The sequence below is a fragment of the Ahaetulla prasina genome, chromosome 2, assembly GCF_028640845.1.
Source record: "Ahaetulla prasina isolate Xishuangbanna chromosome 2, ASM2864084v1, whole genome shotgun sequence".
In the NCBI taxonomy this organism is placed as follows: domain Eukaryota; kingdom Metazoa; phylum Chordata; class Lepidosauria; order Squamata; family Colubridae; genus Ahaetulla; species Ahaetulla prasina.
This window is the reverse complement of record NC_080540.1, coordinates 220079676-220223854: the sequence shown is the minus strand read 5'-3', so window position 1 is coordinate 220223854 and position 144179 is coordinate 220079676. Positions and strand designations below refer to the sequence as shown.

Sequence of the window (144179 nt, the reverse complement as noted above, 5' to 3'; positions counted from 1 at the left end):
TTATTTGCATCTCACTCTAGCTGCCAGGAGAGATTTAATAATCTCCTAGTGGACTTTGCTGCCACTGAAAACATTTGCTAGCAAAACATTAGTAGTTGCCTTTCTGATGTCTGTGTCTTTTCTCAAGAGGTCTTGCTCTTGTGCACTCCAGAGAGGAAAGCTTCCAGCATCCTTACATTAAAGGAAGTTAAAAACCACCATGATAGGTAGATCATGAAGGATCTATTACATAATGCGAGCACCATTAACTTCAAAGCTGTCACAGACTTGAGTAAAACTGTTTTTCATAGCTTTGGGCTTGTAATGTACTGTAATGTAATCTGAGCTCTACATCACCATGGCTGATGAAAAAGGATTATACTTCATGACACAAAAATTTAGCTGAATAAACAGGACGTAAGTGTAAAGCAGAGAGCAATGACAAATTGCTCACCAAGTAAACACACATTAAATCATATGGTCATACCAGAGCATAGGAAAGGAATATTTACTGACTTTCAGATTTTAATTCAAATGGAAGACTCTGAAGACTAAACTTTGATGGACTTAAAGCGACTTGTCATCGGTCAAATTAATCTGTCAAATATCTTGATATCTGGTCAAGCTGCAAGGCAAGGGGTAGCGAAATACAAGAACCAGAGAGGCCTTCCCTTTCTACCCTGTTCCCTCTTCTCTGCATATCAAGAAAGTGTTTGAAAGTGAATGATCTCAGATTTCCAAATACAGAACAACCAGCAGTCATCCTTCTCTGAAGAAAATCTGCACGAGGCATTATCCTCTTCATTGAAAACTTGCCCTTTCTTTTATTCCCTGACTTAAGATCTTATTAAAATAAGACTGAAACTGTGCATTCCTTTCTTCTGCCACTTATTTGGGTATCTTGTTGTATTTTTCTTTCCTAACATGAGAATTTCCTATATTATTTTCTTGAACAGCCTTTAATACGATTTTTAAAATGAATAACCACTTGACCCTCAATAGCTGTCAAACTGTCACTTCATTCAGACAGCTGCCTATAAGCCAACGCTTTGGTTTGGCATCTGTCACTTGATCTTCTGACTCCAGCTTTTCCTTTCCAGCTCCCCCATCAGTTTCCGTTCATGGAGCAAGTCGTTTAATAGTAAGCTTGCAGGCAAACATATTGTTATGGATATTATTTAAAATACATATATCTTGGTCTTAAACATACAGCTGTATAAATAGGTATTTATACCGTTAATTGTTATATCTAAGTGCATTTTCAGAACAAATGCCTTACAGCATTTCACCACACAATTCATTTTTGCTTACCTTCATAGCACTTCAAGTCAAAATATAGCATTTACAAATAATTTGCTGTGGTGGAAACTAGGATTTCATGCGATTATGCCTACTGCTGGAATGTACCTTTCAATATTTTAAGGAACAGATATAAAACATGGTTTGTGCTTGAAAGGAAATAGCTACGTTCTGAGAGTTTTCTCTTAGTTCTGAAAAAAAAAAACCAGGGCAGATTTAAGGGCATTCCTTTGAATCTGGAGTCCCATGTTCGATTTGCTATTTTTAAAAATCTGGGTTTTTGTTTTCCAGAGCAATAATAATATGATAGGGATCATTCTGGTTGAGAAAATAAGGAGAGGGAGCAGCAACAATTGTTAAGAATACACTCAAAGACAGATGATGTTGTTTATGTCCAAATTTTACAAGATGAGGCAGGCCCTGCATCTACATACAGAGGTTACTCTAAATAGCCAGTCCTAAAATTAGAACCAACTGAGATCGCTTTTGCTTTACCATATACCTGATAACTTTTGTTGCTGCTATTGTTATTGTTGTTGTGAGGAAGTTAGGATTTCCTGGATTGGCTTACATATATGTTTTTTTTTTCTGTTATACTTTATTTTGCATGGGGATAGCTATCGCATGAGTTACACAAGTATCTCTACTAGCGGCTGATGAGTTTCAGGTTGTAAAATGTGAATGTGTTGGTTTTTGTTTCTTGAACTTTGACTTGGGGCTGTGCATGGTTTTGTTGATGTTGACCTTTCAGGTTGCGTGCTAAGTGCAAAGAGAATGTTTCTTTAGTGGTTGGTTGACTTTTGCTGTCAGATACATAAATATGAACTGTGCTTGTTAATTGGAAAGAGAAGCTTCAAGAACAGAACTATCGTGCTGTTATTGCTTTTTCCTGGCCTTCCATCTGTACAATCAGGCTGACAAAAATGTTGTCGTCAAATCATTGCTTCTACTGTTTAATATTAGGATTTGAAAGGAGAGGGTGTAGTTAACAAGGGCTATCACCCTGCATTTATTTATGCCTTGAAGGTGAAAAGCAAGAGAACAAAAAAAATGTTCACGTTCCCATGCTTTCATGTTGCAGAATGCAAGTTTGGTTCAACTTGGAACACTCCGGGTGAGTGTTGAAAAGGAGAAACCATCTTTAGTTTGTATGGGTAAATTTTCCTAATTTGATATGCTCGAGATGGATTTCAATTTACCCAATCCTCAAGCCAGTACAACCAAAGATGTGCAGCAGTCACCATGTTCAGAAGGAAGAAGAAAAATGGCAATACATTACTTGACTATTAATTAAAAATGTGACAGACTTCAGTAGAAGATGAAGACTGCAAAGATGTAGAATGTATGTCTATAAAGTGAACTAGATAAGAACAGGTCCCAGAAACTGATAAATGTAAAAGAAGTCTGCAACATTTCAAATGCCTCTTATCCTTGATTGCACTGAATGATTAAGATAGAAACAGCTCTTTAAAAATCATTTTACAGTGACAAAGCAGCCTCACAACGTGATGAACAGCAAGCAAAGTATAGAATGATCACAAGCCCAAGACAGTGGTGGAATAATACATTCATCTAATAGAAAACACTAAAAATAATAGATGTATCAAAAATAAATGGAGACCTACATAGCACAAAACAAGTTTGAGAGACTTCAGAAAACAGAGCCTGAAGGAGGAATAGAGAATGGGAACTGGATGCAGAAGAACATGTACTTTATAACTTCACATTTTAAAACATAAATAAATAGGAGTATTTTTTTTAAAAAAAACACCTGACTTTATGATACTGCTTTGTTTATGTTTGGGTATGAAAACTAAAGACGACAAAAAGATTTTTTTCCCCCTCATGTTGCTGAAGCTAGCTGTGCTTGAATATTATAGAGTTGATCAAATTCAGAAACCATCTCTAAACCCAAGGCTTTTCCCCCAATTTAACAGAAGACACCTACAAATAGAGATTTAAATTCATCAAATTGATTCTGTTAGGACAGAAAACCCAACTTTGCGGCTTCACTAGTACATTTGAAATTTGGCAAGTCATCACAAAAAAACTCCCTGCAAGTAAAAAGAATCACAAAACAGGAGTTAAGTGTTACAATACACAATGGGGAAAAAATCAAATTAATTTTTTTCCAAGCCCAGGCATAACACAGAAATACACATTTCCCTACATATGTAGGTTTTCTTATATGGAATATCAAGAAAACATTTTGATATTACCAAGTATAAATATAGACACACGTGTCTTGTGGCTTCATTGTGATTTTGTCACAATGACATCAAATAATGCAACTGGGAAAATCCAACATGCCTACCATTTGCCCTGGGCAAGCTTACTAGCTTGTTAGCAAAAGGTTGCTGCCAGTGCCATACTGGGATGGTAGTATCAGCCTTCTGTAGTCTCCCGTCTCCTTGCATATCTCAAGTTGCTTGTTTATTCTAAGTTCCAGTTATACAAAACTTGCATCTCTCTCAGTCCAACCAATTTTTTCAACTGATTGATTTTCCATTATTGCTTAATGTGCAAGCTAAGCTGCTTCTTGTTACCTCTGCCACAACATTTGAGATGTCCATATCACAACCTGCAGGAAAAGAAATGTCTTCCCCTCCTTTTGTCTGCTATGGTTACAGTTTTTTATATTCTCACAAACATAGTTTAGGGACCATTTGGGAAATTGCTTGTCCATTTTCTGCCATGTGGTAGAAATTTAGAGGACCTGTTGGAGTGTTCATAGAAGGTTCATTTACTGAAGTGAGCTGAAGACTAGTCAGTTGCCTCATAGTTTTAGTCACTTCCCGTCTGGATTATTGTAATGCTCTCTACATGGGGCTACCCCTGAAGTGCACTCGGAGGCTTCAGTTAGTCCAGAATGCAGCTGCGCGGGTGATTGAGGGAGCCACACGTTGCTCCCGGATAACACCGCTCCTGCGCAGTCTGCACTGGCTACCTGTGGTCTTCCGGGTGCGCTTCAAGGTGTTGGTTACCACCTTTAAAGCACTCCATGGCTTAGGGCCCGGGTACTTACGGGACTGCCTGCTGTTACCCTTTGCCTCCCACCGACCCATACGCTCACACAGAGAGGGTCTTCTCTGGGTGCCGTCCGCCAAGCAATGTCGGCTGGCGGCCCCCAGGGGAAGGGCCTTCTCTGTAGGAGCGCCTACCCTCTGGAACGAACTTCCCCCTGGTTTGCGTCAACTACCTGACCTTCGGACCTTTCGCCGTGAACTGAAAACGTATTTGTTCATCCAAGCAGGACTGGCTTAATTCTTAATTTTTAACTTTAATTTTTAAATTTTGAAATCTGAATTTTAATAATTTTAAATTGGGGTACTGTGTTTTATTGGGGTCAATTGGACAGTTTTACATTTAAATTTTTAAACTTTTTGGCCGTTATATAATATGTTATTTTAATCTGTTGTTTTAATATTGTAGATTGTATATTTTAATTTGGCTGTACACCGCCCTGAGTCCTTCGGGAGAAGGGCGGTGTAAAAGTCTAAATAATAAATAAATAAATAAATAAATAATAGTTAAATCTTCATTTCTGTCACAACCACTTTGTGAATCATATTTGTCTCTAACTTGAACGTGAATTTCAAATAAAATAAAGCCAGGGTGGACATATGACGGCTTGAGGGGGGGTACACATACCTCCCTCTCTTACAATATTTCCATCTCTGCTTTGGGTGGGATCTTGTCATATGTCTTCTTCTATTTTCGTCACTACTCAAAAAGAGAAGGGGGGAAAGAGTTTTGATTAGAATACTCTAATTGTGTCTTGATCTCGGAAGTTATTTTCTGCCTTGAGTCACAAGTTTCACTGGATGCCTCTGAAAGCCTTTGCCCCCAGCGCTTGGAACTGTATTGATAGCTCTGTCTCTGCCCCTCCTGAGAGCAGTCAGCCTGTAGTGCTGCGTCTACTTATAAGTGCCCTAGAGATGACTGTAACTTCATATTGATCAGCTGATTGAAGATAAATGACAGAGCTGCTGGTCTTGCAGATTACATCATTAACATGGTCAGTAAACCATGAATTGTTCAATAAGGCGTTTATCTTTTTTTCATTTTATTCTGCTCTTTTATCATTTTTATGATAAGGAACAGTTACACACACTAATCAGAAGGATCCATTTTAGGGAAACGCAGTTCCCGGGCAGGAGTACCATCGTCAGGACTAAGTGAAATCTAATGGCTTCAGGATACTTAGTAAATGTTTTTTAGCTGAATATATATATGTATGTATATATAGGCTTCACTGATCATTTTTCTTATTCTATTTCCCCTTCCAGTTTCCTTTTGCTTCATATTTAATGGATGCAGTGCTGGAAAAACTAAATGAACAAAAGAAGCTGGCAGAAGAATACAGTTCTCTGATGAAACGAGCAGCCTAGGAGGAGCTCATAAACTGACTTTTAAAAAGGAAGAGGGTTTTCTTTTGCCCTGGATCCTGTTCCTGGGATTAGTGCACAAAACTGATGACCTGTCATATTCAATAGCATCTGGATTTGCTTCATTTATGTAAATTAATACAAATAATCAAAATAGATTCACAAATCTATTTTGTGTGATAGATACAGAACAAAATAAACTGGCAATCCAACAAAATACGAAACTACCTTAGTGTGATTTCTTTTTACTGTTCTTTGTGTATTGTATACACTTTCATAAAGTAGGTTTGCAATTTTCAGTATAAATGTTCTGAAGTCCTGAATTTTAATTTGGTATCATTTTTCAAATCCTGATCATCAGTAAAGTTACCATTAATTTACTTTTTATTCAAAACTTATTTTTACTAAAAAGAAATACTGATATTAATGATAGTTGGATAGAATATTAAGATCTATTCAACCACAAAATAATGAAATATTTAACTGTATCTTAGAAATATCTTCTCCAAATAACTTATTTTGAGGTCATCTTTATGTATATCTATAAAATAATAGTATATTGTGTTAGGAATAAATTAAAGGGAATCCTTGATTTACAATTGAGCCTAAAATTTCCATTGCTAAACAAGGCAGTTGTTCAGTGAGTTTTGCCACATCTTATGACCTTGTTTGCCACAGTTGTTGAATGAATCACTATAGTTGTTAAGTGGATCATGCAGTTGTTAAGCGAATCTGGATTCTCCCCATTGACTTGCTTGTTGAAAGCTGGTTGAGAAGGTTATAAATGGTAATCACATGACTCTGAGATAGTGCAAATATCAAATACATGCCAGTTTGCAAGAGCCTGAATTTTGATTACATGACCACAGGGATTCTGCAATGGTCATAAGTGTGAAAAATGGGGCTTCCGGTTGACGTGAGATCGGACACGAGGAGCAGGTCTCCGCACTCCCATGCCGAATTCTCCCTGCTGGTGGCCTCTGAAAGAAGCCAAAGCCTCCATGTAGAGGTGGTGAAGCAAAGAGGGATGGCCTGTGAGGTCAAGGAGAGTCACAACTTTCCTGTCTGACCCGGGGTTCTTTTTCCCTATCCATCATGATGAGGAGAAGAGGCAGCCTAAAGATGACTGCCACCAAGCTGGGACAGCTGAGGAACAATTAAGACTGGTGCTGGAGCGAAGTAGGTGAACAGTGACTGTAATTGGGGGAGAAGTTTCCTTTTTACTGAAAACCTAATCCCCAAGGAATAATCTAGAACTATTGGCTCAGAATTATTTGTTAAAGTGGCGATTAAGCATTCTGAGAAAAATACCAGACTGGAAGGAAAAGCTTTAAAGAGAGAAAAACAATAAGCTTCTAAAAATATAGAAAATTGGACTGGGAAGACGTGGTAATCGGAAGGCATATTAAAATGCTGGAATTATTTTCTTTAAAAACTTATCCTGCTTCTATAAGTTATTACAATTAAAATTACAATTAAAATAATTAAAATCAGACTGACCGGTGGCAACACTGAAATTTAAGTTGAGCGCGCCACCTGCTGACAAAAGAAAAATATACAAGCCTGGGAATACTTATTTGAAGGATTGTGAAAATACTGTGAACTTATATTTTTTTATATTTATTATATTATATTATATATTTAATATAATAAAATACCCATGACTATTGGAAACTTAAATAGGAGAACAAGGAAGATATTTAATTAAAATGACCTCTGAATGTTATGCTAGAAGATTGAACCTATAAAGGAGACTCAAAGAGGCTTTGTATAACTCCCGGGACTATTTAAATGGAACTGATAGATTACCTATGGGATACAAAGAACTGTGATTAGTGTACATCTTGAAGGGCAACTTTAGGTCTGAATAAATGGTTCTTGGACTACTGGACAAAAGTGGGAATTCTTAAAACAAAATAAGATGCCCCATAAGGAGGAAATGAGTAGAACTTTGAATGAGATGATGTTGATTTTTCAAAATACAAAGAACATTATGGAGAAAAGATTTAAAGAGATTATGGAAAAAATGTAAGATATGATACGAGCAACAATGAATAAAGATCAAGATGCCAAGAAAAGGGAGGAGCTAGCAGAAGGAATGGAGGAAAAGATAGAACTGAGAACCATCGAACAAAAGAAGACAAGGAGGAGACAATAATAAAAATAACAATGACTGATGAATTAAACTGGGGGAAAATATTTTAAGAGAGTTAAAGGGAGAATTGGAGATACAGGAAGATACTTTTGAAAGGGAGATACAAGTCCAGGCAGATATTTTGAAAACTAGGCTGTGGAAGAGGGTAGAGATGGGAGAAACAACTAGATTGAATAGCCAGAATGTAGATGCAGATAGAGATAAGGACCCAAGAGAGGAATATGGGAAGCAAATTTAAAAAAGAATTTTTTAAAGAATCAAAGTACTGAAGCGGGCAAGACACAATGGATAGAAAGGAAAGGGGGTTTTTTTGGTTTGGTTTTGTTTTGTTTCTTCTTTTTCTTTCCCTTCTTTTTTAGAATGGTGGAATAATTAGAAATTAGGTAGAAATAAGAGCATGGGGGAATGTTCATATACATATACCTTTATATAATTAAACAAAAGCAATAATAAAGTGGAAAAACTAGAGATTGAATGATGGTATTATTAAGTAAGTTTAAATAATATTTCGATTGACAATAGAATAATATATTGAAACATTGAGCAATTAAATAATGAAAGACCATACCTTAATATAAATGTGTATTACTATCAGAATTATATAGATTTGATGATTGTAAAGAATATTAGAATTTTTTTATCTGTATTAAAATGTGCAACACCCAGTGGTCGCACTGTTCACACATTGATACATATATGTAAAATAAAATTAAAAATTTGAAACAAAAAAGTGTGGAAAATGGCCATAAGTCACTTCTTTCAGTTACTAAATCTTTGGTTACTAAATGAATGGTTGAGGACCACCTTTATTATTTTCTGTTTCTTTTGTTCATTTTCCTTCTCTAACTTTATATTACAAAAAGAAATCAAAGATGAACAATAAAAATTTGCCTAGCGTAGGAATGAAAAGATTTCAGGATTAAGAAAAGTAGATATTGCCAAAATCTGAAGGTGGACGTTGCTGATTCAACTGAAACCAGTTTGAGAGATTCTCTTCTCCCTAATAAATGTGTCCAGCTGACACACTTCAACATTTGCACAGGTGCACATATACACACACATTGCCAGAACTACATTTCCATAAAAGGTTATGGGGTGATAATATTAATTGACAATTACTTATTCAAATTAATTAATGATTTATAAAAATAATTGATCCCTGTATACTGAATATTCTTACTCACACTCAGAAATTATTCTCACTCTTAGAAACCTATAAGTACACAACCTTTCTCTCTCTCCTCTTCCAGCAGAACACATGTTGGAGATAGGGTGAGGTTGCACTGGGAAGGGAAGTAGAGAAATGCAAAGAACAAAACTTGAAGTGTGTCAAATGTAGGAAAAAAGAAAAAAAGAGAGAATGCTATTTAGACATTACAAATCTGTGTACTTTAAAATAGAAAAATTGGACAAAAAACTGTACCATTATGACTTTTAGTGGAATTGTCTTCAATCCACTATTTCTTCTTCTGGAAGCCACCATAAAATTCCAAAGAGTTCTGACCCTGAACACTATAATGTCCACCAACTGTCAATCCTGTAAGGACCCCATAAAATCCCATATAATGAACACCTTTCTCAATGTAAGTCAGGAACCATTGAAACAATAGCTCACACCTTTCAATACTGTTAATACTATTTGTGACTTGGAAACTTATGCTTGAAACACATAAATGGCATTAAGACCTTGCCTTACTCATCATTGTGGTCTTTGTCTAAGATCTATTGTACCTCAATAGTTACAAGCAAGTTTATCCAGAAAAACACCAGCAAATTATCTGGCATGCTTATGGGCAAAATATCTCTCAGTCTATCACTGTATAGGCTCAAAAAAATATTAGTGGCTGGTCGTCCTAAATCCTTTGTGATTGTTTCATCTCCCTTAGATCCCTGCTGAACCATGGAGATGCTTAGGATGAATGATTGGGAGAGGTCTCACAACAGCAATTTTGTTCAGCACTCTGGTTATCTTCTTAGTCCAGAAATCAACTGTCCTCTAGAATTCATCCAGATATACTAGGCATTTGGGTGGAGCAATCTCAAGTGGTTGACTTCCTATGCAAAGATCTCCTACATGTGTGATGTGCAGTTCGATAAAGAATATTGACTTTAGTAAAGATAATTATTAATGTGTTCCATATCCAATTAATATCTCATCTGCTCCAAAGTAAAATACAGATCCAAAGTGTGCCTAGTCATGTATGTTGGAGCTGTGATTAGTTACAACAAACTATGGTCACCCTGGAAGACCTAAATTTACAAGCTACCCCATGTTCCACTTCCATGGAACTCGAAGACACCCAAACTAGAAATTTCAGATATCCCAACATCATCTCCAGAATGATTATCAGGGAGCTGATGAAAGACTAGCTAGTTAAATGGATAGTATGCTTCCATCTTGTCTCTACAACTCAAGTCAACACAAAGAAACTTGTAACCAATCATTACTAGGGCACTGCCTTGGAATTTGATGGAGTAATTACCAGAATTATCCACCTCCCTGATCTTGGTGTCATGGTTGATACAGAACCTAACATTTAGGAGGGCAGATCTCCCACAGGTCTACATCTGCCATTGTCCAACCAGTTCTTACTAGCACACTTGATCGTCAGCAAATACAAATAGTCCTTGACTAACAGCAACCATTCAAGGTTACAATGGCACGGAACGAGTGGTGGTTACAACTGATCCTCAAAGTTGCAGCTCCATCATCACATGATCACAATCTGGGTGTTTGGCAACTTGCTAACGCAACAGTGGCAGTGTTCCATGGTTGTGTGATCATGATTTGTGATCATGCTGGCTTCCCACATAGTCACAACAGATAGGAGCCCCATGACTGCTGTTTTTTTTTAAAAAAACTGGTTTTGGCTAACACCAAGAAATCCCAGGGCTGTAGGCAACACAGGGAAGTCAAAAACCATGTTAGAGATAAGCATACTTAGTTTCTCTATAAGAAAAGGGCATAGCTGTGTCTTGAGAAACAGCAGGAATCCAATTTAACTCCAGGAATTCTTTATCTAGTCCACTACATCTAGAGAACTCTAGATTAGCTTGGATCGGTGGTGGGTTTCAAATTTTTTTTACTACCGGATCTGTGGGTGTGGCTTGGTGGGTGTGGCTTGGCTTGGTGGGCGTGGCTTAGGCATGGCAGGGGAAGGTTACTGTAAAATCTCCATTTCCTCCTGATCAGCTGGTGCCTCAGGAGGCAGAGAATAGATGGGGGCGGGGCCAGTCAGAGGTGGTATTTACTGTTTTTCTGAACTACCCAAAATTTCCGCTGCCAGTTCTCCAGAACTGATCAGAACCTGCTGAAAACCACCTCTAGCCTGGATTAAAATTTCTCTAATAATCTGATGCTCTACTTTGCTTTTCTTGCCATAAAAATAATCTTGCCTAGATAATTTGTCTGGATATCTACACAGCTTTCAGATTCTTGCTTGATTAATACATACTTCCAGGCCAATCATAATGTGTACTGAAATAGCTGATTCAGTTTCTTGGTAGAATCTTTAAAAGTTTCTTTAGTTATTTTTTAATGTAATATTTCTGAGTTACAACAAAGTTATCTGAGCCAATTTCTGAAACTTATTTTTTGGGGAAAATACAGATATATTTTAAGTGCTGAACATATCTAGATTTTTTTTCAATCTAGATTTTTGAGTTATATCAGACTACAATTTGTGTTATCTTTAGACAGAACCCTGCTAGGGTGCAGCTGAATACTGATTTTCTATTTAGTTTACATGTTCTGCTTTTTCCAAACTTTAAACAGGATACCAGTGATATCATTCAACTTTAAAAAGCTTCCAACCTTCTTCAAAGATCGTCAAGAGTGAAGATTCCACAACTTTTTTTTTTTTCTTTACATTTATACCCCGCCCTTCTCCGAAGACTCAGGGCGGCTTACAATGTATAGGGCAATAGTCTCATTCTATTTGTATATATTTACAAAGTCAACTTATTGCCCCCCCAACAATCTGGGTCCTCATTTTACCTACCTTATAAAGGATGGAAGGCTGAGTCAACCTTGGGCCGGGCTCGAACCTGCAGTAATTGCAGGCTTTGTGTTCTTAATAACAGGCCTTACCAGGCAGAGCTAAACCGGCCCTTTTAAAAAGGTATAAACTGTTTTTACACCAATTCTGGCGTATCTGATCAGACCAATTATCCAACCAAACTGCATGTCCTTGGATACTTATCTCTCTAGAGTTTTATGTGCAGCGTTAGCCTGGTGAAATTTAAAAAAGATGCAAGCCAAAGAAAGAAGTAATGAGGATCCATTTTACATCAGATTTGTTTATATAAAAAACAAATTAAAGCCTTCTGTTAATAGGTACCTGCATCGCCAATTGATTTAACAACATAATACATTTCTAAATTATTATAGCTAATTTATGTCTGGTTATGGACACAGTTTTTAAAAATGAAATAAGGAATAGTATATCAATTTTCTGATAAATAAAATTAACTACTTTGTAAATTTTGTTTTCTGTTTGTTTTTATTTCTGTTGGATATTAGCCCCGTATCTAATAATATTATTCCTTGTACTTGTTTAGTGACCACAGCTGGGACAAGCACACTTTGATCATTAAGTGACGAGGTTGTTAAGTGAAATCATAAGTGTGCTCAAAATCTTACTTCGCCTTTCTTTTTTTTTTACAGACCTGCATAAATGGTTGTAAAGTTACTTTTTCATCACCATTATAACAGATGCTAAACCAAGCAGTCGGTAAACAAAGAAAACCTGTAATCCTTTGTCTTATATTTTAATATTAGTCCTACAGTTTATGTTCTGCAACTTACAAAATATGTTCATTTAAAGAGATCTTTAATTCGTTGATACTCTCAGTATCAAGGTTCTGCAAACATTTTGCAAAGACAATCTAAGAAATACTGTATATGGCAGCTAAAACCTAAGTAGGCCGTGAGTAGGAGGTGTTTATTTTCTCGGACACCTCTTTCTTTCTTTCTTTCTTTCTTTCTTTCTTTCTTTCTTTCTTTCTTTCTTTCTTTCTTTCTTTCTGACATTCTCTTCCAAAACACAGATGAAGAGCACTTCATGAGAAAACTGATCTTTTTACACAGGAAGTTTGAAATTAGCCCAATAACCATATAGGCCTTAAGGGCCAATGTTGTTAGCTCTCTGGCTTAGAATCTTCCTTTGGCCAGATCATATAATATCAATCCTACAAAGTAGATCAGATTCAAAAACCAAAGCTATGTACACCAGGACTACTTTTATTGCAATTGGTATTGTAGGAAGTTAGCACCACCACCCCTAGGAAAATGAGATAGTTTAGGAAATATTGAAAGGGCAGAATATTTCCCCTAAAACGGAGGCAGAAACTCAGTCCCCACCTGCCTTTGTCAATGGGCCATTAAGGCCTGGGGCAGTCTATTCTATATAACAAAGATCTAGTTCCTTCAGGCAGAGCCATAATAGGAATTGCTCAAAGCCCTTTCATTACATCACCCAGCAAGAGACAACCAAGATTGGGATTCAAAAGACTACCTACAAAGTTACCCCTGCATGGCCCCATGGGAATCTGACAACCAATCAGAACACAAGCTCAAATTCAAAGCCCAACAGAGGGTGTAAATCTCTCTCTCTCACACACCCATGTGCTTTTTTGCCCAGGTCCTCAAAACCATGTGGTCCTGCCCATCATTAAACCATCTTTCCAAGCAGTCTCCATGTTTCTAGTATCTTTCTCCCCACTTGGAACTGAACCCAGATGGATATTTCTTCCAACAGTATAATAAGAGTATCATGCATTTCTGAGTGTGCTGCCCCCTCCCTCACTTTATTTTCATGAGAACTAGAAGAGGGCCAGTCTGTCAAGTTTTCTCAAGTTACTTTCTTAACCTGGGTTCATGCCCCTTTTATCTGACCATTGCCTTGGTAGAAGCTCTTCTTCTTGTTTTTCAAAGCCATTTCCTCTTTCTTCTACATATAATAACACAAACTTCACTATCCTCAAAACGACCAAGAATAATTCTGCTAACCTTGAAAACCAGAAAAACTTCCTTTGCAGCTATCTGCTTTAATGCTTAATGTCATTTTGATTCTGAATGACATTCTCCACTGGACTGAAGAAATAGCCATGTTTCCTTCAGAAAAACCAATCCAGATGATGAGATAGAATTAAGGTAGAGGGCTTGGTGATTTTGAGATGTTGTTGAACCAACTTTTGGCGATCCTAACCAGTATGGCCAATGATAACAGATATACGGGATGAGGATGTGGAGGCCTATAGATGTTGTTCTCCGTCGGCAGCCTGTGGACCTGGCAACCGAGTCAGACAGCAATGAGGCTGAGGTGGGGCCAGGACCATCGGGAAATGTGCAGACTCCAGAGCCTCCAGAGCAGTGGTGGGATTCAGCCAGTTCACACCACTTCGGGAGAACCGGTTGTTAACTTTCTGAGCAGTTTGGTGAACTGATTATTGGAAGAAATCATTAGGGCAGAGAACTGGTTGTTAAATTATTTGAATCCCACCACTGCTCCAGAGTGAGATAGCAGTGAGGCAGAGGAACAAGAGGAGCCTGTTCCTAATGCACGTATGAGAAGAGCTGCCAGAAGGCAAGAGCACCTCAAGCAAAGAGGACAACTCGGGAGTACGGCCAACAGACCCTCTAATAAGGCTTAAAACAGACCAGCAACGGCATTTGGGCTTTGCCGGAAAACAACATTGGTAGCTTCGTCTTCTTGCATTTATTTTTGTATCTGTGACTTCTGAATGTTTGCCAAGAAAGGCCTTTGGCAGTTTGCCTAATTGGACCAAGGTTTGCAATAGGACTGAGGAATTTGTGTTGGGAGGAATTTGCTTTAATTCAGTTGACCTACGCTGGGAATGAAGTAATTCTCAGCTGTTCAAATAAAGTTTGTTTGTTTTATCACTGACTGAGTTTCCTACTACCTACTTGGGCCTAGGTCACAACAATAGACGAGAACCATACTGCTTGCAACATCCTTGGCGACGGTGGTGGCAGAAAGTAAAAAAAAATCAGGATGACAGTACAATTGAACCGATATCTTTTTGTGCGCCTATGTGACCACACTGGATGTAGAGAAGGCTTCGATGGTGCTTTCACACAGCCATCTTGTCTGCCCCACAGCTTCCATTTATAGAAGTTGCAGAATGCTGCATTTAGACATATGACATTGTTATCACTTTTCTGTACAAGAAGAACAAAAGAGGAAGGACAGGCTGAATTTAGATCCCTATTCTCTCCATTTCATGACTAACAAAACGGGGTCAAAAACCATCACTTCCCTAAATAGGTTCTTCAAGATGTAGAAGGTAGATATCGCTCTTGTATTTCTAGCCATCTGTGTAGAAATGCATAGCTCTCTCTCTCTCTCTCTCTCTCTCTCTCTCTCTCTCTCTCTCTCTCTGTGTGTGTGTGTGTGTGTGTGTGTGTTAGCTTTGACATCCCATAGCTCAGAGGAACTGATTAGCCCACAGTCACCCATTTGGTTTTCATGCCATGCAGGACTAGAATTTAGGTTTCCTAATTCCTAGAATAGAATAGAATAGAATAAAATAGAATAGAATAGAATTTTTTATTGGCCATGTGTGATTGGACACACAAGGAATTTCTCTTGGTGAATATGCTCTTAGTGTACATAAAAGAAAAGATACCTTCATCAAGGTACAACATTTACAACACAAATGATGGTCAATATATCAATATAAATCATAAGGATTACCAGCAACAAAGTTACAGTCATACAGTCATAAGTGGAAAGAGATTGGTGATGGGAACTGTGAGAAGATTCCTAGCCCAGCACCCTAATCACAATCCACACATCTTAAAGTTGCCAAGATTGGGAAACCCTACCTTAGTCCAAACTGGCTCTGAATATTGCTATAGCTATGCAAACATAACTCCATCTGAATCAGGAAGCATGTCTTTTCCTGCTTGTTCTTTATTTCTGATAATTAAAACTATAAATAAATTTACTAGAAGTTGGGGCAGATTTCGAATAGTCTGTGGAGTTGTACTATCTGTTTTTGAGTGTTTTCTCATTGTAGCAGTAGCCATCTCCCTAAGCAAGGCCAAGGAGTTGGACTATAAAAGGAAACGTTCAAATATATGGACAATTAAAAGCATTCACCCATGCTGTCTATATTCTCCCATTAGATGAGCTTCATGTGCCACCTAGTGGTAGGAAAGCTGCAATTACATGTAAAAAATAAAAGATGTAGGGTACATTCAGCGCCATCACATTCAGACAGTTGCTGAATGAATACAGGTATCCTCGATGTACGACCACAATTGGGTCCAAGCTTTCTGTGGTTAAGCAAAAAAATTGTTAAGTGAGTTTTTGCCCCATTTCATGACCTCTCTTGCCACAGTTGTTAAGTGAAGCACTGGAATTGTTAAGTTTAGTAACATGGTTGTTAAGTGAATCTGGTTTCCCCATTGACTTTGCTTGTCAGAAGGTCACAAAAGGTGACCGCGTGACCCTGGGACACTGCAACCACCATAAATATCAATAAGTTGTCAAATGTCTGAATTTTGATCATGTGACTGGGGATGTTGATCATGTGACCATGGGAATGCTGCAATGGTCATCAATGTGAAAAACTGTCATGTCACTTTTTCAGTACCATTGTAACTTTGAACAGCCACTAAATGAACTGTTGTATGTCGAGGACTACCTGTGGTTGTAAATCAAATATTATCTGTACTATAGTAGTTTGTTTGTTTGTTTGTTTGTTTAGAAAATGTATATTACCACCTACTTGCACATGGCGACTCAGAGCGGTTTACATAGATATAAAAATCATATAAAAGAAATAAAAAGAATAAAAAGAAGAATAAAATAATAAATTAGTAAAATAATATCCCCCACCCACCCAGGCAACAACACACATTCATACAAATCATTTAATGGGCTTCATCCCAGTCTGGGGTCCGCAGGCCCATTGACAGAACCACGTCTTGACCGCCTTCTGAAAGAATGTTAGAGTGGGACCAGTCTCAGGTCTGGGGGAATGATGTTACAGAGAGAGGGAGCCACCACAAAGAAGGCCCTTCTTCTGGGTCCCACCAGATGTATCTCCCTAGGAGATGGGACCAGTGGTGGGTTGCTACTGGTTCTCCCTGGTTCTTGTGAATCAGTAGTGGAAATTTTGAGTAGTTCAGAGAACCGGTAAATACCACCCCTGCCTCGCCCCGCTCCCAATCTATTCACTGCCTCCCGACTCCCAGCTGATCGTCTAGAAGGAAAAATTCAGGACTCACTTGACAAAGAAGAGGGGAAAAAAACAAGTCATCGTCGCTTTAAATTAAGAAGGAAAGAAGCCTCCCAACTAATCAGCTAGAATGAAAATATCAGGACTCGCTTCTCAGTCAGGAGATCACTTGGCAAGGAAGAAAAAGGGGAAAAAAAGATGCTGTCGCTTTAAATTAACAAGCCAAGAAGCAGTTGCTGGAAGAAGTTTTTACTTGCAGAAGCGAAGTGACATTCAGGAGTTCGTTTCTGGGTCAGCTGAACAACAAACTGGATAAGAGGAGGGATTCTTATCTGGTTCTATGTTTTTGAAGTTTTGGGATTTGTGCAACATGGGCTTTGGGAGATTGCCATTGTGAAATATCCTATCTTGAATGAGTTTTCTGCCTGCTTGTAAATGGAGCCGAACTTCCGGCTTCTACTTTCTATTATCTCTAAGCACAGGTAGCTGTTTTCTTCTTACAAAGTTTCCTTTATGCAGCTGGCAGGAATGTGGAATGAGCCTCAGGCAGGTTCCTTGTCAGCAGCTTAATTTTTCCTTGCTTTTCTGGGAGCCTTTTCTTATGAGTAATATTTTATTTGGGGAAATGAAGAGGGGGGAGTTTGATTCCTTCCCAGAGCAGATTAGTGGGGTGGGGAGGGAATGGGAATTTTGAAGTAACCTTCCCCTGGAGTGGGGAGGGAATGGGGATTTTGCAGTTTCCTTCCCCTGCCATGCCCACCAAGCCACACCCACAGAACCAGTAGTAAAAAATTTTGAAATCCACCACTGCACGGACGCGGTGGCTTAGTGGGTAAGACACTGAGCTTGTCGATCAAAAGGTCGGCAGTTCAGCGGTTCAGATCCCTAGTGCCACTTAATGGGATGAGCTCCTGTTACTTGTCCCAGTTTCTGCCAACCTAGAAGTTCGAAAGCAAGGAGAAAAATAGGGACCACCTTTGGTGGGAAGGTAACAGCGTTCCGTGCGCCTTTGACGTTGAGTCATGTTGGCCACATGACCATGGAGATGTCGTCTGACAGCGCTGGCTCTTTGGCTTTGAAACAGAGATGAGCACCACCCCCTAGAGTCGGCAATGACTAGCACATATGTGCGAGGGGAACCTTTACCTTTACCTAATATGCAATATGCACATACCTAATATTCCTGGTATGTGATGTTTTGTATACATACAGAGAAAGAGGCACTCTTGTAATCTTTGACTTTTAGGCTTGCTCTCAAACATCAGCCATAATACTGACTGTTTTGAACAATATGCAGGTTGTATTACACGAATGGCTATTTTATATGTGAAATTATGACTGAAATATTTCTGCACCTATATTGGTTCACATTGTCAGGAAGTTTCTCCTTAGTTTTAGGTTGCTTCTCTCTTTGTTCAGTTTCCATCCATTGCTTCTTGTTTTGCCTTCTGGTGCTTTGGAAAATACTTCCCCCCCCCTTCTTTCTGGCAGCCCCTTAAAAGCCTGTTGCCTATCACACTCTTGGGCAAAGCATGTGAGCCATTTCCTTCTTTCAGTGGTCCATGAAAGTGCATCTATAGTATGTAGATAATAAAGTTGAAAAAAGATGAACAACATTTTTGCAGAACTACAATTACATTGAGGCTGGGTGTGACAAGGAATGGCTGGGAGGGGAGGGATCAGGCAAGGCACCCCTTGACATGAGTGACATTGAACTGGCCACGTCACATGACCATCAAGCCATGCCCACTGTCACATGACCATCAAGCCACGCTCACAAAATGAGCCACGCCCACAGAACCTGTAGCTAAAAAAAAATTAGAACCCACCCCTGGATGGGACCCACAACATTCCTTGTCTTCCCACTTTACTGGGTCGGGTAGATGTGTCTGGCAAGAGATGATCCCTCAATTTATCTTTGCAAACCTGTTCTAAAATAAGCCATTTATTTTGCTAATGTTGCTCATTTAATAACAATTTTAATAAGGAGGGAAAGTACAAAAAACACATTTTGGAAAGATTTCCCGCTACATCCAACTCAGACATGATTAAAGTAAACAGTAAACAAGTAACAGTTGTAAATAATTATTGTGGTTTTCTAGTATTACAGGAAGTAAAGCGCTTGAAAATAAAGATAATCTGAAAAGAGCTTGATGCCACTGTAAGAATCTCAAGATAAAAACAGGTTGAATCAAAACAGAAGTGTGGTAGGGAAGGCTGTAAAATGGGGCCAAGTTCATTTAACAATTATCTCGCTCAGGAACAGGAATTTGGGGCTCGATTGTGGTCCTAAATCGAGGACTATCTGTATTTATCCCACTATGGATCGACTTCCAAATTAACTCATAATATAGTTTATTTTATTTATGCATAATTTAAAGAAAAATTAAATTGTTTTTAATTTTTTAAAATTTAAAAAATCCACCATGCAAAAAAACCTATAAAAATACCCTACCCCCCTCCTCCCAGCAGCAACAACACAATCAAATCAGTGGGGCCACCATATCTGGGTGTGTGTGTGTGTGTGAATGATACAAATTTTGGAGTAGAAATAGTTTTTGTTTTTACTTGAGTCTTCTCAAGCTTTTTTCCCTCTTATTCAGTTTCCTTGCCCATTCTGAGTCATAAAATAAAATCAGACCCTTGGTGAAATGAAACGAAACAGGGATGAGGATACCACTACATCCTCATCATGGGCAATTTTATTTCCCAACAGACTTTTCGGGGATTGCCTCTGTGATTTACTAGGTCCTTTTGTAAATGTGTTACTCTGAATATATTCTGTTACATAACTAGTTCTCCATAAGTGCATTGTGGCCTGTGAACAGATGCACAAAGGAACAACTGTCATTTCAACTAAGACTTTTTTTTTTTTGCTGATGAAAGGAATGAGTCAAAACGGATACGATGCTAAATTTCATAACATCTTCTCCCTTTAAAAAAAAACTTAATTTTTATTCACTTTCATAGGAGTCCTTCGGGAGAAGGGCGGTATACAAATTAAAATATTATTATTATTATTATTATTATTATTATTATTATTATTATTATTATTATTATTATTATTATTATTATTATATTTATATAGCGGAGGCTACATTTTAATCACTATTTGTCAGTTTTTCCCTCTCCCACCAGAGGGCAGACTTTAATTAGAAATTATTTGTACAACCTGAAGAAGCAATGCGGTTTTTATTTATTAGGGTACCTACTTGGTTCTGCATTGCTTCATAATGTTTATTCTGGATCCTGCTGTGAATTCATCATACATTTGCTTCAGCAGAAAAATGCTAAGGAAACAAAAGAAAGCAGGCCTTCTTTTCGTTTTTTCTTCATTAGGCCTGGTGTGCAATAGTGTGCTTATTTCCAAAATGCAAGAAAAGTAACAACAGCCTTTCCTCTTGAGGAGAAGCAAGCGATAGAAGAGGGGAATAGGGGCAGAAAACCTATGATAAAAGATGTCCCAACATTTTTTAACTCAAAGTTTACAGTATTGTTGTGACCTAGACCCAAGTAGTTATTAGCAGACATAATCAGTCCTAAACAAACATATTTTATTAGAACAGCTGAGAATTACTTCATCCTCAGCTTAGTCCAAATTAAGTCCAGAACAAAGTCCTTCAGAAAACGTTCTTCGGCCTTATCACAAACCTTTGTCCTCTTTGGTACCCTGCCAAAGGCTTTTCTTGGCAAAGCCCCACAAAGTTCAGAAACAAGAAACACTGACTAGAAGCAATTGGAGCAACGTTGCTTTCCTACAAAGAGCCCAAAAGCCATTGCTGCTCTTTTAAGCCTTCTGGGAGGGGCCAATCAATCTCCTGGCCTTACTCCCGAGTTGTCCTTTTTGCTTTAGCTGCTCTTGCCTTCTGGCTCCTCCTAGGAACATGCTCCTCCTGTTCCTCTGCCTCTCTGCTCCAGAGTCTGTGTATTGCTCCCAGATGTCCATGGCCCCATCTCTGTCTCTGACATACAGCCCTCATCCGGGCCTTCCCCTGACTCCAGGACTGGCCCATTGTCCTCCCCAGCCTCCTCACTGTCTGACTCTGCTACCAGCTCCGCAGGCTGCTAATGGACCACAACAAGTATATGCTTCCTTGCTCTACACCTTTTGATGTCAAAAAGAATGAAACTTGAGGAGAAAGAAGGAATGCAGGATTTGACTTCCTCGAGTCCAAACATCTTCAAGAATGGTCACTGTTTTTGGCCACTGAAAAATCTCATGCACCTTGCTACTGTGTTTCCCCTGTCTTATATTTTTTGAACCCTGAAATAAGTGCTTAGCCTTATTACCATGCACTCAAAAGCCCAATTGGGCTTATTATTATTATTGTCTTATTTTGGAGGAAACAGGGTATGCCTCTATCAATGTTGAAGATATTTTGTCATTAGAAGCAAAAACCATTGCAAACTTCAGGGTGTTTTTTTTTTAATTATTATTATTAGATAATAATGCAATACATGTTGAATCACATTCTTAATATGGAATTCTCGTCTACATGAATAAATGATGAGTTGGGAATAAGACTATTGTTTTGAGATGAATACCATAGGCTGAAAATGTACACAGGGATTAAATAACGTTTGGTAAAATTTCTACTTCTACTGTATAATCTTTCTTTGCTCATCATTCAGTGAAGGTAGATGAATAGATGGTGTGGCGTCATATCCTCCTTTTCAATTGCAATCTATCATCAATAAGGGCTGTGATAGCTCAGGCTGTAAGAAGCCTGTTATTAGAACACAGCAGCCTGCAATTACTGCAGGTTCAAGCCCGGCCCAAGGTTGACTCAGCCTTCCATCCTTTATAAGGTAGGTAAAATGAGGACCCAGATTGTTGGAGGGGCAATAAGTTGACTTTGTAAATATACAAATAGAATGAGACTATTGCCTTATACACTGTAAGCCGCCCTGAGTCTTCGGAGAAGGGCGGGATATAAATGTAAATAAAAAAATAAAATAAAATTCAAGCATTAGCTATTTTAATAAAATGAAGAAAAGCATTTTTTTGCTTTCTAATTTTTTCCTGTCAACAGATTCCACAGGCAAGATTTGAATTTACTTTATGACCTAGCATCTTGTTTCAAAACTACTATATACTATTTTCCATATATAATATTCTGTTTTAATAATTAACTACATCACATATTAGTATAAGAAAGTAGGCCTCCATCATAGCAAGTCAATCAGAACTCAATACCAAAATTATAAAACAAGCTTCTGTTTTCAAGAAGTCTAAAAATGAGTCTATAATAAACTACCCACAAAATGTGTTAAATACTGTGTGGGCTATGATATATATGGCAATCAAATAATCACTTGGTATTCAATAGCTTACATAGATAGTTTGCAAGCTAACACAGAGATTTGAGGATATGAGCCATGGTGGTATTGTGGTTTGAATGCAGTACTGCAGGCTGCTTCTGCTGACTGTTGGCTGCCTGCAGTCTGGTAGTTTGAGTCTCACCAGGCTCAAGGTTGACTCTGCCTTCTGAGGTGGGTAAAATGAGGACCCACATTGTTGGGGGCAACATGCTGACTCTCTAAACCACTTAGAGAGGGCTGCAAGCACCATGAAGCACTATGAAGCTGTATATAAGTCTAAGTGCTATTGCTATAAATAATACCCTAGAATGGTTGAGAAGTTAGAAAGAGGCTTGTGGTGGGCAAAATGTAAGAAAAAGAAGATGGATAAAAGTTGCTTGTCTTTGACTACAGGCTTGGAGATTAGAGCCATTTTACCATTCCACATCTGGTAAAAAGTATAGGTGTGTGGGTGTATAGGCAATGCTTATAATTGTGCAAGTGTTGATAGAGAAGGTGAAGCATTAATAGAGTTATATAGCAAAAGATAGGAAAAGTAAAAGATAGCAAAAGCACTTATACACCGCTTTATAGCCCTCTATAAAGAGGCATAGCATTTATATACTGCTTTATGGACCGCTCCTATTTTGAGCAAAGTAGACACAGCAGTTGATCCCTTTGGTAGAATATACCTTTCTAGCTGGAGATTAATAGCCTATTAATTCTTACTCTTGCACGTGATCTAATGTGATAATATGTGCCATGCAACTGATTATAAGAAATTTTGCTGATATTGCCCCTGACAATCTGGGTCCTCATTTTACTGACCTCGGAAGGGTGGAAGGCTGAGTCAACCTTGAGCAGGTCAGGATCGAACTACTGGAAATGAGCTGACTTAGCCTGCAATACTACATTCTAAACACTGCATCACCATGGCTCATTGGCCAAAAGATCAGGTACATTGCCTGGGATGTCTCTTGTTTGAGTTTCAGTAATGAAGAGGCTACTTCTGTGCAAACTGGAAAAGCACCTTCAAGTGCAGGCTATGTTTTTTTTAAAAAGATGAGTTTCATTTAAAAAAACTTATAATCAGTTGCATGGCCAATATTATCACATTAGATCAGGCGCAAGAGTAAGAATTAATGCACTATTAATCTCCAGCTAGGAACTTGTCTTCTACCAAAGGGTCAACAGCTGTATCTACATTGCTCAAAATATTATTCATTACTAACTTCATCAGTATTATCTATTTCTAATACTTCTGTCAATTTCTAATTATTCTAATGTAAGTAGCTCTTGCTGGAAGAAAGGATTTTTTTAAAAAGATAAAGACTAAATCCAAGAGAAACCAGATAGAGAATACTGAAATATTAAAACATATCCTTTTGTTGTGTTTATATCCCACCTTTTCTCAACATAGCTTACAACAGATTCTTCTGTTGCGGTATCATCCTAAAAGCAAGACAGATTGGACAGAGTAGCTCGCCAAACTCACGCAGTGAGCTTCGTGGCCATGTGGTGACTTGAAAAAAAATCCCCAACTCAAAAACTATCATCTGCGATCCCACATATATATTCTTAGCAGTAAGTCATGTTGAGTTCAATGACATACATTACAAAGTACAATATGTTCAATCAGTATGCATTACCTATGCGTACATATGGACATTAACCTCACAATTGATACAAAAGTAGTGCAAAGAACCATGGAAAGATACATGCTTGGCATTGCAAGACAAGATACAAAGACCTGCACGTGGATTAGAGAGCAAATCAAAGTATACGATATCATCAAGAAACTAAAAGAATTAAAATGGCAATAGGCTGGTCACTTAGCAAGAAGAACTGATGGCAGGTGGATTAAGGCAGTTATAGAATGGATCCCACTTGATAAAAGGCATCCACGAAAGAGATCCAGAACACAATGGATCAGTGGCATCAGCAACTATTGCGGGCCCAATTAGTAAAAGAAAGCTCAGGGCTGTACAGATTGGAAATATGTAGAAGAGGCCTTCATTCTGCACTGGATAGGCAATGACTAGAATGATGAATGAATGATGATGACAACAACTCTAGGGTGGCCTTTGGCTTTGGATTAATTGTTGTGGCCTGCCAGCAGCCAGCAGAGCCAGCAGCAGAGTCGGACAGTGAGGAGGTTGGGAAGGAATATAGGCCAGTCCTGGGAGGTAGGAAAAGCTCGGATGAGGGATCTGTGTCGGAGGCAGAGAGGGAACGAGACAGAGGAACAGCTGGAGCCTGTTCCCAGTGTGCACATGCACAGAGCTGCCAGAAGACAAGAACAACTAAGAAAGCAGGGTTGATTTAGGAGTAAAGCCAGAGCTTGGAGGTGATTGGCCACTCCCATAGGAAACAAAAGAAAAGCAAACGCGGAGTGGGCTTTTTCAGGAAACAATTCGTTCGTTCCGTGACTCTGAGAGACACTGTGCCAAGTTTTGCCTTGTACTGCATTTGGAAACTAGTTACATGGCAGCTTGCCAAGCAAGACAAGGTCTGAGTTGATAAATATTCCTTTGAAAAACTGTTTGGACTGGCCTTGCTGACTGTGAAGGAGTTCAAAGTTGTGTCAATAAAAGAGGTTTTGTTGGGACCAAGACTCTGCTTCCTGCTTTTTAAGGGAGCCTAGATCAGAACATTAATATCAAGATCCCTTTGCAAGAGATCAGTTCAGACCTCTTCCTTTTTGGGTGAAAAATAGGTTTTAGCAATAGCAATAGCACTTAGACTTATATACAGTGGTGGGATTCAAGTAATTTAACAACCGGTTCTCTGCCCTAAGGATTTCTTCCAACAGCCAGTTCACCAAACTGCTCAGAAAGTTAACAACCGGTTCTCCCGAAGTGGTGCGAACTGGCTGAATCCCACCACTGCTTATATACCGCTTCAGTGCTTTACAGCACTCTCTAAGCAATTTACAGAGTTAGCCTATTGCCCCCAACAAGCTGGGTCCTCATTTTACCGACCTCGAAGGATGGAAGGTGAGTCAACCTTCAGCCCGGTGAGATTTGAACTGCCAAACTGCTGGCAGCCGGTAATCAGCGGAATTAGCCTGCAGTACTGCATTCTAACCAGTGCGCCACTAAATTCTATTTAGCAAAAGAAAAATGTTATATCAGTGAAAAACAGGGTGTCCCCATCTGCTGCCTGTTTCAGTCCTTTTGCAGTTCCCCAACAGATTATCCCCTTAAAGAACCATCCTTAAGGGACTCTAATGCTTCTCAGTGAGAAAGACAGAATATAAATAAAAGCATAACTCTGGCTTGTTTTGGTAGCTATTCTTTAATAACACTTTAATTGCTTTTTCCCCTTCATGGATTACTGCCCTGTCATGGTGAAGGGGCTTGCGTAACTCAATGAAGCTATGAGCTATGCTGTGCAGGGACACCCAAGACAGACAGGTCATAGCAGAGAATTCTGACAAAATGTAATCCACTGGAGAAGGAAATGGCAACCCACTCCAGTATCTTTGCCATGAAAACCCCATGGACAGTACCAAAAGGAAAACAGATATGATGCTGGAAGATGAGCCCCTCAGGTCGGAAGGTGTCCAATATGCTACTGGGGAAGAGCCGAGGGCTACTACTAGTAGCGCCAGAAAGAATGAAGCGACTGGGCCAAAGCCGAAAGGCATGAGTTTAAATGGACTCCAGAGGATGGTAGAGGACAGGAAGGCCTGGAGGAACGTTGTCCATGGGGTCGCGATGGGTCGGACATGACTTCGCAACTAACAACAACAACAATTGCTTTTTGTGCCGACTATGTTTTTACATTCTGGGTTTTTTTAAGTTGACCTGGTACAGTATCTGTAAAATCAAAGGACAGAAGACAAGCTGTTTAAATCATTCCTTTTCATCTTGTTGCAGTGAAGGTGGTTCAAACACCATAAAGAATCGATACTAAATATTCAAATTTTAAAAAAGCAAAGCAAATAGAAATAATAGAAATAGAAATAATACTGGTAGTTGTTGACTTACAACAATTTGTTTAGTGACCAAAGTTACGACAGCACTGAAAAAGATGACTTATGATTGTTTTTCACACTTATGACCATTGCAGAATCCCCATGAGCATGGGATTAAAATTCAGACACTTGACAACTGGTTCATATTTATGATAGTTGCAATGTCCCGGGGTCATGTGATCACTTTTTGCAATCTTCTGACAAGCAATGGGAAAAGTAAATTCACTTACCAACTGTATTATTAACAACCGCAGTGATTCATTTGACAACTTTGGCAAGAAAGATCGTAAAATGTGACAAAACTCACTCAACAAATGTCTCACTTAGCAACAGAAATTTTGGGCTCAATTGTGGTCATAAGTTGAGGACTACCTGCATATATTTATAATAACTTGAATTATTTTTTAAGAAGTTTTTTTTTTCATGTAACACATGATGGCAGTAAAGTAGAGGAAATGTTACAGCATCTGCACAAAAAAAGTAATAACTTTTACTTTTTATTCATCCACTGAATTGGATGATTGCAATGACTCCTGTTGTCCCCATCTGGGATGACGGCAGATTCTTTCTTCTTAGTAAGATCAGGACACATCAACATGACAGATAATCGAATTAATTAAAAATTGAAGAAGAGTTGGAGTAATTTTGGTATTTTGTGCTAGGTTCTATTCAAGATTATCCTAAAAGTCTGTTAGCAATATGGAGAAGTGAAGTTGAAAGGAAAGGGCCCCATTGAAGTGGCAGCCAAGATAAAATAAACTGGAATCTGTGTGTCAATCACAGCACCTGTGCCTTCAACTCTGCCTCCTCCTTTTATTCCTACCATCTGGGAATCAGGGATTGACAAACGGCCCCCTCTCCTGCATTTTTCCTTGACTAATCCTTTGGGTATTTTATCTTTATAACAATAAGATTGGCATCTTGGAATTAAATGTATGTGCTGAGCAAATGTATCATAAGAATGTGGCTGTTCTGCTGCTGTTTTTAACTTTAAGATTTTTGTGTGTGTGTGCTCTAGCCATTCTATCTTTCTGTATGCAAGTATTGATATTGTTATATCACCTTGGTAAACACCAATTTTCCATTTCCCATTCAAGTCCTTCTAACTCCTACTCATTCAAAAACTCCCTGTACATCCACAGCCATTTCCTAAGGTACTTCCAATAATGTGTGACTGTATTTCCAGGACCTTATTTCTGAGAATTTTCCCAATCTTCTTTGTAAATAAAATAAACTTATTTTACAATATAAGTACAATATAAGCACAATAGTACAAACTTATTTGTACTATTATTATGAATAATAGTAAAGCAAGTAACATAAAACAGCAAAATTTATTCTGAAACACTAGAAGCAGCCATAGATTGAAACAAGGGAAAAAGCAGTATTTTAAGTGAAGAAATTGATCTCAGCCAAAGTCTCTGTAAATTGCTAGGTCTCATCTCAGCCTCTAAACTATTGGGGCAATTCTACCAGGTTTGGGACACTGTATTTACTACTTGTAATACTATTTGTATTCTCATTTTTAAAAGTGGCATGGGTATAAAGAGAACGCTGTCCAAATGGGCACACCCATTTATCTTTCTATGACAAGTAGAAGCTTTTGGTCTGGAAAGTATTAACAGTGATATATGGATATTTCGTTCTGGTCCTTCTGATGCATGGTGTTGATACAAAAGGACAACTATAAAAATAAATGTAGAGTTATAGATGTATTACAGGGAGCAAGAAATAACTAGAGTAAACCACTGAAAATGTTAAAAGACAACTGAATTTCATAGCCAAAGCTGTAAATATTTTGAAGTCATAATTGTATGTATGTAAGTAAAAAGCAAAATGTGCTTGAAACAAGTTACAAAGAAAGAGTGGATTTGTAATTTATGAAGAACTATAACGTGAAACAATACTGTAACGAATGTTGACTTAATTTGCTTTTGTAACCTTCTTTGTATCTTTTTACACCATATTTTAGAGATACTTTTTGAAGCATGCTTTGGAAGTTTCTATTGCTTAGTAAGTTGCTTGGTATATCTTGATTTTAATGCTTTTGCTTATGGTAGATCAAATGGAAAGATCTGCCTTTCTCCAGGGGTTGTTGTTTTGTTTTTTGCAAAAAGTTTTTTATTTTTTTAAAAATAGAAAATCATTTTTGAACAGGATATCAGTCAGGTACATCATTAAACATATTTCAATTTTCACCCCCCATTGTATTATATCCAATATGTTTTCTTCTCCCTCTTAAAATTATTATATTTGCACATATCTATCAAAAAATTCTGTTCCATCCCCCCATTCTGAAATAAATATTTAAATCAAGTCTAGTCCCCATATTTTAAACCCCTTTTTACCCTACCCTCCTTCATTCCAAATATAACAGTAATTTAATTTCATCAAGACAATTGTTATTACATAGCCCAATACCCAAGAAAAGCAACAAAAAAAAAGAAAAAGAACAACAATATAAAGTTTCTCTTACATACCATTTCAGTTTCAATTTCATATTTAGTTTAGTTCTCTTAGTTCCCCAAGACATCATTAGTAATTATTCTATCAAATTCTTAAGTTTCACAAATCTCAACTTGTTCTGTTTTGCTTTTAAATCAGAGGTCAACCATCTAATTTTTAAAAAAAAACCTTTCTTAAAGCTGCCTTGCACTCACACAGATATTTCCATCTTGCTTGGGAATGTCCTGAGATCACAGAGACATTCCCCTCTTATCATCTTCCTCTGCCTCTAGATAACATATGCCTAAAAATTTCCATATACGGTAATCAGTTCTCAATAAAAAGCATAAAAATTAAAAGGGGTAAATCTCCAGGTGTTGTTAAACTCCTTCCATTCGCCATTCTTGTCCAAGCTCTTGAAGTGATGGGAGTTATGGGTTTAGTATCAGAAGAGAGATTGGAAGCCATTCCTGGAAGATCATGGGTAAGTTGTGATAAAAGTACTTTGATTATAACTTGGCTGGAAAGGAGTTAATTCCTTTGCAGTTTGTTGTTTAACAATCCTTGAAATCAAGTGGGACACCTGGTGGAGGAAAGTAAATAAATGCTCAGGTTTCCCAGACTTCTAAGGCAGGGGTCTACAACCTTGGTCCCTTTAAGACTTGTGGACTTCAATTCCCAGAGTCCCTCAGCCAGCAAAAGGACTCTGGGAGTTGAAGTCCACAAGTCTTAAAGGGACCAAGGTTGGAGACCCCTGTTCTAAGGCATTTCCAAACCCTTGCTGTTTACCATCCTCCTGTTCTTCCAAATCGAAGTCAGTTTGTAGGGTCTTCTCTTTTGCCATCTGAGAAATACAGGGAATATATAGAAATAGTTGTAGTGCATATTATCGTGAGAGCTTATCAGTAGTTTTAATCACTGATACCATCAAAGTAACAAAAACCCATCTGGCATAGATGTCATTAGTCATAGACCCCAATTTTACTCATTCTATTTAAAACTATTGATTCATGAGCCTCCAAGATGAAGGGCTAGAAGAAAAACAAAACCCTCTCCGTTCCTGACCAATGTAGCTGTTTTCAAGAGAATGCCCAAAATGAAGTAATACCTAATTATGGTAGTCCTAAAAGTCCTTTTTCAAAAGGCAACCTCAAAACGACGCTATAGAGCACTGCACACCAGAACAATTCGACACAAGAGTTTTTTCCCAAACACCATCACTCGGCTAAACAAATAATTCCCTCAACACTGTCAAACTATTTACTAAATCTGCACTACTATTAATCTTCTCATTGTTCCCACCACCTATCTCCTTCCACTTATGACTGTATGACTGTAACCTTGTTGCTTGTATCCTTACCATTTATATTGTTTCCTGATTGCTTATTTGTACCCTATGACTATCATTAAGTGTTGTACCTTATGTATCTTGATGAAGGTATCTTTTCTTTTATGTACACTGAGAGCATATGCACCAAGACAAATTCCTTGTGTGTCCAATCACACTTTGCCAATAAAAAATTCTATTCTATTCTAAGATGAAGTAATGCCTAATTATGGTAGTCCTAAAGGTTTTTTTTCAAAAGGCAAAGGATAAGAAGCTAAATGTCTTCAAGGAAAAACAAAGTCCAGTTGTCTTTTGAAAAAAGCACCTTTGGGACAATCTGGATTATTGAGAATCTCCACAGATCTAATAATTTAAGAACTGAATTATTTTCCTACCGTTTACATATCAGCCTCCATGGTGTTTGAAAAAAAGTCCCATACTTTGGCCCAGAAATTAACAGGGTATGCAAACAATGGCCTCTTTCTTAAATGGTAGGTTTTACCCTTGCAGTGTATGTTTTGGGCATACCTAGAGTGACTGAATAGCTCTTTAGAAGGCCAGATCCTGAAGATTAAACTGAAATACTTTGGACACCTAATGAGAAAGAAGGACTCACTGGAGAAGAGCCTAATGCTGGGAAAGATTGAGGGCAAAAGAAGAATGGGATGACAGAGAAAGTGAGTGGCTGGATGGAGTCACTGAAGCAGTCGGCGTGAGCTTAAATGGACTCCAGAGGATGGTAGAGGATAGGAAGACCTGGAGGAACGTTGTCCATGGGGTCGCGATGGGTCGGACACGACTTCGCAACTAACAACAACAGAGTAACTGAGAACCAATTTCGTGTAGTGGTTAAGATACTTGTTCTAGGGCTTGACAGGCATAAAAGCCGGCTAGGTGACTTTGGGCTAGTTGCTCTCTCTTTCTCAGCCCAATCCACCTCACAGGGTTGTTATAGAGAAAATAGGAGTCTTAGGTAGCACATGCCAAACATGTAGCAAATCTTTACTAATGTCTAGTCATTGTAGTTTTCTTCTCAGTCATTGCTTTTTATTTTTGATCATTTTAACTAGGGATATCCAAAAAGTATGATCAAAAGTCACAACGGTGTCTGTGATGGTGTGATTGAAACTCCACTATTTTTTATATGCAGACATTCATGAATCTGATTCCAATTCCAACTACCTCCTGTTAGTTTGAAGACAATCAATGAGAAGGAATTGGAGACGACTTCTGGTGTCCAGCGGCAACGGACGTCTGGAAGGCTTCTCCTGCCTCCAGCGCCTGAATCCGGCCGCCGCCGAGGCCCTCAGGGGCCAGGTGTTCCGAAAAGGACACCTGCCGCACGGACGGCTCGCCAGGGGTCTCCCAGCCGACATACAGGACTGTGGGGACCGATGCTGGCGCGTCCTAGGCTCGGCGGGGTTCGGAGGCCACAGGCCGCGGCCATTATTTTGGTCGTCGCCTGGGCCGCTGTGCCCGTGACACCGGGCATTGGATTTATAACTGCAGCAGCCTGGTGGTGAACAGGCACGGAGAAGAATTGAGGAGGAGAAGGAAGGGAATATCGGTGGCGTGGTGGAGTGCTCCGGAGTGCGGGGGTTTTCTCCCCTGCGGTTGGAAGGAGCACGAGTTATTCTGGAGAGAGGAGAACTTAAAATAAGAAGATTACGGTTTTGTGGAGCTCTGGAGAAGAGGTGATGGAGAAATTTAGGAGGGAAGGTTTGAGGCCCCCCCTCCTTCTGGGGAACAGTGGTGGCGTCCAGCTTCCGCCTTCACTATGAGAATTTTGATGACATCACTTCCCTTCGGCTTCCTGGTTGACTAACTGTACTCTGGACTCGGTGCTCCTGTGGGTGCCCCCTGGTGGATCCGGAGGAAATTACAAGGATACCGTGCCTGCCTGAGGATTTTGTATTTTTTTTTCCTTAATGGCAAAAGGTCAGAGACCAACTGCTGGAGAGATGGAGAGAATTTTGGAAAAGTTATCTAATATGGACAAGAAATTGGATGAAATAAGAGCAGAAATTGTGACTATCCAAAAGGATTTAAAGGATACTCAACAAGTTTCAGCAGAAAACAAGCAGAAAGTGGAAGGTTTGGAGGGTGAGATGCGGGCAGTGCAGAAAAGAGAGGAGACGACAGGCAATGCTGTGCTTGGACTACAGATGGATAAAATGTCTTATTTCCTTAGGTTTCAAAATTTGGAAGAAGTGGACCAAGAAGACTTGAGAGATGTTGTGACTAAATTGTTGGGAGAATTTCTTGGGAGAGGTGTTGATTTCATGAATTGGGATGTGGATCGAGTTTATAGAGTTAATTCGCAATATGCACGCATGCAGTTCCCAGAGAGGTTCATGTCAAATTTGTGAGAAGAGGCGAGATGAAATTCTTAGAAAACATAGGAGTGGGGCACTGATTTACAGGGGCAGGAGATAGCCATTCTGAGGCAGATTCCCAGACAGGTACGTGAAAAAGAAAGAAATATTATTTTTGTCAAGCAAATTGTACCAGAAGGAGTGGGCTTCAGATGGCTGATGCCAGAGGATTGATGATTTTCCGGGAGGGCATTACGAAAAAATCAGTACAATTGCGGAGGCTACGGCCTATGTGGAGGAACACAAAGCCTTCCTGGAATCAGATGACCCAGGAATTGAAGAAGGGGAGGTTATAGATCATGGGGCTGAAGCGGCTGCCGCTGTTGCGGCCCTGGAGTTGGGTCAGGCTGAACCCAGAGTTCTGAGATCCAAAACTAGGAAGTGATAAAGATATTTGGGATTGTGTTGGTTTTCCTTATTCTCTTTTGTACGATATTCTGTTTATTCTTGACTCTTCTTTATTACGTATTTAAAATTTGCAAACTTAGCTACTTCGTGTCACCTGCTTGCCTTATGGCTGTTGTATGTGTTAAAAATTTGAGTAAAATTCTTATTTTAGATAAGAAAAATGAAAATTTACCATACCTGATATGTATTTGTATAAACCTTTTTTGACTAATAAAAACTTTTTGAATAAAAAATGAGAAGGAATTGCAGGAAGCGTAAGAGGAAAGATTAATATGTCTTGCTGGGACAAGATACATTTGGGTGAAACTGCAAAGAGGAAGAAGGATAGGCCATAACACAAGCTGTGTTGCTATGAGAAAACCATCGACTATCTAACCTAGTGTGTGAAAACCTGTCCCATTTATGGGGCCCAAGTATTAAAAACGGTAATTTAACTTTAGATTATTGGCTGGGTTTGCACACTACTTTATACCCACAAATTAGCAGTTCATAATACTAAAAACACTAAGCATCTAGTTAAGTCATAATAACAGAGTTGGAAGGGACCATGGTGGTCTTCTAGTCCAACCCCCTGCCCAGGCAGGAAACCCTACACCATTTCAGACAAATGGTTATCCAACATTTTCTTAAAAATTTCCGGTGTTGGAACATTTACAACTTCTGCAGGCAAGTCGTTCCACTGATTAATTGTTCTAACTGTCAGGAAATTTCTCCTTAGTTCTAAGTTGCTTCTCTCCTTGATTAGTTTCCACCCATTGCTTCTTGTTCCACCCTCAGGTGCTCTGGAGAATAGTTTTGACTCCCTCTTCTTTGTGGCATCCCCTGAGATATTGGAACACTGCTATCATGTCTCCTCTAGTCCTTCTTTTCATTAAACTAGACATACCCAGTTCCTGCAACCGTTGTTCATACGTTTTAGCCTCCAGTCCCCTAATCATCTTTGATCTTCTCTGCACTCTTTCTAGAGTCTCAACATCTTTTTTTACATTGTGGCAACCAAAATTAGATGAAGTATTCCAAGTGCAGCCTTACCAAGGCATTATAAAGTGGTATTAACACTTCACGTGATCTTGATTCTATCCCTCTGTTTATGCAGCCTAGAACTGTTAGTTAGCAAACAGGATGCACGTTTATTTATTTATTTTGAATAACAATAAGTATTTCTTATTCCGAGCCCCATTAAAGTCACAGCGGTTACTATTACGCACCCTGTCAAGACCAACACAGCAGTTTCCCAGCTTTGAGAATGTCGCAGAGTCCTTGTCCCGAACGCTGCCTTATCTAGTTCTTAACTCTTTCGTTTCTTCCGGGGGGCGGGGAAACTTGCAAGCCAAAGTGAGCGTCTGCAGACGAGCCAGATCTCTCCCCCCACCCCCACATCTTCAAACTCACAAGAAGCCAAGATTGCTGAGGACCAAGACCGGATGCGGCAGGAGGCCCCCCGAAACGAACCAGGAACTTGCCTTGGCCAAACCAGTTGGTCAAGAAGTCACATCCGTGACAAATACTGCTCGATCGCCTAATGCTCTATGTACTCGCAGGGGTGGAGATCTCCAAACACCCCTGATCTACAACTCCCATAGCGATCGGGAGTGGGTGGGTGGAGAGAGAGGTAGGGAGACGACGCCTGCAAGACGTTTTCCTCCTCGGCTCTCCCCGGGAAAGAAGCCAGGCAGGAGAAGAAGGGGCTGAAAAAGTGGGGCGCCTTTCCCTTTAAGAGGACGAGTTCCCACGATTTGACGTCAGGGTGTTTCTGCACCGCAGCCGGGATCTGATAACCCGTCGGGGAAGGTGGAAGAGGAGGAGGAGGGGGGGCGACCGAGCAAAAGAGCCAGGAGAGGGCAAGAAGCATCCCCGGCCAGCCGCTCGCCCTCCCAGCAGCTCCACACGGCCGTCCACCTCCCGCAGCCACCATGTCCGTGGCGGGCTTGAAGAAGCAGTTCCACAAAGCGACGCAGGTAGGTAGGGCGTCGGGCAAAGCGGGGCTTCTCGAAGGAGATTCCGGATTGAGGCTGGCGGGGGTGGCTGGCAGGCTGGCTGGGTGCAGCGAGAGACAAGAGATGCGTGTTGACTCTTGACCAGCTTTCCCGGGGCTGGGAAGCAAGAGCCGAGGGGGGCCTCTAGGGGGCGCTGCGCTTTGCCTTCCGCGCCCCGGCCCGATGGGGCTGGTGGTGGAAGGGAAAGGGGGCTGCCATGGCCTCATTTCCCCCTCCCTTCCCCTCCAACCCTCCCTCAGGGAGAAGGAAGAACCCGCCAGATGTCGCTTCATTAAAGAGACGGGCTAGGAAAGGAGGTTTTGGGGCGGGGGGGCTGGAGAGAGGAAAGGGACGCGCGGATTTGTGCAGCCTCTTTGGCGCACTTTCTGCAGGAGGCTCCCGTCAAATGTGCCCCGTGGCCCCCCTTTTCTCCCCACCCCCCACCCCAAAAAATGCAAAAACAAAATCCCTCCCCGGGGATTGCAGTAGCAGAAAAGAGAGAGAGAGAGAGAGAGAGAAAACGCTTTGACTGCCAGCATTTGGGCCGCCCAAAGCTGCAGCGGAGAGAGAGACCGTCACGAAGAGATTCCCCGGAGGAGAGAGGCTTCCCCCCCCCCGCCTTTGCGGGAGGTGAAATGGCAGCGCGCCCGCGGGCGCCCTCTTGCCGGCCGTTTGACCCCCACTTTGATGTTCTTTTCCGAACGCGCTTCTTCGGAAAGGACGGATCGAACGTGCAGAGCTCGGTTCTCGGCACGGACGGAGTCGCGCTCTCCTTTGATTCGCCTTTCTCTCCCCCGCCCCCCCCACACACACCACCGACCCTTCCCTGAGGGGCAGCTTGGCCCCTGCAAAGCGTGGGAGACGCGCGTTCATGCCGCCCCCGCTCGGTTGCAAGCCTTTCGCGGAGGGAAAGGGGCGGTGGGGAGAAAAAAGAAGCGAAGTCCGGCGGGCGAGCTGAGGGGATAACATTAATTAATGGCCCTGGTGCTTTTCTGATTGGCTCGCCGGGCCTGGCGCTTATTATGTAAACCTCTTTATCCTGCAGAGGCATCTTCTCTAGGCCTGGATCTTGGCCTCCTCGGATAGAGGAAGACCTGAGTTAAAAAGAAAAAAGAAAAAAAAAAGGGAGACGGGACAGGAAAATCCTACTCTTCTCAGTTTGGGGTGTGTGTGTGGGGGGGGTTGGGGGAAGAAGGTGCTTAAAATTTGACCTTGTCCCATTGATCTGTGCCTGCCGCTGGAGGTGGTTTAAAAATAGATGAAATAATGCGCACAGTTGAGCCCTCGTTGCCGTTTTGGAGAGAATATCTAGGGATTATGTCCGAACAGTCATATTTAAGTTACACAGATGTAAATTCTACTAATTCCACTAGTTGGCTCACTGATTGATTTGCAGAACTGCAGAAAGGAGAGTTCGCTTTCTTTTTAAGGTTGGCATTTCAAAAAAATACTGTTCGGTGATCTTTATTAAGATGTAAACCAAGGGTAGGAAAACTAAGTAAATTCCATAATTGTGGAAACTTTGACCTAAATTCTATGCACCATAAAGACCACTTTTTTTGGGTGAACTATTAAAGAGAGCATAAAGCCATCTTCTAACCGAACTTAGTGACTATAGTTTGTAAAATTTCATGCCCCTGCACCCTTTGATCCACTAAGCAGGAGAAATAGACCTGTGCTGACTTAATGGAACTGTCCATCCTCACACATTTTCTATTTCTAAAAGTATGTTTTTTGGAATTTTTGATCAGTTTGGAGATCACACACAACTCATTTCATACCTCAAAGAGAGTCCTCCAAAGGCTATGACCTGGTATGGCTTGGCTCTGGAATGACATGGGGGCATTTGTGGTGTTACAAGTTGAAATGGGTCCGTTAAGCCTCCGTTGAGGCCTTCTGATTTCTCCCTTAAATTATTACAATTTTTCAAAAGGGGCAAAATTTGCTGGCATTCTACGTTCTGAAAGTAACAAAAGGGAATGAAATTGTTCTACAATGAATATGCACTAATATTCTCTATGCACTAATTGTAACGTTTTGCTCTATCACTTTTATCTAATCTGTCTTCAGTGAGAGCTGCTATTGAAGGTTAAATCTGCCAAGAAGAGGAAAGCGATATTATGTTTTGACAATTTGCTACTAGTTAGGAAAACTAATGTAAATTTTGTATATAAAAAGGTGAGAAAAATTCTCAGTTAAGCGAATAAATGCCATTAGTATTGATAAGAAGAATTTGGATCCTGAATCAAGCAGGTCATCCAATGACACTGGAGCCATTAATTATTCATTTGGATTTGTATGGAAATATAATTCTATCAGTAACAAAAATCCCATGAGTAGATGCATTTGGTTTATGTGGAGAAAGGATATTCCTTACAAAATTTACTATGTCTCATTCACTTCATATAAGTGCCATTACATATCTGCAACATTCATACTGTAAATACAGTGAATGAAAAGCAACCCTGTACAATCTTATGGCATATACATTTTTAAATGCATATGCATTTTTGCTGTGATTTACATTGAAATTGGTTCAGTTTTCTTGACATGCTTCTGGTGAGAGCTGAGCAGGTCAGTTTGGTGATTCCTTGTCCTTTGTTCACCTCTTCAGTCAGTTATAACCCTGAAATAGCATAATTGGACCAGTCTAAGGTCCATATATGTTTGTTATACCTTCCATTAGCTGCATAAAATAAAAGCTGCCCATTTTTCAAGAATTTTGGTATTACAAATATACTGTGTTGATATTCTCAATGAATCCTAAATGTTGCCATAAGTGCCACATTTTTTAAATGAATGGTGTAACAAAAGAGAGTTCAGGGCCCAATGAGAAACTCATAATGATTGGCAGATAAATAATTGGGTAGTACTTTCTGATTTCCTGCCTGAGCAGAGAGTTAGACTAGAAGTCCTCCAAGGTTCCTTCTAACTCTCTTATTCTGCTAAACAGGAGTTACCATGAGCCCGGGATTAAGTAATCAGTTTCTAATTCTCCTTGTTTTCAGCAGTACTTTAGCTCAGTTGCCCTCCAACTGAAGAGGTTCAGAACACCAACAGAACACCAGTATAGGACTCATATAGGACATGATCAGAAAATAGCTTCATTGCATCAGTTCACTGCAGAGGTGGTATTAGTCCTCTCCATTACATAAGCAATATTAGGAAGGATGAAAAGTGAAGGCTGTGTGATGGAAAGTAGCTGTTGATGTAATTTAAAAGTTATTTTTCCTGCATACTTGGGGAAAAAAAGTTTCCAGAAGTTTATCTTTTTTAATATAATTTTTATGAAAGTTTTTTTTAAAAGACAAAAACTAATACAAACTAATATGAGAAAAAAAATCAAAAAGAAAGCTAAAAATGGGAGAAAGTAAAGACAAAATAGAAAAGAAAGGAAAAAGATACAAATAAGTAGCTTCCACTCTTTATATCAGTTATCAGTTATAAGTACAAATATAAATTTAGCTCTTACTCTGTGGTTACATCATTTAAAAAAAAATCTCTTTAAGAATATAACATAGTGGAAAATTTTAATCCTTTCAGCCACATATTTTCCCATTGTTCCATCTGTATATTATAACCAGAAAATTTTCCCAATTTATTATATATTCTTTCACTTCTCCCATCTCATATTTCAATAAAAGTTTATACATTTTAGCAATTATACACTCATCAATTGTGTACAATTACCGTGTTTCCCGTCTTATTTTTTTTTTTGAACCCTGAAATAAGCGCTTGGTCTTATTGCCATGCGCTCAAAAGCCCGATTGGGCTTATTATCAGGGGATATCTTATTTTGGGGGAAACTGGGTATGCTTCAAATTCAGTCTTACAATGTTCAAAACCATAAGTTCTTTTATATAAAAGTAAATAGAATCATTAACCACTATATCCCTCTGCCACCAGTTCTTTTAAGTTTATTTTACATTTTATGTTTCCTTGAAAACTTTTTAATATTTTATAATAATATAAACTTTTTATTTTATTATAATTTTATAATTTTTTATTTTATTATAATATAAACTTTTTAATATTTCACAGTAAGTATTTGTGTTTCTTGTCTACAAAATGCTTCTTGTCTTGTGTGCTTTGGAAACAGGTGGTTTCGAGCACAACCTGCATTTGTAGCTATTTTACATTCTCAGTATGGCACATCTAATATAATGATTTTTTTAGACCCATAGCAACCTTCACTTTTATCATACCACAAATATTCATGCCGCCCAAATCTCAGATTATGTGCTTCTTACTCTAAAAGCCTTCTATTTCTCAACAACCCTACAGTTTCATCCAAACCAAACAGCAAGCTGCAAAATACAGCTTTAAATCAGGTAAACACGAACTTCCTCTTTTGCATCTTATAACACCTTATCAATAAAGGAGAATATTTGTAGCCCAGGGTTGAAATGAGGGTCCTTGGTTGTTGTAGACGTTCCATTACCTAAAAATTAGGTAATATCATCAGTGCAAATCTACTGATTAATACTAGTTTGGATAATGAAACATCTGCAAGGAAACAACCAAGCTCAGAGAGCACCAAGGACGCCTCATTACACCTTATATTTAATTTGTGCTTTCTTTCCCCCTGCCACAATAGTTTAGATATGCCATTGTTCAAATGGTACATCAGTTGCCAAAACATTATCTAAAACAGAAATCTCATTTTAGGAAAAACATTTTTAATCACAATAATTCTCCCCAGTAATGTCCATTGTAATTTTTCTCCCTTCTTAACAGACCTTTTCAAACTTCATTCCATGCCTTAACATAGTTGTTTTGAAATAACATGCAATTCATATTTGTCATAGAAATACCAAGCTGTTATTTTCTCAGTTTTAAAGCTTATCTGATTCATCAATTCTGTTCCATCTTCTATTTTCACATTTTTGTTAATATTCTCATCTTTTTTTTATCTTAAAACCTGCTAATGAACCAAATTCATTTAATTTGCATACTACTATTTCATTTCCCTTTAAAGGATCTGACCAAGTCATCTGCACAACCCTTAACTTATAAATTTTGTTTTTTCAGTCTTTATTTCCACAATCATTTAATCTTTTATATGTATTCAGTATTTCAAGGAAAATAAGAGAAGGGAGAGTGGTTATTTTTGTCTTATTCCTTTTTGTATCTCAGAGTATTGTTAGAAATCCATTAAAAATTCTTTGGGTTTTTTTGTGAAGTATAAATCGATCTTATCCATTTTCTAAGTTTCCTCTGCAATTTGTATCTTCCAAAATCTTGAACAGGAAAGCCCAGTTCACATTGTCAAAAGACTTATCTGCATCTAAGAAGATCAATGCAGCTTTCTCCAAATACTCAAAAATATTCAACATATTTCTAACATTGTCCTTTAAACTGTATGTTAGGTAAAAAAAAATGATGTTCATGAATATGTTGCAAAATTGTTTTTGGTCTTGGTTATCTCATATATTAGTTTCACCTTTTAAGTTGCATTACTGAAATAAATGAACTTTTGCACGATATTCTAATTTTTCGAGTTTCACCTGTATATGTGCCACTTTTGTTCCTGGTTTCTTTAATAGCATGCTTTTATTCCCATGGTTGAAAAGTCTTTTTATGTGGACATAGCTGAGTTAGAAAGCTGACAGGTGTTACTGATGTACCTGTTTTCCTCCTCCTCCTTTTTCTTTGCTTTTTCTGCTGATAAAGGAACAAGTCACGGGTTAAGATTAATCCCTTACATTTTAAGGGAAGCTTAAAATGTTCCTACTGGGAATAAGGGTAATTCAATTCCTAATGAGTAAGATTTAAGGGTTGTAAACCAATTTATTAAGTGCTGAATTTACAGTTGAGATGAAAAGGTTTTGAGATTTACACAGTGGTGAAGTGTTGAAGTTAATAGAGTTGCTTTAGATGGTTAAAGAAAATTATGGGACAAAATGTGCAATTTCTCCAGAGGTTCTGAAGATAAAGTGCACAAACTAAAACTTTTGTCCTTAATCAATATCTCATGTGGTGATAAGGGTTACTGAGGTGACTTTGAATCAAACCTAACTAACATGGCCAGTAGTAAGGATTGATGAAGTTGTAGTCTGAACAACAATAGAAGGTCACATTCTGTCCATTTCTGGTGTAGTAAGAACACATCCTTCAGTTTAGCCAATTAATGTTTCTCTGATTATTTGACTTTTTTACTTAATTGGTATCTCCCAACTGTAACCCAATAGATAACCCTTCTGTGTCATTTTCAGCTATCAGTTCTTTCAAAGCATCGTCCATGTTAAAATAGTCATCTTTGGAAATGTTAAGACTAATCTGGCTTACTTCAGAATGTCACACAAAAAAATCAATCTACATCCAAACCATCTAAACAAGGGAATCCTACTGCTAATTTATTTTGATGGTCAAATTAGATGCGACACAAAGATTGTCTCTATTAGGAGGGGGCTGTAATTTTATTTTTGTGAAATTCATATCTTTAGCAAAAAAGATGGAAGGAAATCTTTCTGATAATGTTTAAATACGAATATTAACTTTGTAGCCATAGATCAGGGATGAAATGCTCCCGATTCTGACTGGATCTAGTGATCCGGTAGTGATCGTGGCCTGTGGTTCGGCAATCCGGTAGCGATGGCAGAGCAAAGTTCCACTCACCCGCCTGGGTGTCATTAATTCCTGGCAGTGGTGGATTTTAAAATTTTTTACTACTGGTTCTGTGGGTGTGGCTTGGTCGGCGTGGCTTGATGGGTGTGGCAGGGGAAGGATACTGCAAAATCTCCATTCCCACCCCACTCCAGGAGAAGGTTACTGCAAAAATCCCCATTTCCTCCTGATCAGCTGGGAATTGGGAGGCAGAGAATAGATGGGGGCGGGGGCAGTCAGAATTTTTACTACCTGTTCTCCAAACTACTCAAAATTTACGCTACCGGTTCTCCAGAACTGGTCAAACCTGCTGAAACCCACCTCTGCTTCCTGGCTTTAACCAGGAAGTAATGTGTTTTTTACCTTTTGCGCATTGCATGCAGCATGTACACTTCTGAACCAGTAAGGAAGGTAAGTAGATTTCACCCCTGCCCTAGACCAGGGTTGTCAAACTGGTGGCCCGCGGACTGGATATGTCATGTGCAGGCCATGCCCACCCCAACTCTGCTAAGGGGAAAAACGTCACCTGACAGCAACATGATGCCGCAAGTTTGAAACCCAGTGCCCTAGACTGTCCAGTGGACAGTCTGGAGGTCAGAAGTGACTGCCAGAGTCTCCAAATTGCTGACTTGAAATTAAGCAGGAAAAATGCATAGATTTCAGTGGTATACTTTTTTGGCTTTTTAAGGGTTGGGATGAAATTGGTGGCCTTGCAGAGGTCTAAGTTTCCATTTGCATTTATAACCACCTAGAAAGCTGGGGAAAAATGGGTCACCCTTTTCTGGTGTCATCTTCAGAAGCTTCAGATGGCCTCCTGCAGCCATCTGGAGGGTTAGATGAAGTGAGGACACAAATCCTTCAAATATTGCCTGTCCCTGATCGATATCCATAATTTGATTTAGATCCATAAATAATGGATGAGTATGATTTATATCCACAAATAATTACCAAACCATCTGGTAAACTCAAGGTTTCTTTAAAGGTTAATATTGATATGCATGCATACATTAAAACATGTAAATATAACATCTTGCTGCTTGTCAGCTAATGCCATTGTGCACTGAAAATTGATTTATAAAAATTTCTACTATTCTTCATCAATCCATTTGCAATTTCAGATTCTCTGTTAAAAAAAATTTCCTCTGGATTAAAATTACAGAATTTTAAGAAAGGCCTTATATACACTCAGTCACCACTTTAATAATAATAATAATAATAATAATAATAATAATAATAATAATAATAATAATAATAATAATAATAATAATAATATTTTAATTTGTATACCGCCCTTCTCCCGAAGGACTCAGGGCGGTTTACAGCCACAATAAAATACAAAAAACAACACATACAATACTAAAAACAAACATTAAAAAACTTATTCAATTTGGCCCCTTATAAAATAAACTATTGACCCTGTAAAATTAATAAAAATTTAAACCCATAAAAACAGTTAAAAATTTAAAAATTCAAGCCAGTCCAGCGAGACGGAATAAATAATTTTTAAGTTTGCGGCGAAAGGTCCGGAGGTCGGGTAGTTGTCGAAGTCCAGGGGGAAGTTCGTTCCACAGGGTAGGAGCCCCCACAGAGAAGGCCCTTCCCCTGGGAGCCGCCAGTCGACATTGCTTGGCTGACAGCACCCTAAGGAGTCCCTCTCTGTGAGAACGCACCGGTCGCTGGGAGATAGAAGATGGCAGTAGACGGTCCGGTAAATATCCCGGTCCTAAGCCATGGAGCGCTTTAAAGGTGGTCACCAATACCTTGAAGCGCACCCGGAAGACAACAGGCAGCCAGTGCAGTCTGCGCAGGATGGGTGTTACATGGGAGCTCCGCGCTGCTCCCTCGATCACCCGCGCAGCCGCATTCTGGACTAACTGGAGCCTCCGGGTGCTCTTCAAGGGGAACCCCATGTAGAGAGCATTGCAGTAGTCCAAGCGAGAGGTAACAAGAGCATGAGTGACCGTGCATAGGGCATCCCGGTCCAGGAAGGGGCGCAACTGGCGAATCAGGTGAACCTGATAAAAAGTTCTCCTGGAGATGGTCGTCAAGTGGTCTTCAAAAGACAACCACCCATCCAGGAGAACCCCCAAGTTGTGCACCCTTTCCATTGGGGCCAATGACTCGCCCCCAACAGTCAGCCGCGGCTGCAGCTGATTGTACCGGGATGCTGGCATCCACAGCCACTCCGTCTTGGATGCCGGCACCCCGGTACAGTCCATATATGCAACATTGTTATATGTTAATTGATTTTTCTTCCTGCATTGCCTATTTATCTTAAGGATTTCTGCCTTTGGTGTGATTTTTCTTCAGCACAGTACCTTGGTTTATTTTAATGCTTTGTGTGATGATGCAAATCAATCATGTAATAATAAACTTTATTACTAATCTAGGGTTTAGTGTCATGAACTTCAAAAAATGTGTTGGAGTTTACTGTGGATTTCATTGCATTCTATTCTAAGCAATGAAATACAAGATTATTATTTTTGCTGACAAGTTTTCAAGGGACTTGAACTAATTTGTATCTATTTCAGCATACTTTTCCACTCAAGGCTATGGCACACGAGTTCTATTTCATACCAGAAAAGCAAAAAAGGTATACTTGCTTGTTTCCTTGTGGCTTAGCTCTGAATCTTATTGTAGATTTAAGCATTGAGTCAGATTTGACTAGTTCTGGAATGATAGATGGGTTCATTTCCACAATTCCACGCTAGATTCCTGAACCTGATCGAGGGCTCACTGCTATGTCTGAATATATTTCCCCTTAAATCTTGTTAAATTCAGGCATCTGTTGATGAATAACTTCTGTCACAAGTCTTTGATAGTTCCCTCCTTCACTCCCAAGTGAATTCATATTGTTGGAGAACCTGGAAATTGTTGTGACCTAGGCCCAAGTAGTTATTAGCAGACACAATCAGTCCTAAACCAACCTATTTTATTAGAACAGCTGAGAATTACTTCATTCTCAGCTTAGTCCAAATTAATTCCAAAGCAGATTCTTCATAAACAGTTCTTCGGCCTTATCACCAACCTTTGTCTTCTTTGGCACCCTGCCAAAGGCTTTTCTTGGCAAAACCCCACAAAGTTCAGAAGCAAGAGACACTGACAAGAAACAACTGTAGCAATGTTGCTTTCCTACAAAGATCCCAAGAGCCTTTGCTGCTCTTTTAAGCCTTCTGGGAGGGGCCAATCATCTGACCTTACTCCCGAGTTGTCCTTTTTGCTTTAGTTGCTCTTGCCTTCTGGCAGCTCTTCACATGTGTGCACTAGGAACAGGCTCCTCCTGTTCCTCTGCCTCTCTGCTATCTGCCTCTGGAGGGTCTGGAGTCCGTGCATCGCTCCCAGATGCCTCTGGCCCCATCTCTGCCTCCTCGTCCAGGCCTTCCCCTGACTCCACGACTGGCCCATTGCTCTCCCCAGCCTCCTCACTGTCCGACTCTGCTGCCAGCTCTGCAGGCTGCTGGCAGACCACAACAGAAATAAGTGAAAAAAAACAGGGCCTTAAAGACTTCCCTTTATCCAGATGAGCACATGTAGAGGTATCAATTCCAGTTAATGATCATAGGATATATATTTTTTGGTAACTTTTGGCAATTTAGTGAATTGGACATAGAACAATACTGATCTTTCAGTAAATATAGGGAGATTCAAGTCGGCTAAAAATAAGTATTTCTTCACTTAGGCCTCGTTTTATCTGTGACATTTATTGCCCTTAAATGAGATTTGATAGCTATCCATTTAAATAATTTGAGAACGATTCATTAATATTTAATTAATTCACAGAGATTAATTTATTAATGGCTGGATAGCTGTTAATTATATCTCAAAGTGAATGGCAAGTCTTGGAATTGTAGGAATTGGCAGAGGAGAAAAATTCATATTTGTGAATTCCTTCAATGATTTTGGTTGCCCCTCTGAAATACACTAATTGGGCTGATCCAGTTGATATCTCCTTATTTAGTATGGTTGCTAAAATAAATAAAAAGCACTTCTGAATTTCCTGTGACTGGGGAGCACCAGAAAGACCTGTTGTATTAAGTTTAGAAAAACAGCCCAACACTCTACAAATGACAGGGAAACTGCATAATCTTTCACTGTAAAGTGGTAGAAAGATGTTGAAAGTTCCTTACTCAGCTTTGGAATCTGTGAGTATGTGTGTCTGTGCACGTTGTCATTACAATGTAATGTGTTGAATCTGGGAGTTTAAACTACTCTAATAACAGTTGCTCTCTTCCATATCAGTTTTTTGTAGGGTCTATTTTGTGCTATAGTTTTTCTATTTTTGTCATTAAATTGTGTGAAAACTGCCTAGAGAAACATATTTTAATTTTCCACAGGATTACAGTACAAAGCTTCTTAACCTTTCAGTCTTTGCCAATCCTGTGTTTAAACTTTGAGTATGACACAAATACTTCTCCATCTGACATGCTGGAAAATGCCTGAAATCCCTAGCCAGTTTTCTATGAAATTGAACAGGTTTTTGAGCATTTTGCAAAGTGCATGATTCTGTAGAAGATGAAAAAGGGAAATCTGCATATGCCAGAATTTGTAAAGGTTTCTCTAAGGACTACATTTGTCTTGGTGAAGGTTGTGTTTTACATTTCCTTAGTAACTGAACTAATCCAGGCATCCAGACTAATAATCTCCTTGTTTGTTTGTCCCTTTCAAACATGGGGATTACTGAAATATTTAACATGGGTGCGTTATGGATTCACATTAAAGTACTGCCACTTCTGTTTTCATGCAGAGATAAATTCCTACACTGTTATTTGCCATATAAAAGTTAAAATGGTTGGATTAAAACATTAGCGAATTAGAATTATGGGATCCATAGTGGTTAAATTGAGTGTTCATTAATTGATGAGTCATTCTTATGGTCAATCTGTTCCTGAGTTTCTAATCTCGTGCTAATATGGTGGCCTCTAAATCATGATTTATGGCTATAGGCAGACTTACATATATATGAATTTGAAATTTATTGTTGTCTATGCTACATTGAGTTACTTAAAAGAATATTCTTAAACTAATGAAAGTTTAGTACATTGTACATACCCAGCTGCTATTTCATCTTTGATAGAAAGCTGATTCCTATGACTTTTCAGAGAAATCTGAAAAATGATAAATGTGCTATGAGATTAGTTATTATTATCTGATGCCCGTTTATTCAGATTACTATTCAGCAAATATTCAAATATTCCTTTAACTTACCTGTTAAGTATATATTTATATTAAAAGAAACCAACATTTTGCATATCAAGTGTGGGGAAAAAATTATGCTCAACCCAAGCTCAGTCCATTTATTTAACTCCATTGTCTTGAGAATGAAACCCATGAAAGTGAGTTGATTTGGGCTAGGCTACATTATATTTATTCCTTTCACTGAAGGTGTTTTTTCAGAAGGCAACTGGACTTTGTCTTTTATTTTATTTATTTATTTTATTTATTACATTTGTATACTGCCCTTCTCCCGAAGGACTCAGGGCAGTTTACAACCAATTTTGCTTGAAGTGGTTCTGCTTCTCATACCAGAAGCTTCTTCAGTTTGGACTGAATGGTGGAGAATGGAAGCGAAATGTCTTCAAGCAAAAGACTGTCTAATTTCTTTTTGAAAAAGCACCTTTGGCACAACCATGACCTGGATGACTAAGAACCTCCATAGACGTTCCTCTCACTGAGGTTTTTAACCACACAGATTCTTGAGACACTACTTCCCCTGCTCAAAACAAAATAAAACCTGAATGAAGAAATTGACACCATTCAGTATGGAACAGATCAATTTCTAAAGCTCTTAGAAATCTTGGGTTCCTCCAGTCTACTGTCAGAGACAAGCCTTTGGATGGCAAAAATTGTGGAGAACAGAACCCTGTATAAAGTAACTAGAATTTAACCCAAGGGCATCTCTGCCTTTTGAATAATGCTTGAATCCTCAGGGCTTTAACTGCCTCAGCAGCTCGCTTTTTTTCAGAGCAGAAGTCATATACGGAAATTGCTCTTCCATAATTTCCCATGAAACCATGAATTGTGTTTGACAGATGTGCAGTTATTCCTTTTTCATATTTGGGATTTACATTACTGTTTTGTCTTTAGAGTTGGCAGCCATTATCTATGCAGCACTTTCCTTTGCACTTATTTGGTCCTAAATATTACGGCTCTGAGAATTTGTTTTTCCTCTCTTGATAAGCTGTTTGCTTTTCCCTGTGCTGTTTGGGGCAACTTCCCCCCAACACCAGCCTCCCCACCATGTGTCTGGAGACAGGCTCTGAATGCTGGAATCCAATTAAAATGTCCCTGTGGGCCTCTCGCATTCCCTGTTTCTCTTTGTTGCAAACCTGTAGAGTTAACAAGCAATAGAATGATGCTGCACACTCTGCTCCCACAGCTCAGAGTATGATTATTTATTGAGTGCTTCCAGCCTGCATGATGAATACATTATTCTCCAACAAAGAAGGCAGCCTAATTTAAAATGGATAGTTGATAATGATATTGAATTTCTTAAATGGCAGGTTGGCATACCAGCAGTTGCCTCTCATTAAAAGCATCAGGCAGTGGGAGAATGCTACGATAAAACTACCACAGTGTGATTTTTTTCTGACATTTTCTTGCCATGCTACAATTTACTGTTATCCTACAATTCTGTTGTAATTCAGGTGCTTTCAACTTTTGTGGCTGTTTTCAAAATATATGGGTATGGTACATTTGCTATTATTTAAGTAGAAAAATACATTGTAAATATAGTGACAATGGTTGCAAATTGGCACATTGGAAGCGGTCTATTCTGAGTAGTAAATAAACAAATAAATCTATTAGATAAGGCAACTATTTCAAAGCAATCAACACTAGTAAGCTCACATTTAATGATACATTTGATGAAGTAAATGTAACTAAGCCATTCTAGATCAAATCCTGCAGACCCAATGTCATTGGGTGTAATATTTTACAATAAAGAGGATTTATTCCCAAAGCAGAATTAACTTTTTCAGCTGAGTTGAATTTCTGGGAACCATAATGCTATAGTTCTTAAAGTCAGTGTGTCAATTCTTTGCAATATGAAGAAACAATTCAAAATTCTATCCCCTTTTCTATTCTGTCTTTTCAATCTAATTTATGAATGTTTCCCAAATCCCAGCATGATGTATATCTGTTTCATTATTACCACCCCTGCTGCTTTCACTTTTGTTTTATATTTAGAACTGAAGCAACATTAATAAATAGGAAGTTATTCTAAATGGACACGAAACTCTTCCATTCTGGTTTCAGTCTTTAAAAATCAATTTCCAATCAAGATATGTCGCGGCTGCTTTTGAGATTACAAAAGCATTTTGTAATCATTTAGCATTAAACCAAACCTCCTGAGATTTAAGAAATAGTCAGAAACTGAAAATCAAGAATCAATTGATTAAGTACCCAGAAGTGAGCCAAAGGACACTGGTTGTAGTATCCAGGATCTTAGGGAAGGGAGCTGAGAATATAGGCAGTCCTCGACTTATGGCCACAATTGCGACTAGAATTTCTGTGGCTAAGGAAAGCAGTTAAGTGAGTCACATCTAATTTTACTACTACTTTGCCACAGCCGTTAATCAAATTAATACAGTTGTTAAGTGAAACACAAGGTTGTTAAGCCAATATGGCTTCCCCTATTGACTTTGCTTGTTGGAAGCCAGCCAGGAAGGTACAAATGCTCTCATGTGACCTGGGATATTGCAGCCATTGTAAATACATCCTGGTTGCCAAATGCCCAGTTTTTGATCATGTGATCGTAGGGATGCTGCAACAGTCATAAGTGTGAGGATCAGTTGTATTTAACTATTTTCAGTGTCACTGTAACTTCAGACAGTTGTTAAATGAATGGTTATAAGTCAAGGAGTCGCCTAGAAGAAAAGCAAATAAAGTAGGGAACATTAAGAGGAGATAAGTAGATTAAAAAATATCCAGGCATAAAATCAAAAGTACAAGGGTTTAATAAGAAACCCTTATACAGCATATTGGGAGGCATTCGTAGGCTGGATTGAAAAGCTAGAAGGTAGGAAGGTCATTCCAGTTAAGTAACTTGGCTGCTAAATAATTAAGTGCATGGAACCAGTCTTCAGAATACAGTAGATTTCTGAAAGGCGAGAAATTGCTGAACCCATCCAATATGACTCTTTCTGAGTAAGGGAAACATAGCTTGAAGCAGTTTTAAACCTTTATTATATTTAAAATGGAAAGCCTTTGGGAGTGTGTATCATCAATGCTGCATAATAGAAATTGCATTCATAACTGCAGTAAAGCTACCAAAATTCAATACAAAAGGCTAAAACTAAAACAGGCCCCACAGTCTCAAATGCCACAGTTTACACAAAACATTTGGTAATTGTGCGATCGCAATGGACATCACTAGATCACACGTATATCTTCATTATGTGATAACTGCAAAGTTAAGGATAATCACAAGCTTTTCTCAATGAAATAGACAAATTCATCCAGGTAAATCTAACAGAAGTATTAGACCAGTGTTGGTTTGCCCAGGTGAAGCATTTCATTCTCCATTGCAGCAAAGCTGGCTGAGGAACTCTGGGAGTTGAAGTCCACAAGTCTTAAAGGGACCAAGGTTGGGGACCCCTGTTCCATTGCATCTACCACTTCTTACCTTTAATACAAAGTGATATGCTACATGCCTACACCTGTTAATCTGAAATGAACTATTTTTTATTTGTTAAACTGTGTCATTTCCTAGCCATACAAATCTGTTCTAAAAACTCTCCAGCTTCCAGAATTCCAAGTTATGTCAGCTTGCACCTCCAATAAATGGAACAACAACAACAACAACAAAAGGCCTTGAGAACTGACACTTTAAAAACAATGTCTTAATGGAATGCCATGAATACAGAGCTTCACCACCATAGATTTTATTTATTTATGAAATTTGTAAAACCGCCCATCTCACCAAAAGTGATCCTGGGCAGTGTACAACAATCGCATAAAAACCACAAATATAAAAACAACAGATGTAAAAAAAATATAAAAATCTACATTAAGAAATAAATAATATAACAAACAAATACACTAGTATATTTGTTAGTAAAGTATTTAATAAATCATCTATATAATAGAGGAAGCTCTAGCAACTATAATTACAAAGGAATTGATCATAAAATGCGCTATTCCAAAGCTTAATAAAAATATCAAGAGAAACTGTCTGATCTGTAGTTTTTGATTGTTTAAGTGCCCTCAAATCATTGTTAACTCTTAGCAATCACAAAAATAGATTTTCTCTATGGTGATCTGTCCCTATCCCTGGTCCTTCACTAATTCAAAATGCTGTAGCAGCAATTGATTCTATCCATCTTGCAGCTGCTAGAGCTCTTCATCTTTTTCCTTCCACCTTTCCCAGCATTAAATCCTTCACCAGAAAATTGTACCTGCACATAATGTTTCAGATAAACTGATTCATGGTAAATTGAGCTATTTTTGAAAGGTTGAGTTTGCTAAAGGGCCCAATTCCCCCCATGTAACATGGGTCCGGCACTATGGTAATTGTATAGTTCAGTAAATAGGCATATAGAATAATTATCAATTGTGTGCATTAAGGCTGTACGTACACAACCCAGAGTCACATGTGTAAGGCGGGTGGCTATTTAAATTTATGCTGTTTAGTTTTGGAAGCAGAAGCAAAAAAGTGAATACGTATGCTATGAGGTTGCAGAATTGTTATCAGCCTGGGTCGATCAGCACCATGGACAGTGGTCAGCATAGATTCCCCCCCCCCCCCTTGCTTCTTGCCTACTAATCAATCTGGTGATTGCAGGGACAAGTCTGTGCAGTTTCTAGGCAGTATTTTCAAAAGTGATTCTGCCCAAGGCTGAGACAGGAAGATTGGACAAAAATCACCTCTTAGTTCTGTGTCTAAAGCAAAACTAGAACTCAAGTTTCCTCCTTCTAGTCTCTAGTTCCTTAACCACTAGATCGAACTGGCTCGAATATGTTAAAAACGGAGTTTGGAAACAGTTACAGAAGATAATATTTATCTTACTTGCTAATTCAACACAATACGGAATGATGTCTATGTATACACCTGTTGATTGGTTGGCTGAATGAATAAACAGATGGAATTTGTAACCAAAGCAGGGTTTCATGTTGTGATAAATGAGATAGATTCTGTTGCTCGTTACACTAAAAGCATAAATTAAGTCACATATGCAGATTTAAAATGCATCTGGGAAATGCTTGCATTCTTCAAACTGCGCCTACTGCATTTATATCCAAAATGTTGTTTCTGCAGCAGCACCTACTTAGCAGCTCATATATCCAAAGGCAATTTATAAAACTTCAAAAGGACACAAGTAGTAAGCATGCTTAAATGATGCTAAACCTTTCCCTGCTGTTTTACATTTAGTTTTGAATGTAGGCATAAATACAACGTAGCCATGTTATCAACTTGCATTCTTTTCCCTCAAAATCGTTCTAAAATCTGAAAGATGCCTTTGCGTATTCCTCTTCAAATGTATACATTTCAAAATTTAGCATTCAAAATTGGAGTACTATGGGCTTGCCTCTTAACCAATTTCTTCAATTTGATACTATATGATGTGTTGGACTTCAGTTCTTATAACCTCTAGGTAGCTAATATAGGAAGGCAATTTTATTTTAAAATCTATGGTTCTTTTTATTTGGAATACAAAGGGGTAGGTTTGTATGGTCCCAAATGGAAGCTATTAATTAATCTTAAACTGCATGGTAATTTTTTTTCAGCTTTTCAGGTGATAGTGTAGACCCATGGTGGTGAACCTATGGCATCCGTGCCACAAGCATGCAGTGCCCTCTGTGGGCACGTGAGCCATTGCCCCAGTTCAGCTCCACTGCACATGCACCGTGCCTCCTGCTGGCCAGCTGGTCGTTGGGTCTCTGCTGTGCATGCATCTGGGGTGGGGCCCATGTGAGGGGGCCACACATGCATGTGCGGAGGCAGGGCATTGCAGGGGGGCCACGTGTGCATATGCTGGGTTGGGACACGAGCAGGCTTTGTGCGGGAGGGCTCATGAATGTGCGGGGGCAGGGCGCATGTGGAGGTGCATGCCCATGTGTGGTGTGCATGTATGGGGGCATGTGCATACATGGGGTGGGGCATATTGGGGCGCTCCGTGCGCACATTGTATTTTGGGGGCTTGGGCATGCACGTGTGTGCACTTTGGTCACTCAGTCTGGAAAAGGTTAGTCATCATTAGGGTAGACCATTCTTCCCAGTCCACCTCTGGATTTTGTATTTGACAATTATTAGTAGTAATTCTATTTCATCCAGCAATTGTAGTTTTCAGTTGTCTTTTCTTTCTCTTTCCTCTGTTTAACAGAATAATTGTGTGCTTCTTTGCAGGAGAATTATACAAGATTAACTTTCCAGCTTGGAGTCAGAGAAAATATATCAAATGAGTCTAGGTGACAAGTTTGGGATGTGTATCTCTACAGTCAATTACAAGACTGAAGGTGACACATCACAGCAGTGTTAATTAATTAATGAAGTTGTGCCAAAATAGAAAGAAAGGCTGTTGCTCGTCCTTGATCCTTCAGGGATAGATAAAAGTTGAAATTATCCAGATGAATGTGAACAAAATAATTGACTGCATACAGTGTTATCATCTGCTACGTTTGATTAATCCAGTAACCTCTGGAAAGTCTAGTTACATAAGCAAAATGGGACTGTTCCAACAAAAGTTTTAACGTTCTCTTAAATCTCACTGAATTTAACTGAGAACTAGGGCACAAATGTTGCACAAAACAAATGGTGGATAAAGATAAATCCTCCTAGGGTAGATCTTTTTCCCCCAGTTCTCCAGACCAGATTTTTTTTTTAGCAAAGGGAAAGCAAAGTTCTTTTAACATCCTATGGAAGCATAGTCTAAGCCAGGGGTCTGCAAACTTGGCTCTTTTAAGACTTGTGGACTTCAACTCCCAGAGTTCCTCTGCCAGTTTGCAGACCCCTGGTCTAAGCAACACTAAGAGAGTTTCCCTTTTGTCCCCTACTCTTGTGAGGGAGTTTGGGATGAAAGACAACTTCAAATCATCCAATCAGCTCAGCAAATGAGTGGAAACTTGACAGTAGGTCCTCCCTGTTCCCACTGATCCTCTACATCAGAGCATTTTCGTATATTCAGTTAATTTCTGATGTAGATTCCTGAAATGCTGAACTCTGATGTACATCTAAGGCTTCAGAAATTTGTGCCTGATGGTGATAGGAGTGTATCTCTGTTGCACTCTTGAGTCTAGGATAGGTTTTTTTGTTTCTGCTCCTCCCACTAAAACCTCTCTTTAACATGATAATTTTAATCGAATTTTAAATTTCATCATTGAGTTTCATGGAATTCTATTGTAAGTTTACTTGGGTGTTAATACCACCAAGCCTTTACATATTTCATATTAATACCACAATTTATTTATTTGTGTGTGTGTGTTTGTATGTATATATAAGCGGTATTGTTTCTAGGGATGAGTCTGTGATATAATCTCTCTCTCTCTCACTCCCCCCCCTTCTCTCTTGAAAGTTGGCCTTTCAACAGTGTATCAGAAGTTGCCCTCTAAGAAAGTGTGTGGGGGGGGGGGTCAGGACAACATTCAATTAGAACATCTCCAATTTACATTTAAATTGAATTAAATAGGATGATTACTCTCCACTCAGGGACTGAATAATTTTTTCTCACCACCTGAAAAAGTAGTTTGATGATGACATTTGCTAATCCTTGAAAGCTATACAGCTGTAAATTCTATGTCTTTGTTTTAAAGCCAATAGTCATTACTGTGGTTTCAGCCTCAACTGACAGCATAATTTTCCATGTACCCAATCCACATCTTGACAACTTTATAATTGCCTCCAGACTACCATGGTTAACATTTTTAAAGCATTTAATCTCTAATTGGCACGTTAGATTCTTGTTGATGTGCTACATCTTTCTGAGAATTTCTCTTGAGGTGGAGGAAGTATGTGGGTCTGCAGAAGGTTAAGTTTATTCTGTGTTTATGATGGTTATTCTAGATAAAAAAAAACCTGTGTAAGTATTAAAATGCACTTACATTAAGGAATTGAAGAAATGAATTTTTGGATAGTCACTCATGCCCTAATCACCTCAAGAATGGATTACTGCAATATGTTCTATGTGGGGTTCCCCTTGAAAACCGTCAGAACCTATAGGTGCAAGTGGTAATGGACACCACAATTTTGCAAGCTGCACTGGTTCCCAGTTGGCTTCTTGGTGCAATTCAAGATGCAGTTTAAAACTTTATATAAATGTAAATCAAAAAAAACTTTTAAAGTCCCTTGTGGCATAGTAATGACAGCCATCTCGGATAATTTGTACACATACTGATAAAATTTGACAGAGTGGGCGTTTTTTCAGATTCCCTTCAATTAAACAGTGTCATCTAGTGGGAATTGGCAGCGTTCCTTCTTTATAGTGGTACTTACTCTCTGGATTTGTATCCCTTCTCAGACTTATATAAGGCATTCATCCTGCTGATGTTCCAGAAGACACTGAAAACTTTGTTATTTTCTCTGACCAAAAAGTAGGATGCTTCTGCAAAATTTAGGTTAGCTTCTTAGGGGTTCTTTTTTTGGTTTCTCTTTGTTCTTTCACTTTTTTCTTCTTGGCTTTTAATGGTGTAAACTCAGCAGTACTCAGAAGGTCACTTGAGAGGTCAAACAGTCGGGTGCAATTTATGAACTCTGAATTGAATTTCACTATAGCTAGAAATTCTACAGAATTTTGAAAAATAATGGTTTTATTTCAAAGGGAAGGCATTTCCTGTTTAATTCTTAAGGCACACATATTTCATGAAACTCATTTTAAGTTTTTAATATTTTAAAATATTAAAAATATTCAATAATATTAAAATATGGAGCATTTTAAATTAAAAATATATTGACTAAGTTGATCCTATTTGTTTATTATGATGTCTCTGAAGAGTTCTTACTCTAGTTCTGAAATTCTTACTGTAACATAGACTTCAGTTGGGTTGCCTTGTGACAGAACTAGAAGCAAACACTAAGCCCTTCCTTCTGCCTGTCCCTGTATGAATAATTAAAATAACCTAACATATCACAGGCTATAAATAAAACAACAACATTGTATGTGATCTGTTAGATGAAGAAAATAGGTCATTAAAATAAGCTATTCTCACTCTTGGAAGGAAAAATATTCTGGTATCCCTTTGACTAATTAGTTTGAATGTGAATATTATAGGTGAATAGGATGCTGTAAAATGCTGACATTTGCCATTTTGTTAAAATCATTTGCCCTTTTAAAGTTTTCCAGTGAAAAAGAAGGCCATCATTTCCTTCAGGTAGTAAGAACACTGGATGCTATTGATAGAACATGGCTACAGACGTTATTTAGACTTTATTGGCCAATCACTACCAGTGATGACTGGGAGACTTTTATATCCATTTTTGAAAAATTAATGTGCTGAAAAATCTACTTTTTAATTTATTTTTTAAAAACACGTATGATAGGGGTTTATACCCAGACAGAAGATAAATATAGTAGATATTTAATGATTATGAATCCAACATGAAACTTTGTACATTTTCCCTCCAACTAACAGGATCCCATGAGATATAATTTCTCTGGACCTGTTATGGATAAACAGTTGTTGCTTTGTACCAGCATTCAGTTTGATCTAGGGTTAAGGCACCAAGCTTGAACCTGGGAGACCTTGAGTTCTAATCCCTCTTTAAGCATAAAAGTTGGCTGGCTAACTTTGGGCCAGTCATTCTCTCAGCTCAACCCACCTCACATAGTTGTTGTTGTGAAGAAAATAGGAAGGAATATTAGGTATGTTCACCATCTTGAGTTACTTATAAAAATAATAAAGGCAAGTTAGAAATAAATAAAATATAGGCCAAAATACCTTTGTATGTAATATATCTAAATACCTCTTTGCCACTTTTTTTTGTTTTGTTTACATTTATACCCCGCCCTTCTCCGAAGACTCAGGGCGGCTTACAGTGTATAAGGCAATAGTCTCATTCTATTTGTATATTTTTACAAAGTCAACTTATTGCCCCCCCAACAATCTGGGTCCTCATTTTACCTACCTTATAAAGGATGGAAGGCTGAGTCAACCTTGGGCCGGGCTTGAACCTGCAGTAATTGCAGGCTTTGTGTTCTTAATAACAGGCTTTACCAGCCTGAGCTATCCGGCCCCCCCTTTTATGATGCAACAAGCAAACCAATGAGTTGTTTTGCCTTCAATATGTGTCTACTTTGCCTATGGAAAAAGAGTCATGGTTGCCCATGAATGGGGAGAACTTTCTTCTGGCTGCAGATCAACAATCACAGCCACAAAATACCATGTCTTGCCCTTCCTCACTGGTGAATGCTCCAACACTGGAAGTTTTTAAGAAGATGTTGGATAACCATTTGTCTGGAATGGTGTAGGGTTTCCTGCCTAAGCAGGGGGTTGGACTAGAAGACCTCCAAGGTCCCTTCCTAATAACTCTGTTCTTCTATTCTATTCTATTCATTCATAATAAGGATTTCAGAGACTTCTTTGAGAATTAACCAAACACACTGGGTTTTTAATGTGACAATGGCTCTATTTAACCAGATCTAAGAAGAAATGTTCTTTAAAGAAATATTCCAATTGCACATATCCTAAATGGGGAAAAGGTTCATTTTGTTTAAGAAAAATAGTCTCTATCTTGCTTCATATTTCTTTTTTATCTATTAAGAAATGAAAAATTTGAACATTGCAGTTTTGAAGTTTCTAAATGTAGTTTGTGTTCTGCAAATTTACATACATGGGAAGTTTTTATCACTCATGGCATCATGAATAATCGGGTATCATGTTAATCTACTTAATTATTTTTCTCTTGAGCAGGGTGAGTTATATATTGGCTCTTAGCTATGTATGGCTCTTTCCTGCTTCAGAGAAGAAAAAGGAGCTACAAAGTTTTAATCACGGGAAAATGTCTCTAGGATAAAAAAATTAAATGTTGCTTGAATGCAAAATTTCGTTCTGAATCCCAGAATAACAAGATCCATCCAGTGGTGTCTGCTTCCTTTAGTGACTTCCATGTCCAGTGGCAGTGACTGGGTTCACATATCATAATATGTGATTCATTTAGTTTTGGCTTAATGCAGGTTGTAAATTCAGCCTTCACAATATATTTGCTCTATCCAGGCATTGGCTTCGGATAGAAGTGAGTTCAGCAAATGTAAATATAAATGTAAATATAGAGTTGGTGGGATGTTGCGGCACTATGTTGAGTTATATGATCCTGTTGTGTGGCTGTGTGGATTATATTCTGCTTTTATGGAAAACTGTTATGAACTGTTGTAATGGGCTGTGAGAATAACCTTGGGAGACAGGATGAAGAGCCACAACCAGGGGAGAATAGAAGGAATAGGGATGGGAGGCAGGGACACACTTTTAAACTTGCAAGATTCTGTTATCATAATCTTACAATAAAGGCAATGTTAATATTCATGGTTCCGGTTTCCTGTCTGGACTACCTCAAAGAACTGACAATCCTCTAGGACAGAGGTCTGCAAACTTGGCTCTTTTAAGACTTGTGGACTTCAACTCCCAGAGTTCCTCAGCCAGTTTTGCTGGCTGAGGAACTCTGGGAGTTGAAGTCCACAAATCTTAAAAGAGCCAAGTTTGCAGACCTGTGATCTAGACTAACATGCATAAGATGTATCATTTAACAATGTAAATGAATTGTAATCAGCCTGCATTGTGAGGTTAGTCAGCCTTGTGTGGTACTGAAACGAATATGGCCCTTTCTCCCACCTGCATATGGCAATGAGTTGTCTAGGAAAGCCTTATTACTTCTTTTGCTTATCAACTTTCCAGGTTGGGAATCATTAGTGAAAGTCTCTTAAATAGAGCCCACCAGCAGTGGGTTTCACATTTTGTTGCTACTGGTTCGTCCCATGTGCACTCGTGCGGAAGGCACATGCACCCGGCCTCAAAATCGTGCCTAAATATGACGGCATAGAGCCGGGACAGGTGGACAGGTCCACCTGCGATCTCTGCTATCAGTTCACCTGAATTGGCTGAATACCACCTCTGGGGTCCACTGTATTAACACCAGCAGAACTGCAAAAAATTGCACTACTTGGAACATCGTACACCTTAAGAAGGTACTTGGGTGATACCTAGGATGCTGGCAGCAACCCGTATTAACCATTAGCACCAGTCAATGGTATTTGTGATTTATTTTTGAATGTTCAGTTGACTGAGTTTCATTTTTAATGAATAAAGTTAATTATTATTATTATTATTATTATTATTATTATTATTATTATTATTATTATTATTAGTGGTGGTAGTAATAGTAGTAGTAGTAGTAAATAATAATAGCTGGCTGAACTGGAAAACCTGGACTGAAAAATGCACAAACTTTTGAATGTGTACCACGTTGTACCTGCCAAGAAGAATAGCGGGCAGAGAACTATTGCAAATCCATCAAATTGTAGAAGAAGAAAAACGAAGTGTGAATCAAAGCACAGAAAAATTGCTGCAGGCTGTGAAAACAGAGAACATGAAAACAACAGAAACAGGCAGAATATAAGGACCGGGATAGCTCAGGCTGTTAAGAAGCCTGTTATTAGAACACAGTAGCCTGCAATTACTGCAGGTTCAAGCCCGGCCCAAGGTTGACTCAGCCTTCCATCCTTTATAAGGTAGGTAAAATGAGGACCCAGATTGTTGGGGGGGGCAATAAATTGACTTTGTAAAAAATATACAAATAGAATGAGACTATTGCCTTATACACTGTAAGCCGCCCTGAGTCTTCGAGAAGGGCGGGATATAAATGTAAACAAAAAAAAAAAAGAGAAACAGCTGGATGACAGATTAAATGGATGGAAAACCAAAGCTCTGCATGGACAGCACTAGAAAAACGTTGAAGGAAAATGTGATAACAACTTGACATGGGCATGATTTAAGAGAGCAACCATCAAGAAAGAAACAGAAGGTTTAATATTTGCTGCTCAAGAACAAGCACTACAAACTAATGCCATGAAAGTGAAGATACAAAAATCCACTGACAAGCCAAACTGCCGACTTTGCAACAACAAAGTTGAAACTGTTTCACATTTAATATGTGAATCTAGCAAAATTGTGCAAACTGATTACAGAGCTAGACATGAGCAAGCTGCTAAATTAATCCACTGGTCATTATGTAAAAAATACGACTTGCCTGTATCCAAAAAGTCATGGGAACATAAAGTGGAAAAAGTTATAGAAAATGAGAAGGTGAAGATCTTGTGGGACTTTCAAATACAGATAGATCGTCACTTGGACCACAACATGCCAGATATCACAGTTGTCGAAAACTGAAACATACAATTTATTGACGTCATGGTACCAGGAGACGCAGGAGTTGAAGAAAAAGAACTAGAAAAAATCATGAAATATTGCGACCTGGCCATCGAAACTACAAGGCTATGGATGAAACATGTAACAGTGATACATACCCATTGTCATCAGGGCACTTGGTACCATGTCCAAGAATTTTATAAGATACAACAACAAATTGCAGCTTCCTGCAATAACACCAGCGGAACTGCAAAAAACTGCACTACTTGGAACATTGTACATCTTAAGAAGGTACTTGGTTGATACCTAGGATGCTGGCAACAACCCGTATCAACCATCAGCACCAATCAATGCTATTTGTGATGTATTTTTAAATGTTCAGCTGACTGAGTTTCATTTTTAATGAATAAAGTAAATAATAATAATAGTAATAATAGTAATAATAATGATAATAATAATAATAATGATAATAATATCCTTTATTATCATTGTACATCATGTATACAATGAAATTGGTTATGTTAAATACATTAAAAGGCACACATTGATATTTATTTCTCATTTTTATATTCCATTAAAATACCAAAGTTCCCAGATTCTTGTTTTACTGTCTAAGAAAAGATTAGGCTAACGTTAGTGCTCCAATGTGTACTTCATGTGCTTTACTGTTTTATTATGAAAAATATCTATCCACTTGATTTTGCCCAGGGTAAGCATTGAATTCAGTCCCTGACAGTGTTGATCAAAATGAGAGTGGGAAACTGTGGCGCCACAGCTACTTGTACTTTTGATTTTTCAAACCTTTTAAGCTGTAACATCAACCCTAAAGCAGACTTAATTAAAATATCTTCAACAGCAGGACAACTGTCAGAGTAGGCATTTCTGAGCTAGAGGGACAACTGGATATTTCGACATGCGCTCACACTCTTATCATAGTTTCATGCATTTGATTTTGGTTTTTATACTGAGTGGGAAGAACTGGAAGGTGAGGTTGAATTCATTTTCAGGGCAAAGGATGATTCCAGATTCCAAATGCATGCTGTGCTCACGTCCAGTGGGGAGCATGAATGGTGCACATGTTCTCAGCACTTACATTGCGGGTTTTTTTTCTCCTCATTATTTTGGGATAGATTATAGTGGCTGCAAGCTGTGAATTATGCTGAGATAGAAGGGAAAAGGAATCCTGGAAGGAATACATTTGTTTTCTTAACATCTCCCTCACCAACCATCATTTTATTATCCTCATTTAATTGTATTAAACAGAATCACAGGGGAAAGACTTAACTAAGCTTTTACCTACCTGCCAGACTCTAGGTGATTCTGACTATAGTTTCCACCCATCATGGTCAGCATGAAATTGCTGTCTAAAACAGGGGTCTCCAACCTTGGTCCCTTTAAGACTTGTGGACTTCAACTCCCAGAGTTCCTCAGCCAGCTTTACTGGCTGAGGGACTCTGGAAGTTGAAGTCCACAAGTCTTAAAGAGACCAAGGTTGGAGACCCCTGGTCTAAAACATCTGGAGAAACCCCAGATTGAAGATGCTTACTTTATACACTGATTAATTTGGGGTGGTGAAGGCTCACACATTATCTGTATGTCTGATTTGTACCAAAGAGAAGTGTTTATGCATATTTACTATGATTTTGATCAAATATTAAGTACATAATGTTAACAATGAGCAAGGGCTATTAATTGACTCCCTGGGCACCTATTATTAATTTTAGGATTAAATCAGTTTTTGCAACGGCATGCCTACAAAGGGTTTTTTTTTTAATTAAAAAAAATGTTTTCCTATTTTCTTAGAGCAAATTAAAAGATTTTCCCATACAATTGGTTCTGGACTCCAGTGTAACCTTCCTGCATGAACACACTCAAAGACACACTTCTTGTTTTTCTATGATTTTTTTTTAAATGCTACCTTTTTTCATCCTTATTATTCTTAACAAGATAAACCACTTCTTGATTTGAGGATATAACACTTTTGAGCCAGAGTGCAGTTAGCTACATGTCATCTAAACATGATCATGACCTAGATCTTTTGAATGCCTTCACATTCTGTGCTGCATATTCCAATGCCAAGTTAAATAGCAGCACCCATAATGGCACATGGGCAAAATCTTTTGGCTTTAAATTCTCTTTTCCAGTACAGGTAGTCCTCGACTTACAACCACAACTGAGCCCAACATTTCTCTTGTTAAGTGAAACATTTGTAAAGTGACTTTTGTTCCATTTTACGACCTTTCTTGCCACAGTTGTTAAGTGAATCAATGCAGTTGATAAGTTAGTAACCCGGTTGTTAAGTGAATCTGGCTTCCCCATTGACTTTGCTTGTCAAAAAATCGTATAAGAGGATCACATGATCCTGGGATATTGCAGCCATCATAAAATATGAATCAGTTGCCAATAACACGGATTTCACTGGGGGAGGAAGGGGAGGATATAGGCCTGTTGCTTGAACTTTGGCCAGATAAGGGATGGGATGACTTCAGCATTGTCATAGCCTAAATTCAGCTTTCTGGGTCAAAAAGTTGGATAAATAGGGGGGAAATATCACCCATTCTCTCCTCCCACTGAAAGCATTACAGGTAGTCCTCAACGTATGACCAAAATTTTTCTCGCTAAGCAAGGCAGTTTCTAAGTGAGTTGTGCCCGATTTTATGACCTTTTTGCCATGGTTGTCACTGCAGTTGTTAAGTGAATCAAATCTAACCTCCCCCATTGTCTTTGCTTATTGAAAGCCAGCTGGGAAGTTCAAAAATAGCAATTACAAGGGATGCTGCAAACATTGTAAATACGTATGCTGGCTGCTGAGTGTCCAAATTTTTATTAAGTGACTGTGGCAAATGTGTCTATTATAAATGCAAGAGCTGATCATAAGCCACTTTTTTCAGTGCTGTTGTAATTTTGAATAGCCACTAAACGGATGGTTGTAGGTTGAGGACTATGTGCATTCGGTTTCTAATAGCAGTGAATGCCTTGTGTCAAAATTGTATCATTACCAAGCCATGGAAATTAGATACTTTCTATATTTAGAATGTGAAGGTCACAACTGGTGTCTACAATGTAGGGACAGAAGTTTTGTATTGGCTTTTTGATTTTCTGCTATTGTAAGGAAATTGCAATATCCTCACAATAACTGAGGCAATTTAACTCTCAGATATCACAACCGTTCATGTTTTATCACTGGTAAAAACATTCAGTTCTGAAATTAGAAACATTTTGGTAGTTAGCAAAGATGATTGTTTTGTTCACTTTCCTTTTTAATCATCCTTTTCTATGAATGCAATAGGCCAAAATAGTTCCATTTGAAACTTTTCCCATCAATTCTCGCTTTAAAAAAATGTGCCCTGCATAAAAATAAAAAAACACACACCAATGATTCCAGTTTTTAATTTTTTTAATCCAAGAATTAATCCACTTCCCTTAAACAATAATGCATAATGATATCCCTGAGAGCAATCTCCACATCCCACATATGGCAAATTTATAAAAACTGCTGAATTTAGGGTGGCTTAATTTTAAGGGGGGGGGAATTATTCAGTATCAGTGGAGGGTTCAGGAAATGAGGAGATTATGAAGGTCCAACTCAACTTTATTAACAACAACAGCGCTGAGGCAACACAACAGCCGGAACGGCACAACAACAACACGGAGAGCGCCTGACAGCCCTTTTATACGGGAGCTGTCAAAACGCTGCTCCAATAGCGGGTCTCAGATTTCCCGCTATTTGTTCAGCTCGCGCCTTGGCCAATCAGCGATCTCCTGCTGTTGGCAAGGCACGAGCCTTTGTCGGGCTCCCAGGACCTAACAGAAATGGCTCCACTTTGGGCAAAGTCTGTGAATCTGTAAATATTAGATGCAAAGAACCAGCCAGTTGGGAGAAACAGTCTATTCATGTGTTGGCTAACTAGCCACTGTTGGAAGCAGGTTTCTGTGTATCTTTTTTTTTTTTAATCAAGAAAGTGGAATATAAAAGAAAAATCCCAAATACTGTAGTAACTGGACTTTAGGGGGAAAAAAAATCAAATAAACTTCCCAGTAGAGGCTTCTTGCCCATCAGTTTTCTTCTGTTGTGTTGCTAGGCAACCTTGACTTGGCCCTCTCTGACAATGAATACCAACTGTTGTTTTGCTTGATTCTTCCTGTGTCACCTTTTTTAACTGGAGGAATTGGCCTGTGGCATAATGTCAGATGCTCTTTTTCGCAAAGCAGGGTTTACCAGAAAACGTAATTCAGTTCTTTGTTAAATTTTTCAGCCTTTTACAGTGACTATTTTTCAAATCAGCACTTGGACTGACTCACTCTCTCTCTCTCCCTCCCTCCCAAAGCTAAATTTAGGATATAAATGTGCAGACAGATGTTGTAAGGCTGCTTGATTGATGCATACAGAACATAGACTTGCTGGTTATGCTTCCTTCTTCTTTTGAAAGGCTTGTGCATGGCACTCACATTTTCGGTGGCCCAGAACTGTATCCAATTAATTGAACCCATTTTCAAGTTTCAAACCAAATGTGGATTTTTTTTTAAACTTCCAGACCGAGAGAGACACATCATCTGACTATAATCCATTATCTATATAGATATTCTGTGGCAAAAGGGTAAACCCATGTGTAAAATGATCTGAATATATCCTCTTAATCTACTTGTTGCTCCTGGAGTACTGTGGAACACTTAACAGCCATAAGTTGGTAGTGGTTTTCCTGCAAGCTTAATAGGGCCTCGCTTTTTAAAAAATGTACCCAAAATCCAAGAAAAAGCAAAAATTGGAGGAATTTTTTTATTCCCCCTTATTTCTCCTGTTTTGATTATCTGCCACTTCCCATGGGTGCAACCACAAACATCTCAACAGTTGCTCATCCTTGACTATCACATGTCAAGATACTATACTCAGAAATCCTCACTTCCAGTGTGGATTCATGGCAAACTAAACATCCCCGAAGGAGTAGGGTTGGCATTGCATTAGAGACTAGTGACCAGACAGTGAATTCTAGCTTGCAAAATCTCTCCAGAAAAAGGAGAGATTGCAAAATTGCCCACTTGTACTCTGGACAGCTGTTTCTCATGCATTGACTACAGGAACTGCAACCTTTTGTGATTGACTTGTGTGGAATTAAGGGATTTCAACCAAACTTACAACCTTACTGTAGCCTATATGGATCTAAGGTTTGTCAAGCTTCATTTCATAATCACACACACACACACACACTATATTCATATTCATATTTTTTCTTTTGTATTTCTTTTCTTCATTTTCTATTTTCATTCTTATTTTTTTATTAGTAGGACTGTATTAGTTCTTGAGTAATATTAATTCTCATCTTAATTGTAATACTTAATAAATTTACTATAAGAAAAAATACTATATTCAGGGGGAGAAAGAATGTGTGTTTCCTGTGAAAATCATCATTATTGCCACTTTAGGATAACAATTGTTTTTCTTTTTGAAAAATATAGGAAGCCTAGGTTGCAGCTTGCCAGCTACATGGCAATCCGTCCATCATCGTTATCTTCTATTCTTGTGTTCCAAATCTCACTACTGGAATTTTTTCCATCCAGAATAGAAAGACTGTTTGTTTGTTTTTTTCCTATAGAAGACTGGAGGGGAAACTCCAATGTATGCATGTATTTTGTAAGTTTCTTTAAATATAGAAAAGTAAAAGTTTCCCTTGTCCAATTGAGTCCAACTCTAGTGGGAAGTGTTCATCTACATTTCTTAGCCAAGGGAGCCAGAATTGTTCCTGTGGTCATGTGGCCAACATGACTAGAAGTGCACAGAATGCTGTTACCTTCCCACTGAAGTGATACCTGTTTATCTACTTGCATTTGCATGCTTTCGATCTGCTAGACGGGCAGGAGCTGAGGCAAGTAACAAGAGCTCACCCCGTCATGCGGCGATTGGTCTTGAACGTAGGCTGTCTGCTTTCCACCGAGCCATCGCGCCTCCCCTTTCAATACAGAAGCAATGTTCACAGTATTCCAAAACAATTGCAAGCATTTTGAATCTTAAATTATGGTTTTCCATTTCTATGGATCTGTGCGTTAAGGAATGTAATTTCTGTTTAAAAAGGAATATGAGAAAGGCTGGAAGAGTTTAGAACCATTTAGGTTTAGATTTCCTGTACAATGCTCATTCGCTTCTAGCAAGGCTACAAAGGAAAATCTCCAGAGGAGTGTGCTCTTTGATTAAAGACGAGAAGTGGAATCATGTCTTGGAAAAATAAAATGTATTGTCTTCTAGAGTGGAATTTGTCCTATTTTAATCTGCTGTGTCTCAAACGGTCCGAGCTCTGGACCTTCTACAGTAGTAACCCCAGGCCTGTGGACATGTGATAACTGGGTTTATTAAGCTGGACTCAGGCATACAAATGAGCTCCAAAAAGCACTGGTCACAAATCCAGAATTAAAAGTCAGTGCTGGGAGCATTTGCCTCCCAGCATAGTTATATAGGCAAGCCATGCCCTCCGCTGGCACAGGCCTTGCCTGGAAGTTGCTTGCCTGGTTCCGCATGGCTGCAAAGCTGATCATCAGGTGTCCCAGTTGCACAGCTGATCATTGGGCGTCTCGGTTGCACAGCTGATTGTTGGGCGTCCCGGTTGCATAGCTGATTGTTGGGCATCCTGGTTGCACAGCTGATTGTTGGGCATCCTGGTTGCACAGCTGATTGTTGGGCATCCTGGTTGCACAGCTGATTGTTGGGCATCCTGGTTGCCTTGCGCTGGCCACCTCCTAGTCACACAGCTGATTGGCGCTCCAACAGAGGTTTCCGCTGGCTGCCTTCCTGCCAGAGCTGATTGGTGCTCCAAAGGGGTTTCCTTGGTGTGTGGCTGCAGCCGCCAGCATCATGAACTTTCCCCCACCATCGGGGGGACGGACCTTCCTCCCCCCCCCCGTAAGACAAACCCTGAGGTTTGACACTGTTGGTTAATATAACTTTCCCAAATTGCTTTGTTGCCTGAAGCAAGGAACAAGATGCCTTCTGCTCCAATTACATCTCCTAAAGCTGCCAGTGATGAATCTCCTTTATCACTGTTTCAGGAACAATATCCATCCACATCTGACAACAGTAGGCTACCTTCACAATTGTTTCCAACCCCAATGGTATACTAATACTTGTAATCACTTTCTGCTCCCTAAAGTCTGCACCTGATGCTTGCTTCACTTCACCAAATGATGGCTGACCTTGATCATTCGTTCTGGGATTTCTGTCTCATTTTTTTCACTTGCAGACTGAAGTTTTAATTGTTGTTCATTATTATTAATAGCCCTACTAATAGTCTGATTAGTGGTGATAAAGTGCCGGTTTGGTGTAGACCCCAGGCTACAAACCATGAGATTGAGCCTTCTAGCCCATCCTTAGGCATGAAACCAGCTGGTGACTTTGAGCCAGTCAGTCTCTCTCAGCCCTAGGAAACAGGCAAAGGGCAAACCATTTCTGAAAACGTTGTGAGTAAGCCACTCAGGATTCTGATGGGTGGCCATATCAATATTGTAAATAAATAAAAGACTTTTCCAGAAAGTCAGCCAAGAATGAAGACTAATTGAAGAAACACAAACATTAGTTGTGATGATGGTAGTATTGATTTATACCCCATCTTTCTGTCCGTCAGGCACTCCATGCTGCTAACAAACACACAAACACTTTGAACGTCAAAACATTTGAAATTATTGTAAGGTTCTTTCAGGAGGCTGCCAAACTGGAAGTCTTTTTCTTGCTTTTTTCATTGTCAGACATTTCCACGTATTCCCATATCTCCACATTATTAGTCTAGATAAAAATTTGCACATACCAATCTGATTCCTGCTCATGTACCATTTTTAGGTGATTTTGAAACATCTATAAACTTGTAACTATCAAGTAATTTAAGATTCATGCTACTACTGCAGATATGTGTGGAAGAAGCCTCTTAAATTTCTGCAGAAATGACTTGAAATGGTCTTTGCAACCATAATTTACACACTAGGTCCAGGGAAACATTTCAGTGATGTTTATAGCCTGGGATGGGCTTGTGAAGCTAATGTTAAATTAGACCAGACTCTTAGCTTGAGAAAACCAATATATCAACAATGTTCTGAAGTCCTTTTTTAAATAAATGAGTGCTTTTAATTAAAAAAAATTACACCAGAACTCAATAACCACAAAGTTATAATCTCAACGGAAACAAAATGTGGCAGCTCTAGTCTTTTTCCAACAACGGTTTATGGATTCCCTGCTACAAAGTCCTCAAGTTTTATAATTAACAAATGCTGCAGTTAACCATAAACTTAAGCCTTTAATCATTGTCACAAAAATAAATGTGCTCTGATATTATCAATAAACTTTTAATGGGAACAAAATTAAAATGCTTGTATTTTAAGGATTATTTACATGAAGAAATCAAGTTCTATGGGAGATAAGATTGCCTTAAGGGTGTAGTTATTAATTATCTAAGACAAGCTCCTTTTTAGCTTTCAGTTGTCCTTTCTTAAACCAATCACGATTAGATTCACATACCACAGTAACCTGCAAATTGCAACCCACCATTTGATTTACAAATTACAATCGACAGACTCCAAGTAAACAGATATTTGTTTTCTTTTTAAAAGCTTGAATTCTGCAAGCTTCCTGAGTCAGTGGACACATTTTTTAGAGCAATGGTATAATAATTCTCATGAAATGGCCCTTACAGTTAGGTATGTATGTTATCAGCCAAGACTTGCAGCATTTAATAGCATAACAAAAACATTAAAACTACAATTGTACACCTCTAATTCTCAGCAACCACCAAAATAAGACCTGTCTGGAAGTTTGATTTTAACTAATTCTTGGGAGGTTTTTAAAGAAGCAATTAACTTAGCCTTACAATGGTAATTATCTATGTAGCCCTTGACCATTTATATTTTCTAAAAATACCCCTACATCTATGTAGGACCCACATAGCAGGTTCTAACAGGTTCTGGAGAACTGGTAGTAGAAATTTTGAGTAGTTTGGAGAACCGGCAAATACCACCTCTGGCTGGCTCCAGAGTGGGTTGGGAATGGAGATTTTGCAATATCCTTCCCCAACCACGCCCACAGAACCAGTAGAGAAAAATTTTGAATTTCACCCCGATATAGATAGAAGTACAGATGATGCTTGTTTTGCTTTTCAGTCTCCATTCGATTTTATTAATTAAAGTGATTTAAAAAAGAAAGGACAGAGAGATTTTTGGGCATTTAGGTAGATATCTACAGGTATGTTGGTGACTTCAGACACGGTGTTGGAGATGAAAAGTTTAATGTAATAAACTAAAGCAAATACAGTCTTCAAACCTCCTTTATTAGATTATAATTAATTTAGTGCTTATTCATATAATGTAACTGTGACATTAAAAATAGGTTAAAAATAATCTAAAAGAATAGATATAATTTTCCCCCATTGTATTATTTTGTGTGTCTGCAATATTATCTCTCACACACATTCCCCCACCTACCCAGCCTCTCTATATATAGAGATTGGACTAAAAGTATTTTAAACTTGAATTTTAGTTTTCTTACATTGAATCAGTGGGTTTCAAAAAATTTTACTACCGGTTCTGTGGCTGTGGCTTGGTAGGCGTGGCATGGCTTGGTGGGTGTGGCTTGGTGGGCATGGTGGGGAAGGATACTGTAAAATCTCCATTCCCTCCCCACTCCAGGGGAAGGATACTGTAAAGTCTCCATTCCCACCCCACTCCAGGGGAAGGTTACAGCAAAATCCCCATTTCCTTCTGATCAGCTGCGATTTGGGAGGCAGACAATAGATGGGGGCGGGACCAGTCAGAATTTTTATTACCGGTTCTCCAAACTACTCAAAATTTCCGCTACTGGTTCTCCAGAACTGATCAGAACCTGCTGAAACCCACCTCTGCATTGAATATGAAAAATCCAGGAGAAATCTTCCATATGTGATTGGAATTATAAAAAAAAGTATCAATAAATGCATCATCTGTTTGTCTGTACATGTAGTATACAGGCCTGGTTCCTTCAAATCTACCAGAGGAACAGTCATATTTTAATGCTGATGTCAAAATTCTTCTCTACTGTGAGTAGTAACAGTACTGAATAAATAATAGAAGAAATTCAATTTTTTGTGCAATTTCTATTGCTATTTAGTTCCTCTGAAGTTCAATTTTATTTGTTCTGCAAAAGGGATTGTAAGAATCTTGAATTTATTTTTCAATCCATGCAGGTATTTCATCGTGAATGTTCTTATGATTGCCTTTAATGATTGGATGGTTTCTACCTTTACCTATCCTTACTGTGGGGTTCTTTCTCTTACATTAACATTTTTATTTGGTATAATTTGTAGACCATGGTTTTTAGGGCAGAAGAAATGATGGAATCAAACAATAGAAATATCTGACCAATAAATTTAAATGTGCCTTACAGTAAAATAAGGTAAGCTTACTTTATTTCTTTTTAATTAGGAAATTAAAGTCCTATCTGCAAACAATTTTAAAAAGGTATCATTTATATAGGAATAGCAGGCAAATTCAAAATAGCAGGCAAGCTCAAAACTGGAAAAAAAAATATTTACAAATTATACAGTAGTAAACTGGAAATGGGGGCTAACTGGTTATTTGGACACAAGATTCCTGCATTTTTAAGACTTTGTTTAAAAAGTTGCTTTAAGTTTGCTGTGTCTCTTATCTGATAACCTTATGCATTATGAAAAACTCTTCCCTCCATTTATTTATATAATCAAATATTTTTAGTTTGTGAGTGACTTTTTTTTGAGGCAGAGAGATTGCTTGAATGTTTCTTCAGAAAATTACCAACTGCTTGGGGAAAAAAGTTTTCTAACTTTCTAAAAACAGGAAGTGCTCTTCAGCATTAAAATATGACTGTTCCTCTGGGAGATTTGAAGCAACATAAAGATCAGGGGTGAAATCCAGCAGGTTCTAACCGGTTCTGGAGAACCAGTAGCAGAAATTTTGAATTGTTCGGAGAACGGGCAAATACCACCTCTGGCTGGCCCCAGAGTGGGATAGGAATGGGGATTTTGCAGTATCCTTCCCCTGGAGTGGGGAGGAAATGGAGATTTTGCAATATCCTTCCCCTAGGAGAGGGGAGGAAATGGGGATTTTGTAGTATCCTTTCCCTGCCACGTTCACCAAGTCACACTACGCCCACCAAGCCACGCCCACAGAACCGGTAATTTAAAAAAATGAATTTCATCACTGATAAATACAGCATAGTTAACAATATAATTCCAGTGGTAACTCTGTGGAAATTACTGTTTAAAAAGTAATTTAAAAAGAAGGACATTTTTGTAGCTTTATGGCTTACCTTCTAAAATCCCATCCCTGATGTGGAATCTGTAAATCTACAAAGAATTTCTTAATGATCCATCTAAATGTGTGGCACAGTATCCCCTTAATTGGACTTTTCCATCTGGTGAGTTTTACATAAAGAGAATATGAAACCTCTTCCTGATTCTCAAGTCTCTAAGGACTGGCTTAGTGCCTCACTTTGCATCTCTTGTAAAAGTATCCAGCAGAGAACTGCCAAAATTCTGGATTTAGTGGTTTAATCTCCCTTGATCTCAAAAGGCAGCTTAGCTTCCTTCACTTGCACATGGCATCTTCTTCCCTCTGCATTGAGGCAGTAAGTCCAACTAGCCTTCAGGATTCAGGGTAATATTTAACTTCTAAAGTGGTCCGTAGACTTGGGCAATATCTATAGGATGTAGCTAACACCTCGCCCATGTCCATCCTTGCACAGATATGAAAAAAAACTTCTCTTTCCCATGCCAAGGAATTCAGAATCATAATCACATAAATTTTACTTCTTACAGGCCTAGGTTGCAATCAACGGCATCACAGAACATTCATTCCTAGTTTTCAAAAGACTTAAACTTACATACTACATGTAAACATACTATGTAAAATTGTCATGGGTTTAACATTTTTTCCCCATTTGTTTCAAGACTAGCGCAGAATGTCTCTAATGCCAAGTTTAAATGTGAAAGGTTGTCATGTTTTATCACTGATAATTAAGGTTGCTAATTAGTAAATATATTGTGTATCCATATTGAGGTACAGATGGCCAAGTTTCATTCCCTTAGCAGTTGAAATTTCAAGAATTAAGTATTTTTCAGATCGTGCTTGTCTGCCTGGGGTTTTCATTTTGTAACTGGAATCAGTGTAGTTTCCAGAAATTGTTTAAAAAATTATTCAAAGTTCAAAGCCTTTATTGTCATTGTAAATTGTACATCATGTATACATTGTAGATTGTACATCATGTATACAACGAAACTGGTTTAGCCTCTACTAGCGCAGTCCATACAAGAATACAAGACAACATGACTAATATAAAGAATAATATTCATTAAATAATATTAACTACTTATACAAGTAGTTGGGGGAAAAAACTAGTCATATGTTTCCATATTCTATTTATTCTAAGAAAAAAATTATGATATCTTAGCATAAGAGCTTTAATGTTACTGTAATTTAATAAGCCTCCCCTGCTGCTTCCCGTTTTTAGACTATTGCAGGTGTTACACAAAAGTGCACACCAGCAGGGGATTAATTCATAAGAAACAAAAGTCATGTCCTCTTCATTCTTATCTACTTAGAATCTGAGATCTTGTTTAAGACGGTTTAATTTGAGGTTGCAAGATTGGTTGAGGGCAGCTTACATCCAAGATTATTTCCTGTTGATTGCTTTTATTATACTATTTTGAGTATCATAAAATATTGATTTGAAGTCTGGTTGAATTGCATGGATCATTTATACAGTTTTAAATGTTAACTGCCATAAAACAGTCTTCAAAAGAAGGATAAGATTTAAAAAAAAAACGGGAAGGAGGAAAGAGACAAGGTGGAAAACAGAAAACAGATGCATACACATAGATCAGCCAAGTAATACAGCACTTAAAGGTGTTAGACAAATAAAGTGCCTTACAATCCAGAAGAAAAGACAAGATATAAATAGCTAAATTTTCATATGGATAAGCAAAGACGTTACAAACTACAGATATAAATAAATAAAACAAACTTCAAGTTTTTAAAAAGAAACCTACACTTTGTAGATCTCAGCTGTTATTAGGTTCACTTTAAGATAACTTTAAGAGAGTCAGTTTGGTCTAATACTTACAGGATTGTTGTGGCGAAACTAAGATATGTTCACCACTTTGACTTGTTTTATAAACATGTAGGTGAGATTAATTTAAATGGAAAAAAATAACATCTAGTCTAAAATCTATTAGTACTCCATTAATTCAAAGTGTTGGGGAACTGGGGAACTCAAAAGCTTTTGTAGTTGTAAAATGTGCACATTGGCAAATAGACTTTTGGTGTCCTTGGGATGGCTATGTTGGAATGGATTGTGCTCTCCGTTAAAGATTCTTTTTTTTCCTTTTGCATCTATGGTATCAAGCAGTGGTGGGTTGCTCTCAGTTCACCCCAATTTGGGCGGTGAACTGGGAACGGTAGTGGCAGTGGTGGGAGGCTCTGCCCACCCTCCTAGACATAATCAAAAATACTCTGTGCATGCACAGAAGCACCGCGCGCTACCGATAGCAAATTGGTAGCCCTGGGATTTGAATCCCACTACTGGTATCAAGTCTGATGAAATTTCCTTCCTGGACAAGTCATGCAGTTATAACAATGAGTAAAGCTTCTTTTATGTGCCTTCCAATTTTTAGTTATTTAAAAAGTATATGTAACATCTGTAGAATTTGTAAATTTCCAGAAATTGCAGCTACTACTATGAACTTTATTGTAGTTGTATTAACATCTGCTGCTGATTTTTTATGGTGTATTCAGATTTTTATGATTCCATTTTTCATGTGTCCCTTTTTATGGCAAGCTGTTTCTAAAACACTTCTTAGTGGGTGATGTACATGTTAGAAAAAAATAACAACTATACTGCTTTGATGAAATAGGCTAGTTTATGTTTCTTTAAAGAGGTCTCATATTTATTATTTTCTGAATGTCTGTAAGGGAGCCATTGCTCCCAAAACGACTTCTTAACTTTATTAAATAAACAACAAACTAGAAAGTTAAGAATTTTCAGCTCTAAAATATGACTTATTTGGCAAATGAAGATTAAGTAGCACTTTTGTTCTCTTCTTGGAGGCATATTTACTCTTAGAAGCTGACTGATATTCTATTAATCCTTCAGTCAATCTTGACTCCCACTATCTATATGGACAGATTTATGTGGGGTTTTGGCAATATATTCAAAAATGATTTTGTAGTGTCCTCTTCAGAGATATTTTTTTGATTTCTCTATCTAGGGCTGAAAGCAAAGGCACTGCCACAAATCACTCATCTGGCTTTTGTGTTGATTTGGGAATTAGAACTCAGGTTTTTATGCTTTTGATCAATCACTCTTAATAGGTAACTCAAATTGTTATGTTGTGTCAAAGCAGTGGTGAAATCCACATTTTTTTACTACTGGTTCTGTGGGTGTGGCTTGGTGGGTGTGGTGTGGCTTGGTGGGCATGGCAGGGGAAGGATACTGCAAAATCTCCATTCCCACCCCACTCTGGGGCCAGCCAGAGGTGGTATTTGCCGGTTCTCCAAACTGCTCAAAATTTCTGCTACCGGTTCTCCAGAACCTGCTGGATTTCACCCGTGTCAAAGCTACTTCTGATTGTCCAAGGGAAATAGTTTGAAAATACTTGAATCCTTATATATGTTCTCTTTTTCTCTCAATATAGTAGAGCTCACATATTTTGTCAAGAATTTTTTTTAAAAAATGGCTGTTGTTTAAGAATTTCACCTCTCTTGCGATTTAATGCCTCTAGTGCATTTAGTGTTGTTGAGGGCTGCAAAAACAGAAGCAAACAAAACACATCCAACAATCAATTATGTTGGGTCTACATTTTAGCCAGCACATTAGGTATTTGAAAGAATTGATGGCAGCATGCCTTTGACATTTTGGTGGGTGCATTTATTCCTTCAGGGTATGACAGCGTTGGCCTTTACAGGGAATATATTATTATACTCCACTCTAATGCTATAAGAATCTTTATTATAAGGCAGTAAGAATCTTTTATTTTTTAACAGCCAAGATATGTCTCTGGAACCATCTTTTCTGAAGGTTGTATCTCATCAGTCTCTCTTTGCGAGGGAGGACCTAACTTCCCCTTTGATAGAAACAAAAAGAATTCTTTTCTCCAAGGACCTTTATAGTGTTATAGGCTTTCTGCTAATGTACTTTAATTAAGATTCCTTAATCTTAATTCAGTTTAAGCAGGGGCTTGCGTGTATGCCCTAATGGGTCATTATAGTTCTAAGATATTTGTAGGTTTTAAGGACATAAAATTGCAGTAGCCTGGCTTGAAGGAAATGATATGGTTCTAAATATTAGAGCTTTAAAACATAGACCAGCAGTAATTTCTAGGCAAAAGAAGAAGAAGAAGTAAGGCTAAAAAAACCTAAGTGAATGTTGTAGTCCTTTCTGACACATTTCTGGCCTTGGAAAGAAGCAAGAGGAAAATGGCATGCGTCATGTGTGTCAGTAGGGATTTTAGCTTGCTTTATTGCTTTGCTGCTTGCAAAGCAATAAAGCTATTGTAGGCAAAAGGAAAAAGAGCAGGAGGATATTCAGAGTAGCAGGAGCTGCCTAGAGAAGTGCTCCATTTTGGCAGTGTTTTCCATGGCAGAGAATTCTAGGAGTGGAAGTCCATGGCTGTGGGAACAGGTTGGGAAGTTGGGAAATACTGGCGTTAAAACAGCACCTTATAAAACACATATGCTAATATAAAATATGGCACCTGGGACAAATAATTGGATAGATCCATGAAAGGGCTAGAGAAAGTGTGTCAAGCTCAAGGCCTGCGGGCCAGATCCAGCCCATGGGGTACTTAGATCTGGCCCACAGGCCTGCCCTGGAAACAGCGAAGGACCGGCCCACGGTGCCTCTGCCAGCAAAAATGGAGCTTGAGAGGGTTGCACGCAGCCTCCCTGAGATCGGTTTTCACTGGCAGAGGGCTGCAGGAGGCCGTCACAGCCAAAAATAGAGCCTCAATGAGTGACATCAAGCTAGCCATGCCCCCTGAGGTCAAACACAACTCTGATGCAGCCCTCAATGAAATTGAGTTTGACATCCCTGGGCTAGAGCAAGGGTATCCAACCTTTTGGCTTGCCCAGGCTGCACTGAGTGAAAAGGAATTGTATTGGGCCCCATATAAACATATAATACAATTAATGTATATAAATAACAAACTTCCTTCATTTTTTTATACTAGCTGTCCAGGGCCACATGCAGTCTGTAGGCCCCAGGTTGCATATGCCTCTGCTAAAGAGTATCTGTAATGGCTAGGAACACACGGGCAAGCAAGGAAGGCAGGTCCTGAGTTGTAAGTCAACAAAGAATGACCTTCTTCTCTCTCCTCTATCTAAAGAAAACAAAAACAGTCAATTTAATATTTCAAGTTGGGAAGAGAGAAATTCGGGTTGCAAGAAAAAGCAAGAAGGAGATGGAGGAGAGATTAAAAGAAGTGGAGCAGTGGTGGGATTCAATTTTTTTTTTACTACCGGTTCTGTAGGCGTGGTTTGGTGGGAGTGGCAGGGGAAGGATACTGTAAAATCTCCATTCCCTCCACAATTCAGGGGAAGGTTACTGCAAAATCCCCATTTCCTCCCAATCAGCTGGAACTTGGGAGGCAGAGAATAGATGGAGCAAAGCCAGTTAGAGGTGGTATTTACCCGTTCTCTGAACTACTCAGAATTTCTGCTACCGGTTCTCCAGAACTGGTCAGAATCTGCTGAAACCCACCTCTGAAGTGGAGGGTTGCTATTTCCTCTGACCCTGAGGAAGAAATAAGTTTAGATGTCTTAGAAAAGCCAATAGTAAGTTAAGGGAATACTGAATTAGGGAGATGGCTTCCAATACAGGAATTGTTGTTTGTGTAAATGTAAACAACTAAGATCATCTGACTCTTAGAATATTAAGCTTTTGGCTTAATTTGTGTTGATAGTTAAATACTTCAGTTTCTCTAACAGATAAATACTGTAAATATGATTATCCTCTGTATTCTCTTCATTATTCTGTATCCTCTTCATATTCTTTGCACATGCTCATTGATTTGTATAGTTTCTTTTTATGCATCTTGAAACTTCATTAACTCCAAAGGCTTCCAAACAAGAGTACTGAAGCTATTTTAGTTATTATGACAATTGCACAGTCTGCTTAACAATCTTAACTTTCCTTTGTACCATTCACTGGGAGATAATTTTTAATATGTTTTTAGCAGCATTATAAACCTGTACTGTAGGTTTATCATAGAAGTCAGAATTACAAAAAAAATTCATCATTTTTTAATAAAGCTTAATTTATGATTAAGTCTTGCTCTATTCTGATTCCTATTGCTATTTTAAGGCAAGAAGGGAGGCCAGGTTATGTAAAACTTTTTAGTTTGTTTTCCTAGCCCTCTGCCAGCAAAAACAGAGCTGGGGGGGAGGGTGGCCCTGCAGGCCAGATCTAAGCACCCCACGGGCCTTGAGTTTGACACCCCTGTTCTAGGAAGGAAAGTAAAGAATTGTTTGCCTTTTTCCTTATGAGCTCATCACAAGTTTGCATAATCATTGCAAAGTGCATAAACACATATGGATAAATGTGCATCAAACATGCAGTACAAGCCAAAGATCATTGATTTAGAAATCTTCCACATTATTTGCATCAATCCTTATTTGGAAAATCTTGGAGACAGGTAGTCCTTGACTTACAAGCACTTGTTAGTGACTGGAGTTAACAACAGCACTGAAAAAAGTGATTTATGACCATTGTTCCACACTTATGACTGTTGTAGCATTGCCACAGTCAGCTGTTCAAAATTCAGACGCTTGGCAACTGGCTTGTATAAAAGCTAGATTTACATAATAACTATGTTTCTAACTTAACAGCTGCAGTGATTCACTTAACCACTGTCACAAGGAAGGTCATAAAATAGGACAAAACTCATTTTTGAATTAAATTTGCAATCAACTCTCTAGACCCAGCTCTTCTTTTGAGGCAGAGTTAGACAGAATTGTGCCAAGAAACCATGATTGAATGCTGGTTCTTCTGTGTAAAATATAATTGAGCATAAATCGAATGTCTAAAGCAGGGGTGTCAAACTTGATTTCATTGAGGGCCGCATCAGGGTTGTGTTTGACCTCAGGGGGCCAGGGTGGGCGTGGCCAGTTCAACATCACTCATGTCAGCACCTGTGGTTGCCTGAGTGCTCTGCCAGAGAAAATGGGTTCTCAAGCTCCATTTTAGGCTGTGATGGCCTCCTGCAACCCACTGCCAGCAAGGAGCTTGGAAGGGCCTCATGTGCCCCCCCTCCCCCACAAGCTCCATTTTCACTGCCAGAGGCACTGCGGCCCAGTCCTTTGCTGTTTCCAGGGCGGCCCCATGGGCCAGATCTAAGCACCCCTTGGACCGGATCCAGCCCCCAGTCTTTGAGTTTGACACCCCTGGTCTAAAGGATTTTCTCCCATCTAAGCTAGTGTCCATCTTTCTTCCTGAATATATAGCAAATAAAAATATTTTATCAGTCTTGTTGCTATAAGCTCTGTTGAGAAAATTTCAAAATAATTGGCAAGGTAATATACAATATATTGTTTAAAAAAATAAGAATTGGATGTCAACTAATTTAAGTCCCGTTAATTGATTTAAGTCTATTTTCCAAAGTTTAAATGTAGCCCCCCCCTCCTCCAATCTCTCATTGCTTTTTAAAAATATATTGCACCACGTACCAGCTTTTGACCTTCTTGTGAAACTATTTTAGCTATTGTGACTTTATAATGAATACATTTTGGCATGTCTGCTGGGAGACTGTCTGATATTTAATATTCACAAAGAGAAACAAGATTCCAAAGAGGAATAAAAACGAAGAATGGAATGCAATATCCCAGATCAGAGGGTTGAAATGAACGAATGGTTGAATCATTCTGGAGAATCTCCTGTAGGAAAAGCTGGGCTCTGGCACATGAGTCATGGGCAGTAAGTTCTACTCATTCTTGCAGCATTATATGCCGTGCTAATTGAAAATCGAGCAACAAACACAAATGCACAGTAGAGAAGTAGGATTACTACTTTGTCTTAATGTCATGTCTATCATTCTTCATTGACAAAGTTTATATCTGTTTAGCTCACTGAGCCTTGTGGATCCTCTTTTCCATAGCTCACCGGGAGACTGATCTAAGAGGAATTTTTTTTTGCAATGTCTTATGATAACCTTAGTGATTCGAATTAATTAACCTAGGTTACTTTTTAAAAAAAAAAAATTTCTTGCCGTGAAGTTACATTAAAGTGTTCAGTAAGGACCGTTTCATGTTGGAGGAGGTCTCCTGGTTCCAAGTTAGTGAAGACTGAAATTCAAAATTTATAGAAAACACCATGGTACTTTTTTTAAAAAAACAACACTGTTTCAGCATAGGATAAAATACAAAAAAGCAAAAAACAAAACAAAAACAGGTTAGGGAAAGGAAAGGTTAAAGAAAAAGCAAATCAGTAGTGCAAAAGAAAAGAAAAGAGGAAAAGTAGGAAAAAACAATAACTTCCAGTTTTCTTTGATCTGATACAGATATAAAATTCATTAACCTCCTACTCTAACATCAAAAATAATGCACAGTATTTCTATAATCTTAGATAGTTCCATCGTCAAATTTCAAAATTAAATTTTTATTTTTTTCAGTTTCTTGCAAAAACTTCAACAGTGGTTTCCAAGGAGAAACAAATTTAGACAAAGTCTTTTCTTTAATCAGAGTAGCTTCACCATCTCAGCCAATTCCATTAGCTTCAACATCCATTGTCCCATAGAAGGAATTTGTAAATCTTTCCATCTCTGTACATATAAAAATCTTGTAGCTGTCATATAGAGAAACAAAGCCCTGTGTTTTCTTTCAGTCTGGAAAAGGGAAAAGCTTTGGTTTCAATTCTACATGTATTTTAAGAACTCTCTGAATTATGATGCATATCTGGTCACAACATTTCCTAGCTTCCTTACATATCAGCCAAAGATGATAGAATATGAATCTGATAGAACATTAATCATATTAGTTACATTCCAACTTACACTTGATATTCCCTTACAGATCTTTGACAATTTATCAGGTATTAAATACTAATGATAAATCATGTTATAAAAATATTTTTAAAATTCTAATTCAATGTAAATTTCAGACCTTCACACATTCTCCCAGCGATTAAGCATTATATTCAGAATTTTTTGCCCATTTAATCATACAGACCTTAACATATCATCATCTGTTCTCATTTTTAGTAAAAACTTACATGTTTTAGCAAAAACACACTATCATCAGTACACAGATCCAAGTCAGTTTTCTCATTTATAAAATCAAAATTCCTCTTGTCCAACTGAAACCTTTCTGTCAAATTGAACATAACCAAACCATTGACAAGTATGACCTTCCATTCCCAATTTTTCTTTGTTTTTAATTTAAGTTCTCCTAAAAAAAAAGGTCAAACAGCATTGGTCAACCAAGACTGTATAACTGTTATACAGGAGCCCTGTTGATGCAGTGGTTAGAATGCAGTATTGCAGGCTAACTCTGCCCACAGTCTGGAGTTCAATCTTGATAGGCTCAAATTTGACTCAGCCTACCATCCTTCCGAGGTTGGCAAAATGAGGAGCCAGATAGTTGGGAGCAATATGTTGACTCCATAAACCACTTAGAGTGGGGGGCAAAGCACTATGCTGTTGCTATTGAAGATTACCATTTACAACAATAAAAATAATAATACAAAAAACATAAAGACATTACAGTGGATGCACTTCTTTGAAAATCTGAAAAGGTATTTGTTTTTGTCTTGAACCTGAAAACTTAAATCTGGTTTAGGGTTAAGCAACCCTATTGGATTTCTAACCTGAGAACTATTCTTAGGTTCTTCATTCTATCTTGAAAAAAACCCACCACTGGTTTATTTGAACCAAGGTTAGGTTCTCATTCACACATTCCCCTTAGTGTTTTTTTTAATATTATAATAATAAAATAGAACTTTGCTATTGTGTCATATTTGCTTAATAGCCTCTGCTTTGCAGATTTAATTTGGGTTAATTTTAGGAGTTCCTAGCCATAAAATTGTAATATATACATATAGGACAGGCAGTCACACGAATGAGTCAGAAGGACAGCTGAGAGTAAGCGGGGCGAGAGATGGACTCATTCATTCTCTTGTAAATGTGGCTGACATCAGAAGCTGAAGCCTGCAGGATGCAGATCTACAAAAGAAGGCACTTGGGGAAGTCATTTCCTTTCCGTCACTATTGTGCTAGTATTTGCTGCACCTCTGAAAAGAACGCAGCTTGGCTGGCAAGATAAAAATCACCGCATTCACAAATCGCTGGAAGAGTGTGCAATACTGGCATGGTTTCCACTGCTCTCCTCCTGTGACCCCAGAGCAGCTGTGCCCCTGGGATTCGCCCAATTTATTCTTAGATTGTGTAAAGAGGACTGTGGTGGAGTAATAGAAGAACATGGGAGACTGTTCAGAAAATAAAACAACCACCTTTGCTCCTGCACGACCTTTTCAACTTCTCTGGTTCTCATTACCTGTATCTTCTTAATATTTAATATTGACATCCTGCTGTTTCTTTAAAAGCTGATACATTACAGCATCTACACTACACTACTAACCAGAGCATATAAAACATTTGTTAGACCAATTCTTGAATACAGCTTGACTGTCTGGAACCCATACCACATTTCTGACATCAATACAATTGAACGTGTCCAGAAATATTTTACAAGAAGAGTTCTCCCCTCCTCTGAATACAACAAAATACCTTATGCCACCAGACTTGAAATCCTGGGTTTAGAAAATTTAGAACTCCGCCGCCTTCGACATGACCTGAGTTTAACTCATAGAATCATCTATTACAATGTCCTTCCTGTCAAAGACTACTTCAGCTTTAATCGCAACAATACACGAGCACACAATAGATTTAAGCTTAATGTTAACCGTTCCAATCTTGATTGCAGAAAATATGACTTCAGTAATAGAGTTGTTAATACTTGGAATACACTACCTGACTCTGTGGTCTTTTCCCAAAATCCCCAAAGCTTCAACCAAAAACTGTCTACTATTGACCTCACCCCATTCCTAAGAGGTCTATAAGGGGCGTGCATAAGAGCATAAGCATACCTACGGTTCCTGTCCTATTGTTTCCTTCCATTATATCCAATTAATATAGTTATTACATACTTATGCTTACATATATGCTTATATATTATATAGTTATTTCATGCTTATGCTTATATATACTGTGTGACAAAATAAATAAATAGATAAATAAAATAAATCTTATGTTCTTGGGAAGAACTTGGTGCATATGAAGATCAATACCAGCTGAAGAACCGGCAGCCATGATTTCACACTTTTGTGATGATATGCAGTAATAATTCATTTTAAACCTGTATTCTATCCAAACTCTCAAGGATTCTGGATGACTCACAACAATCAAAGAAGTTACAAAAAAAGATGGCAACCCGGTGAAGGTGGGGGGTCTTCATGACTATTCTAACAACAGCAGAGTAGGGGCCAGACAGATCCAGAGGGCAGGTGCTGCTATGGGGGAGGGGCACTGCTAGGGTCCTGAGAGATGGCATTGTTTAATCAAAGGAACCCCTCCCCTAGTATGCAAACACCGCAGGATCAAATTAGCTGGGCAGATGTTGTGGGAAACAAGGAGTCCCTCATAGAACATTCTGACATGTTCTATATAACTAAAAGCTTTCTATAATCAACGAAACAAAGGAAATGTCTTAAAATTCTGTTTGTCTTTCCATTCTCCATCTTTTTTTTTTTTAAGCATCTGAAATCATTTTCTGTTGCCTTTTCCAAAATCTTCCTGTTCATTTGGCACAATCTGGTAATTTATACATTCTTTTGTATCTCCTTTCTTCAATATAGGTTTATATATTAGGTTTTTTCCCCCCCCAATCATCATGCCATTCTGAAATAAGCAGCAAAAGGCTAAGTTAAAAAGTTAATCTTAGAAAATTACAATGGACTAAGGATACAGATAAAATTGGAATATTGAAACTACAAAATGTTAGAATTAATTATAATAATAATTAATTAATATTAATTCTGCTTTGGTTTTTACAAGACAAAGATAATTTTATGATTTCAAAAACTGGACATTAAAGGGGACTAAAGATTTTAGGCAGAGAAAAGATTTACAAGCCTGTAAAGTATTGCATAGAAAAATTGCAATAAAAATGACAAATGAGACTTTTGAAGAATAAAATAAGAAAAATGTAGTCCCAATGTCAACAGTGTCAGTAATTGTGTTTGCTTCTATGGGTGGACTATGTACAAAAGATGTTATTAAAAAATGACAGATGTAGAACAAATTTTAGCAGACAAATACAGATGGTATTGAAAGTGGATTTCAACTGGTAGGCCAAAGAGAATGATTTTTAAAAAATGTTTCACTGGATATACAAAATAAACAAGCTGAGATATCAGAATGTAAAAGGGAAATATAAAAGAGTGACCTGGATAATATTTTCTTACTGATTTACAAAGGAGGCTTTTTAAAGTTTTGAAGAACTCTGTTCAATGAACTCTTCAAGAAATGAAGAGAAATCAAATCCAATGACAATATTTGAATGAACTAACAATTAAGATAGAAGTAAAAGGAAGGAATATAAAGGTATATTTGATCAACATTAAAACAAGATATGTGGTTACTTCTGATAACACTTTATGGAGTTACTGCTGACACTAAGAAAATATGTTTTATGGATTTGTTCATAGATAAGAGATGTGCTATGGGATGAAGAGATAAATGTTTGTAGCCTTGGGGGAGTGAAGAATCATTAAATTTGTTTATTATTTTAATAAAGGTTGGAAGTCACTTCTTTATTTTCTCTTTCTCTATTATTTTTCCTTTTTTTTGCACTTTTTACTCTTTTCCAATCTCTTCTTTAAATTTAGTTTATATTCCAATTTATATTATAATCAAAATTCTTAATAAAAATATTTAAAAAGATATATACTTTTGAATTCTGAGTTAACAGTACTTTTATTGTGTTGTGTGCTGACAATGGCATTGTAATGCTATGTATCTCATTCAAATGCTAAGCTCGCTATAATTATTGTACCGCAAATTAACTTGCCTGAGAAACATCGACCAAAGGGATAATTGCCTAGATCTAAATAGTAGCAAATTGTTTTGCCAGCTATAATATTTTAGCTGTAAATGTAGTGGTACTATTCGTGACTGCTGAATTTAAATATGATGGCGTTATGCCAGCTAGCTTACTCAAGAGAAATAAAACCTTTAATTTGCAAAGATGTGGCTTATTAAGGATGAGGCATCACACAGTTATTATTCAAATATAGTTAAATAAAGCAGGAGGAGAAGCAAACTAATTTTAATCTTTCTTGCCATTTGCAGGATCATCTAAATGCAGTGAAGGAATGTTTACTAAAATCACAGAAGCGGTTTTTCAAAGAGGCAAATTTACTTTCTTAGTTCCCTAGAAAAATGAGCTATATTTTATTATTGGTGTTCTTCCATCTCAAATCAACGCAAGATTTATTCTGAGATAAATACTTTCAATGTAAATCAAATATTGCACTAGGGAATATGGATGCCCATTACAATGCAAAATAGTTGTGCCGTATTTGTTCATGTGATTATTTCAACAAAACTGATTGAAAACCAGCCCAGATAGTCAGATTTCAAAATTCAAACATTATCAGCATGAGTGTTAAGAACATAGCAGGGTGAAATCCAGCAGGTTCTGACAGGTTCTGGAGAACCGGTAGCGGAAATTTTGAGCAGTTCAGAGAACCAATAGCAGAAATTTTGAGTATTTTGGAGAACCAGCAATTAACACTTCTGGCTGGCCCCAGAGTGGGGTGGGACAGGGGATTTTGCAGTATCCTTTCCCTAGAAGGGTGGGAATGGAGATTTTGCAGTATCCTTCCTCTGGAGTGGGGTGGGAATGGAGATTTTGCCCTGCCACGTCCACCAAGCCACACCATGCCCACAAAGCCACACCCACAGAACCGGTTGTAAAAAAATTGGATTTCACCACTGGAACATGGTAAAAATGATCATTGTAGGCTCCCTAGGAAGAAAGGATCATCTTTGAGTATGTCTCCAATTCCAAATGACTAGCTCTTCCATATGCCATTTTTAAGGATATAAAATGACTCTGATATATTAAAGCAAGAATCCATATAGCCAAGGTTATGTTAAATATAGTTGCCAGATATACAGGTTGTCCTTGACTTACGGTCATTTGTTTAATGACTATTCAAAGTTACAATGGCCTTGGAAAAAATAACTTACAACCTGCCTTTGAAATTACAACTATAATACTACCCCCACGGTCACATGATTGCAATTTGGGCACTTAGCAGCAAAGACAATGGTTGCAACATCTTGCAGTCATATGAATTTTGATCTTCCCAGCTGGCTTCTGCAAGGCAAAGTCATTTGGAGATGCTGGATTCATTTGACAATGGCATGGTTCACTTAATGACCATATGATTCACTTAATGACCGAGGTAAAACAGTCTTAAAATCAGTCATAATAAGGTCGTAAGTCGAGGACTAGCTCATAAGAGCTTCTGTTGTGTTGATGATTTAAATCGGGGGGGGGGTCAAACTCACAGCCTTCATGCCAGATGCGTCGTCACACGCTGGCCACGCCCACCCCTGGTTTTGCAAAGGGGAAAAAAGTCATGAATCGTCCTGTGACAACAATGTGATGCCACGAGTTTAAATGGAAGAGATAGAGATCAATATTATGGTCCGTTTTTCATTTTGGAAGAAGGGTAGAAATTGGAGTAGGGAGGAGGATTGTGGAAAAGAAACTGGACAATTCGTATCCTAAAACTTCTCCAAAAGTAGCTGGCCAATTCTGCTTCCAGAATGCAACTAGTTTGTTGCCATTTTTCAGTAAAACAGTCTTGGGATTCTGTGCAGCTTCTGTCTGCAGGTTACCCATTCTTGTTTTTTAGCAACAGAAAACAAATCAATTAATCAAGAATGAAAGTAATGAAACAGATCATACAAAACGGTGGCTGTAAGTATTTTGAAATACACAAAGGACCTATAATTGGGTGGATAAAAGTGGCAGAGATTGTTAAAACTTTAAAAAGATCTTCATTTGGAAATGAACGAATGCACCAATTGAGCCCCTCTTTTATATATGTGAAAAATCTGTCAAGATTTCTTTTACCTTAAAACGCTGTGAACTGCAAAAATGGATTTCAGTGCCACATGGTTGGCTGTAATGAATATAATCTGCCATCTATCGGTTTTGGGTGCAAAAGTTCACAGCACATCATCCAATTAGAAAAATCCATATTTTTCATCACCATTATTATTATGGTAAGGGGTGTTTATAGCAACTGTTAAAAAGTTGTATATAAAAACTATTTGTGAAACTCACTAGAAAAGTGGATTAATTATGGAAATTTATCCGGAACAGCACATTTTCTAGGCCAGGGATGTCAAATTCAATTTCACTGAGGGCTGCATCAGGGTTGTGTTTGACCTCAGGGGGCCAGGTGGACATGGCCGGGGTGGGTGTGGCCGAGGTGGGCATGAACAGCTCAATGTCACGCATGTCAGGGGCACCTGTGGTGGCCCAGTCAGGGCCTCCTCCAGCCCTCAGCCAGTGAAAACAGAGTCCATTTTCACTGGCAAAGGCACTGCAGGCCGTTCCTTCAGTATTTCCAGGATGGCCCCATGGGCCAGATCTAAGCACCTCGCGGGCCGAATCCGGCATGTGGGCCTTGAATTTGACACTCCTATTTTATGCAGTTCAGTTAAACCAGGAGTCTGCAAACTTGGCTCTTTTAAGAGTTGAAGTCCACAAGTCTTAAAAGTCTTAAAAGAGCCAAGTTTGCAGACCCCTGAGTTAAACCAATGACATGTAATTGAATTTAGTATCTTGTTAGAGTTGGCCTGAGCTTTCACAGAGTCTCCAGCCGGAGTGATTCTCCTGAAATGGCTCTTTCTCCAGTAATGCCACATCTCATTTGACAGAGGTGCTTGGAGAAGACAGTTGAAAATGATCTCAGTTTATGCCATGATACCTTTTCCTGGGCACAGCTTATTTTTATTCCAGCAGAAATCATTTTGACATGTTTTGCCTTGGAGCCTTCAATTCTGGACATTTGGGGACAGAATACCATTAGGGGGTGATGGTGGGTAGTATTTAATCCAGTCTTCTTCAAAGTAGTATTACCTATGTTGTAAACACGATACAGCTATGTAGATGAGAAAGGTTATCTAGTAATAGAGGGAAGAACAACTCTTGTGTTCCATTTCTTGTGTTCCATTTCTACCCCACTAATAAAAATAGAATTAAAGGGATCTTCTCTGGGCTATTAGTCTTTAAATGACATTGATTACAGAGTTGCCCTGCATAAGCAACTACATGGCAAGGCCATAATATAGACAGATAATGCAGTGATTCCCCAGGAATCCTACCGGAGACAGACTGTATGTTAAAATCTATTTTTAGGTATTAAAATGCCTGATTGACTCAAAATGTATGTTAAGGCTGCGTGTTTTTCCATATAGGTTTCTGAGAGCTTTTGGGTATTAGAATGGTGGCATTTACTTTTCAGGAGTTGCTTACTACTCTAACACTTTGATGTATGATATATACTACAAAAACACATTTATATCTACAATTCCTGCCTTTGCATTAGAACAACAAATTGAACTGATTTCTTATCTGACCACACCATATTACATCAAATATTGCCACTCTATTATCTTAACCGTGCAGAAGTTGAGATGAAGTTTTCTAGGTTCAGGTAGGGGACCAGGGACCTATTCCTGAACAATAACTTTCAGCATCCCAATAACTTACCACTGGCCGTGCTGTGTAGCATGGAAGACCACACATTTCTTCTCTACTTCTCTATGATGAAAATTGGGTGGCCAGTTGAAAATAGGGTTCTTGCCTCTTTAATAATTAGGTACAAAGGTGTATCGAGCAGAGGTAAATGTAATCTTTGCAAAAACTTCAGTGGCAGAAGGTTACAACCTCAAATTAATTAGCAGCTAGAAAGAAGGAAATAAGGAATATTATGCTGGAATGTAAGAAAAAGGGATTCCATATGTGGTGCTTCTGCCTGCAAGTGTTATTACTCTGCCATAACTATTCATATTAAATTCTGAAGATTGGTGCTGTCACCTGAAAAAGACTTATTTTACCAGGACATTATTGTACTTCTGCTGATGGTGACCAATTGCACAGGAAGGCAGCAGAGAGATTCACTTTTCTAATGATAGCTTTCAAATATTTGGCAAATTGCACTGGGTGAAAAGGTAACAAATTACAGATTCTTTGGAGAAATCATTCAAGAAGATATATGATGATAATGTATTTTCCTCTAGCTACCCTCCACCATCTTATCTCAAATTTTTCATCTAGTGTCCTGCCACGGTTAGCTTGATTTGACTAGCTTGCCTTTTGTACTTGCAGTACTTGACCTAAGTTTTAAGTTCATTGACTGTGCTAGCCTTTCCCAATTTGATGTCCTTCAGTGTGTTAGAATTACATAGAATTCTCAACTAGTGCAGAACATATTTCAGTTCAACCAATTTCAGTTGGACATTGAAATGAGAAATACCCCTCTCTCGGGAGAAAATATCCTTTGAATCCAGGAATTTGACTATGATATCCTCTGATTAATTTCAATTATCAGTATTATGCTTCCAGTTTGGTGTGTTTGTTTTAACCTGCTTGTTTTAACAGGATCAGGAAAGCTAAACCCAGCTGCCTAAATAGAAACAAGAAGCGGGGGTGGGGGGGAAACCCTGCTTGTTTTTCCCTGAAATATATCCAGTGTTCTTGGTTGACTGTAAGTGGATCCATTCAAGAACAAGAAAAACTGCTATTTAGCAAATAAATCACAGGTGTCAAACTCACTTTGTCATGTTGCCATCATGTGACGAATCACGACGTTTTTTTCCCGTCGCGGAGCTAGGGTGGGTGTGGCCTGTATGTGTATCTGTATCTGGCCCGCGGGTAAATTCTTTTATAGGAGATGAGTTTCAATTAGCAGAGGTTTTAGTGTATTTCAATATAGCAAATAAATAAATAAATAAATAAATAAATAAATACATTGAACAATAGCCAATAAAGATAGTTCTAATCAAAAGCCCATACTTTACTTTAAATTTCAGTATTGCATTCAATTCTTATTCCCTAATATTAATTTACCAATGAAATGGCTCCAGCCTCACTTGCATTATGTTGAATAGGCCTGTTTCTCAAATACAAAGCAGCTATTGCAAAGTTACAATGTTAGCAGGGATAGTGATCCCTTTAAATGTGTCTCCACCATCAAAATACAATTTTGTTTAATGACTTTCCTACTTTCACCCAGATCTCTTAAGTGTGTGGTTGTTTAAGTGGCAACAAGTTTCACTGAAATAATCTAATCTTTTTCACCTAACCTGTAGCTTCAGAGTGAAATATGATCTTCAAGGCACAATTCTGATGAAACACTGTGAAATAAAATTAACCCTCCATTTCCAATTCAAATACCCTTGTTTTCTGCAGGCACAACAATGCAATCGAAAAAGGATGCTGTTCCTAATCTCCATGAAAAATAATTCTATAAATCCTTTCATAAGTATAATTATATATATATATTCTATTTATTGTTCAAATGGTTTGTTATTTTGACATGGTAGCATGTAAGCCTTCCTGAAATTAATAACAATGATGAGCTTTTGGGATGCCCTGCATTACAGCTGACATTACTCGTTTATATGATGACATTAACTGCTTACAAATGAATTCTCTTGTACATTTTGTGCCATTGCTGCTACGGTCTTTCCACTCACACATAGCACTTTTTGTCCCCAATGAATGTGCAATAACACTGCAGCAATGATTCTGCAGCAAAACACTAGCAAGGCAGAAGAAAATATAGCAATCCCACTGCTGCCAAATCACCTAGCAGCATGATGGATGGATGGATGGTTGATGAGTGGGTGGGTGATGGGGTTAATGTTGCCCCCAGAAAATAAGATCCTGATTCTGAAGAGTATGATAAAAACCTCTGTATAATTACAAAATCTCAATTGCAACTACCTGTACTTTTGCCATTTTAATGAAGCATTACAATGCCAGGTACTTAGCTATTATTATAAAATACGTTTTTAAATACTAAAAAAACCCTTTCCTTAAGCTACAGCAGCCTATAGCTCAGGCAATATAAAATTTAATACTGAGTATTCAGTTACATGTAATACAATGCTATTCTTTGCTTTTGTTAATCTGTAGCGCAGATCCGGGGGCATACTGGATTATTGGTGTGAAATTCCGTTAAGCATTCTAATAAAAGATAATCATTCTGTCCTCCTCCTAGTAAAGTTATCTACAGGTATCAAGATAACCACGTTTAATTTATCCAATAATCCGACAAGCGCTTCTGTTGCTTTTTAGCCTGCAAAGAAGTTTTTGTCTGTTAATGAGTATTGTGCATCGATTACCTCTTCTTATTTTGGTTCTCTCACACTTTTGTCCCATCAAATAAGAGGGGTTATGGACCAATAGTTGACAGTTATCTCTGTGAATTTATGTACCCACATCATAATGATATTGCAGCTGTTAAGTTACCCCCATGTGGTATGCAGAAAATAAACAAAAGCCCAGACCAGAATCTAAACTGGACTAGATTTTGATAATGAGTATCCTTCAAGAATACTTAAATATCACTACTACCCCTTTATCACTATATTATAAGGACATAAGCAGTGCCCTGGACCAGACCCCTGCCCTTGTAGTCCAGCAGTCTGTTTTCACTGTGACCAACCAACTGCTCAGGGAAGGGTCCTAGTCTCCCAGCATCTGGCCTTCAGAGGCGGGAACGGGACACAACTCATTGTAGCAAACTCACTATGGCCAACTCGCCGCAGCCAACTCACCATGGGTAATTTGGCGCAGGACAACTCGCCATGGCCAACTCACTGCAAGACAATTCATTGTGAGACAATTTGACAATTCTATTCAATTATTTTAAATCAATAAAAATTAGTTTAATTTTTTCCATTCACATTTCATTCTGTCCAGTGGTGAAATGTAAAATTTGTTACTACTGGTTCTGTGGGCATGGCTTGGTGTTGGGGGGGGGGTAATGTGACTGGCTAGGCATGGCCAACTTTTTTTTTTTACTTTTAAAAGCATTTTTTCTACAACCTCTTCAGCCAAAGAGGTTGTAGAAAAAATCTTTTAAAGACTTCTGATGATCCCAGCTGAGTTGCCTTATTGTCAGAACCCTTTAAAGGCATTTTTTTTTTCAACCACTTCAGCCAAAGAGGTTGTAAAAAAATGCTTTTAAAAGCCTCTGATGATCCCAGCTGAGTCGTGCGATCATCAGAAGTTTTTTTTTTTACTTTTAAAAGCATTTTTTTGGCTGAAGAAAAAATGCTTTCAAAAGTAAAAAAAGAAAAAACCTCTGATGATTGCGCAGCTCAGTTGGGCATGGGTGGGTGGGGGAGGAATTTTTGCTACCGGTTCTCCAAACCATCCGCTGCCATTGCTACCAGATCGGGAGATCCAGTCCGAACCAGAAGCATTTCACCCCTTATTCTGTCCCTCCTTTTCCATCCTTTCTTTAATGATAGTGTTCCATCATTTCTTTGATATTAGTGTAACTCTTGTCCTGCAGTGTGTTGTCTTGTGGTGAGATGGCCATGGCGAGTTGTCCTGCAGCGAGTTGGCTGTGGCAAGTTGGCCGTGGCAAATTGTCATAGACCCTTCAGAGGCAGCCATCAAGGCTGACGGACATCGCTCCCCATGAATTGGTCCAATCTTGATTCTTCCGGGATTCACTTTTGTTAGTTGATCAGGACTAAACAATCCTCTAATGGGCAATATGCTAGGTCCAGAATGTTTCCCCCCAACCCAGAAGAATTATATTATTATTTCATTAAGGAAGATCTAGAGCCGAGGAAGGCCACTGTTCCTCAGATTGCCGGCTATGAATCCCTCTATGTGAGGTGGGACCATAGGAATCAGTTGGGCTTGTTGATCGCGTACCTGGCTCCTTGCTGCGTGACCACAGCCCTGCCCGAGCTGTTGGAGGTACTTGCCGATGTGGCAGTTGAGACCCCCAGACTTATAGTCATGGGGGATTTCAACCTGCCATCAGCTGGCTTGTCATTGACTGCAGCTCGGGAGTTCCAGGCTTCCATGACGGCCTTGGACCTGATTCGAGTAAATGATGGCCCTACGCACATGGGAGGAGGCACGCTGGATCTAATTTATATCTCTGGACAGTGGTTAAATGATCTGGAATTAGGTGATTTAGTAACAGAACCGATGTCATGGTCAGATCATTTTCTCCTTCGCCTAGACTTCCGAACCGCCACCCACCATCGCAGGGAGACGGAACCTATACGTTGGTTCCGTCCCAGGCGCCTGATGGACCCTGAGAGGTTCCTGACGGAGCTTGGGCCATTCCCTGAGGATCTGGCCCACGGCTCGACTGAGGAACTAGTTGTGGCCTGGGAACAGGCCGCGGCTGGGGCCTTGGACCGTGTCGTGCCTTTGCGGCCTCTGACCCGGCGTAGGTCTCGTCCGGCCCCTTGGGTTTCTGAGGGGCTGAGGGAGATGAAACACCGGAGAAGACGCCTAGAGAGTACTTGGAGGTCCAGTCGTTCCGAAGCTGATCGGACACTAGTTAGGTCCTATTCTAGGACCTACCTAGTGGCAATGAGGGAGGCGAGGCGTTCCTACGCTTCCACCCTCCTTCATCAAGAGGTGCGGGATGACCCTTTGCAGGGACGTGCAGAGGAGTTTAGTGGTTATCTATATGATAAAATCGCTCAGCTCCGGGATGGTCTGGACCGAAATTGGGATGATCCAAGCGAGAGAGAGGAGGCACGTCTTGTTGAGTCTGTTTGGGATGAGTTTGACCCTGTGGCTCCCGAGGACGTGGACAGGTTGTTGGGGAGGCTCCACGCCACCACATGTTTACTGGACCCGTGTCCTTCCTGGCTGGTACTGGCCACTCAGGAGGTGACACGAGGCTGGCTCCATCAACGCTTCTCTGTTGGAAGGGGTTTTCCCTGCCGCCTTGAAAGAGGCGGTGGTGAGACCCCTCCTCAAGAAGCCCTCCCTGGACCCAGCTATTTTGGGTAATTATCATCCGGTCTCCAACCTTCGCTTTGTTGCAAAGGTTGTAGAGAGTGCTGTGGCGTGGCAGCTATCCCAATACCTGGATGAAGCTGTCTATCTAGACCCATTCCAGTCCGGCTTCCGACCCGGATACAGCACGGAGACAGCTTTGGTCGCGTTGGTGGATGATCTCTGGAGGGCCAGGGACAGGGGTTATTCCTCTGCCCTGGTCCTATTAGATCTCTCAGCGGCTTTTGATACCATCGACCATGGTATCTTATTTATTTTATTTATTTATTTATTTATTAAATTTTTATACCGCCCTTCTCCCGAAGGACTCAGGGCGGTGTACAGCCAGAGTAAAAACAAAGATATATTCAATTTAAAACAACATTTAAAAAGAGCAAATTTTAAAGGCTGATTATTAAAATTTAAGTTAAAAAGTTAAAAATATTAAGAAACCCAATTAAAATACATCACTAATTATGCCAGTCCCGCTTTAATGAATAAATATGTTTTGAGCTCACGACGGAAGGTCCGAAGATCAGGCACTTGACGCAGGCCGGGGGGAAGTTCGTTCCAGAGCGTCACTGCCCCCACAGAGAAGGCCCTACTCCTGGGGGCCGCCAGCCGACACTGTTTGGCGGACGGCACCCTGAGGAGACCCTCTGTGCGAGCGTACGGGTCAGTGGGAGGCAAAGGGTAACAGCAGGCGGTCTCGTAAGTACCCGGGTCCTAAGCCATGGAGCACTTTAAAGATAGTAACCAAAATCTTGAAGCGCACCCGAAAGACCACAGGAAGCCAGTGCAAGCTACGGAGCAGCGATGTCACGTGGGAGCCACGAGCGGCTCCCATTACTACTCGCGCAGCCGCATTCTGGACTAACTGCAGCCTCCGGGTGCACCTCAAGGGCAGCCCCATGTAGAGAGCATTGCAATAATCCAGCCTAGACGTAACCAGAGCGTGAGTGACCGTGCATAAGGCATCCCGGTCAAGGAAGGGACGCAACTGGTGAACCAGGCGAACCTGGTAAAAGGCCCTCCTGGCGACGGCCGCCAGGTGTTCATCAAAAGACAGCCGTCCATCCAGGAGGACGCCCAAGTTGCGAACCACCTCCTTTGGGGCCACTAACTCGCCCCCAACAGTCAGCTGCGGATGCAGCTGACTGTACCGGGATGCCGGCATCCACAGCCACTCCGTCTTGGAGGGATTGAGCTTGAGTCTGTTTCTCCCCATCCAGACCCGTACAGCTTCCAGGCACCGGGACAGCACTTCGACCGCTTCGTTGGGGTGGTCCGGGGTGGAGAAGTACAGCTGAGTATCATCAGCGTACAGATGATAACTCACCCCGAAACCACTGATGACCTCACCCAGCGGCTTCATATAGATGTTGAACAGGATAGGCGAGAGAATCGACCCCTGAGGCACCCCACAAGTGAGGCGCCTCGAGGACGACCTCTGCCCCCCTGTCAACACCGTCTGCGACCGGTCAGAGAGATAGGAGGAGAACCACCGATAAACGGTGCCCCCCACTCCCAATCCCTCCAACCGGCGCAGCAGGATACCATGGTCGATGGTATCGAAAGCCGCTGAGAGATCTAATAGGACCAAGGCAGAGGAGCAACCTGTCCCTGGCCCTCCAGAGGTCATCCACCAACGCGACCAAAGCCGTCTCCGTGCTATAACCGGTCGGAAGCCGGACTGGAACGGGTCCAGATAGACAGTTTCCTCCAGGTGCCGGGGAGCTGCCATGCAACCACACTCTCTACAACCTTCGCCACAAAGCGAAGGTTGAGACTGGACGATAATTACCCAAAATAGCTGGGTCCAGGAAGGCTTCTTGAGGAGAGGTCTCACCACCGCCTCCTTCAAGGCGGCGGGAAAACCCTTCCATCAAAGAAGCATTTATAATCCCTGAGCCAGCCTCGTGTCACTTCCTGAGCAGCCAGCACTAACCAGGAAGGGCACGGGTCCAGTAAACATGTAGTTGCATGTAACCTCCCCAGCAACCTGTCCATGTCCTCGGGAGCCACAGAATCGAACTCATCCCAAATAACCTCAACAAGACGTGTCTCTGTCGTCTCAGCTGGATCATCGCAATCTTGGTCCAAACTATCCCGAAGCTGAATGATTTTATCGTATAGATAACCGTTAAACTCCTCAGCTCGTCCCTGTAAGGGGTCATCCCGTCCCTCTTGATGGAGGAGGGAACGGGTCACCCGAAACAGGGCGGCCGGGCGGTTATCTGCCGATGCAATGTGGGTGGAAACGTAGGAACGCTTCGCCTCCTTCATTGCCACTAGGTAGGTCCTAATAAAGGACCTCACTAGTGTCCGATCAGCCTCAGAACGGCTAGACCTCCAAATACTCTCCAGGCGTCTTCTCCGGCGTTTCATCTTGCTGCGCCGTTTCATCTTGCTGCACCGGTTGGGGGGATTGGGAGTGGGAGGCACCGTGTATCGGTGATTCTCCTCCTATCTCTCCAACCGGTCGCAGACGGTGTTGACAGGGGGGCAGAGGTCGGCTGCGAGGTGCCTCACTTGTGGGGTGCCGCAGGAGTCGATCCTCTCGCCCCTTCTGTTCAACATCTATATGAAGCCGTTGGGTGAGATCATCAGTGGCTTTGGGGTGAGATACCAGCTGTACGCTGATGATACTCAGCTGTACTTTTCCACCCCGGGCCACCCCAATGAAGCTGTTGAAGTGCTGTCCCGGTGTTTGGAAGCCGTACGGGTCTGGATGGGGAGAAACAGGCTCAAGCTTAATCCCTCCAAGACGGAGTGGCTGTGGATGCCGGCACCCCGATTCAGTCAGCTGCAGCCGCAGCTGACTGTTGGAGGCGAGTTATTGGCCCCAAAGGATAGGGTGCGCAACTTAGGTGTTCTCCTGGATGAACGGCTGTCGTTTGAAGATCATTTGACGGCCGTCTCCAGGAGGGCCTTCCACCAGGTTCGCCTGGTTCGGCAGTTGCGCCCCTTCCTTGATTGGGATGCCTTGTGCACAGTCACTCATGCGCTCGTTACCTCTCGCTTGGATTATTGTAATGCTCTCTACATGGGGCTCCCCTTGAGGTGCACCCGGAGGCTTCAGTTAGTCCAGAATGCAGCTGCGCGGGTGATAGAGGGAGCTTCGCGTAGCTCCCGTGTAACACCGCTCCTGCGCAGACTGCACTGGCTACCTGTGGCCTTTCGGGTGCACTTTAAGGTTTTGGTCACTACCTTTAAAGCGCTCCATGGCTTAGAGCAGTGGTTCCCAACCTTTTCTTGTTTGAGGCACAACCATTTCTTGTTTGAGGCACCCTTGGAAAGCCTTTCAAAAGTTCCCGGCACCCTTATAAGGAAATAGATATTCAAAATCTCCGTAGCTCAAAAGTTCCCGGCACCCTCAAAAGATCTCACGGCACCCCTTAGTGCCGCGGCACACTGGTTGGGAACCACTGGCTTAGGGCCTGGGTACTTACGGGACCGCCTGCTGTTACCTCATGCCTCCCACCGACCCGTACGCTCTCACAGAGAGGGACTTCTCAGGGTGCCGTCCGCCAAGCAATGTCGGCTGGCGGCCCCCAGGGGAAGATCCTTCTCTGTGGGGGCTCCCACCCTCTGGAACGAACTTCCCCCGGGTTTACGCCAAATACCTGACCTTCAGACTTTCCGCCGCGAACTGAAAACACATCTATTTATTCGCGCGGGCTGGCTTAAATTTTATTGGTTTTAAATTTCTATTATTAATTTTAAGGGGTTTTTTAGTTTTATATATTTTAAAGTTTTTAGGCCAACTATATAATAAGTTTTTTAATTTGTATTTTAATTGTATATTGTACCGTTTTGTTTTATCTTGGCTGTACACCGCCCTGAGTCCTTCGGGAGAAGGGCGGTATAAAAATTGAATAAATAATAATAATAATAATAAATTTTGGTTAACATTAACCTCTCACCCTATTTATGTCCACCAGCTAACTAAAATTAGCCATGATAGGCAAGGTAAATCAAAAGAGCCCAAATAGGGTAATTCTCCTCAAACATCTTGGTCACATCCTCAGCTTGTACCTATCAAACTCGACAAAATTATATTCTTGTTCAGATGCATTGTACATCTGTAACCAGTTTAGAATGTTATGAGATGTTTTATTCATGAGGATAGGCCTCTGTCTTAACTCTGGCTTTAAAAACAGCAGCTCATTATCTAAGTTGCTGCTGTAATCAATCTTTCCAGCTATCTCATAGTCATAAATCCCAGTCCCAAGTTTAGAACACAAAAGTAAACTCACTGTTAAACAGTATTGAAGACTACAGGTACAAAGTCAAATATCAAGGATGTCCCTATGCTAAAAGGTTGGCCCAATGAGAGTCACAAATTAATATTGCTATAACAAGTTATTCCCTACATATTAGAGATCCTTATGGAAAATAGCAAATATGCAATATTATTATGCACCTCAAAATACAATTGCATCCATAATTGCAGCATTTTATTAATGACTGTAATGTCACCCTGTGTTCCAAAAGAACCAAAATGGAGACCAATTATTTTTTCTTATTTTATTTGATCCTCTTACCCCACATATTTTATTAAGGATATTTGAAGAGTATTGCGATTTGTGCATGATCACACATTATCCATAGAAAATCAGATGTAAAGAATTTTTCAATTGCTTGCATCTATCACAAATACCTTATGAGATACTTGCATCTATCACAAATATGCTTATGAGCCGCGATGGCACAGTGGTTAGAGTGCAGTACTGCAGGCTGCTTCTGCTGCCTGCTGCCTGTCTGCAATTTGGCAGTTCAAATCTCACCAGGCTCAAGGTTTGACTCAGCCTTCCATCCTTCTGAAGTGGGTAAAATGAGGACCCAAATTGTTGGGGGCAATATGCTGACTCTCTAAACTGCTTAGAGAGGGTTGTAAAGGACTGTGGGACGGTATACAAGTCTAAATTCTATAGCTGTTGCTATTATTAATGTATGTTAGATTTTGAGAAATATTGTTTATAAAGTTTTGCCCAGAGGCTAATACAAAGATAGCTGTGTCATAGAACCAAGAAGGCTTTATTGTTATGTGCATGAAAAGTTTTAATCAGTTGAAGGATTTCCATATAGTATGTGTGTGTTATGAATTTGGCTTCCATTGACTTCTGGCTATAATTCATAAATTGTAGTTTTTAATCCTGAAAGACATTCAGTGATGGAATATTAGGGCTCAGTGCTGGAGTTATGTTAGAATGCAAGAGCTTGACAATGTTGTGGGATAAGATAAATGAACTAAAAGTCAACAGTAAAGCTAAAAGGTCAATAAAAGAGCCAATCAAAACATACTAGAATGAGGATTGGTATTGCTCAACAAAGAATCCCAACCACAAAAGGCACCTTTCTTGTTTCTGCTTAAAGAAGAATCTGGGGCCATGAAAAACGGGCATAGGAGCCTCAGGCTGCCTTTCCTCAGTCAAAGCTTGTTATCACCTTCAAAGCGCTCCATGGCGGGCTTCCGGTTTGGCAACGCAGGCTTCGTGGACGTTCCTTTGGGATCGTCTGCCCTGGGTTTCGTCAAACCGTCCCTGACAGCGTAAATGGGCTGTCAAACGGTTTGGAATTTTCTCCCCCGGGTGAAGGGGGAGGGAAGAGTGGTCAGGTTTTGGGTAGAGCTCCCCGGGAGCCCCTGGAATTTAACCAGGGGATCGAAGGGTGAGAGCTCCCCTTTAGCCTGACGAAGCTCCGTGCCCAGGGTGCTTCTGTTTATACAGAACGAGAAGCCGCGACCACCTCTGTGCCAAGATTTATTTCTAAAGAGAACTCAACACAGACAGAACAAAGTAGGAGGACTAGCAAGAATTTGCAAGTAATAAATCTTAACTTCACCTCTTAAATAGCTTTCCTTTGAACTAACTTTTAACTTGAATGGATTTAAAATGGCGTTTGCAATATACAAAGGAAAGTAAAACTATAAGGACAAAGGAAGAAGAACATAATAAGCTACTTTTTTAAATGGAATGAACAAGAATTGTTAATGATTTTTTTTCTCTTTTTACCTTTTTCTTTATCACAATGTTTAAGAAGAAAAGTTTATTGAATTTTTTCCCCCCTCTTTTTGGTAGATTTTACAGTTTATGAATGGCTCTTAAGCAAACAGAACTATTAAAATCTTGCAAACTTCTTCATTTCAAATATGGATTTTTTTTATTTATTTTTTATAGGAACTTTTGGAGGCTTATCTTTTCTTAATAAGTTTTTAAACAAGAGATTTTTACACTAATATATTAAAGATTGGAAATTCTTTATTGTTAGATGTTAAGCTGATTGGTGAGCAGATGGTGGAAAATATGTAAGAAATGTGTAAGATAGAAGACAAGGGGAAGGAGAATGCTTAAGATGTGATTTTGATGGTATTTTCTTTTTTTAATATATATATATAGGGTTTAATTTTTATAACTGATTTGATATATGTGAGGTATAAAGGAATGGGAAGATGGAATATTGTTTAACTTTTGGAGGACAGATAGAAAAATTTATGGATGTAATGTTGGTATTTGGTTAAATAGAATTTAATTGTTATGATTGATATATTTTGGATATAAGTTATAATTTTAATAATGTTATTTGATAGATGTAAGGTAAATTGAAGAAATATTAATATTTGCAATGTTATTTGATTTATGTAAGTGATATTTTTGGAGATTGAAAATGTGTAAGGAAATGTGTAAGATAGAAGACAAGGGGAAGGAGAATGCTTAAGATGTGATTTTGATGGTATTTTTTTTTTAAATATATATAGGGTTTAATTTTTACAACTGACTTATTTTGGGTATAAGGTGTTACTATTTGATATACGTGAGGTATAAAGGAATGGGAAGATGGAATATTGTTTAACCTTTGGAGGACAGATAGAAAAATTTATGGATGTAATGTTGGTATTTGGTTAAATAGAATTTAATTGTTATAATTGATATATTTTGGATATAAGTTATAATTTTAATAATGTTATTTGACAGATGTAAGGTAAATTGAAGAAATATTAATATTAGCAATGTTATTTGATTTATGTAAGTGATATTTTGGAGATTGAAAATGTGTAAGGAAATGTGTAAGATAGAAGACAAGGGAAGGAGAATGCTTAAGATGTGATTTTGATGGTATTTTTTTAAAATATATATATATAGGGTTTAATTTTTACAACTGACTTATTTTGGGTATAAGGTGTTACTATTTGATATACGTGAGGTATAAAGGAATGGGAAGATGGAATATTGTTTAACCTTTGGAGGACAGATAGAAAAATTTATGGATGTAATGTTGGTATTTGGTTAAATAGAATTTAATTGTTATAATTGATATATTTTGGATATAAGTTATAATTTTAATAATGTTATTTGACAGATGTAAGGTAAATTGAAGAAATATTAATATTAGCAATGTTATTTGATTTATGTAAGTGATATTAAAGATATGAGAAGATAGAATATTGTTTATTTTTGGAGATTGGATAAAAATTTAAGAATTTAAGCTGGAAATATGAATTATATTTGGGACACTGTTTAAGGAAGAAAGGTATATTATAGAAAATTTTTTGATGAATACTGGAAGATGAAATATCGTTCTGGTCTTGATCGATGAAGATTGGATATTAAAAACTATAAGATTCTGAAGACTTCAGGAGTGGAATGGATTGATATATATTTGGTGTTAATTGATGAAGATTGGATATTAAAAACTATGTATTTTATTGATGAACTGGAAATACTAATTTAATTGGAAGATTCTGAAGATTTTAGGAGTGGAATGGACTGATATATAATGGACTGGAAGAAGAATGTACTTTTTTGTTTCTGGAAGGGGAGTTAAGGTCTTAGAGAGAGGAGTGGCTATGGATTTGACTTATGTTGTATTTTAATTTATGATTGTTAATTTTATACCCTGTACTTTGTTCTGGGAAGTCTCGGGGGGTGGGAGGGGGGAGGGAAGGGGAGAGGGGAGATGAAGGATCAATGTAAAGGAATGATTGAAGATATGTAATTAAGAAATAGAAATAATTTGAAATGAAAGCGGGCTGCTCAGCTGCCATTTCAGAAGGAATGGAAAGGAGAGGAGTGAGTGAAGGAAGAAAGTAGGTAGGAAAGAGAGAGCTAGAAAAGGGGGAAAGGAGAGGAAGAAGAAAGGTGAAAGAGAGAGGGTTAGAAAGGGTGGAAGAGAAGAGTAGGGAAGGAGGAGAGGATGTAGAAAAGTGAAGGAGAGGAAGGAGGAAGAAAGTAGAAGAAAGTAGAGAAGGGAGGAGGAAAGGTTTGTTAAGGAAGGAAGTGGTAGCTGGGCAGGTCCGAATAAGTAACAAATGAAAGTTAATGACTAATGTTGAATAAGATTGAATATGTTGTTGGAAAATGAAAATAAAACTTTTTACAAAAAAAAAAAAAAAAAGCGCTCCATGGCTTAGGACCCGTGTATTTACGGGACCGCCTACTGCCGCCAGTAGCCTCACACCGACCAGTGCGCTCTCACAGAGAGGGCCTCCTCCGGATACCGTCAGCCAAACAATGTCGGCTGGCGACCTCCAGGAGGGTTTTCTGTGGGGCTCCGCCCCTGGAATGAGCTGCCTCCGGAGCTTCGTCAACTCCCCGACCTCCGGACTTTTCGCCGCGAGTTGAAGACGCTGTTGTTTCGACGTGCAGGACTAGCTTGAACATAGTTTTAATTTTAGGGTTTTAATTAGGGTTTTAAATGGGGTTTTAAACTGTATTTAAATTTTTAGGCCGTTATTGAATCAGTTTTTTATATAGTTTTTAAATTTGTATTGTATGTACCGTTTTTATTGGCTGTGAACCGCCCTGAGTCCTTCGGGAGAAGGGCGGTATACAAATATAATAAATAAATAAATAAATAAATAAATAAATAAATAAATAAATAAATAAATAAATAAATAAACAAACAAACAAAATCTAGCGGTCAACGAGAGTAGTGTGAGATTGTGTGGTCATGATTATTATATATTTGTATCTGTGCTAAAGAACTTTGGAACCTACTCTTCTACTTTTTTCATATATATTTTTCTTTTCAGGTTATACTTATAATTTTTTTCCTCGTTTGTCTTTTTCTAACTTTTCTATTATTCCGTATTTTTGACAGTTTTTGAAACTCTCTAAATGTATGTACACTTAAGAGAGATTGCGTGGTCATTACCCGTTAATAGAAGAGAAATAGGGAGCTGGCTAGTAGTTGCCTGAGCAAGGAAAGCAAATGCTGGACATGCACAAAATTTATTCACTCCTGTCCCTGAAGTTCTCAGGGACACAGCTTTAAAACAAAATCTATCCCCTTTGAAGCTTTGATCATTCATGCCATTAAAACAATTTAAGAAGTCCAAATAAAGAGATAAGCCAGAGAAGTATGACAAGGCTGTATATTTTCCCCCTATTTATTCAACCTGAATGCTAAATATATATTAAGGAAGAAGATGACTGTGGTTTATAAAGTTGGAAGGAGAAACATCAATAATCTGCACTATGCTGATGACGCTATTCTGATAGCTGAAAATGTTAAGGATCTGCAAGCTCAAGTAATGAAACTCAAGGAGTGCAATGGAAAAAAAATGGAACTAAAATTAAATGTATAGAAGGCCAAACTAATGATAATAGGTAGAACAACCAACCTTAGAATTGACAATAAAGATATTGAAGAGATGAATAGGTTTTTTTTATTTGTTTGTCAAACATGTACAAGGTAGGAAGTATAAGTATGAACACAAGCATGAAAAAAAGGAAGTAAATACATATAAATGGGGATAGTAAGATAGGGACAGTAGGCACTCTGGTGCACTTATGCATGCCCCCTTTACGGACCTCTTAGGAATGAGGTGAGGTCTACGGTAGACAGTTTAAGATTGAAGCTGTGAGGGTTTGATGATGTAACAATGGAGTTGGGTAGAGCATTCCAGGTGTTGATCACTCTGTTGCTGAAGTCTTATTTTCTGCAATCGAATTTGGAGCGGTTTACCTTGAGTTTGTATCAATTGTTTGCCCATGTATTATTGAGGTTGAAGCTGAAGAAGTCATTGACAGGTAAGATATTGTAGCAGACAATTTTGTGTACTATGCTTAGATCAGACCGCAGGCGGTGCAGTTCCAGATTGTCCAGGTCCAAAATTTGAAGCCTGGTGGCATAAGGGATTCTATTGTGAGTAGAGGAGTGGAGTACTCTTCTCGTGAAATATCTCTGGACCCGCTTAATCATATTAATGTCCGATATACAGTGTGGATTCCAGGCAGACGAGCTGCATTTGCATTTTAGAATGAACTATCAACAGTAAAGGAATAAGCAGTTGAGAAATAGAACAACCACAAAGTCCTAGAAAAAGATATTCAAATGCCATGATGGATCTGCACCTACCAAGATCAGAAATAGGCAAATAATGGGCCTCTGGTGGCTCATCAGGCTAATGCAGCCTGTTATTAACAGCAACTGCCTGCAATATTGAAGGTTCAAGTCCCACCAGGCCCAAGGTTGACTCAGCCTTCCATCCTTTATAAGGTAGGTAAAATGAGGACCCAGATTGTTGGGGGGCAATAAGTTGACTTTGTATATAATATACAAATGGATGAAGACTATTGCCTGACATAGTGTAAGCTGCCCTTCGGAGAAGGGCGGGATATAAATGCAAATAAAATAAAAATAAATAAAATAAAATAAATTTCCATATGGAAGTGAAAGCTATACTTTGAAGGAGCAGGATAGAAAAATGTATTGACACTTCTGAATGTGGTTGGTGAAGACTCCTGTGAATACCAAGAAAACAAACAAATGGAGCATTGAGCAGATCGATCTAGAGGAACAAGGGACCAAGGCTTAAGTTATCCTATTTCAGACACATAATATGAAGACCAAGTTCTCCAGAGAAGGCTTGAATGCTGGGAAAGGTGGAAAGAAAGAAGACAATGACCAGCAGTAAGGTGGACAGATAGTTTACAGTAGTGATGCGTGCATCATTGGAACACCTGAAAAACTGAATTAAGAGCAGAATCACCCTGAAAAAACTTTACCCATGTGGTGCCCAAGAGTTGACCACAACTTGATGGCACATCATCATGCTGTTCCCCTTCCCACACAAATGCCTGGCACTTCTGTTGGAGGGAATGTTTTCTGCCTGGGAAGTGAGCTAGTTTGAAGCTCTGCTGAAGGGTGGGGGAATTTTTATAGGCCTCAGTATGGAAGTCCATGATGTCAACGCCAGGAAAATTAGAATAGAATAGAATAGAATAGAATAGAATAGAATAGAATAGAATAGAATAGAATAGAATAGAATAGAATAGAATAGAATTTTTTATTGGCCAAGTGTGATTGGACACACAAGGAATTTGTCTTGGTGCATATGCTCTCAGTGTACATAAAAGAAAAGATACGTTCATCAAGGTACAACATTTACAACACAATTGATGATCAATATATCAATATAAATCATAAGGATTGCCAGCAACAAGTTATAGTCATACAGTCATAAGTGGAAAGAGATTGGCGATGGGAACTATGAGACGATTAATAATAGTGCAGATTCAGTAAATAGTCTGACAGTGTTGAAGGAATTATTTGTTTAGCAGAGTGATGGCCTTTGGGAAAAAACTGTTCTTGTGTCTAGTTGTTCTGGTGTGCAGTGCTCTATAGCGTCGTTTTGAGGGTAGGAGTTGAAACAGTTTATGTCCAGGATGCGAGGGATCTGCAAATATTTTCACGGCCCTCTTCTTGATTCGTGCAGTATACAGGTCCTCAATGGAAGGCAGGTTGGTAGCAATTATTTTTTCTGCAGTTCTAATTATCCTCTGAAGTCTGTGTTTTTCTTGTTGGGTTGCAGAACCGAACCAGACAGTTATAGAGGTGCAAATGACAGACTCAATAATTCCTCTGTAGAATTGGATCAGCAGCTCCTTGGGCAGTTTGAGCTTCCTGAGTTGGCGCAGAAAGAACATTCTTTGTTGTCCTTTTTTAATGATGTTTTTGATGTTAGCTGTCCATTTGAGATCTTGCGATATGATAGAACCCAGAAATTTGAAGGTTTCTACTGTTGATACTGTGTTGTCTAGTATTGTGAGAGGTGGAAGTATGGAAGGGTTTTTCCTAAAGTCTACCACCATTTCTACGGTTTTGAGTGTGTTCAGTTCCAGATTGTTTTGGTTGCACCACAAGGCTAGTCGTTTGACCTCTCGTCTATATGCGGATTCGTCATTGTCTCGAATGAGATCAATCACTGTTGTGTCATCTGCGAACTTCAGTAGCTTAACTGATGGATCATTGGAGATGCAGTCATTGGTATACAGAGAGAAGAGAAGTGGGGAGAGCACACAGCCTTGGGGGGCCCCTGTGTTAATTGTACAAGTATTTGATGTGATCTTGCTTAGCTTCACCTGCTGCTTCCTGTTTGTTAAGAAGCTTGTGATCCACTTACAAGCCTGTTCCGGTACCTGTAGCTGGTTTAGCTTAGTTAGGAGAATGTCTGGAATGATGGTATTGAATGATGGTAGGAGATCCAGATAGTTCAAATGAGTATAAAGATTAAGATTAAGCTCTCTACAGGAATCTGAACCACTAGCAGCCAAGGGAGATAAGAAGGAATTCAACGTAGGCTCGACATAGATCTCATGACTGATGATGCATTTGACCCCTCCCTCGGGCTCAACCTGGTCATCTACACATATGATCGGTTTTCTTTAGTTTTCTCTCTGTCATCACAGCTTATCTGCAGTCATCCTCCTTTAACAGGAAACCTTTTGCTCAGCAAGCACTGAGTTTTATGTTCATTTTTCTCCGCTGGTGAGGTTTATTCTCAAGGAAGCTGGTGTTTTTCTTTCATCACAGACTGCTGCATGCATAGTGGAGGATTTGTGGTTTCAGGCTCGGTAGCATACACATTCCCTTTTCTCACAGCTTTTCTAAAAGTTGCTTGTGTGCCAGGAATTGATTAGGGAAATGTTCTGTGTTTTTCTCCCAATACAAGCATAGCTGCTGTCAGTGCTTTGCATATCTTTTTAAAAAATTATATTGTTAATTTTTATGATTCTTTCACCAGTTTTTTCACAGTGAAAATTATAATACATCTGCATAATTCTAGAGAAATCAAGGTTGGAGCCCTTGTCGAAGTGGGGTTATAGGAAGGAAACTAGCGGGCTAAAAAAAAAATCAACCTGATTTTTGTGTAATTCATTATAGCTGCCCAGAATTATCTGATTACCAATAGTATTGCAAGCAGTTGATATGCAGTTGAACTATTTCTGCAGTGCTAATGATAGCAATACACTTAGACTTGTGTACAATAGCGCACTCAGGGTGATTTTACAATGTCAGCATATTGCCCTCCAACCATCTGGGTCCTCATTTTACCAACTTCGGAAGGATGGAAGGCTGAGTCAACCTTGAGCCCTGTCAGGATCGAACTCTGGGCTGTGGGCAGAGTTAGTCTGCAATATTGCATTCTAACCATTGTGTCACCTAATGGTAACAGAAAACAGCTCTCTCAAGGTCATCCAAGGTATTGAGTGCAGGATTTACACCCGGCAGGATCAGGGCAGACATGGTCTCTTGGAGTGAAAAGGTCCTCCTTCCAGCTTTCTATTCAGCTTCTCTTCTCTCATGGAGCTTAATGCTCTCCTCTGCAGTGAGGGAACAGTTCCCACCAATCCTCCATGGAGAAGAAGACATATTTTTTTTGCATTTGTGTGTTATGTGCTTGCATATATTTGTGTGTACCTGCTCTTCAGCACACATTTGGCTATCTAATCTTGTGCACACTGAGTTACACATGCATCTCTGTGCGTATAAGTGGGTGTAGTGTTGTATGAGGTCTAGGCTAAATACATTCATATTTCCTACCACTCTACTTGTAGGATGAGTCAAGCAAGGATTAATTCCCATCTGGTGTTTTCAGGATTGTTTCAGACATCCCTTAAACAATTATCCTGGAAATATCACACAGCACTGTCTGATGACAATTCCGTGGTCATGTGGCCGGCATGACTAAACACCGAAGGTGCATGGAATGCTGTTACCTTCCCACCAAGGTGGTCCCTATTTTTCTACTTGCATTTTTACATGCTTTTGAACTGCTAGGTTGGCAGAAGCTGGGGCAAGTAACGGGAGCTCACTCCGTTATGTGGTGCTAGGGAGTCGAACTGCCGAATTGCCGACCTTTCTGATCAACAAGTTCAGCATCTTAGCCACTGAGCCACCGCGTCCCCATATTATTTTGAGTCATCTTATGCCAGGAACTGTATTTCATAGCACCTGAAAGTACTTCCTTTAACTCTTTCTAATAGCCTGGCTCAATATCAACATCTTTATACTGATTGTTATATCTGTGTTTCACCTGCAATTTGTATACTACTAAAACTCTGATTCTTGGAAAGCACCTCTAAAAATACCCCAAATAGGCAGGCATATATCGAAGCATTACAAGTACTTTATTTGTCTACACTGCTTTGCACAGAAAAGTTTTATAAACATAAATGATTGTGAATAAGGAGGAGGAAAGAGTATGGTGTATGTTCACTGTGAGTTATTTATAATAAATGTGGAGTAAAAAACTATTTTTTTTTCCTTTTTATCTTTTATTGCAGAAAGTGAGTGAAAAAGTTGGTGGAGCGGAAGGAACTAAGCTAGATGAGGACTTCAAAGAAATGGAAAGGGTGAGTCTGGGAATTAATTGCTCTTGTATCACTTACTGCAGCATTCCCCGAGTGGATTTTTATATATTTTGTCAAAGAACATAACATTTGGATATTACGTTTTTCTAGGTTGCTTATTTATAGCTAGACAACATAATTAGCATAACTGGTACTATTTAGATCAGCTCAGCTCTATCATGTAGAGCAGGGGTGTCAAACTCGATTTCATTGAGAGCCACATCAGGGTTGTGTTTGACCTTGGGGAGACAGGGGGGCGTGGCCAGCTCAACATTACTTGTGTCGGGGCGCCTGTGGCGGCCTGAGTGCTCTGCCAGGGAAAACAGGCTCCTGAGCTCCTTTTTTGGCTGTGACTCCAACCCTTTGCCAGTGAAAACAGAGCTTGTGGGGGGTAGCACGTACGGCTCTTGTGGGCTCCATTTTCAATTGTGATGGCTTCCTGCAACCCTTTGCCAGTGAAAACGAAGCTCGGGAGCTCGCTGACAGAGCCACCATAGGCCAGTCCTTCACTGTTTCCATGGCGGCCCTGTGGGCCAGATCTAAGCACCCTGCGAGCCAGATCCGGCCCCCAGGCCTTGAGTTTGACACTTCTGATCCAGAGTGAAGTTTTATCAACTTCTTATTGTGTTGCGATCACATCCCTCAATTCCCACGCTGCTGCATTTTAGACGTTATAGTCCCACTACATTAGGTAGAAGAAGATTTATTTAAAAGTTCAAGAGATGATTGGGAAAGGAGCATCCAGACTTGGCAGCAGTTGCCCATACGTCTTGTCTATGTGACACCTACTTTAAATAAAATGGTGGGTTGTCAAGTGGTTCTTGCACTGATAGGAGGAAATTATTGGGTACGTCATGTTCTAATAAACTGTGCCAAACGTCAGGGGGAGAGGCAAAGCAATGATTCAAGGAATACTTCCTCCAAGAAGGGAATTGCAAGGCCAGGTGCATAGCAAATTGTTAGATGGAAGAATCCTGTTACCATCCTCCTTGAAAAATATACCTTATTCTAATAAAAGGGTTGATTGTTCTTAGTGCGGGGGTCTCCAACCTTGGTCCGTTTAAGACTTGTGGATTTCAACTCCAGAGTTCCTCAGCCAGCTTTGCTGGCTGAGGGACTCTGGGAATTGAAAACCACAAGTCTTAAAAGGGACCAAGGTTGGAGACCCCTGGCTTAGTGATCTTGGGAGGATGTCTGTTCTCCTACCTTGCAATGAAGACTTGGGAAACAACAGTCCAAGAATGTTCAACAACAATAGGCTGGTCAGATTTTGGGGAGGTGTGGGTCAGTGGTGAGATTCAAATAATTTAACAACTGGTTCTCTGCCCTAATGACTGGCTGGATGGGCGTGGCCATGGTGGGCGTGGCTAGGGGATGTTACAGGCAGCACTCAGCCTCCTGCACCCCCCTGGGAGCAAAAATGGGCTGTTGGGGGGCATACCACATCCCTCAGCACCCCATTTTGGGCCTAGGAGGCCTCCCTCCTTACCTGGTAGCCAAAATGGGGTGCATGGGGACTCCTGGAAGAGGTGGGGTGGGAAGGGGCATGGCCAGCCAGCAATTTAACTACCGGTTCCCCAGAACTGGTGCGAACCGACTGAATCCCATCACTGGTGGGGGTGAACAGGACATCTGCACTTTGAATAGTTCTGTTCAGGAATGACAGCATCCAATATTCAGATTTGGAAGTTATGCCCAGAAATCTAGCGGATTCTTCAAAATCCATCAACAAAATCTCTGTGTATAGAGGTGAACCAAAATATATGAAAACTATGATTGCAAAACCAGTGTAGACATGGCATGGCACATTTTTAGAAATGGAGAGCTTTTTCCCCCCCACTAGATCACAAATATGAGCCTTCTCCCAGGTGCCTTTTGCGCTTTTAATAAATACTAATGAAATGGAAATATGTATTTAAATCACAGTGGTTTGGACACAGTTTTATAGCATGATGTTCTAGAGCAGGGGTCTCCAACCTTGGTCCCTTTAAGATTTATGGACTTCAACTCCCAGAGTCCCTCAGCCAGCAAAGCTGGCTGAGGAACTCTGGGAGTTGAAGTCCACAAGTCTTAAAGGGACCAAGGTTGGAGACCCCTGTTCTAGAGCTCTATGGATGGAACCTGCTATTGGTATCTTTTTAATTTCCTCTGGGGTCCGATACTTTATAGCTGTGATTGGAATCTCTTAAACTAAAATGCTTCTTCCATTTTAAACAGGTGATTATAGGGTACCTCTCCATATTGCCTTTTGCTCTTACCCAGTCTTCATACAATCAATAGCACTGAGAAGTATAACGGTGAAGGGATACATGTTCACAGCCTCCTTATGCAAGTGGGTGATTCTTGGCTTAACCTAACTTACAGAATGACTGCAAGTATTTAGTAGATGTGATAGTTTATGTCTCTTTGAATAAGGTGGGAATGTATGTGTGTGTATGCACATACACACACTTACTCCTAATCGATAATCGGTGGTTTCATATAAAGAGATATAATAAATCAATTAATGAGGCACTATCCCATTTCATTAAAGATAATTCTTGCCCGAATCCAGCCAGAAAGCTACACTAGAATCCACACTTTGAAGCTGCTCTTATCAAGCGTTTCCTGCTTCTGATTTTTATGGTCAAGGCCTCTCCATTTTATGCTGGTGCTTGGAGACCTCAATTAGGCCAGCCCTTGTCAATGCTAAGCATTGTAATGACATGTAATAAACTTTAATCATCCCCCAGGCTCCCAAAGAGCTTCTTGTCATCTGGCAGCAAGCAGGTGGGTGAACAAATAAAAGGTGGGCGTGCAGCGGAAATTAATAATGTGAGAGAATATCTGTGTGTGTACAGCAGTGCAGCTGCACATGAAAAGAAGCAGCTAGAGATGTCATTAATGGGGATAGCCAAGCAAGAGCATTAGGGCTGTTTTCAGATCTCTGTCCAAACCATCAGCAACTCGCCCGCACCCCTCCCCACATATCTCACTTCTGGATGTCTGGGGAAATCAATATGAAATATTAACCGAGTAGATGCATTTTTAATAGAGGAGTGGGCTTCAAAGGATAAAAAATGCACACGATTTCAAGATGCTGGTGGTTCGGATGGCACTGTCAGCCTGCAGCATGGCTACTGGGAAGGGAAGAAGGAAGGAAGGAAGGAAGGAAGGAAGGAAGGAAGGAAGGAAGGAAGGAAGGAAGGAAGGAAGGAAGGAAGGAAGGAAGGACGGACAGACCAGTACTCCTTGTGCTTGCTCCATAAAATGGAGACGCTTTAGCCTGTTCTGTGTTGCAAAATATAATGGAACCCTTAGCAGATGGAAGAGGGGAGGGGAGAAGAAAGGGGTCCCTCACTTTCTTTGCTAGTAACTCAGAATAATGATGTCCCAAATGGCCTATTACTGTGAAAGGAAGGTATCTCTTAATTTAAACCAAGCCCTCACAAAAATCAAAGCCACAGAATGCATATCTATAGACACACATATCTGCACATGTGTCCATCTGCACACACATTTACAGAGAAATTAAAATCCTGTGTGATAGCAATAGTAATAGCACTTAGACATATACCGCTTTACAATGCTTTACACCCTCTCTAAGTGGTTTACAGAGTCAGCATATTGCCCCCCAACAATCTGGGTCCTCATTTTACCCACCTTGGAAGGATGGAAGGCTGAGACAATCTTGAGGCTGGTGAGATTTGAACTGCCAAATTACAGGCAGCCGGCAGTTAGCAGAAATAGCCTGCAGTACTGCACTCTAACCACAGCGCCACTGTGCGCCACCGTGGCTCAAGTGCTATTGCTATTCTACTTTCCCCACAATAGCCACCCTGTGCGGTAGGTTGGGCTGAGAAGACCGACCCAAAGTCATCCATGCATCCAAAGTCATCCATGCCGACCTTAAGCATGACTTTCATGCTTAAGGTCGGACTCAAACTCCCAGCCTCCTGGTTTCTAACATGGGTCTTAACTACTTGACCAAAGAGGCTCAGACTCTATTTTTCAATTTCAAAAGTTTCAACTTCAGTTGAAGTTGGCAATGCCAGGGTGATAAAATGGGGAAGGTGGGTATTGTATAGGATTTTTATCTCTCTCTCTCTCTGTGTGTGTGTGTGTGTGTGTGTGTATGCAGATTTTATTTTGACTATTGTGGTTAATTTATTTTTGACATTCTGAGTTGGTTAAAAATTGAATCAGTAATATAAATAAGCAAGCAAATTGTGCTTCCTGCCCAAAAGAGGGCCAAGAATTAAAAAAAATCAATTAAAACTATCAAAATCATTGCCCATAAACTAAAGTACCCCCTTATAAAATCAATTAGACTTCCATTTGCATCCGATCAGACTTTCTCAGCTATACATGTATAAACCATGGCCCTTCCTTTCATGGAAAAAGCAGAAAAAAGTGAGAGTGGGGGAAGTGGGATGAAGGTCTTTGAACCAGAGCAGTGATCATGCAATAGGAAAAGGAGAGAACCAAACAGGGAGGGAGGGAGGGAAGGAAGGAAGGAAGGAAGGAAGGAAGGAAGGAAGGAAGGAAGGAAGAAAGGAAGGAAGGAAGGAAACTCCCCGCCAGCTTCAAACAAAGAAACTCAAGGGCGGAAACTGACAGGAAGTTGCTTCCACTCATTGCTTTTTTTGTCCACCTGTTTCTGTGTTTGGGTAAAGAAGTATCTCTGATACGATGGCACAATAAGGCACCAAGGGACACTGCTCCATAATATTGAGATGTGGAAGAAGAAATAACAAGGGTATTGGATTTATTTTTTCCATTCTTATTTGGGGATTTTTTTCCTTCCTTTTCATTTTGTAATTGCAGAAAGTGGATGTCACCAGTAGGGCCGTGATGGAAATAATGGCAAAGACAATTGAATATCTTCAACCCAATCCAGGTATGTGTACTTCAATTTGAATCAGAGAATATTTGAATTTATAGAACATTTCAGATAAGTTAGAAAGAATATGTTACAAAGATCTTGATGCATTTTACACACACACACACACACACACACACACACACACACACACACGGAGGTGGGGGAGAATGCAGCACAGGTTTGACCTCCTCTCTCCTGCATGAGTTTTCTAATTGCCATTTTCTTCTGTTTCCATCTCAGAACAAATTACTTGACAAAGGAAAGGAATGATCTCTCTTTCTTAAAGGATAATAACTATAACTATATTTTTTTAAAAAATCTGTTCAGAATGAGATTGCAGAACTTAAGTGTACAGTTTAGCTGTGTCTTTTTTCACAATAGTCAGTACTGCAGGATTCAGGATAGTTTTCAAGTTTAAGCAATGATAACCATGTTGGACACACAGGAAGTTGTCCAGTGGTGGGTTTCACATTTTGCTGTTACTGGTTTGCTGCGCACGTGTCTTCTGCACATGCGCCCAGCCTCAAAACCGTGCCTAAATAGGACGGTATAGATCCGGGGCAGGTAGGCTGGCCCACCTGTGATCTCTGCTATTGGTTTGCCCAAACCGGTACAAACTGTCTCAATACCACCTCTGAAGTTGTCCTACTCTTGTGTTTTATCTTTGTTTTGACACAAAGCCTTTCCCAGTGCTATCCACCCGTCCTTGAATTGACAGAAAACAAAGCCAGCAGAAAATTTGCTCTCTTCATGGCAATTCCAATTCCGTTTCTGTTGCCTCTGTTCCCAGTCACTACCATCATCAATTTCTGTCTGTTAAATAAATTTTATGCACTCGCGGCCTATGGGCCAGATACATCATGCGCTGATCACACCCGGTTTAGTGAAGGGGGGGAAATCCTGATACGCTATGTGACGCTGCCGTGACACCACAAGTTTGATACTCCTGCCCTAGGATATTGTGGGAAAAGAAAAAAAAATACTACTTTAACCAGTAGAACTTAGGACAACTTAAGCTTGTCTTCTTCATGGTCCAAGGATGTAGGGAAGACAATACCATAGCAACAGGACCAAAAAAAAAGCCAAGCTATTGCCAGAGTATGTTTTTGTTGCCATTACCTGCAAGAGGAACATGGCCTCAATAATATGGATGTTCTAAGTCAGTGGTAGTCAACCTGGTCCCTACCGCCCACTAGTGGGTGTTCCAGCTTTCATGGTGGGCGGTAGGGGTTTTGTCCGATACTGAAGCACTTTCCTTTTTTTAATTTAATTGACTTTTAATTTTTTTTTCATGGCATTATTTAAAAACATTTTCATTAGGTTTTTATAAAATTCCCCGTGACAATTTAAATTTCTGAAAATATACTATTTGTATCGCCCGTGCATAAGTTTAATTCACGTTACGTAAGTGAAATAAATGGTGCTATAGTGTGACCGCAAACAAAAGAGCCTCGTCTCAGAATAGCTCGCGCATCTCCCCCCACACCACCCAGCTGTAACAGACAAGAAGAGCTGGTAGCCAGCGCTCCCCCCAAACCCAATCCACGACCCGCGAGAGGCATGCACAGATGACGATACATGGCACATTACTGTGGAACCGGTGGGCGGTTAGAAAACTTTACTACTAACAGAGATACAAAAGTGGGTGGTAGGTATAAAAAGGTTGACTACCCCTGTTCTAAGTAATGTTTTAAGGTCAGCCTGGACAAAATAGAAGACGAATTCTGAATGAAAAACGCATGGAGGCAAAATTAGTGAAGAAAAAGTTGGATTAGGAGACTTTAATACCTTGTGAAATACTAAAACTTTGGAGTCTTATTATGGTGCTTTTCTAGTTAGAAGTTGCACCAAATGCATTACAGAGGAGAATATCTGAATCAGTTTCATTTATATCTAAAGGCCTTTATTCTGAAACATAAGTTGCTGAAAAGCTAACCATAATAGATTATAGCAATAGCACTTAGATACATATCCCACTTCACAGTGCTTTTCAGCCCTCTCTAAGCAGTTTAAAGAGTCAGCATATTGCCCCCAACAATATTTATATTTTATTATTTTAATTCGTTTTAAATTTGGCCACCATATAATATGTTTGTTTTAATTTCTTTTAATATTTATACTGTGATTTTTTACTTGGCTGTACACCGCCCTGAGTCCTTCGGGAGAAGGGCGGTATAAAAATTGAATAAAATAAATAAATAAATAAATAAATAAACAGTCCTCATTTTACCCACCTTGGAAGGATGGAAGGCTGAGACAACCTTGAGCCTGATGAGATTTGAACTGCCAAATTACAGGCAGCCGGCAGTTAGCAGAAATAGCCTGCAGTACTGCACTCTAACCACTGCACCACCGCGACTCGCTCATATGCAGTCATATTGCATTTGTTTCTTCAATGACAGCTAACAAAGATGCGTGCTTCTTGGTTCAACAAGCAAGGTGACATGATCAAACTCTTATTTCCTTAGTTTATTCCATCTGGGGAAAAAAATCTTTTTCACCAAGGTTTCTCTAAGTGTATCCTTGTTGTGATGTCCCAAGATGCTTGCCCCAATGATTCCAAATATGAGGGTCACACTGATAAATTTTATATTTATCATTTTTAAGGGATGCTTACCCCATACTCACTAGCAGGTGGCCAAATTTCTTCACCAAGTTATACAACGGTGCAAAACTTTTAATTAGATGTGTCATTTTATTATACTTTTGTTTTTTCCTTTTCCCAATAACGAATTGCTGTATCAAACTATCTGTCTTTTTTTTACTGTAAAGGTTGATTTCAGACCATAAGAAAGAATCATAGAATCATAGGGCTGGAAGCAGGGGTAAAATGCTCCCAGTTCGGACCGGATCGCGCAATCCGGTAGCGATGGGGGTGGGTAGTTCAGAAAACCAGTAACAAAAATCCCTGCCCCCCCCACCGCCCATGCCTCGCTGTTCCTCTTCTCTGTCCCTGAAGCTCTCGGTGGTGATATAGCTGCAAATGGCCTTAAATGACTGGCACGGCATTTCAAAGGGCTGCACTACAGCTGATAAGCACTGTAGGCAGCTAGTAGACCGGTGCCTCTATTTTTAAAGAAGGTAGAACGGTGCGCTCCCAAAAAAAGGCAATTAGTAGACTGGTGCCTCTATTTTTAAAGAAGGTAGACTGGTGTGCTCCCAAAAAAAAGGCAATTATAGACCGGTGCCTCTATTTTTAAAGAAGGTAGACTGGTGCACTTCCAAGTTTTGTATACTTTGTTTATTATTTTTATTATTTATTATTATTGACCATGCCCATTCAATCACCTGACTACCAAGCCATGCCCACTGGGTCACCTGACCACCAAGCCACGCCCACCAATTAAGCCATACCCACAGAACCGGTAGGGGAAATTTTTAGATTTCACCCCTGGCTTGGAGTCCCAGCTCCTGCCTCCATGACAGGAGATTTTGTTCCATCCTGGATAAATGGTTGTCCAATCTTTTCTTGAAAACCTCCAGTGATGCAGATCCATGGCAAACTGTTCTATTGATTAATTGTTCTCACTGTTAGAAAATTTCTTCTTAGTTCTATGTTGGATCTTATTTGATTTGACTATTACAATCAACGTTCTCTCGAATCTAGACTGTTCCTATGTGAGAAGGCATTTATGCAAAAGTAACCCAGCAGCCAGGAATTCCCACTTTTCTCCTGGAAATCCTTATTCCACACATTGTCCTATTCAGAGGTGGGATTCACATACTGTAGCAACCAGTTCGCCCAGCACCGGAAATATGAGTGCACACATGTGCCGTCCACACATGCATTTGATGTCAAACAACACGGCAATTTGCTCACGCACACCATCCACACATGCGTGCAACATCAAAAACACAGCGATATAGGATGGGATTGTACCCGGGTGGGTGAATTGCCACTACCGTTTCACCTGAGCCAGCTGAATACTATCTCTGGTCCTATTCCACTCTTCAACAAGAATTTGTGACAACTGCAGATTGCTGCAAAGAGGGGGATAGAAATAAACACTTTCTTTATAATGAGCACTCAGTTCACTGATATTGTTCGTCTTTAACCCTCAGATCCCATTTTAGTGGCAAAGGGACGATGAAAAGTATAGTTTAAACATATGTAAAGGATACTAGATAGGTAGTTAGAAGGCAAACCACACTATTCTCTGTCTAGCAACAGCTCTTTGTATTTTTATGAGGTTGGAGTTAAAATCTGGAAGCTTCTGCACGGTTTAGCATTAGTCTCTCCAAGTTTATCGCCGTATTTTTATTCTATGATAAGAGAAGATATGCAGCTCATTCTGTTTCCCTGGTAGATATACCAATGAGATGAGTTTGGAAATTCAACAGTATCCCTGATGGGAAAAATAAAATCTTGTAAAACGACCAGGAATGATTATGGAGCTTCCATAGCTATTCTGGACATGGGGGGCAGACAGTGGTGGAATCCTGCCGGTTTAACAACCGGTATGGTGATTGCGTGCTTTGCGCACACAAATTTCAAACTAAATTTCCCCATGGCTTAAGAATGTTTTGTGACATCTTTCTTTTATGTGAGTTTTTTATGTCATTTATAGGCACGATTCTGTTTCCAATCTGCCCAGTTTATTGTCTCTGCTGATTAGTTTCCTTTCTGCTTGTAGCCTCCAGAGCCAAACTCAGCATGCTCAACACCATGTCTAAAATTAGAGGCCAAGAAAAAGGACCCGGTTATCCTCAGGCTGAAGCCCTGCTTGCAGATGCCATGCTAAAATTTGGGAAAGAACTCGGAGAAGAGTGCAATTTTGGTAACTTTATTTATTTATTTATTTATTATTTATTTGGTAACGTTTATTGTGTTTCATCTTTTAAAAATAATAAAACTTGGATTGGATTATGCCAAATATCAGTCAGGTCTCAGGTACAAGAAGGCTAACTGGAATATTCATTTCCCTGCTTTGGTATGCCAGAAGTTTCTCTTGTTTGCCATCCAGTGTGTCGGGATTAAAGCACGTCTCTAAACATAAAATTGAATTGGGGGTACCCAATTCAAAGGGGAGTGATTCTATTTGCTGTTCATTTAGATTCCAAAGTTGGCCTTGTCCAATGTCTTTTGGGGAATTTAAAGTTATGATTTTTAATTAAGTCTTCACAAGAGGCATGTGCAGAATTTATCAACCAAGAATGGGATGTTCTGGAAAACTCAGGAATATTCTATTTGCTTTCAGACCATGCTAAATCTCCTCCTGCTCGTTCTGTCTTAGGGACAGTTCAACAGTTTTAGAAGTAAATTCTCTGAACTAGAAAATTTCCATGGTGTTCCAGACATGCTATTCTAGGTGAAACAGACCAATTCCAGAACATTCAGTTCACTGATCACCCAAATTTTAGCACATCTCTAATTCACTACTGAAGTCTTGGATAATAGTTTGGAGCAAATGTAAGTTCTAAAAATGAGGCAAGTAATATTTTATTGGGTGGGACATTATCCTATTTATTAAGACTTGGAGAGCTATATCCAGTGGTCTGATGATATCACTGAGGACGGGGACGAACTTTCCAGGCAGATTTTTTTTTATTATTATTTTATTTTATTATTTTATTGAGGTGTGGGTTGTAGACATTTTAAGAAGCAAAAGGAAAAATATCCTTGGATCAATTTAAATTAAAATAAACACATTTCTGGGTTTTTCTTTTTTTTTTCTTTTTAGGCCCAGCTTTAGGTGATGTTGGTGAAGCAATGAGAGAGCTGTCTGAGGTGAAGGATGCTTTGGATATTAATGTGAAACAGAATTTCATTGATCCATTGCAAAATCTCCATGACAAAGATCTGAGGGAAATACAGGTATTGTCACAAATAGGATTTTGTTATGGAATTAGCTGGACATTACAACAGGAGCAGATGATAATAATAATAATAATAATAATAATAATAATAATAATAATAATAATAATAATAATAATAATAATAATAATAATAATAATAATAATAATAATAATATTTTAATTTGTATACCGCCCTTCTCCCGAAGGACTCAGGGCGGTGAACAGGCAGATAAAATATAAATACACACAATAATTTAAAAACAACCCTTAAAAAACTAATTTAAATGCCCAAAACGTTAAAAAACATACTCCCCTGTAAAATCACACAATTTTAAAAACCCATCCAATAAAAATAAAAATCATAGCAGAGATGATATGGTTTCTGAACTGGCAGGCCCCAAAACCCAGAGCCTCAGTCTTGTCCAGGGTTTAGCTGAAACGTGTTGTTCCCCATCCAGGCCCTCATAGCCTCCAGGCACTGGGAAAAAGCATCAACGGCATTGCTTAATTTGCCAGGAACAGAAAAGTGTAATTGGATGTCATCAGCATAGTGATGACATCTCACGCCATAGTGACAGATGAGCTCACCCAGTGGCTTCATTGTAGATGTTAAAGAGGAGTAGAAAGAGCACCAAAACGTACAAGTTCCTGCCGATAATTATTTCTTAATTGATCATGTCTACTCCATTAAAAAAATGAAATCACAATGCATTCCCAGCAATAAAGCTGAAAATCGGGACAATGGAAACTGCATTATTATATCTTTATTGTAGTGGGTTTTTTTAAAAAAACTTTTTTTAAAAAAAACTTTAAAAAGTAGAGGCTTGTATTTTCCATTAAAAAAAAAACTTAAAATAAAAATATTAGCATGGGATACCTCTGAGAGAATATGTCAGTCAACATATATTAATAATATATACATATTAGTACTATTAATAACGGTGGTGCAGTGGTTAGAGTGCAGTACTGCAGGCTACTTCTGCTGAAAGCCACCTGACTGCAATTTGGCAGTTCAAATCTCACTGGCTCAAGGTTGACTCAGCCTTCCATTCTTCCAAGGTCGGTAAACTGAGGACCCAGATTGTTGGGGGCAATGTGCTGACTCTGTAAACTACTTAGAGAGAGCTGTAAAGCACTGTGAAGCGGTATATAAATGCTATTTCTGTTAAGCTGTTGGTGAAATCATGAACATTTTTGTACATGTTTTTCACTATTTCAGTAATACAAGTAGTATATAACAAGTAGTAGCTTGTTATTCATTTGAACAGCACTTTAACTTAGTATATTTTCCTTTGTCTGGAGAGAGTTCGTCCTGTCTTTAAAGCTAGGCTTTATTTAAGTCACTCAACAAATTTGTTTGTGTCTTACCTTAAAGTAAAGTACTACTGTCTACATTTTTCTCAATTATAAACACTTGGCAATTTTCATTTGTTCACACGTTGTCTTTGAAAAGATAAGTTTGTTCTTGCTTGGAAATAAATAGCACCATTCTTCATTATTATTATTAAGCTTAGTTAAATGGACTCCAGAGGATGGTAGAGGACAGGAAGGCCTGGAGGAACGTTGCCGATGGGGTCGCGATGGGTCGGACCCAACTTCGCAACTAACAATAACAATCAAGCTTAGTTAAACTTGGTCTCATAAAAGCATCAACCTGGGGTAGTAGTTAAAGGCATTGGGAGGGTATGAATTCTAGTCCTTGTCAAACCTGACTCGACTCATAGTTGCCTGTATCTACTTTTGCTCTCAGCGTTGCCAAACAGTGTGTGTGGAATGAAATGGGTGGGTGAATTCCTAAGGGTGGAGGGACACTATGGAATGCAAGTGAACCAAATGGGATGGTTGACATTCCTGCCTTGGGCACAAAGACAGGTGGGTAAACTTGGTATAGTCACTCTTTCTCTGGCCTAGGAGGAAGACAATGGTCAACTACTTCAGAGAAGCCATGGTTGATTTGAAGGGGTTAAAAAAAAAGAGAATTGGTAAAGCTGTTCTTCTTTCTCCACCCTTTTTCAGCACCATCTTAAAAAAATGGAGGGCAGACGCCTAGACTTTGATTACAAGAAGAAAAGACAAGGCAAGGTCCCAGATGACGAGGTCCGCCAAGCTCTAGAGAAGTTTGATGAGTCCAAAGAGGTTGCTGAATCTAGCATGTTTAATCTGCTGGAGATGGATGTGAGCAAATCTCCCCCTATCCTTTTTTAAAATTATTATTATTAATAGAAATTCAAAACTTGGTTAAAGAGCAGATTTTTCTGGTCTTGTTTCCCTAGACTCTGTTCCATAAGTGTGTAGATCTGGCTTTCAAAGGCAAAATATTACACTGGTGTTTCTCAACCGTGGCAGCTTTAAGATGTGTGGACTTCAACTCCCAGCTTTGCTGGCTGGGGAATTCTGGGAGTTGAAGTCCACACGTCTTAAAAGCTGCCACGGTTGAGAAACACTGTATTACGTAATGAAATGAAATGTGGTTTTCCTAATAGAAAACCGTTTTGCGTTTTAGAATTCCAAGGGCAAGATTTTGCAAAAATGCTTTTAGGTGAAATTGGCACTGTCAGTAAATCATTCTACTTGCTATCAATTTTCATGTGAATGGCATTTTGGAGGAAGACTTAGTAATAATCTTAGACACTGTTTGGACTGAAGCAGAACCCCATGGATCAAAAACATAAATTCTAACTCCCCTATGAATTATTTGAACAGTCTTGAATATTCCACAGTGACTTGGTTTCAGGTCTAAAAAATACCTACAGTGAAAATAATGGTGACGTGCCTCAAAAATTCCTCAAGACGGATAAAATGTCATATTGTTCTACCCCCTTCAGCTTCGCATTTGCAAATAAGTCAAACTTTAAATAAATTGAATTATATATAATATCTGAACATGGTGGAACAAAATTCAATTAATTATATAGCAGGATCACAGTATTTCTTGTTCTCCATGGAAACTGGATATATAGAATTCAATCAAGCTAACAAATTCCAGTCTGGTCAGGCTAAATCCACGCCAACGTGAAGTTTCACAGGTTTTCTGGAAAAAGAATGACAATTATCCCCATGAGACACTTCCAATTTTGTCTCCGCTGAAACCCAGAACAATTGAAAATGTTCAATTCAGCCAGACCATAATGCTATACTTTACTAGTGTGGAAAAAGAAATCCTTTTTACACGTAGTCCTCAATTTACAACTACAGTTTGGACCAGAATTTCCATTGCTAAGCAAGCTAGTTGTTAAGTGAGTTGAGCCCAATTTTTTTTTGCCATGGTTGTTAAGTGAATCACTGCAGTCGTTAAACAAATCTGGCTCCCCTCCTTGACTTTGCATGTTGGAAGCTGGCTGGGAAGGTCACAGATGACGATCATATGACCTTGGGAGGCTGTAACCATTGTAAGTACCATATTTTTCAGAGTATAAGATGCACTTTTTCCCCCCTAAAAGAGGGTGAAAATTTGGGTGCGTCTTATACATCGAATGTAGCCCCACCCACCCGCTGGCCCCCACCCTTCGGTCTCCCACCAAAAGGTCCGTTTGAGAGGCTGCCTTTGCAAAGAGAAGCTCCTTTGCAAAAGGAGCTTTTGGAGCTTTTGGAGGCTGCAAACGCAGCCTCTGAAACGGAGAGCCTCTCAAGCAGCCTCCAAAAACTCCGTTTGCAAAGGAGCTTCTCTTTGCAAAGGCAGCGTCTCAAATGGAGCTTTCAGAGGGTGAAAAAGGGAAGGCACAGAGGCCAAAATGGCAACCCGGAACAGCTGCTGCCTTGTCGGACTGGTTCAGCGTTTCCCCTGCTGTACTCATTGGAGTGCCCTGCGATGATCAGCTTCATTTTTGAAGCTCCGTATCTGCCCCAATGAGGCGTCTGCCCAACCAGAGAACCTGTTGCTAAAGTTCACCTCTGGTGATTGGGGTATTCCAGAGGCGATCTACCCGCCAATCAGCTGCTCATGCTGAATCAGGCTAATGTCCTGAAGCTGAGCAGGTTGTTTGTTGTTTGCTGCAAGGACGCTAGCCAGATGAATTCGATGGATGCTGGTAGGCAGAGGCAGATTTTTTTTTTCTTATCCCCCCCCCCCCTGCCAATAAGGTGTGTCTTATACTCTGGAGCATCTTATACTCCGAAAAATATGGTACTTGCTGGTTGCCAAGCACCAGAATTTTGATCACATGACCATCAGGATGCTGCTACATTCACAAGTGAGGACTGGTTGTAGGGCCGCGGTGTGGCTCAGGCTGTAGGAAGCCTGTTATTAAAACACAGCTGCCTGCAATTACTGCAGGTTCTAGTCCCACCAGGTCCAAGGTTGACTCAGCCTTCCATCCTTTATAAGGTAGGTAAAATGAGGACCCAGATTGTTGGGGGGGCAATAAGTTGACTTTGTAAATATATACAAATAGAATGAGACTATTGCCTTACACACTGTAAGCCGCCCTGAGTCTTCAGAGAAGGGCGGGATATAAATGTAAATAAATAAAAAAAAAAGTAATTTTTTTCAGTGCCGTTGTAACTTTGAATGATCGCTAAGTGAATGGCTGTTAAGTTGAGGACTGCCTGTACTCGGAAATGAAAACATGTTTTTTCCCCCCTCAAGGCTTTTCTTGTAAATGAGCAGGTTTTCACCACCGTTGTGTCAAGTACAGGTGATCCTCAACTTACAACAGTTCATTTAGTGACTGTCCAAAGTTAAAACCGCGGTGAAAAAAGTGACATGACCATTTTTCACAGTTAAGACCTTTACAGCATCCCCATGATTATGGGATTAAAATTCAGATGCTTGGCAACTGTGTCATACTTACAACCATTGCAACCTTCTGACAAGCAAAGTCAATGAGGAAGCCAGGTTCATTTAACAACCAGGTGACTAACTTCTCAACTGGAGTGATTCACTTAACAGCTGGGGCAAAAAAAAAAAGGTTGTAAAATGAGGCAAAACTCATTTAACAAATGTCTCACTTAACAACAGAAATTTTGGGCTCAATTGTGGTCGTAAGTTCAGGACTACCTGTATCATACCTTTAGCAAGAATATATTACTCTGAAGAAATAGTATTGCTTTAATATAGTATTATAACATTCTGAGATGCAACCTCAGTCAAGGACTTGTTCAGGAGTAATCTAAAGCAGGGTTGTCCAGTTTTGGCAACTTTTAAGACCTGTGGACTTCAACTTCCCGAATTCATGCTGGTTGGAGAATTCTGAGTGTTGAAGTCCTCAAATCTTAAAGTTGCCAAGGTTGGAGATCCCAGATCTAAAGACTTCTTCAGTTGGCTTGGAGAACTATTCTGGGGGAGGACTCCAACATGCCAAGTATATAATGCCTCTGAATTGGTAAGCTAAATTGAATAAGTCACCCATTAAGAAAGTTTTCTTTGTTAATATTGGTGACTTTAATTAAATGTATGAATTGTTTTTATTTGCATGTGAACAGCAATAGGTGTGAGTCTTGCATAGTCAGGCTTCTTTTAAAAATGATAATAATAATAACTATACTTGCCACAGTGTATGCATGCATATCAAGATTCTTTTATAAATAAGGCATAATTAATCTGCATTAAGTGTTTTTGTATATGCACACTTGCTTATGAACGTAAGTGGCTTGTTGGTTAAAGCGAAGTTCACACTATATCTTACTTTAGAAACGACCTTTTAGGTAGCCCTCCAGAAAATGCTCAGTAAGAAGTGATCTGAACGTTAGGTATCCTTTTTGATAGTCGTAGTGAAAAAGGTTTTTCCCCAGTTCTAATATTCAGTTCTTTCCCTTATTCATTGCTTTTTCAGAGAACTGAATTCACTATAGAACAGAGTTATAATAAGGTTGCTCTCTCTCTCTCTCTCACTCTCTCCTCCCTCCCTCCCTCCCTTTCTCTCCTTCTCTCCCTCCCTCCCTTTCTTTCTCTCTCCCCTTCTCCCCCTCCTCTCCTTCCTTCCTTCCCTCCCTTTCTCCCTTTCTCTCTCTCTCCCCCTCCCTCTCCTTCTTTCCCTCCCTCTTTCTCTCTCTCTCCCCCTCCCTCTCCTTCCTTCCCTCCTCTTTCTCTCTCCCCCTCCCTCTCCTTACTTCCTTCTCTCTTCCTCTCCTTCCTTCCCTTCCTTTTCCTCTCTCTCCCTCCCTCTCCTTACTTCCTTTCGTCCCTCCCTTTCCTCTCTCCCTCTCCCTCCCTCTCCTTCCTTCTCTTCCTCTCTCTCTCCCCTCTCTTTCCTTCCCTCCCTCTCTCTCTTTCTCTCTCTCCCTCCTCTCCTTCTTTCCCTCCTCTTTCTCTCTCTCCCTCCCTCTCCTTCCTTCCCTCCTCTTTCTCTCCCTCCTCTCCTTCCTTCCTTCTCTCTTCCTCTCCTTCCTTCCTTCCTTTCCTCTCTCTCCCTCCCTCTCCTTACTTCCTTTTGTCCCTCCCTTTCCTCTCTCCCTCCCTCCCTCTCCTTACTTCCTTCCTTCTCTTCCTCTCTCTCTCTCCCCCTCTCTTTCCTTTCCCTCCCTCCCTTTCTCTCTCTCCCTCCCTCTCCTTCCTTCCTTCTCCCCTCCTTTCTCTCTCTTCCCTTCCCTCTTCTTTCCCTCCCTCTTTCTCTCTCCCCCTACCTCACCTTCCTTCCTTCCTTCCTTTCCTCCCTCCCTCTTTCTCTCTCTCTCTCTCCCTCTCCTTCCTTCCCTTCCTTTTCTCTCTCTCCCTCCCTCTCTCTTTTTCTCTCCCTCTCTCTCTCTCTGAGTTGAGGGTACTCCATCGCTGGAGGTTTTTTCAGAAACAGACTGGACAGCCATTTGACTAGGGTAGTATAAGGTCTCTTGCCTTGAGCAAAAGGTTGGACTAGAAGACCTCCGAAGTCCCTTCCAGCCCTGTGATTTTATATTATATGTTCTTTGCAGATTGAACAAGTGAGCCAGCTTTGTGCACTAGTACAAGCCCAGCTGGAATACCACAGACAAGCCGCAGAGATTCTCCAACAAGTTAGTCTCAAGCTGGAAGAAAGGTAGCAAAAATTGAACAGACGTATTTGGGCACATGTTTTTGATATCGGGGCTGAAAACCTGAGACGAAATTACACTGAGTTTGTTGGCTTTTCAATGGGAGAGCAACTTTCCATGGGTTATAGAGCAAAATATATAGATACATTTAATTCCATTTTAGGGCTGGGACCCGATACATTTTGCAACAGCTATTCCAGTGAAAATACCTTCCCACAGTGCTCCATTGTTCCAACCCACAATTTGGCTGCCTATTAAATATGCATTTTCTAGAGTGATGGATGATGTGATTGCTTTTAGAGATATACAAAACATTCCATGCATGGAACTATGGACACATACATTATCCCTGAGCATAGACTTCCCTACCTCCCAAAATGTGTTTGCTCCATATATTCCATGCAGGAATCCCATACTAGAAAGCGGGCAGGCCTATTTTTGTCTAGGATTAGTATTAATATAGAGACTTCTTTCACTATTATTTTATGAAAATGAGAGAATGCCATCAATTCCTTATTTTCCATCAAGAAGTAGAATTTTTTTTAAGCTGTATTGTTTGGCAACCCTTAAGAGATAATAAAACACTATAAAATACTCATTTACTATAAAATGAGCCCTGGTAGCACAGTGGTTAGAATGCAGTATTGCAGGCAAACACTGCTCATAGCCTGGAGTTCAATCCTGATGATGAGATTCAAATTTGACTCAGCCTTCATCCAAGGTCGGTAAAATTAGGACCCAGATTGTTGGGGGCAAAATGTTCTCATTGTACCTCGCCCAGAGAGTGCTGTAAAGCACTGTAAGGCATTATATAACTCTTAAGTACTATTGCTATTAAAGATTACCATTTACAACAATAAAAAAAATACGAACTAGAAAAAATAAAAAGAGTAAAAGGAAAAACTAGAAAGGGTAAAAAAACAGAGAGAAATGGAAAAGAAAGAAAAATAAGAATAAAATAAAGGGGATAAAACTATATAAGGAAACGACTTCCCCTTTCATCACAACAAGCATAAGCAATTTTAGTAACTTACAATAAATCACAGATATCCTTCTCTTATCTATAAATATATACACAAAATCTTGTGTATTTTAACCTTGATCAAATGCATCCAGTTTATATTCTTTCCTTTTACTTCTAAAAATTTTGTTCTTTCAAATAACATCTTAGAACTTGATTTCTTTTCATTTTTTCTTTGTCTTTCTTACACAATTGTTTCAAACTTTAACAAATCTCATTTGTAAATCCAATAAAGGAAAATAATCCAAGTCTTGTTTTTGGTTTGATTGATATAACCTGTCATATTTTAAAGGAATTTTTAATCAAACCAAAAGCATTTCCTCATGGGAAGGATCCTGTATCATTAATTCCAAAATCTTATTTCAAATTTATCTTGATCCTTAAATCCATTTATAACTTTTTTTAAATCAAAACAAGAATCACCCTTTTGCTATTTATTCCAGAACGTTAAATCCTTACACTTATATTTAAAATATCTTTCATTAAGGATTGAAGAAAACTCACCTAATGTTTTCAGACTTGTCAATCTAAGGTTCTCATAGCTGAACATCAGTTAAGCAATTTCTGAAAGTGGTTAGAAAAGAAAACATGCAAATTCAGTGTCCTTTTAAAGTGGGCCAATCATGGGTTGATCAAGATGGCCATTCTCCATTCTCCTACTTCTGTAAATCCAACAGAAACTGCTATCTTGCGTTCTTGCAGAGGAGCAACTACATGGGACACTTGTGGGCTATTGGAAGTCTTCTCCTTGTCCAGAGAGCTATCCCTAAGAGCTGATCAACTCACTTGAAGTTACAACGGCACTGAAAAAAGTGACTTATGACCGTTTTTCACACTTACGACCTTTGCAGCATCCCCATGATTTGCATTCAGATGCTTGACAACTGACTCCCATTTGGGATGGTTGCAGGTCATGGGATCTCCTTTAGTGACCTTCTGACAAGCAAAGTCAATGGGGAAGCCGGAGTCACTTAACAACCATGTTACTAATTTAAGAACTTGCAGTGTTTCACTTGAGACATGTGGCGAGAAAAGTCGTAAAATGGGATAAAGCTCCCTTAACGAATGTTTTGTTACAGGACTACCTGTATTTTCTATCTAGAATCGATATCTCAGAACTAACAATGCCTCAGAGCAGGGGTGTCCAAACTTGGTCCCTTTAAGACTTTTGGACTTCAACTCCCAGAGTCCCTCAGCCAGCAAAGCTGGCTGAGGAACTCTGGGAGTTGAAGTCCAAAAGTCTTAAAGGGACCAAGTTTGGACACCCCTGCCTCAGAGGCTCTTAGGGACTGCATGTTTTTTCCCCAGGGTGATGAAATATTCTCAACACAGGTTGTTTAGCAGCACTTTTTGGTTTTTTTCTTGCTCACTGATTGTGCCCAATCTTTTTGTATTTATTCTGCTGCTCCTTTTCTTACAGTTGGACTCAAGGGATGTAATGCAATTAGGCCTTCAAAGCTTCATTTTCCAAGTTCTGCTTGGACATTAAAGAAAAGGAAACATTCCAATATGAACCAGATAGGGTTCACCTGCCTTTTTTCACTATCTAGCTTGCTTGCTTATTTTTTTAGATGGATTTTAAATCCTACTTCAATTCCATATAATCATGATGTTATATTTCTCTTTAGTCCTGATCATAATGATTTGTATTGAATTCTCTGTTTTTTAATGAATTATTTTCTGAAAATTTCTTCAGGACTTTTGTTAATCGTTTCAGACTATGTTGAAGAATCTAGTCTAGCATGGTGGAGGGGGTTCAAGAATTTATAGGCAGGTTAAGTGATCGTTCAGGGCATATACAGGAATTTATAGACAACATCTTGAAATAATTATAAAAAAATAACTTTGTAACTTGGTTTTGCATAGATAGATTTTGCATAGATTTTACATAGATAGAACCATAGCATTTTTCAACTTAAAAGCTTATGTTCCTATCCTAAGCCTACGTAGACTTTAACTATCATCGATCACAGTTTAAAGATATGTTGTACAAGTCTGTTGTTTAGTTAAATTATCATGGATTTTGACAAGGTGGCTTCAACAGTATATCTTTGCCTATGTGCTTCGAATCAGCCTGATATAGACTTTCTATATCAGAAAAAGCTACTCTTGATATTAACCACAATGGACAAGTCCACTCTATTGGATTCCATCAAAAGAAATGTCAGGAAATTCAATGTGCTTAGGAATCTGTATAGCCTCTGCCCTCATGAAAATGGGAAATGTTACTTCTAATTCTTTAAGCAGAAACTCATGTTTCTATTTAAAGAAAAGGTTTGTAATAGAAAACTCTTCAATAGAGAGTAAATCCTATAGCTATAAAACTTCAAATATAAGTACCACGTTCTTTGACAAAAAAGACCAGGTATCTTGAAACATCTCCTGCATGCAACGCCGTGGAGTCAGGGCCAAAAACTGATGTTAGGGATAGATTTTTAGAGGTTCCCTAAGGAAAGCAATTAGGGCACTTTTCATTCAGACTTGTTTCTGTCCCAGAGTAAAAAACAAACAAACCCATGGAAAATCCCTTTGCCAAAGAATATTAAAATAGGATTAGGGATAGGAATAGAGTTAGGATTAGGATTAAGTCTCCTTGGAATCAGGGCTGAAAACTGATGTTACGGATAGATTCTTATAGGCTCTCAAAGATAAAGTGACTCTGACAGCTTTTTGTTAGGACTTTTTTCTGGACCAGAGTAACATGTATGGGAAAATCCCATTGACTATGAAAATGAAACGAGGCTTAGGGTTATGGCTTGAGTTAGGTCTCTTTGGAGTCAGGCCCAATAACTCATATTAGGGATAGAGTCTTCAAGGTTCTCTAAAGAAAGAGAACCTGACAGCTTTTCATTCGGACTTCTTTGTGGATCACAATAAAATACATGGAAAAATCTCATTGCCAGTAAAAATGAAACTAGAGTTAAGGATGTCACTTTCTTTAGAAAACCTCTAAGAATCTATCCCTAACATCACTTTTTGACCCTGACTCCCAAAAGAGCTAATTGTAACCATAACCCGATCCTTAACCCTAACTCTAGTTTTAATTTTCATTGCCATAGGATTTTCCCATGTATTATTGTGCTCTACAAATATGTCTGAATGAAAAGCAGTCACATTCCCCCTTCCTTAGAGAACCTCTAAGAATCTGTTCCTAACATGAGTTTTCGGCCATGACTCCAATGACAGCTAATCAGGGGTGAAATCCAACAGGTTCTGACAGGTTCTGGAAAACCGGTAGCGGAAATTTTGAGTAGTTCGGAGAACTGGCAAATACCATCTCTGGTTGGCCCCAGAGTAGGATAGGAATGGGGATTCTGCAGTATCCTTCCCCTGCCACACCCAACAAGCCACGCCCAACAAGCCATGCCCACAGAACCGGTAGTAAAAAAAAATTGATTTCACCACTGCAGCTAATCCTAAATCTATCCATAACCCTAACCCTAATTTCATTTTCATTGGGAAAGGCGTTTTCCCACGTATTTTACTGCGCTCCACAAACAAGTGTGACTGAAAAGCTGTCACATTCTCTTTCCTTAGAGAATCTCTAGGAATCTATCCCGAACATCATTTTGTAGCACTGACTCCAAAGACAGCTAACCCTTAACCCTATCCTTAACCCTAACCCTAATTTATCTTTCATTGGCAATGGGATCTTCCCATGTATTTCACTGTGGATCCCATGTGGTCCACAAAAAAGTCTGAACGAAAAGCTGTCACTTTCTCTTTCCTTAAAGAACCTCTAAGAATCTATCCCTAACATCACGTTTCGGTTCTGACTCCATTGAGAGCTAACTCTAATTGTGGGATTTTCCCATGTATTTTACTGTGCTCCACAAACAAGTCCAAAACAAAATCCGTCACATTCTCTTTCCTTACTTAGAGAACCTCTACGAATCTCTTCCTAACATCAAGTTTCGGGGCTGACTCCATTGGGAGCTAACCCTGCCTTTACCCCTACCCTTAACCTGAATCCTAGAAAATTAAACTAGGGTTCGGGTTAAGGATAGCGTTAGGGTCAGCTCTCAATGGAATCAGGGCTGAAAACTGATGTTAGGGACAGATTCCTAAAGAAAAGAGAACATGACAGCTTTTTGTTCGGACTTCTATGTGGAGCACAACAAAAGACATGGGAAAATACCATTGCCAATGAAAATGAAACTAGAGTTATGGTTAAGGATAGGGATAGAGTCAGTGGTGGGTTGCTACCAGTTCGCCCTGGATCAGGCAAGCCAGTAGCGGCGGGGGCGGGAGGCTCCGCCCAGCTACCCAGACGCTTCTGCGCATGTGCAGAAGTGTCACGAGTGTGATCACGCTCACAACAGGTTTTGAAACCCGCCCCTGGTAGAGTTAGCTCTCTTTGGAGTCAGGGATGAAAACTGATATTAAAGATAGATTCTTAGATGTTCCTAGGGAAAGAGAATGTGATAGATTTTCATTTGGACTTGTTTTTTGATCACAATAAAATACATGGGAAAATCCCACTGACTATTAAAGTGAAAGTAGAGTTAGGGTTAGATCTCCTTGGAGTCAGGGACAAAAACTGATGTTAGTGATAGAGTCGTATAGGTTTTCTAAGTAAAGAGAACATGATAGCTTTTCTTTTTAAGGACCACAGTAAGATTCATGAGAAAATCCCATTGTCAAAGAATATACCTGAAGGAATTGCAGTCAGGTATTGCTGGGCTATCTTAAAATTTAACTATCCATGTTATTTTACAAGCTGAAGTGTAGCCTAAGGTTTTCTTAAGCAATGAATCGGCTGAACACTACAAATAAGAAAGTTTTACTGAAAACCCTTGTAACTCAGATACCAGCTTTCTGGGTAGTCGGGAGATAAATACATTTGTAGGGCTGAGAATAAAGTCCAACCTGATTCTATACAGGAAATGTTTATGACCTGGCCTCTTGTTTTCCAGCACATAATGGTCTCAACAAGCAGCCGCAATCAACTCCAGTTCCAGCTTACAATGATCATAGTCTTTTATGACCCCATTATCCCTTGCGGGGTGGAGTCTGGGCAACTGAATGGAGCTGAGTGTTTACTGGCCGGATGCCCTTCCTGTCGTCAGTGTGGAGTTATATTCAGCAGATATAATCTCAACGTGCCCAGAGAGAGAAATATTTGCCTCTACCTAGGATCAGAACTCACAGCCTCCTGATTGTGAGGCGAGAGCTCCACCTCTAGGCCACCGCACCACTCCCACTCCCAGCCTACAATACATACCATAGTATAATACCTCAATTATGTATTCATTTGTTCTTCATTGTTAAGGAGAACCTATATGCTAATCTTCCATACCCATTGAAATAAATTGAATGTAGGACACTGGCATTCATATCAAATTCAAGATATATATCAACCTGGTGAAAAAATAGTTCAAGATAGAAGTCTAAACTAAACTTGTCCTCTGTCAAGATGTCCAGGAGAATCCTTTGAATATGAATCAAATGTTGACTTGACATATTTGTACAATTTATGCATTCTTTTTTTTGTGGCAGATCATTGTGATATTCAATTTTAGGGCCAAAAGAATGAAGATGACTGTTTGATAATCAGGCAAAGCTTTACACGATGTACTGTAGTAGAGGTATACGTAATGGCTTCCTCGTAGACTTGCTAATTATGAAAATGCAAAAAACAATGTTTTCCTTGATTAGTCTTAGTGGATTAGAATTGGATTAGTTCAAATTAGTAACTGCTCATTTTCCAACAGAATAAAAGAAGCATCGATTCAGGCCAGAAGAGAATATCAGCCAAAGCCCCGTATGACCTTGGAATTAAGTGACAATAATCAGCACAATGGAGGGCTCTCTAATGCTACCACTCCTAAGCCTTCAGGTAAGAATGGGAAAAGCGCAGATGAAAATGAAATGTAAAAGAATATTTCTGTGCCTGTCATAGCTTCGTTGGATCCCAGTTCGGAGGAGGAGAAATTGGAACTGGGACTGTCTGACAGGGATGGCACAATCCCGTTTGAATGAGTGGAGAGTCCAGGGGATGAGGACAAGGTATTCCCAAAGCCGTCTGGCAATTAGGGGAAGGGGGGCAGAGCCGACCGGATGGGGAACTGTTTCTAGGAGTAGATCAGCTAGAGGACCAGTGGAGATGACAGCCTTCAGACCACCTCTGGCAAGGAACAGCTGCCTCCCCTGCCCAATCCATGGATGAGAAGAGCAGAGTGGAGGGAGGAATAGAGGAGGTCAGTGAGGCTGCTCGCAAGGAAGCAATCCTGTCCCTCCTCACAATGAACACTTGGGGAAGGTGTTTTTGTCGGGAACACCTGTTTGCTTTGATGTGCACCTTCCCAGCTTTCATGAATATATCCGAGTGACACGGACTGTGTTTCTTGGCTCTTTGCTTGTGGAATCTGGACTTGGGTCTCTAATTTTGGACTGTTGGACCGTGCTTTAGTTTTTGGAACTCTGGACTTGTGTTGTGGACTTGGTATTTGTGGGTATTGTTACTTCCCTCTTTGCCTCATGAGTCAGCTAGGACTTAGTTCATGGAACCAGGAAATTCAGACCCAGGGAAAACTCAGGAATGGGGCAGAGCTTCACCGGCACCATTGATGGGTCATTTGGCGCTGAGATAAGTATGCAATAAATGGACTCTACTTAACTTCTGCCCTGCCAGCGTGATTTGGATCAGAACAGAATTCTTCCTTTCTCTGTAGGCATGCCTCTGATCCTGGGATCCTTGAGATACTGGGACAGGATTAAATGATTTTGAAATATTAGATAAGATTCATGAGATTCATAAAACCATCTGAGGATAGGTGATCAGTTATACAGAGATCCATTTCCTTTGTTCCTTCCTTTCATAAAATGTCTTTTATCAAAGGAAAACCTTGACTGATATCAAAAAGCTAAGCAAGATTGGACTAGTTAATATTGAGATGATATTACCTGGCCAAGTGGAGGTGTAAGAAAGGAGAGTTAAGATGAATTCAGTTGCATCTCAAGAATTTAAGGAGGAGTTAACTTTAATTCCAAGGAGGTTTTTCTATTAACAAAAGTAATACTCTATAAAAGGATTGTCAGAGTTTGTTGCAGCACACACAAGCAGACTATTAAGCAGGATTTAAAACATCTTTATATACATAACAACACATAAGGCATACAATACCCTTGTAGGTTTTTCCACATTGTAGAGAAGAAAAATAGCAAGTACAAACACAGCACAAAATGGAAGCACAAAATGGAGAAGGCAAAATGGAGGAGAGAGAAGCTAGTCCCCTCAAGCTTATATACAGAACAGTTAAGCCACGCCCAGGGTCCAAACTGTCTCTTATGCCCCATACAACAAATACTATGTTTCAGTTACTAAACAGCCCTCATTGGCTGACCTGTTACTATGTCTATCCAAACAGGCCCCATTGGCTGATCTGTTGCCTATTCCAGTCTATGAATATTCATACTCTTGACAGGATGATAGAATTTTAAGGTCTGGATGGCTATTAGACACTGGTAACATTTCATTCTTGCAGAAAGAGCATTTGTTGTAGCGGTATCTCATTTTCAATTCCATCCAATCATTTGTAAAGGTATACAAATTGCATTGTGATCCACAAGGGCTGAGAGAATACAGTTAGCCGCTAAAGAATAACCCACAGGCAGGACAAGGCATCATAGACCAGTATTGTGATGTTCTTCTAATAATATTATAACATAATGTAACGTAATAATACTATACTATAACATAATATAAAATATATCATTTTAAGGTAAGCATTGTCATAATTTACAACAAAGTGAGGTATAAACCAGTTCAAAATAGCCAGCATATATTCAGGCCTTAAAATTATTTTAATAAGAGATTCATAAAATAACTGGAAGAATGAAGTCTTCCCTTGGTCCTGATGTTAGCATAAACCAGGCATTTAACATTCAACAATCATAGGTACCTAACCATGACGACTTCGTTTCCTGTTGTATTTAATGCCCGTTCACTATGTAGTGCTGTCTTGTAGCTGCCTTTAGTAAGCCCCACGTTTCCCTCTTTTATCTTTTTTTGTTTCCACCCAGGTGGCGTGGCTATGGATCAGCCATGTTGTCGAGCTCTATATGACTTTGACCCTGAAAATGAAGGGGAACTCGGTTTTAAAGAAGGCGATGTCATCACCCTCACTAACCAGATTGATGATAACTGGTACGAAGGCATGATTCATGGGCAGTCTGGCTTCTTCCCCATCAATTATGTGGAAATTCTTGTTCCTTTGCCTCATTAGGGTAGCCCATCCATCCTATCAAAATTACTATTTCTCCAAAATAATATTTTAAAAAAAGTAATTTGTTGGTACCACTGCTTTTGAAAAATTAAGAAATCAATAAATGAAATGGCTGCTTATTCCACATCACAACTAAAAACTGCATCGGCCCCACAGATAATATTTGATTTTTGTGTCACCCTGCTGCAGAGTGGTGATGTGTGATATTTTCTTAAGGCGTTGCAGCCGGACACGTGGCTTGTCCAGGTTATTCCTTTGGTTGCTACAGAGATGTCTATGCAGTGTTGGGGGTGAGAGAGTGTGGCAATTAATGGTGCAACTCGGTCTTAATATTGTGGAAAGAAAGCAGCTGAGTGATTGGGGAAGATAAAGCATATCGCCGTTCTATCATGATTTTCTTCTCTTTCTACAAAGAAGAGGAGAAAAAAAACCCCATGTCCTTGGGCATTTCCATCTTTCCCTATCCAAACAGTGTGGTTCATGCGGGCCTAACTATTGCTAACTGGCTTTTTCGTGTTGTCTTATCTCAGAAATGATTGAGTGCTGGAGAAACTGCGAAATGTATATTCCAGTTGCTTTACACATCAGTCACCACTGCGCTGTATTTGCTATATTCCAGGTGTGGCGGAAGGTACCCAGGAATCTATTAGTAGATTTTTTGTGCGTGTGGACAATTGTGTTTTAATTCACAATTGTTTAACATTAGCAACAACAAAATTCAGCCTAAAAGTTGCTGACGTGAAGAGAATTGAGGTACCCAGCTGTCATTTTAAAGTGAAAGGGACCTACCGATTGCTAGTGCTCAGAACAAATTATTTTGCTTAGTGTGCTCAGAGGCTCCTTGTTTTGTTTTGTTTTTTGTTTATTTGTTTTTTAAAATTCTAAATGTATTCGCTCTTGGCTCTGGTTGGTGAATCTGGGGTTCTAGTTAAAATAATAATACTAATAATACTAAACTTTTTAGTCTGCCAGCCCCATTTTAGATTGTTAATTCAAGAGCTGTTCAATATCCAGGTTACCTAAAGGCTTTTTAATAGCATCCAAAAGTTAAAGCAGGAAAAATTAACTTTGGAGGGTAGCCTATGTGCTTGCTTAGAAAGCTTAAATATTAAAAGCACAATGCCAGCAGAAGTCAATCATACATGGAGAAAATATTTTAAAAACAACATTCAACTGTTTTACTTTGTGTAAAATCTAGGCACAAGAAGTATAATTTTAAAATGTCATGAGCCCTTTATTCTATATAGTTACTAATAGTAATAAGCAACGTACACCATGTAGGTTTATTTTCATCTACCTTGTGTTCTTTGAACATCTTTTGTGTATATTCTGCCCTCAGTGAGGACTAAATAATAACAGATTTTTGTGTTTTTGTGTGTGTTTAGGAATTACAGTGACACATAGTTACATACACAAACTTATTTCAGTTATTTCTCTCTCCATGCTCTCCTCTATGCATTTATGTGCCACTTCCTCCAGTTGGGGTGTAAAATGTTGTCTAGCTGGTTCATTGCTGTTTCATTTGAATTACCCAGAATTCTGTTTCTCTATATAAATCTGTATATAAACCTTGTGCTGCTTCAGATGTGCCACTTCAGTATTGGACCATGTGAAATGAAGGCAGTCCTTTTGCTTTTCATGTATAAACTATACCAGGAACAGTGTTGCTCTTTCAAATAAAAATGCTGATTGACAAGCCACAATGGTTATGTTTGCATTTTCTTCATTAATATTTGCGTTTAATAATACCAGACGGCCGCAGTTTCCTATCCAAGATAGTGTAAGTAGCCTTTGGGTTAAGACAGCAATGGGGACCAGGACTGCCATTGTTAAGTGATGGGATCATAAAATGTGACGTCATGTGACTACATCACTTAGCAATGACAATCCTGGCATCGTAATCCCAAGAAGCAGCAAGGGCGGGACTCCCAGGTAAGCCGCATGGGGGGATGTCCATGGGGGTGGGACAGTGGAAGTGGGGGCGCTGACCATTGGGGAGGCCAGGGGCACCAAATGCAGGAAAGCTGGGAAAATGCACAGCAGGTTTCTTTAATAAAGGAGAATATTTGTAGCTCAGGATTGACACGAGGGGTCCTTGGCGCTCTCTGAGCTTGCTTGTTTTCTTGCAGATGTTTAGTTTCATTTCATTACTCATTCATGACTAGCACCACAAAGTTTGGGTAATGAAATGTCTGCAAGAAAACAAGCAAGCTCAGAGAGCACCAAGGACTCCCTCGGTTTTCTTTAAGCTTCAATTAAGAAGCAAAAGTCTGTCTGGGAAGGTTTTTTCCGTTTTGAAAGAACTGATCTCCTTGTTCATTTGGTTCAGATGCTGCTAATTTAATAAAGGCTTTAGGGATTTCAGAAGAGCTGGTCTACATAAGGCTAAAATCCTATCTCATGCACCTGAAGGCAGGAGAAGAAAAAAATGGATGGAAACTAATCAAGGAGTGAATCAATCTAGAACTTTCAGACAGTTAGAACAATTAATCAGTGAAATGACTTGGGTCCAGAAGTTGTGGGTGCTCCAACATTGGAAGTTCTTAAGAAGTGACTGGACAACCATTTGTCTGAAATATAGGGTTTTCTACCTGAGCAGACGGTTGGACTAGAACAGGGGTCTCTAACCTTGGCAACTTTAAGCCTGGTGGACTTCAACTTCCAGAATTCTGGGAGTTGAAGTCTGCCAGGCTTAAAGTTGCCAAGGTTGGAGACCCCTGGACTAGAAGACTTCCAAGGTCCCTTCCAACTCTGTTATTCCGTTATTCATCCTGTGAACAACCCTGCTGGAAAATCCCAAATGCCAGATAGTATAATCTCAGCCTTCCACTTGTCTTCCCCAGGAACTGATAATCAGAGGCAGTGGCAATTAGCTGCTGATATGGAAGTTAATATAGCGGTTATGTCTACTATCCACTGCTTGTCTTTTGTGAAATTTTCAAATTCCATTTCAATATTCCAAGTTGGTGGTCTATACCAGGGGTCCCCAACCTGTGGACCACCAGGCTGCATGAATGGCTGGCCAGTACACGCACATACACTGCCCACTCGTGCTAGCGTCACCAGGAGCAGTGCACGGGTGCTACTGTCTGCCAACCCAGAAAGGTTGGGGAACTCTGGTCTACACCTTGGGTTTCTTATTTGTTGATTATGAAAGTATATACTTAATGTCTGTCTTGACTCTTCCACCACTGAGTTTTTTTGAATGGCCCTAATATTTTGAAAGAAAAAGATATAGTAGACTAGTGTTTATGGCACCAAACTAGAAGATGATTATGGACATTGAAACCTGGATTTTAGCCATGAAAGCTAGCTGGATGATCTTGAGCTGGTCATTCTCGCTCAGCCCAACTCAACTGACAGGGTTGTTGTTGGGGGAGTGGAATGACGACAAAGGAGGAGGGAAGTGTGTCCGATATGCTTGCCACTTTGAGTTATTTGTAAAAATAGTGAAAGCCAGATACAAATGAGTAAATACAGATAGGTTGCAAATTACTGCAGATTTGAATAATGAAATACTCATCTTAGTACAAATTGTACATTGATACCAGATTGCCTTTAATGCAACCCAAAATTCATTTAAATGTCCAAGAAGTCTCTTAAGAATCAACACTGACTTGAAGGAATCAAATAAATCAAAAAAACAATTTTCTGTCAAGCTGGAACCTTTTATCGCATTTTCCATAGAAATACCATTTTGAATAGTGCAAATTCAAATAATGCAACCATTTCATGGGATACAGAGACCTTAACTACACTAATCGAGATCTACCTGTAATCTTTTCTATTTAATTCTGTCACTTACCCGTAAATAGAATGAGTGTGTGTGAACCATGAGATTGCAGGAATGAATCAGGAAAATATATCCAACATACTAAAACTTAGAATAGCAATTGCTTCATGAAATCATATATAATAATTCTAGTCTTAATGAAAATTTGCAAGGAAAATGCCTTACAGGTAACCTTTGCCTTACAGCTGTTCACTTAGTGACCATTTGAAGTTACAATGGTACTGAAAAAATGGCTTATGACTGTTTTTCACACTTATGACTGTTGCAGCAGCCCCGTGATCCAGAGGTGGGTTTCAGCAAGTTCTGACCAGTTCTAGAGAACCAGTAGTGAAAATTTTGAGTAGTTCGGAGAACCGGTAGTAAAAATTCTGACTGTCTCCACTCCCATCTATTCTCTGCCTCCCAAGTTCCAGCTGATCAAGAGGAAATGGGGATTTTGCAGTAACCTTCCCCTGCCACGCCCACCAAGCCACGCCCTCCAAGCCATGCCACACCCACCAAGCCACGCCCACAGAATCGGTAGTAAAAAAAATTGAAACCCACTGCTGTGATCATGTGATCAAAATTTGGATGCTTGGTACCTGACTTACTTATGGTGATTATAGTGACCTGGGGTCACATGATCATCTTTTGCAACCTTCTGAGAAAGGGAAAGCCAAATTCACTTAATAACCATGTTACTAACTTAACAACTGCAGTGATTCATTTAACAACCCTGGCAAAAAAAATCATAAAATGAGGCAAAATTCACACCTTGTGTGGCTTAGCAATAGAAATTTGGGGCTCAATTGTGGTTGCAAGTTGAGGACTAGCTGTAGTAATTTTATGGCCAATAGTATCAAATTTCAATTCTTTCAAGACACTGTGTTGATGGGACTCTGTCGCTGCTCGCTGACATATACATGTATTTCACCATTTATTGAAAGAAAGAATATGCTTTGTGCTATCAAATGACAAGATCTCCACCGTCAATCTTTCAGACTCAAAGGATTCATTCAGTTTTCCAAAATGCTTCTTAAAGTGTTATACCCATACCTACCTAGAGCAGCAGTCGGCATAAGTTTGATGTAGCCATTCTGATGTATGTGGCTACCCATCTCAAGTTCATGATTCTGCTAAATATGTTTTCTAAAACAGAATACACACCAGATGCTCTCAAAAATGGAAATATCCACAGAAAATATATCGTAAACATCATAGCACTGCAATGTGTTTGCCCAAGAATAGGACAGATGTTCACAGTGACATCGTAATCTGCTTGAAACAATCGAAGGACAAATTTGCATTCTGTTGGGAGAGCCACGCTGCACAAATTACACAAGATTTTTGTAAAGGGAGAACAAAAATCAGAAATAAGGGAAAGCTGTAATTCAGTGGTTAAACGCACAGGATTGTGTTAAAGCAGCAGTAGTCAACCTGGTCCCTACCGCCCACTAGTGGGCTTTCCAGCTTTCATGGTGGGCGGTAGGGGTTTTATCCGATACTGAAGCACTTTCCTTTTTTTTAATTTGACTTTTTAAAAAATTTTCATAGCATTATTTAAAAACATTTTCATTAGGTTTTTATAAAATTCCCTGTGACAATTTAAATTTCTGAAAATATACTATATGTATCGCCCATGCATAAGTTTAGTTCACGTTATGTAAGTGAAACTAAATGGCACTATAGTGCGACCGCAAACAAAAGAGCCTCATCCCAGAATAGCTTGCGCATCTTCCCCCGAACCGGTGGGCGGTTAGAAAATTTTACTACTAACAGAGATACAAAAGTGGGTGGTAGGTATAAAAAGGTTGACTACCCCTGTGTTACAGTAACATACTAGTCACTTCTCCACATTAAATTGGATCACCTCATGCTGTGGAAACACCAAAAAGATCAATTGACCCAATCAACAAACTCTATGGGCATTACAGCTTAGTCCCAAACAAGCCCAGTTGTGGTTAAACTAAGCTAACATCAGCCATGTTTGAAGAACATGAAAGTCCAATTGCTTTGTGTTGCAGTCTGGTCCTCCAAGAAACAGAGCTGGAGGGGATAGAGCAGCCAAAACACATGACACCATCCTAAATCCTGATGGACTTCAGCTGCTAAATCAGGCCAATAGGCTAGAGGTCTTAATGAAGCCCAGACAGGCCTCTTGCGGAATGAGTGGATTTCTATGACCCCAAATTGTGACTTTAAATCCCATTTAGTCTGACTGTATCTATACCAAAAACTGTCATTAAGAAGATTTAGCTGACTGAGTGGCTTCAGTGGATTAAGCATTTTGTGAGAAGAAGGGTAAAATGTTTTTGGACCACATAATATTGCAGTCAGGATTTGAGATGTCTGTTCCTGTGCTATAGATAGAGCAGTGATGGTTAACCTTTTTGGTGCTGAGTGCCCAAAGCGTGTGCATATGCACGCGAATACACGTGTGTGTGCCCAAACCCCCAAAATGCAATGCGAGTGCCCCACCGTGCATGTGCTCCCCCATGCATACACCCCAGCATCCCCCTGCCCTGTTTTGGCATCCAGGTTGGTGCAGGAGGCTTTCCAGGCCCAAAATGGGGAGCTGTGTGGGGCATGGCATGAGTCCCCCCACCCTGTTTTGGGCCTGGAAAGCCTCCTGCACCAACCTGCACCCCTGCGCATGCATCCCACCCTCCTGTGCATACATGTGCATGTCCCCCACATGTGCCCCCTGTGCATGTGCAGCAGAGACCTGAAGACCAGCTGACCTGTGGGAGGCACGCGCACACGTGCTGTGGAGCTGGGCTGGAGCGATGGCTGGCGTGCCTACAGAGAGGGCTCTGTGTGCCACTAGTGGTACCCATGCCATAGGTTCACCATCACGGAGATAGAAGATACCTCTTTCTCTTGATTTAGCACAGTGGTCACCAACTGGTGGTCCATGAGAAAAATTTGGTGGTCCGCAGAAAAATTATTTGCATTTTTTATATTGCACTAAATCAAGGGTCCGCAAACTACGGCCCCTGGGCCAGATACGTGCAATGAATGTTTGTGTTGCTGCAGAGAGTCTCCTCCTTCTGGGTCTTTTTGTGTGAGTTGGAGAGGGAGGGGAGAAATTCTCACTTAGGGTTTGCTTCAGCCTCCTGGTACAGGGCTTTGGTGAAGGCTGGAGGGAAGTGCCACTGATGGCGAAGAGCTGGAGGGTCTTGTTCCAGTGGGACTGCATCATGGTCTGGAACTGGATAACCATCTCAGCCCGCTGAGCCGCCAGGCGCCAGTACCTGGCCTTGCACTCCTGCAGGTCTTCCCTCTGCTTGGAAAGCCTATGCTCGTAGTCCTCAATGAGGTGCGTCTGCTGAGCCTCCTTTTCAGTCAGATTCAATTTGAACTGACTCAGCTTTTTGACTCAGCTTTGCTGGCTGAGGGACTCTGGGAGTTGAAGTCCACAAGTCTTAAAGGGACAAAGGTTGAAGACCCCTGACTTAGAGGATTTGTAAAAATAACAGTATTTGGATAACAGGCCAAAATTAGGTTTACAGGTAGTCCTCGTTTTACGACCACAATTGAGCCCCAAACTTTGGTTGCTAAGTGAGACTTGTGTTAAGTGAATTTTGCCCCATTGTATGACTTTTCTTACCACAGGTATGGAACGAATCACTGCTGTTGTTTAGTAACACAGCTGTTAAGTGAATCTGGTCTCCCTGTTGACTTTGCTGTCAGAATTGCGCAAAAGGATCACATGACCCCAGGATATTCAACCGTCATAAATATGAGTCAGTTGCCAAGCATCAGAGTTTTGATCACATGACCATGGGGAGGCTGCAATGGTTGTAAGGGTGCCAAATTGTTACTTTTTTCAATGCCATTGTTAACTTTGAATGGTCAGTAAACAAACCATTGTAAGTCACGGACTACCTGTATTCAGTCCAATTTGGGACATTTGTATACCTTCTTTTATTGTAACCTAACCATGTAAGTTAGCTTTGCCTAACTCTGTAGAGTTAGGGGTCACGATCAGTGGTGGGTTTCAAATTTTTTTACTACCGATTTTGTGGGCATGGCTTGGTGGGCTTGGCAGGGGAAGGTTACTGCAAAATCCGCATTTCCTCCCGATCAGCTGGGACTTGGGAGGCAGAGAATAGATGGGGCAGGGCCAGTCAGAATTTTTACTATCGGTTCTCCGAACTACTCAAAATTTCTGCTACCAGTTCTCCAGAACTGGTCAGAACCTGCTGAAACCCACCTCTGGTCACGATGGGATGGGCACAATTTTGCAACTAACAACAACAACAAACTCTGTAGAATTTTTTTTTAAAAATCACTAAATGTTTTGGGAATGTAGCTAGATACCTGTGGAGGAAAAACTAATATTCTCTATTTTTTAATCTCCATTTGCTCTTGTTGGCTTTGAGCTACAGAGTGAAAGTACAGACAGGCAATGCGGTCATAGACCTCACTGTGGTCTGTAAAGGTAAATTACTTATAGTAGGAGTAACTGCATGAAGGCTGTCTAACTTTATACAACCTGGGAAGCTGCAGGGCAATCAAAACAGCAGATTTTATTCCTACATCCTTCAAGTCTGGGAATACCTATAAATTGTAAAGTGATTATTTGTATGAAAGGCACATCCAGCTGTTCCTTGTTGGCAATGGTGGGCAAGCCAGCTACGCTTCAGTCAAGAAAAGGACTGACAGAAGCTTGGCAATGGCCTGTGTCTACGTAAGGGAAAGTCCAGAAGTTTATTGCGGTGTTACTGTCTGCCACATGCAGGAATTCTGAAAACTTCCATACATTAGTCTAGGGCTGTCCCAAAGGTGCTTTTTCAGGAGGCAACTGGACTTTCTTTGTTTTTTTCTTTTGAAGAAGATTTGCTTCTCATGTAAGAAGCTTCTTCAGCTCTGACAGGATAGTGGGGAATGGAAGGATTTAGATTCCTTGCAGACAGCTGATAATCCTGTCAGAGCTGAAGAAGCTTCTTGGATGAAAAGTGAAACGTCTTCAAAAGAAAAAAACAAGAAAGTCCAGTTGCCTCCTGAAAAAGCACCTTTGGGACAACCATGACCTGGGTGGTTGAGAATCTCTACAGCAGGGGTGTCAAACTCACGTCGACACGGCGGTGTCTCGTGATGTATCGGGACTTTTTCCCCCTTTGCTAAAATGGGCGTGGACGTGGCCAGTGCATGACGCATCCAGCCCATGGCCTGGAGGTTTGACAGCCCTGCTCTATAGACTATTCGTCTAGGGCTGTATTGAGATGGCCAATACAGGTGGGCCTTCCTTTGTCATTTATGCTACACCTATGATTTGCTGACTTTTATTTTCGGGGTTCTGGGTTGTTGTGTAAATCACGTTCACTCCACTGAGGACATTCAAACAAGGGAGAAGCTTTTTTTGAGCTGGGAGAAGTGCAACATGAAGCTTAATCAAGCATTTTCTCAGTTTTGAATGACAGAATTCTGAAAATCCAATGGGAACAGTTTTTCAAATTAGGCTAATGGTTCACTGCTTTTGTAAAACATGGTTAATTTTTTTAGAGATGAGTTCACATACAATGCATAGGAACACACAGGCCACTATGCAAAAATCTTTTAAAACATGGTTTATTGACAGTGTCACATTTGTTTCTTGCATTACACTCAGCCAAAATGAGTCAACCACAATAATTGAGTTATACCACATACTTAACCAAAAACACACCATTAGCACAATATATGAGCTCAGTGAATGAGTAAGCTTATTTTTAAAATCAATACTTTGATTTTTTCCCCCTATTCTTTTATAATTACATTTTCTCTTTGTGGATGACTGGAGATAAGAGTACCCAGAGTGTGTGGAGGAAATTTCTAATTGGTTTGTGTCAGCTAGGGTAGAAATAGAGAAGTGATTCGTTCTGACTTTTTCTTATTTACAGGCTAAGGATTCATTGTGCCCACATATAATAAAATACTTTCTGTGCCTTTGAAATAATTCAATTTTTCCCCCTTAATTCATCACATCACTTCCTACAGTACTGAAATCATAAGTGTTTTCTCTCCTACATTCATAACATAAATCTTATCTTCCTATTCACTTTATGACTGTCGTGTTTGCTTAATAATGACTGCTGCAAAA

General features: G+C 39.5%; 2 protein-coding genes across 2 annotated transcripts in view; both read left to right on the top strand.

Moving 5' to 3' along the window:
• CNTLN (centlein) overlaps window positions 1-5982 on the top strand; it is a 236370-nt gene extending 230388 nt beyond the window's left edge. Inside the window, exon 27 of the mRNA XM_058168055.1 lies at window positions 5568-5982. Coding sequence (XP_058024038.1) covers window positions 5568-5669 — 102 coding nt within the window. The 3' untranslated portion in view covers window positions 5670-5982. The remainder of the gene's footprint in view (window positions 1-5567) is intronic.
• A 28305-nt stretch (window positions 5983-34287) lies between these two features.
• Window positions 34288-136011, top strand: SH3GL2 (SH3 domain containing GRB2 like 2, endophilin A1). The gene is made up of 9 exons (XM_058170748.1): window positions 34288-34824; window positions 107403-107471; window positions 112275-112347; window positions 116967-117110; window positions 118014-118147; window positions 120145-120303; window positions 124975-125078; window positions 131809-131933; window positions 134120-136011. Exons 1-9 carry the CDS (start codon window positions 34780-34782, stop codon window positions 134320-134322), a joined length of 1056 nt encoding a protein of 351 aa, XP_058026731.1. The 5' UTR covers window positions 34288-34779; the 3' UTR covers window positions 134323-136011.
• Window positions 136012-144179: the final 8168 nt, after the last annotated feature.

What these genes read in the sequence shown, in the direction of transcription:
- SH3GL2 (XM_058170748.1), top strand. Translation starts at nt 34,780, where the DNA reads ATGTCCGTGGCGGGCTTGAAGAAGCAGTTCCACAAAGCGACGCAG. An exon ending in ACTTCAAAGAAATGGAAAGG is followed by an intron (nt 107,472 to 112,274) that starts GTGAGTCTGGGA and finishes TTGTAATTGCAG; the next exon opens with AAAGTGGATGTCACCAGTAG. An exon ending in CGGAGAAGAGTGCAATTTTG is followed by an intron (nt 117,111 to 118,013) that starts GTAACTTTATTT and finishes TTTTCTTTTTAG; the next exon opens with GCCCAGCTTTAGGTGATGTT.